Here is a 121,896-nt window from a genome sequence, read left to right on the forward strand (position 1 = left end):
ACCATTGCTAAGACCGTCTAGCTTAGAGGACCATGGTATTATATTAAATATATTGAATCGGGATTTTCTAACAGCGTCAGATTCAAAAGCGAGAAATCCCTTACCAATCTACTGCGACAGAATAAGTATTGACGAAAGCTTAAAATTAAGCAACGACAATTTTCTTAACGACCTCAAAGCCGGAACGACAGAAGAGAGAAGTTCTAAAGAAGAACAGCTGGACAACGTCACCGCTTTCTTGGATCGTAAAACTCTCGCGATATTCGCTGCAAAGGCCTACCCTGAAAAGAATGAATCTGAAGAAGATGAACCTCGAGATTGGAAACGTGTTACAACCGGTAAAATTAAGACCTTCACGAAAACAATCTTGGGATATTTGGCTACTGCGTTTTGGTTAATAATGCCACGCCAAATCGCCGAAAGGCCTTGCGATGAGAGAGAGGAGAATGAAACAGTAAAAGACATACCTGAAGATTGGAAACTTCTTACAACAGCTAAAAGTAAGGCGCTCAAGGGTGCAATCTGGGGGTATTTTGGCGCCGCATTTTGGCATCCAGCGCGGCGCAGAATTGTCATAGCCCACAGGGGAACCGTACCCACCAACTTGGACGCGCTAAGAGCCGATGTAAATGGAATCGTCAGGAATCAATATGTTAAACAGATGAATGCCGCTTGCACATTTACGCACAAAGTTTACGAAGCTGTCAGTTCAGTTGAGCAAGAATGCAACGTCCAATTCGAAATATATTTCACGGGACATTCCTTGGGAGGCTGGTTGGCCCAAATAACGACATTTTCACACAAGTAAAGGTGGTTCAAGAACCGACGTATTTCTTCATCAAGTTCATCAAGCGTCAAAGAAGATTTTTCAGCCAAATTCGAAACGAAGAAAATGCAGGCGCGACTTACAATGGTTACCACGCGCGCACTGTGGTTTTTGATAGCCCAGGTTGCAAAGATATGTTGCTACAAATGGTCATGTTATAATAGGCCTAGGCCTAGGCCTATTAAGCCTAGGTCTATAGTCGTAATAAAAAACATTTATCTGTTATCTAGGCCTACTGCAAGTTGTATATAAAAGGCTACGCAAAATCTTGTACGCGCAGAGTTAAGATTGTAATCGTGTGGAACATATTGAAGTAGTAATAAATAATTATCCTTACTTAAATAAGCATTCGTATAAATAAACCTACAACAGGCCAGTGATTTTTACGAGCGTTGTGGGAAAATAGTCGACGTAGATCGCTTGGACATTACAACTTATCTCTCGTCACCGAATTTCGTCAACTGTTGCAATTTGCACGTTGGAAAATTGTACCGAATTTTTCCAGAAATTAAATCCGAGAAGTATATCAGTTACACGTTAAGTTCTCACAGCATTGACGGGATCTTAAAAACATTGTAAAATTCATCATCGTTTGAAATAATGGAAGTGGTTGATTGGCCCAAAATTGGAGTCCATATGATGAATTTCTGCGCAGTTTGGAAAATCCAGAAGTCACTTTTGGGTAAGGAATACTCCAATTTTTTCGATTGGGCCAAAACAACGAAATTTGACCCAAATCCCGAAGAAATGGCGGTAGAGGTAACAATAACCGATGGAACTGATTCAAAAGTCCACAAAACAATTAAAGTTCGCTACCAGTTGAAACCCTTTGCGAAAAATGAATTTCACTCCAGAGTTTTCACCGATTTGGAATTGAAGTTTTTGCAGCGTTTCCAGCAATTTAAAATAATCCCGAATAGAATTTTTGACTACAATCAAATTTCTGGTCAATTACAAGACAAAATAAAACGTACATTGCAACAATTATGTCTTCAAGGTGATATCGTTAAATGCGACTCTGATTCGGATATCCGTCAACTTGTGCCATTCGTTAAACGCTTGCTTAGACTTTTTTCTGATTTATGTAAGCGAGCTGAAGTTGCCTTAACCGATTTTGAAGTCAGGAAAACGATTTACAACGACATATCCCAAACATACCGAAAACAAATCAACGATTTAATCAAATTAAAGCTCGAAGACCCAAAACATCCTTGGCATGCTTTGATAAACTTTCTCGAAAATAAGCCTTATAAAGTTTGTGAAATTCAGGCTCAGTACGGAACCGATATCGCAATGGCAAAGGCTCTGACTACAATTCCAAGTTCACAGGGAAATAATTTAGTTTTGGCCTTTGAATTGCAAAGTTTATTAACAACGGAAAATTTCTTCACTTTGAAGGAATTTTTAAAAAACGAAAATTTGGGAGAAACGATAATATTAATCGAATGCGCTGGCGAACTCGGCTCGAACACCGAACGTTGGAAATTTCTACAAGATTTGCGAGACGAAATTAAATCTACTAAAACTAATATTAAATTAGTTTTAATAACGGATGGAAATAACCAAGATTTAAAGATAGAGCATGTGATAAAACATGACGGAATCACGTGGGGCGAGTTGACCATTGAAGCTCAGGAAGATCTTATGAAGAGAAAAGTAATCAAATTTCAAGGAAAAGAAAACTTTAGTTTAAGAGAACTCTTTCGCGAAGAGGGTTTTGATCGATATGAAGAAATTCTGGATCCAATGACTATAGTGAAATTGATTAAAAATGAAGTCATAACTGTCGGAGAGGAGTTGGAGAGTTTGGGTGACGTCGAAGATTATTATGTTCCACGAGAGTTCCAACTAATAGAAGTTATTGATGAAAAATGTTTAAAGAAAATAGAATCTTCCGAATTAATAGCTCTAAGCAATCCAGGTTTTGCAAATCAAGAAAACTGCGTTCGAATAACGAAAGATGAGGATTTTCAACGTTTATGCGAACAAAATCCAAAGAAGAACACTGGCTAAAGTATGATTCAAATTCCAAGTTAATTTTGTACAAGTCACGTGGTGAACTGGATTATCTACGAAAGTACTTGGTCAAAGACCAGAGCTCTTCCTATTCTGAAGAAACCTTGATTGAAAAATCTGCCAAATCATTGATTATTTCCGACACTCCTGGGATGGGAAAATCAACCGTGCTTTCTGTATTGGGCCAGAAAATCAAAGATTTATGTACGCATTATTGGGTAATTAGAGTTAACTTAAACGAGTGCACCAAGGCTTTAGAAACGGCAAAGAAAAAGAAAATTTCCATTGCAAATGCGAAAGAGTTAATGCTGGAATATATCTTGCCTTGTAGCAAAAACTCGAAATTGAAAACTCCGTTTGAAGAAAAGTTGTTCGCAAATTCGTTAAATAATTACGGGAGACTGGAGTTGCTTTTCGATGGATTTGACGAAATTAGTCCGACTTATGATAGTCAGGTTATAAAAATGCTAGAAGCGTTGATGAAAACTCGTGTCGAGAAAATTATAATATCAACTAGGCCATATACCGAGGAACAGTTGGAAAATTGTTTGAGCACTTGGGCCCATACAATGATACCATTTTCGAAAATAGATCAAGTGGAGTTCATTGTTAAATATTTGCAAAAATATCATAATATTGCGAATAAAGAATTGCCGGAAACGCTTGAAGATTTGAAGAAATACGTCTCAGCATCAATTGACAATTTATCCAAGTCTATAAAAGATAACGAAAGACAGTTCATGGGAGTCCCATTACAATGCAGATTATTAGCGTCATATATGCTCCGTGACAATTCAAATGGACAATTAAAAGTGATTGACAAAGTATCGTTAATGGATTTATACGAAAATTTTATCAAAAGTAAAATAGAAATTTACTATACTCAAAAAAGTGCCTCGACGGACGGTAACATACCTTTGACCAACGCGCAAGAAATTGAGGAAAAACTAATATTTCAGAAACACAGACAATACGCTCTTCAACTTTTACTGCCTGAAAACGTATATGATGAATTGAATTATCCCGAATCTGAGGATGAAGGTGGTCAAGTTGAGGACTCACTTTTAAAGGTGGGAGTCTATATTGGAAATCTGACGTTTATACATCAAACCTTTGCTGAATATTTCGTAGTGGATTGCCTTTTGTACCTGGCTAACGGTCCGGAAAGAAACGCGTCTGCCTGGAATAAGCTGTCAATTTTGACTCGAGAAATAATGTTAAAAAAGGAATTTGCAGTTGTTCGAACCTTCCTCGATGTGCTCATTCGAAATGAGAAAAATTCCAAGGAAACTGAAAGGATTTTACGAAGTTACGTCGAATTCTTACGCAAGAATTATCCTCAAAAGGAGTGCTACAATGCATCGAAAGAAGCCGTTCTACACGTACTAATCCGCGAAGGTCAACTTGATATACTCGGCAACTTGATCGACGTTTTATCCAAAGATAACCAAAGTTTGTTACAGTCTTTAGTTCAGTATCGGGAAAGACAAAACGAAAAAGTTAAACGGTGGGAATCTGATGGCTCCCGTGGATTCTTTTCGCCTTTGTACTTGGCTTGCCGGTTTGGTTATACTGAAATCGTCAAGAAGCTCTTAGAAGTCGGAAGTGACGTCAATCCACTAAAGTGTGACAGATGGAGTCCATTGTTTGTAGCATGCAGATATAGTTGTACGCAGAATGGTGCCGATGTTGAAACAAGACCTGATATAGGTAACTATAATTGTTTTTATTTGTTTCTGCATTCATTAAAATGCCTTGTTTTTTCATCGGTAAATTATTTCTTGCCAAAGTTAATAATACAGAAATTCTCTCTTATATAGTTGGTTATAAAGGTAACGGTTTTTTACTCTTTCCCAACACCAAACACTCTACCAGATAAGTGTTTAAGGTGGATTAAAGCCTGTGGGAGAGTCGAATTAACGCCCGATAAAATTAAAAAATATCTTTACATGTGCAGTGAACACGTAATATAGGCGGCGTTGCTTCAAAGGCCTAAGCTAGCAGGAAAAACCGGCTATTTTTTTTAATTGGATTTGCGTGGTCACGAGATGCACGTAACCAATGTAACTAAGTGCGCAACGCATTTTAGTACAGACAAAGGTAGGGCGTCGTGCGCAAACGTCCTGCCCTGCCTTTTGCACACGACGCCTTGCCTTCGCCTGTACTAAATTGCGTTGCGTCCGACGTTTATGAATTCCACCTTAAGGCTGCTTTCAGTAACCAGCAATAAAAATATCGATGATTAGAAGATGACATCGATATCTTACTGAACGGTTTTTCGCGACTTTGGGTGTAACGTCATGATGCTCATCGGATGCCCATCATAAAAATTTGGTGTAAGAGGAGATTTTTTTTGATGAGCATAGGATTCATGAATACTAAAATGATATACATTATTTCGGTAAAAAAAAGGATTATGAATTTATGACAGAATTTTAAGAGGTAGGCGTTTTGATTTAGTTGATAAATTGAAGTATAATATATTTTTAAATAGTTGGGTTTTGTTATTTAAGCCTCTGCCATAAGTTATCATAATATCGTCGCCATTTTGAAAAACATCGATTTCGCAAAATTGTGCAGTTCACCAACTGCAACGTCATCATGACGTCAAAAGAACACCGATTTCACTTTCTCAAACATCGATGTTTTTCCTGATGAGTGTTACTGAACGCAGCCATAGATGGCCATGGTGTTAATAAGAATTCCGCGGTTAAACTAATTAACAAAGGGGTTATTATGAACTCCTGACCTAGGCTATACTTCGATTGCGTGATTAGTTATGCATGCTCTTTTTTTAACTAGACATGACTCGAAAACACCCTGCCTCTTCAAACAACCACGTTAAAATTGCAGAACTTTTAATAAATGCCGGTGCTGACGTGAACTGTGGAGACTCTCGTGAAAAACTCACCTCGTTACACCTTGTTTCATCCGTGGGTCAAATTGACGTCGTGAAATGGTTACTAGAACGCGGCGCTAACTACAATTTAAAGGAAGTCAAGGGTGAAACGCCAATGCACCTTGCCACTTATGGGGACCACGTTGATGTCGTGAAATTGTTAATAGAACGCGGCGCTAAGTACGATTTATAGAATAAATATGGTGAAACGCCTATGCACAGTGCCGCTGAAAGGGGCTACGTTGATGTCGTGAAATTGTTAATAGAACGCGGGGCTAAGTACGATTTAAAGAATGACAGAGGTGAAACGCCTATGCACAGTGCCGCTGAAAGGGGCCACGTTGATGTCGTGAAATTGTTAATAGAACGCGGCGCCAATTGCGATTTAAAGAGTGACACGGGTGAAACGCCAATGAACAGTGCCGCTTTTCGGGGCCACCTTGATGTCGTGAAATTGTTACTAGAACGCGGCGCTAATCCCGATTTAAAGAATGACTTCGGTGAAACGCCAATGCATCGTTCCGTTTATGGGGGCGACGTTGATGTCGTGAAATTGTTACTAGAACGCCGCGCTAATTACGATTTAAAGAATAAATATGGTAAAACGCCTATGCACAGTGCCGCTAAAAGGGGCCACGTTGATGTCGTGAAATTGTTAATAGAACGCGGGGCTTATTACGATTTAACGAGTAACAGCGGTGAAACGCCAATGAACTTTGCCGCTGTTAAGGGCTCCGTTGATGTCGTGAAATTGTTACTAGAACGCGGCGCTAATTACGATTTAAAGAATGACAGCGGTGCAACGCTAATGCACTTTGCCGCTGTTAAGGGCTCCGTTGATGTCGTAAAATTGTTACTAGAACGCGGCGCTAATTGCGATTTAAGGAATGAAGACGGTGAAACGCCAATGAACTTTGCCGCTTCAGGGGGCGACGTTGATATCGTGAAATTGTTACTAGAACGCGGCGCTTATCCCGATTTAAAGAGCGACATTGGTCTAACACCAATGCACAGTGCCGCTTTTCGGGGCCACGTTGATGTCGTGAAATTGTTACTAGAACGCGGCGCTATTTACGATTTAAAGAATATCAAGGGTGAAACGCCAATGCACCATGCCGCTTATTGGGACCGCGTTGATGTCGTGAAATTGTTACTATAGTCTGTCAAACGAAAGAAGAGCCCTGAGAAACTTGTTCAAATTGGTGTCGCCACCATCGACCCCATAGTAGTTTATCAACTTGTTTTGTTTTGTCAATAGTCGTCTGTAATATAGTCTGCTATAAACAGATAGGCTTAATCGCAATAGAACCAATACATTTTGCAATATATATTTAATATGTTTATGTTTCACGGTTTTTTACGATCATCGAGTATTAAAGAATATAAAACAAAATTACGACAAGACACCAGTTTTATCTTTGTTGAACTAGCATTGCAATATATTTTAATGACATAATAGCAGACTATATTACAGACGACTATTGACAAAACAAAACAAGTTGATAAAGAACTATGGGGTCGATGGTGGCGACACCAATTTGGACAAATTTCTCAGGGCTCTTCTTTCGTTTGACAGACTATAGAACGCGGCGCTTATCCCGATTTAAAGAGCGACATTGGAATCTAACACCAATGCACTATGCCGCTGCTGGGGGCCACGTTGATGTCGTGAAATTGTTACTAGAACGCGGCGCTAATTACGATTTAAAGAGCGACATTGGTCTAACACCAATTCACTATGCCGCTGCTGGGGGCCACGTTGATGTCGTGAAATTGTTAATAGAACGCCGAGCTAATTACGATTTAAAGAATAAATGGGGTGAAACGCCAATGCACCGTGCCGCTTATAGGGGCCACGTTGATTTTGTGAAATTGTTACTAGAACGCGGCGCTAATCCCCAGTTAAAAAATAAGAAAGGAGAAACGCCATTAGACACAGCTCGTCGACGTAAACATGAAGCTGTAGTGGAATTTCTTAGTAGTTATATTGATGATTTAGAAATTGGAACTATTGCCGGATTAACACCATCGGGGGTCCCTGCCGACTCTAGTCAAGAGGATCAATATGACTCTAATTAATACAAAATAACTTTAGTCATTTTCAAAATTTGAAATATAAATATAAATGGGGCAGTGCAGGTATAGTGATTTTTGGTTTTCAAACTGAATTCGGGGTACTCTTAAATTTGCTTATCGGGTATCGGGGCGGGTACCCGAATTCTGTTATCGGGTATCCGGGTAATAAAACTTAGCGCGAAAAAATGCTTGTTGAGTACTAAAAATTTGTTGGAATACCAATCGGACAAAGTGATTGCAATTGTCGTCTGTCAAGTAGAGAAAACTGCACGAGATCATAAACTTATCATCGACTATTAAGTTCCAATGTCTGAATGGGATCTGAAAAAGGACTGTAATCGGTCCCCTTGCTGTGTATAATCCGTCTCACCCCAACTTGGTATTAAATTATACGAGACACTACCGCCATTAAAGTCTGCCCTTTAGTATGCTCTTAAGCCCGGTTTTCACGTAACAGAGATTCGAAGCGATTGTCTTCGTCGAGAGATCGAGTTTCAATACTGCAATGTTCCTTCAAGATTTTAGCGAGACCTTGTTAAAGGTAAAGTTTAGGTATTATAACTGGTTATGCCTTAATTAAAAGAACGGCTGCTTTTTCTAAAAATAAAATGAACTAAATATTAAAATTAATCAATAAAATTAATTATCTCTTATTACAATATGATATTAATTAGTACATTTAATTAGTCATGATTAAAAACTATCAAGGACTACAGGGCCATTCCCCCTCCATTGGTTTAGTGCATGGCGTCTGCTAGCCAGAACCCCTTACCCGTATAGAATTTGGTTGAATTCTCACAGGCTGAGAGAGATAAGGGGTAAGTAGGTCGATTTAGCAGACGCAACTACAGCAATGGGGGGTGGCGCAGTAGTCCTTGATAGTTTTTAAGACTAATTAAATGTACTAATTATCATATTGTAATAAGAGATCATTTATTGATTAATTTTAATATTTAATTCCTTTTATATTTAGAAAAAGCAGCCGTTCTTTTAAGGTATAATTTATTACGTTGTCTGAAATTTCCTTTAAAGTTTTCACTGGTTCGTGTTTTTATGAGCGGCTAAATGCGCGCCTGTTTTTGATATTATCAACTGAATAAATTTCTACCTTTTCCAAAATATTACTAAATTGGACATGTTTTTACCCCTAATTATTGCTACTAATTCCAAATTATTGCTAATTCTCTTTGTTTATTGACACCTTTTCCACAACATTGTTCTTCTTGTTTCTTTCTAAACTAAGAAGAGGCGCACTTTTAGCCACTCGTGTATTTTTGATTTTCATGATAACGATTTCTTTATTATAATTCGATTTTAAAATAATAACCTGTAATTAAAATGGCGGTTTGGTCTTATGCGAAAGAGTATAAGTGCAATTTACCGGGCACTTAATTAAATTAATAATTAAGTCGATATTCGTGTTCAGTACCTTCAAATTAAATTAGTCAGAAGCAATGCAATTTGTTTGACTGAAAATGTTTTGGTTAGTAAAAAGAAATTATCTAAATCTTTTGAACTAAGCCGTTTATAAATCCTTTGTCTTCATTAATAATTAAAGAATGAAAGCGCGTGAGTCTTGGGTTAGGTTTAGATTAGGTTAAGTTAAGATCGTACTTTTTTAAAAAAAATATTTCACTTTAAAGAAATACTTTTTTGTTACTGGTTTTTTAAGCAAATTTTCCGACGAATGTTCTCATTTGTTTCTAGATATTTTGAATGTTCAAAACACGAATATCGACTTAATTTTTTGATTTATGTACTATTCTTTTTGATATTAAATTCTAAAATTGAAAAATGGAATACGGAAGTTAATTTTGGTTTTTAATTGGTACTATCTTTTCTTATTATATACTGTAACCACGCTTACGAGATTTATAAACTCGCCCCATTTGCACGTGGCCATAAAAGCCTTGGCTAATACTAAGAGTAACTACACTGTTCCTTAGGTTCAATCATACTTTATTAAACTAACTAATTAAATAATAATTAATGCCGACTTGCATTATACAATTAAAGAACTTAACATAATTACTGATAATAAGGATGAAGTCCAATCCTAGGGCAAAGCCCTTCACTCGAGCGACTACTACATCTTAGTAGTAAAGGAGAACTGACTTAATAGTGATAAGCAGTCGATGCTTATATAGAACGGGGAAAGGTCAGAGGTAACTGTGTGTGTTAATCCTCTATGTAACCTTACACCCCTGGAGTAGAAACCCAGGAGGTCCCTGAATTATTACGGAAGGTTACATCACAAAGCTTTATTTTTATTATAATATGGGCTTTAAATATTTCAATACAAAATTTAATGATTTTTTCATAACGCTATATTATCTTTTTAAATTAACCTTGTTAACTAATGATACAATCACAAATATTGTTGTGTTCCCGAATAATGTAATTAACTGCCGGTTGATACACTTAATGTTTATTCGATACAACTGATTAAAATCTAATTACAAATTATGGTAAAACTGTTATCGTTCGCGTCGGCTTTCCGAATCCCCCTTATCGCCATTCGTCTACAGTATTTATAGTTGGTTGATACATTGGTTTTTTACTATATACATTCTAGTTTTTTCCTACTCTATACAGTGATAGTTTTTTATGTGGAGTAGACGTAACAAATACCCTCTTTTTTTTTTTTCAAACATAGCGTGATAAGTAACTGTCAATTAGTTTTAGGTAGGTTGGTACCGCGCTGGGGTTTTCTTTGTCCGGTGGGCTTTCGTTTTGGCGATAGAGGTAGCGGTGGTGTCCAAAGATTCGGGAACCACTCTCAAACTTTGTCGGATGGATGATTCATCTATGACGTGTCTACTGGATTCGGTGGACGATTCTGCTATGATGTCCAATCCGGGTTCGGTGGATGGTACGGTTCTGGCTTGCGGTATACTTGATGTCATCTCTCTAGATGGTGACTGAGTTGACTGGAAGGGTCTAATGGGTTGACTGGCTAGTGAGCGATTGTCCGATGGTTCTGGCATTTGATGTTCTCTTTCGGTGAAAGAAAATAGTCCCGTATGTCCGTAACTGATGTCTGTGTCTGACGTCGCTTCAAGATGACATCTGACTCGTGGACGGATCTGATTTCTGTGTCGTCTCACTTCGCCGTGCATGGTGGTGACGGAATACATCATATTGCCCATGACGTTGACGATGTTACCCGGAATCCATTTATCGCCGGATCCGAAATGGCGTACGTAGACCGAGTCGTTCACGGAATATTTGGGTAGAACCGTGTTCGGCACATGCGTGGAATTTCTCGGATGGCATATATCGAGGTGCGTCGTCACGTTCCGGCCCAGCATCACTTCCGCGGGCGAACGTCCGTTTGACGTTGGTGTCCGTCTATGGTTGAAGAGAATAGTAGCAATTCTCTTCTCCAGAGGTCCGGCCGTATGCATGTTGAGGCCGCTTTTGAGGATGCTTTCTGCATCTGATGCGTGAGAGATCTTCTTGAGACTGTCTTTTATGGTCCTGACACCTCGTTCTGCGGTTCCGTTGGACGCCGGATGGTAAGGTGCGGATCGCAAATGCGTAATCCCGTTCTGATGAATAAATGAGGCAAATTCAGCACTTGTAAAACATGTGCCGTTGTCCGTGACGAGTGTGTTCATTATTCCAAAACGGGCAATTAACTCGCGAATAAAGGTGATGACAGCGTGAGATGTTTGAGATGACGTGATCGCAACTTCGAACCATTTACTACAGGTGTCGACGACAATTAGGAGATAGCGTCCGTCAATCGGACCAGCGAAGTCCGCGTGGACGCGTTCCCAAGGCTTCCTTGATGGCGGCCACGGATGATAGTGAGTTGCGGGCATGCTGGCGTGACGCTGACAAGAAGCGCAGGATTTCGAGAGATCTTCTATATCTTTGTTAATTTGGGGCCACCAGAACCGGGATCTCGCAACTGTCTTCATGGCCACAATACCCTGATGGGAACTGTGTAGTTCTTGAAGGAACATCTTTCGCATCGCCTGGGGAATGACAACTCTATTTCCCATTAGGATGATATCTCCGAAGGTTGAGAGATCGTTCTTGCGTTTCCGGAAAGGTTCCAGTTCTGACGAAGCTTTGGATCTCGGCCATCCGAGAGTCATGTAGCCTCGCAGGGTAACAAGCGTGTGATCAGCAACTGTGGATTCGGCCAGTTCTTCAGCCGTGACCGGGCCGTTGATCGTGGTATCTCTGAGGGCGAAAACTTATTCCACTGGTGCTGGAGTGTCTGTGATATTTCCAATGGGCAGAGGTGACCGACTTAGGGCATCAGCATTTGCATTGGCTGAACCTTTCCGGAATCGTATTTCATACGAATATGCTGCCATGATCAATGACCATCTTTGAATCCTTGCTGCCGCCATAGGAGGTACTGGTTTATTGGCAGCGAAGAGCGTGATGAGAGGCTGGTGGTCCGTGTATATGATAAATCTTTTTCCGTAGATGTAGTCCTTGAATTTCTTTACTGCGTATATCACGGCTAACCCCTCTCTGTCTAGCTGAGAATAGTTTCTTTCGGCCGCTGTCAGACTCCGCGACGCAAAAGCGATGGGCCTCTCAACGCCGTTGATGACGTGCGAAATGACCGCCCCGATTCCTGTTGGAGAGGCATCGGATGCTATGGTAATTTCTTTTTCTACGTTATAATGCACCAACACGCCGGAAGATCTGATGGCTTCCTTTGCTTCGTGGAATGCGGTGGCTTCCCTGTCACTCCAGGTCCATGGTGCATCTTTCTTTAGTAGAGCATATAGCGGAGCCAGTCGTGTGGCGTTCTTCGGTATGAATCGTGCGTAGTAATTTAGTAGTCCGAGAAATGACCTCAATGTTTCCACGTTACGCGGAGTAGGCGCGTCCATTATGGCGGTCATCTTCTGATTTTGTGGGTGAATACCGTATTCGTCGAGAGTGTGTCCGAGGAATTCAATTTCAGTCTTGAGGAATTGACATTTCTCTTTCTTCAGTTTGAGGCCAAAGTCCCTTAGTTTTTGAAGGACTTGGTCCAGGACTCTCAGGTGTTCTTGTTTGTCACGCCCGCCTATGAGCGTGTCATCTTGGAACGGCGTGACTTGATGGATGTCATTGAATATGGTCTCCATGATGCGTTGGAAGATGGCCGACGCCGAGGCTACGCCAAATGGGAGGCGGCTGAAGCGGAATAATCCCAGTGTGGTGTTTATCACTGCGTATTTTCTGGATTCCTCGTCTAACTGTATCTGATTATACGCTTCCTTCAGATCTAGCTTGGAAAAGAATCGGCAACCGGCCAGCGTAGCGAATATCTCTTCGGCCCTTGGGAGCGGGTACGTGTCAATATTCAACATCGGGTTGAGAGTAGATTTGAAGTCCGCGCAGATTCTTATCCCGCCGTTTGGTTTTTGAACGGTTACAATCGGAGATGCATATGCTGAGTAGTCTATCTTCTCGATGATTCCTTCTGCTTCCATCCGACGAAGTTCTTTTTCGACGGCGTCTTTGCGAGCGTATGGGATTGTGCGTGCTTTACAAAACTTCGGCTTCGCTTCTGGTTTTATGTGCAGATGGGCTTCGATATTCTTGACTTTCCCCAGTCCAGGTGTGAAGAGCTCGGAATGTTTCTCGAGTATCCTCTCTATGTTTGGCTCGTCCTGGATTGCGTGAATTGGCATTCTGCGAGGTGATCGGACGGATGGAAGTATGTTTAGCTTCGAAAAGAGCCATTTTCGGCCACAGAGATTCGGTCCATTCGTGTCCACAATCAGCATCGGGAGCGTCTCCTCTTCCACGCCATACTTGACTCGGACGTCTGTTATTCCAACAACTTTCACTTCGTTCCCCGTGTACGACTCCAGTTTTCGGTAAAACTGTGTGACTTGATTGGTAGGAACAAGTCGCTGAAACTCTGTCTGGGTTATCATGGTGTGTCCCGAGCCATTATCGACTTGAAACGTGACGTCCGTCCCATTAACTCCCAGGATTATGGTGTCGGGTGGTGGTACTTCCTCTCTGTTTCCGATCCTGTTTTGTACGACGTTGTGTTAGCTCCCAAGATAAATTTAAAATTCCCGCCAAACCCGCGTTACTCCTTAGATGGCAACCCTTCCTATTCAATACAAAATCAATTGATACCGATCGAGAACGCTCAACCGAGAGGAAGGCGAGAGGAGATTATTCTCGTAAACGTGACCACCATGTAACCATGCAAATAAATATCATCCTGTTTAATTTCTATTTTGCGTTTGATTGTCTCTAACTAACACGCCAAAACGTTCGTTAACTAACGAGTTAACATCTCAGAAGTGGGATTCGCCGCAGTTATTGACATTCAAGCGTACTAGCACGACTATTACAAACGATGTACGAACCGTCGAAACCATAACGAAGAAACGATACGAAACGTGGTCGCGCCATTTTCGGCTTCGGATAGCCAACAACCAACGTAGACGCCGTGTAGCGTTTATGAACATTTCACGTCTAATGCAACGAGAATCAATTAACGAAAATAACGATAGCCCGTCGTTACGACGAAGTAGTAGGATCGAAACGAAAACTCGTGTTAATTATAAAGAGCTGGCCTTATCGGGAATAAGGACGTTAACCGTAAACGACGAATGCGAAGATTCATTTAGCGAAGATAGTAGTTGTTGTATATATAGAAATAGATCATATGAGATTGTCTAGATGGCGTAACTGGATATTAGTTATAACTTATACCGCTAGGTGGCTAGGGGCTTCCTAAGCAAGAAAGGACGGAACGGGCACTTAGTTTGTGACTACCTCACTGAGAGGTTAGATTTTAATTATGTAATAAAACTCTTTTAAATTAAACTAAGTCTATTTATTGTATCCACCACAACATGGTGATAGAGGTGGGATGTTATTAATAACGTGAAAGTAACTTCAAAAATTTCTACGATCCTACGCTCATCATGGCGTCCTTCAAAGTCCCACCTGAGTTTGAACCCGGCTCTGATCCAGCTACATCATGGGCTGAATATAAGGAGAGTTTTCTTATTTACGTCGCTGCAACTAAACTACACGCTGAAACTATAGCAACACAACGAGCGACTTTTCTACATATTGTGGGCCTTCCTGGACGTCGGCTATACAATACTCTACTAATTAACGAACAAGACGACGCTCGCACATTAGCGGTAATTATCAAAGCTTTTGACGATTATTACCAACCTTATAAGAACCTGACATATCTCCGTTACAACTTTCTACAAACTAAACAAGTTCCCAATCAATCTATCGATCAATTCGTCACTGATTTAAGGACCAAGGCCCAAGGCTGCGAATTTTTAACTTTAACGGATTCATTAATAGCTACGCAAATAGTATGTGGCATTAGAAACGAGAAGCTTCGCAAAGATTTATTAGCTACCCCTAATCTCACTTTGGATACTGCCGTGAAATTATGTCAAGCCGAGGAAATAGCAACACGCCATGCACAAGTCATGAGTCAAAACGGTGGCCATAATGGTCCAGAAACAGCTGATGCCAACATTATGCAATCACTTCATGCAATACAACGGCAACGCCGTCTACCGACAACTAACGCTATACAGCGCCACTCTAGATATACATCGAATGACCAAGGCCCACCGCCATATGCACGTACCTATCATCCAGCTACACGGCAAGGACCACTGAGGCAGACAGCACCTTTCTCTAATCACCAATCATCTAGTTCAACCTGTCCAAATTGTGGTCGACCACACCATCGTACTGCCCCTTGTCCGGCTAGACAATCGACTTGTTTGTCTTGCCACCGTTCTGGTCATTGGGCAATAGTTTGCCGTTCCCGATCCAATATTGCCGAACTTACTGCACAACTACGCGACCTTGCACCCGATGAACAGGAAGATTTTGCCGACGATTTCCGTCAAGTTTGTTATTGCCTAACTCTACATCAAGAATTGGATAGTATCGATACGTATTCTACACTCCCCGCTAGTGATGATATGATCCATGATCAACTATTGCTCTGTGATTTACCGCTTGTATTTAAAATTGACACGGGCTCGCAAGTGAATATTATATCTCAGAAGATCTATGATTCATTACCTCATGCTACCCGTCCACTTTTGCGACAGCCTATTTATAAAATAACGGCCTATTCCGGACATCAAGTACCCATTCTTGGTATGATGGATGCCAGTTGTTCTTCGTCTATAGCTCTCGGTCAATTTACATTCTACGTAACTACTCAAGATCGAACTCCTATCCTTGGTGCGGCAGCTGCTCAACAACTTGGCATAATTGAACATCATCAGTTCCCTCCACCTCAAACCCAAGTGAAATCTGTCTCAACACTTACGCCAACCCCACATACCGCGGTCCAGCATACCGTAGAAGAAATAGCCCAGCAATATCATACACTTTTTGACAAAGTGGGCAAACTACCGGGAATACACGACATTAAATTAAAACCTTATCCGACTCCATCGATTAGCGCCGCTCACAAGATACCTCACGCCTTACGCGAACCTGTGCGTCAAGAGCTCGATCGAATGTTGAAACTAGCTATTATCACTCCGGTATCGGGACCTTCTGAATGGGTTCATCCCATGGTGGTGACCCCAAAGCCGAGACAAGCCCATGAACCCATTGCTGTGCGTATATGTATGGATCCAAGAAAATTAAATTCTTCAATTAAACGAGAGCCGTTCCCTTTACCTACGACGCAGGAGATCTTCGCCTCATTATCCGGGAAGACCGTGTTTACCGTACTAGACGTTCAAAGTGCCTTTTGGCATATTCAACTATCGGAAGCCAGCTCTCATTTATGCACTTTTGCTACTCCTTATGGGCGTTTCCGATATTTACGTTACCCCAATGGATTGGTCACGGGCTCCGAGGTTTGTCAACGAACTTTACGAACTATATTTCCAATCGAAGAATTTCCACAAGTACAAATTTCGACTGACGATTTTCTAATATCCGACGTAGATCTCCCTACTCATAAAATATCGTTAATTAAGGTATTTCAACGAGCCCTTGAAAACAACCTATGTTTTGGTACGAGAAAAATGTCACTGGCAGTCAATCGGGCAACCTACTTGGGCCATATTGTTACCTCTGATGGTGTTGAAGTCGATCCCGCAAAAGTGGAAGCTATTTGTTCTCTACCACCTCCGAAGGATAAAAAAGCTCTTCAGAGCTTCCTGGGAATGATAAATTATATCACAAGATTTCTACCAGGAGTCAATGATGATACCGTTCCCCTTCGCCTCTTGCTTAAGAAAGATGTCATATATCAATGGGAAGAGGAACATCAGCAACATTTCGACTCTCTTAAACGACTCGCTTCATCAGCTCCAGTCCTTGCCTATTTTGACTCATCTAAACCAATAACATTATCCGTTGACGCTAGCCTAACGGGACTGGGTGCAGTCTTATTACAAGAAGGGAAACCAGTAGAATATGCTTCTACCACCTTAACTCCGACTCAATCTCGTTATTCGCAAATAGAAAAAGAATTACTAGCCATTGTATTTGCCTGTGAACATTTCAATTACTATGTAGCTTGCACTAAATTTACTGTACAAACTGATCACAACCCACTCTTGGCTATTCTCAAAAAACCCATTCATCTCCTTACTCCTAGACTTCAGAGATTGACAATGCGTCTCTTCCGGTACCAGATGGAACTTGTATATGTACCCGGATCTCAGCTGTACATTGCTGACATGCTCTCTAGATCGCCACAACCTCATACATTAGTTAATACTGATCTCTTGGAGGGCCCTTCAGCAACAGTTTACGCCCTTTCGACACTGTTGCCCAAGCAACAAGACCACTTCCGAACTGCCACGGCGAACGATCCAGACTTGAAAGAAATTATGACTTTTATTCACACCTCCTGGCCTAAAACATCGAAACAACTCTCAACACAACTGAAGCATTATTGGCCTTTCCAAGACGAGTTGCATATTGACCAGGATTTAATCTACAAAGGTCACACCTTGGTGGTGCCACAAGAACTACGATCAGAAGTTATTCGAGAAGTCCACGGCGCTCACCAAGGAATTAACGCTTGCGTTGCGGTTGCTAAATTGAATTATTTTTGGCCGGGAATGCACACTGATATAACAACATATATACAAGCTTGCGATGTTTGCGGTACTAAAGGTGCAGCCAATCGCGCCATGCCTATGACACCGTACCCAATTCCGTCACTACCCTGGGAAATGGTTGCAACAGACTTATTTCATGTCAATTCCAGTACATATATCATACTCGCCGATTATTATTCTAAATTTGTGGAGGTCAAGGAATTAACTCAAAGCACATCCAACCACGTTATAAACTTTCTAAATCAAGTATTCGCACGACATGGTGCACCCCAACGGCTTGTGTCCGATAACGGTCCACCTTATAATTCGGCTCAATTTAAACACTTTTTGGAGCAGTGGGGAACCATTCACATAACTTCATCACCACACTATCCTCAATCAAATGGGTTTGTTGAGAGAATGGTTCAAACCATAAAAAATTCAATAATCAAGACAAAACCGGCCAACAAGGACTTGCAATATGTTATCCTGACTCATAATTCTACACCTCGCGGCTCATTACCATCTCCCGCTGAAATGCTCATGGGAAGGCGCCTACGTACATGCGTAACAACTAATTATAAATCACTACTACCTCGCTATTCTACAGCTAAAGAACGCAAAATATTGCAAGAAAGACAAGATGCCATGGTCGAACACGCTAATAAGGGATTCAAGGGAAATCTCCCTCCTCTACAACCCGGAACAAGAGTGAGATATTACGACAGCCATCGTAATTGGTTGCCAGCAACAATTATCTCTAGAGCGTCTGAACCACATTCTTATAATATTCGTACAGACCGTCACCAAATCTTTCGTCGTACCAGAACCCAATTAAAATTAAAAACGGAACCCTTATCTTCTCCTCTTACTACACTAACTTCATCAGGCCATACTCCTTCGTCCACATTGTCGGCAACGTTAATGCGAACAATAGCATCACTACCCACCACAACGCCATCGCTTCCTGCAATAAACACAATCAACTCACCAGCTTCGACATCGATTCCTGCTACGACTATAACCCACTCAAACGCTACTCCACCGCTTTCAACAACAACAACCTACTCAACAACTTCGATACCTCCCCCTGGGACGACTCTAAATCAAACACCAACTACAATAGCTCCAGTACAAACTCAACCTAGTGAAACAACACTGAGTACCTTACCATTATACCAACCTCCTGAACTGACTAAGACTCCATCTCAACAGTCTACTTTGCAAATGCATCATCGACCGCAACACTTAGCAGCACAAATGACACCACAAAGGACAACATCAGAACATCCTATCACAGTGACAGGACCACCATCTCATTCTCATCCGTTCCCCCCTACACGGTCCGGCCGCATACCCAAAATACCGATCCGTTTCCAAGATTAACTAATCTCCGGTGTACATTTAATGATAATAACAATGATTTATTAGTATTGTATGTATACAAGCAACTAGGAATGATATCGGATTAGCTTGTAGATAAGATGTTGTATAACTTAACACTTTTTGGGAAAAAGAAAGATGTTGGATGTTGTATAACTTAAAACTCTTAGTATAACTTAAAATTCTTAAGGAAAAGAAAGATGTTGTATATATAGAAATAGATCATATGAGATTGTCTAGATGGCGTAACTGGATATTAGTTATAACTTATACCGCTAGGTGGCTAGGGGCTTCCTAAGCAAGAAAGGACGGAACGGGCACTTAGTTTGTGACTACCTCACTGAGAGGTTAGATTTTAATTATGTAATAAAACTCTTTTAAATTAAACTAAGTCTATTTATTGTATCCACCACAACAGTAGTGGAACCTCATACAGTACAGAATACGAAACCGATAACGTGTCCAATGACGAGAACACGGTAAATAACGCAATAGATAACGAAAACGATAACGAAAGCGATAACGAAAACGATAACGCGATAGATAACGAAAACGAAAACGATAACGCGATAGATAACGAAAACGAAAACGATAACGCGATAGATAACGAAAACGAAAACGATAACACGATAGATAACGAAAACGATAACGATAACACTGTAATTCACGAACTCGATAACGATAAAGAAGGAGACGAAACGATGAACACGAATATCAACGAGAGAGAACGAAACAGAAACGAGGAAAGAGAAGATGGGCCTAGCACTGGTGCTCCAGCCTATGTAACAACGGAGGTATTTCAAAAAACAATGCAAGATGCGATAACGGCCACTATACAGCAAACTGTTGCTGCGACTCTCGGTAATCAGGCTCAAATGCAAACGATGATCCAAGCTAGCATCGCCGCCGCGTTGGCAAACCATTCTAACGTAGGAGCAAACTCAAGTAAATCGGGAGCTACGACAGCCAGCGCGAATAACGCAAACGTGCAACACCATCATTTTGGCGACGTGGGAAAAATTATTCCGGAATTCGATCCCGAACGTGCGCCACACCAAAATATGACTATGTGGCTTAAGAAGATTGACGACGTAGCACAAACCTACAATTGGTCTGATTCAACTATCATTAGCAACGCGTTACCACGATTACAGGGAAGCGCCTCAACCTGGTATGAGTCCTTGGATTCGATGAGCCAATCATGGGCGGATTGGAAGGTCTTACTCGAAAAGTGGTTCCCAGAAACCAAAAGTATTATGAAACTACAGCGAGAAATGGAGGCAAGAACATGGAAACCTGGAGAAACCGTCACTACTTATTACCATGATAAGGTTTCCAAGCTGCGTCAATGCGGTTATTCGGAGTCACACATGATCGAGTATATCATAACAGGGTTGAATAATAAAGAATATATAACCGCGCTATCGATGAAAGAATTTAAGAGCCCGCCGGAAGTATTACAATGCATACATCAATTAGAAGGAAGGTTGCAGTTGACAAAACCAAACGATAATAATGCAAAGAAAACCTATACCTATGAAGTTAAGAACAGTAATAACAGAGATTTCGTTCAACGAAATGTTTATTCGAACCATAATGCCCAAAATAATGGGAAAACAATGGAAAAGAAAGAGAACGTGGAAACGCGACCGATCTCGTTCAGGAGAGATAAACCGAAATTTAATGAGCAAGGATACCCCTTGTGTTACAATTGCTTTAATTACGGACACATATCGCGACTCTGTCCTAAACCACAGAGGCAGCCACGATGCGATAATTGCACGTTGTCCGGACACGAAACGAAAAATTGCCGAAGACCGAAACAGGTACATCACGTAGAAAATACCAGACCAAGCACGGAAAGTAATCAGAAATATTTCATGAATGCCACGCTTAACGGACACCCTATACGATCGTATGTGGACCAAGGCAGTAAATGTATGATTATAAGAGAAAGCACAGCTAAAGAGATGAATCTCCACATTGCAAATGACACTGATGGGTGCTGTATCGGAGGTTATGCCGGAAAAGGGAGCACTAAACCCGTTGGCGTGATCAGACAAGCCCAGATAAAGGTAGATCAAGCTACCGCGACAACAGACATATTGGTGGTTCAAGACGACGTTCAAGAAATCCCCCTACTCATAGGTCAACCACTAACTGAACAACCGCACATCACTATCGTGAAGAGAGGCAATGCATTACGCCTGTTTGAAGAGACACTGGAATCAACCGAAGATAACTGCTTAACAAACATCAAAATACCTGAACTAGATCCTCCACCGTTATATTTATGGGCGCAGGACGCAACAGTCATACCCTCACAACACGTTGGGTTTATTGACGTTTGGACTGACAGAAAAGGAACAGAACACGATGTTTACATCGAAAGTCAGATGCGACTCTACCCGGAAGGCGAATACTGCGTACCAAGAGGAATCTTTCAAATTGATAAGGAGGGGAAAATGAACGTCCCCATCGTTAACATGTCCGCAAAACACCTAGTTATGAAAGCAAACCAAAAGGTGACTCAAGCCGTATCTTGTATTCCATTAACGACAGAGGGGTGCAACGATGTTTTAGCAATTCAGCAAACGAAACGTTGGTTACGACCATTTGGCATCGACGAAATAAACACCGGACCATACGTAACCCGTGAAACCAAACACAAATTATGCGACTTAATCAACGAATACCGAGGCTGTTTCGCCGAAAATCTAAACGAATTGGGGCTTACCGACAAAGCGACGCTTAATATAGAACTCACTTCAAAAGAACCAATAACGTATCGACCGTACCGTCTTTCTCACGCCGAAAGAGAAAACGTCCGGCAGAAGATTAAAGAATTACTATTTGCTGGAATTATCGAAGAATCAAACTCTCCGTACGCAAGCCCAATTCTAATCGTCAAAAAGAAAACAGGAGATGAGCGCCTATGCATCGACTATCGTGCCCTGAATCGAATAACAAAGAAAGATGCATTTCCGCTGCCATTAATTGATGATCAGTTGGAACGTTTAAAAGGAAACAAATATTTTACAAGCCTCGACTTAACTTCGGGGTATTACCAAATACCAGTTGGAAAAGAATCGCGAGATAAAACGGCATTCGTAACGCCAGACGGACACTATCAGTTTCAGAGCATGCCCTTCGGATTGGTTAACGGACCCGCCGTCTTCCAACGTATGATGAATACGGTTTTAGGGCCATTGCGTTATTCCATCGCCCTTGCGTATATGGACGACGTATTGTTGCCATCGGAAGATCAAGATGAAGGCTTGAAACACTTGAGGGAGATATTGGTGGTCTTCCACAAAGCAAAGTTAACGTTAAACCTTAAGAAATGCTACTTTCTCTACAACACCATAACTTATTTGGGATTCGAAATTAACGAATACGGCATAAAACCAGGCCAGAGAAAAATTGACTGTATAAGTCGATTTCCACGACCGCAAAATGTCCACGAAGTACGAAGGTTTTTGGGGTTAGCAAGTTATTTCCGTCGGTTCATGAAGAACTTTTCCATAATTGCCGAACCACTATCGAAACTGTTACGCAAAGACACAGAGTGGAATTGGGAAAAGGGACAAGAAGAATCATTTGAAGCGTTGAAAACGCTTCTAACCGAACGACCTACTCTGAACCTTTACGACCCGAACGCGTACACTGAAGTACACACCGACGCAAGTCAAATTGGAGTAGGCGCGATTTTACTACAAAAAGGCCGAGATGAGAAATTACACCCGATCTACTTCGCGAGTAGGAAAAATACTCGAGAAGAAGCAAAATACCATTCGTCGGAACTAGAGACTTTAGCCGTCGTTTGGAGTTTGGAAAAATTCCGAGTCTACCTTATTGGCATTACATTCACCGTGGTTACCGACTGCAATTCCGTCAAAGGAACATTAGCCAAGAAACACCTAGTACCAAGGATTGGTCGCTGGTGGCTAAAATTACAAGAATACGATTTCTCCGTCACACATAGACCAGGTGAACGCATGCGACATGTAGATGCTCTTAGTCGAGCCCCGGTTGACGAACCCAACGAGATCGAAATAGCGAACGGAATAACGATTTTATACACTGAAATAAACAACGACGATTGGTTAGTTGCTGCCCAGTTTGCCGACCAGAAGTTACAAGACATAAAACAGCAACTGAACAACGCAAGCAGGTCAACCAAAGCAGAAGATGCACTACATAAAGAATATGTCCTGCAACGGGGAAGCCTATTCAAACGCGTGCTGAACAACAGCAATGAAGAAAAACTCCTGTGGGTTGTTCCCAGTAATGCCCGCAGGAGAATCGTCAAGAGTTTTCATGATGATATAGGACACGTCGGAGTCGAAAAAACTTGCAAAAAGATATTGGAACATTATTGGTTTCCACGCCTTAAGAGATACGTTAAAAGATACATCGCGGGATGCTTAGAATGTCTCTATCATAAATACCCTAGTGGAAAGAAGCCAGGAATGTTACATTCTATCGATAAAGTAGGCGCGCCTTTCCACACGATTCATATGGACCATCTTGGTCCATTCATACGAAGTCTACGTGGTAATACATACGTCATAGTAGCCGTGGATGGTTTCACGAAATTTACCATTCTACGAGCTGTCAGAGACACGGGAATGACAGCAGCACGAAACTTCTTGGAAGACATCATCGGTATGTTCGGTTCCCCACAACGACTGATCACTGATCAGGGCACATCCTATACCGGCAAATCGTTTAAGGCTCTCTGTGACGCAGCGAACATTACACACGTGGTGAACTCCACCGCAACCCCGCGTGGTAATGGACAAGTCGAACGGATAAACCGTCAACTAACCCCTGCCATCGCTAGCATGACTACGCGAGAAGATGACAAAGACTGGGATACCCATTTACACCAAATACAATGGGGTATCAATAATACTGTCCACCACGCCACGAAAACGACTCCATTCTCCATCCTATTAAATTATAAATCACGAAGTCCAACACATAATCTTATTGAAACCGCTGTTTGCGAAAATATAACCGACGATATCGAAAAGCGCAGAGAAGAAGCTATTAACGAAATTAGAACGGACCAGAAGAAGCAAAGAGAGCGCTATAATGCGAAACGTGCGAAGGCGCCTACGTTTGAGCCAGGCGACCTAGTTCTTGTCGAGCGCGAACCTCCAAGTACTGGAACGTCTCGAAAAATGGCAGTAAAGTACAAAGGCCCTTATGTGGTATCACAGAAATTGAAATACGACAGGTACCTTATTGAAGATTTACCTGAAAATCAGAGAACGAATCGATTCTATCGAAACACTGCTCCCGTCGATAAACTGAAACGTTTCGCGATCATTGATAATTCACACGAGATGTCTGATGATTCTGACGACGAAAACGAACTACATATGGATAAAACTGGGGCTGATTCACCTCGTCCCAAGCGACACAGACAACAGCCTGCGTATTTGAAAGACTACCTTCTAACCTAAGGTTGCGAACTCTAATATTTACCAAAATGAACAAATGTCAGAATGTTGGACTTAATTTACTTATTTTTGCGAAAGTGTATCATTTTTTTATTTCATTAGTTTTCTATTTTTGTACGATTAATCATGAGCTTAAATAATCAGGAGCTTAAATAATCAGGAATAGCCGAATGTTAGCTCCCAAGATAAATTTAAAATTCCCGCCAAACCCGCGTTACTCCTTAGATGGCAACCCTTCCTATTCAATACAAAATCAATCGATACCGATCGAGAACGCTCAACCGAGAGGAAGGCGAGAGGAGATTATTCTCGTAAACGTGACCACCATGTAACCATGCAAATAAATATCATCCTGTTTAATTTCTATTTTGCGTTTGATTGTCTCTAACTAACACGCCAAAACGTTCGTTAACTAACGAGTTAACAGTTGACAGTCCATGATGATTTTTGCTGGTCTGTTCCATGATCCCGGGATTTGGCCTCTCTAATGTGTGCCACTTGACCTGAATTTCCCGGTCGCTCCCGGATCTGGCAAACGTCTACGTCATACTCGGAGAAATGGTGAATCTGGACTGACTCATCATGGTTTCCCGTCTGAACGAAGTTAGCTTGATGCGATTGCCTTGGATTGTCCCTTGTTACCGGTTTATCCGGTGGACGTAAACACGCCCGGGCCAGGTGTCCGATCCGATCACATTTCGAGCATTTTGCATTGGCGTAAGGACAGTTCCGGGTGTAGTGGTCAGGACTTGCACATCTTATACACTTGCTGAGATCAGGAGTTGGTCCGGTGTCCCACCGCTTCTTGTTATCGGTCTTCTTTGCTGACCGTCGATTTCCTTTTTGATCTTTTTGAGAATGCCAATCCCTCGTTGGTCGTGCCCCTTTCTTGGTATGGATGGCGTTAATCTGGGATGCCTTAGCCGTGTCCTCGGATCTAATTTCGCCAATGCTCCGTTTTGAGTTCTCCATTGCCAATAATAGTGTGGTAGCGCGTGCCAGTGTGATTGTCTTCTTCTCTTCTTCTTCAGCAATGAGACGTTGTTGCATTGGATCGTTTCCGATCCCAAAAATGATTTGGTCAACAATCATTTCGTCCCTTTTGTCAAATTTGCAGTGCTCTGTGAGGTTCTGGAGTTCGGCGATGTATGCCTCCACTGACTCGTCGACTTTACGGTGTCTTCGACGGAATCGTAGCCGGGCAATGCACCGCAAAGGGGTCGGATTAAAATGTTTATGTAAAACATCTACCAGCTCGTCGTAGGTCTTGTCCTGTACCTTCGCAGGCCGTATCCGGTCCCGTAAAAGCTTATACGTGTCGGGACTAAGTATCGTCTGGAGAACGGCTTTCCTTGTTCCGACGTCTTCTATATCGTTTGCAACGAAGTACGCGGTCAGGCGTTCAGCGTATTGTTCCCAGGATTCATTGTGACTGTCGAAGATATTTAAACGTCCGATTGCTGCCATCGCGGAACGGAGTTTTACGCGAGTGCGGGTTTTCTTGACTAACTAACTTCACACGGTAAGGTTGTACGCGTTCAAAGTCCTCAAGATCTCGCCTCCGTCGCCATTCTGTTGTGTTCCCGAATAATGTAATTAACTGCCGGTTGATACACTTAATGTTTATTCGATACAACTGATTAAAATCTAATTACAAATTATGGTAAAACTGTTATCGTTCGCGTCGGCTTTCCGAATCCCCCTTATCGCCTTTCGTCTACAGTATTTATAGTTGGTTGATACATTGGTTTTTTACTATATACATTCTAGTTTTTTCCTACTCTATACAGTGATAGTTTTTTATGTGGAGTAGACGTAACAAATATAAATTTAAATTTCTTGATATTAATTTTATAATATAAAAAATAATTAATCTTAATATAGTCATGGTTAATTGAAATTAAGTTCTACTTTGATAATTAAATTCTTGTTTCAAATATGGTTTACGTGAAACTGTTGTGTGAAAATTTTCTTTTAGGGTTTTCTTTAAACAATTAATACACAATCGAAACTGTACGCGTCTTTATATCTAGTTCATATTTACTTTTGTACTATTTTTTTGCTTAATTTGAAATCAATATTAACAAACGAAAATTAATTACCCAAAATGTTTCATTAATAAATTTATATAAATTTGAATCGTTTCTGACATTTATTTTCAGGCTTTTTCTTGCAGCACGTGAAGTGTTGCCAGGGAGTAAGGAACGTTAGAGGGAGTTTTGATCTAATGCTAAAAAAACCGTCATACAGTGGCAAATGGTAAGGAAAGTGGGGGGTAGGAATTTTTATCTCCGTTCCTCAATTTTTGCTAACGCGCAGGCGCGAGAGACGTCGTTTACTACCGCCAGCAGAGAGAATTTTAAAATTATCTCTGCAGCCAGCGCCAGCTTCCGCTTCCATCGACTGCTGCCCCACTCACTCTGTTCGACTCGCCGTCGAGATAACCGGGAAGCCCGGAAGGCGAATTTGCGGTATCGTTCGGTAGGCGTTATAAAATATTCAACGTTTTAAAGCTCAAGTTTCGAAATTTTTTGAGACATTTACCAAGTCTTCAACTAAATATTATAACATTTTCTTTAAATTTCAACATAAATATAGCTCTGAGAATAAAATTAGACACGAAAACTACACTAAGCCTTGGTTAGATATCATCGGCTGAGGCCGAGCGGCGCATCTCGAGCCGCCGGCGGCCGGGCTTTCCGTAACGGCGAGAACAGAAAAATACCTCGTTAAAAAACAGATGCACGACGGTTTTTAAATTTGACGCATGCGCGCGGACACCGCGTTGAGTCCCCGAGTCAGCGCCAGAGAGGGACGATTTTAGCCACGAATCTAACGAACAAGCCTATTCACTTTAATACTCCCTCTAACGTTCCTTACTCCCTGGTGTTGCACCCTTTACGGGATTTTTCCCTGACCTTTGGTAACCTTGAAAAAAAAACACCAATATTTGGCATTACTATTCTTTCACCTAATTCCTCCCCTATTCCAAATAACAACGGGGGAATTCCAAAGACTAATTTTAATCCCACCCAATTATTTTTTAACCATTCTAAAAAATCAGGGCGCTATCTCTCTGTAGTGAACTTTAACCCCCGGGCGCTAGTGTGGCGCCACAAAGCCACGTGTACTTAATTAAATTGTCTGGAGTGTTACGCTTTCCTGTAAGCCAAACTTCTGGGCCACAAAGTTTGGAGGGATACGACACATGGTGACAGTGCCGTCTGTCCCTCCCGGTGGTGACTTGAGCCCATACACCCCCCCCTTCTGTCACCACCCAAGTAAACCTCCTTTTTCCTTCAATGACTAGTTACGCTTAATTGCACAGCAAAGTCAGTTGGCGTTTAGTGCACTTAAAGAATAAAGAATATCTTGAAGATAAACTTCAAAGTCCATTTGCAGCCGCTCTCGGTGTAATTAATTTTTATTCTCAAATTGGCGGGAATTTTCTTTTTAATTTCCCGTTTTATTTGTGTGTGGGCATTTTTTGCGGGAAATGTCGTCTCTCTGTGGTGAATTTAGCGGTTGTCTCGTCGAGCGTCCGATGAAGTCATTAACGGTTTGGGGTATTAGTTTGACCCGCCCTGTTGTTGGCGTCGTCTTCGTGAAAGATTACCGCCTTTGGCAGTATGAAATTTTTCGTTCGTCATTGAAGGAAGAGTGAATGGGAGAGGATTATGGTGAGGTGGTGATATTTTTCTTTCGTGTATTTTAAAAGGATGGGGATCATAATAGTAAGTTTAAGCATTAGCGTCAGATTTAAAGGCGGGAAATCCCATCCCATTCCACCATCCGAAAATGAGAGATTAATTTTAGACAAAGGCTTAGTGTTAAGAAACTTCGATTTTCTCGAAAACCTTAAATCTCGAAGGATTAAAGAAACGAGGACTAACGTAGAAAAGTTTGACAATGAACTAGATGCAAACACACTTGCTCAATTCGCTGAAAGGGTTGAGGAAGACAAGGAAATAAATACCAAGAACCTTTGCAAGTCTTATACAACCGCGAGGAACACTCAGGGCCTTCATAAATACAAGGTGGGGGATATTTTGGCCCGAAATCGTCATATCCCATAAGGGAATTTCAATATAACCAACTTTACCGTACTACCAGCCGATTTAAAGGGAATCGTTGCCAATATGTTGCATTGGAATAAGTTCTTTATTTCTATAAAGTCATCTCGTTATACGACAGGACTTATTCAATTCCACCCTATTCTTAATTATCCTTTGTTTAATGTTTTATGACGTCTTATTCCCGCTCCATACTTAACCATCCTTGTTTCTGTACAACGGGGTAGCATTAACGATTCATTGTACTACATTTAAATTTTAAATAAATAATATTAATACTATATTTATTGCAATATTTTTATTATTATAAGAAACATAACCACACTAAGTATAACACCGAAATTTGCCTGTTTTTGCAATTTTTGGGAATTGCTAGCAACTTGTGCCATACTTTTTCAAATCTCAAGGACAATTCTTTTATTTTGCCTTAGTAACAAGAAATTAATTGTTGAAACTCTTTCTTAATTGGATTATGCCGTTGCAATCTCACTATGATAAAACCAAACTCTGTGTGTTATAGTCTTATCTTATTTTAATCAGTTTTAAGGTAAGTTTCACCGCGTTACTAATCTCGGCTGATGATATTACACAATGAAGTGAAATTTTTGCAAGCTGATAAGGACTTTGAAAGATTAAATTAGTTCAGTCGTGTCCATAGCCTTGTTTACGGAAATTAAGGCTAAAATCGGAATATTTAGTTTAATTGCTTAAAATTAATTGAAATAGATGTAGATCGTTCTGTAAGAACATTGTAATGAAGGTTAAAAGTTATTTTAATGTGCGCTGTTCATACGCTAATCTAAACGGCTAATGATTCCGGAGATTGTTCGTGAAAAGGCTTAGCAAGATAGAAAGTAAGTTTGGATTTCAGTATTTGCAAAAGCACATAGATAACCAGAAAGTGAAGAACGATAAGCCTAAACCACAACGTGAAAAATGAGTTCCCCCATAGTCGATTCAAGATTTCCGTCCCCCTTACAGAGCGACGGGAAGAGCTGGTCTTATGCCGCGGCGGAGAGTTACTTTCGCGTAGTTTTACACAAGGTACATGCGCAAGTTGGCTCGAAAATATAGTTCACTTATTTCTTTATTTTCATGTTGTCTGCTATAGTTTAATTCCAAGGCTTAATATAATATAGTCATTTAGGTAGTCGGGAATCGGCACATTTGTCAAAATGTCAGATTTGAATTTAGCAAACATTTTTGAAAGCTAGGAAAAGGATGACTTTTTCCTGATTGATAAAGACGGAAAACTTAAAGGTGCAATAGAATGCATGAAAAACAATATCAAAATTCAACTTAACGAAACTTGAAAATTCCACGACGATTGAACCGAAAGAGCGCTGAAGAACAACCGTTAAGCCTAGTTAAGCAGCCGATTTCTCAATAGTATTCCCCACTATCCCCAGGAGCCGCTACCATCGCGAACTACTTTCCGCTTGTCACGTGACATTAACGATGACCTAATATATCTCTGATTCGATTGGTAGTTGAAAACGAGGCTCACCAACCACCCATTTGTGTCCCCCCTTGCTTCTCATTTTACACGAATACCGTTGCTAAAGGCTGGAAAGGTTTAATGTTCTTCACTTTCTGATCTGTGCGCTTTTGGTATTTGAAACATGATTTACAATTAACGACGTCATGTTGATACCTAGTTCTTAACCAATAGAAATTGCACTCCATTAATGGCGGATGAAGAATTTGGATTGAATAATTCCACGTCACGTGAGTGATATCATTACTATTTTAAATAGAAACATGTTTTTTCACTTTTAGTTTAGTTTTCAATGAATTTACTTTTTTTTGTAGTGTGAAATTATAACATAAGCTTGCCGTGTTTGGTTTTCGAGTTTCTGGGGAAACTTTACAAATTCTACAATGGCAGGGCCAGGTATAGGATAATTTATAATTTGCTCCGAAGGTATTTTCATGGTCCTTTGAGCTAGGTGGTCATAGTGCGAAAACGGTTGCTTACAATGGTGAGGTAGGAAGGTCTCTCCACTTACATTTTAGCAGAAGGGGATAATAGAAGGATGACACTCTGTATCCTCTAATTATTCCACACCCCGAGTCCGAAGAGGACAATCGTATTTTCAGGGAATTCTTCCGTGTTGCTATGACCATCTAACTTAAATGACCATGGTTTTATTTTAAATATATTGAATATTGAATCTGGTTTCTGAAACAGGGACAGTTTCAAACGCGGAAAATGAAATTGACAATTTAGCTTTTGAAGATGTCTCAGACAAATTAACTGTCGAGGATCGCTTAGAATTCAGCAACAAACATTTTCTCAGCGACCTCAAAACTAAAACACCAAAAGAAACAAGGACCAAAGAAGAACAGCTGCGGAGCGTATTGCCTTTCCTGGATCGCTACACGCTTGGGAAATTCGCAAGCAGTGCTTACAAAGACCGAAAGAAAGAGGATACTGATGAGGCCTACAGGAAACGTTTGCAACTACCTCAAGGTTGGGAACTTCTTACAACCGCTAGAAGTCCAGCGTTCTGGAATTTCAGATGGGGATATTTCGGCGCTGTATTTTGGCATCCAGAGCATCGCAGAATTGTCATAGCGCATAGAGGAACCAATAACTTGGATACAATACGAGCCGATTTAATGGGAGTCGCGTGGAATCGTTATGTTAGACAGATGAACGCCGCTTGCACGTTTACGCACACAGTTTACGAAGCTGTCACTTCAGTTGAGCAAGAATACAACGTCCAATTCGAAATATACTTCACCGGACATTCCTTGGGTGGTTGGTTAGCCCAAGTAACGACATTTTCCCTCAAGTACTTGCAGTTGGAAGAAGGGATTTTTATCAACATTCGAAACCAAGAAGATGCAGTCGCGAGTTACGAAGGTTACCACGCACATACTGAAGTTTTTGATAGCCCGGGTTGCAAGAATATGCTGGCAAAGATGGAAGATGATTTTGACGTTCGATATGCTGATAGAAAGATCCAACTGCGTCGCCTGGACATAACCAACCATATCTCGTCACCGAATATCGTCAACTGTTGCAATAAACATGTTGGAAAATTGTACCGAATTTTTCCAGAAATTAATATCGCAGAAGATGTTATTGAATACACAAAACAGTCTCACTCCCTCGAAGGTCTTTTAGCAAAATTGAAAAATCCATCATCAGAAGATATTGAAGTAGTCGACTGGCCCGAAATTGAACCCACTTTGTGGACTGGTATGAAAGTTATTGGAAGACAAATATTGGGGACAAGGCAAAACAAATCTTTCGGTAAAGAATTTGCCAATTTTTGGCAATTTGCCGAAGCAGTGAATAAAATTGAAACGCAAGATACGACGGCATATTTAACATACACCGACGGACCTAACTCAAAGGCGCAAAAAAATTTGAAAGTTCGGTATCAAGCAAAACTCGTTGGGAAAGATCAATGCCACGTCAGTGCTTTCACCGATTCGGAATTAAAGTTTTTGCAACTTTTCCAGCAATTGAAAATAATCCCGAATAGAATTTTTGACTACAATCAATCTTTTTATCGATTACAAGACGTCATAAAACGAAAATTGCAACAAATATGTCTTCAAAGTGACATCGTTACCTGCGACTCTGATTCGGATATCCGTCAACTTGTGCCATACGTTAAATGCTTGCTTAGACTTTATCCCGAATTAAACGAGAAAACCAAAGATGCCTTAACCGATTATGAAGTCAGGAAAACGATTTACAACGACGTATCTCAAACATACCGAAAACAAATCAACGATTTAATCAAATTAAATATCGAAGAAACCAAAGATCCTTGGCATGTTTTGATAAATTTTTTCGAAAATAAACCAGTCAAAGTTTGTGAAATTCAGGCTCAGTACGGAACCGATATCGCTATGGCAAAGGCTCTGGCGACAATTCCAAGTTCACAAGGAAATTATTTAATTTTGGCCTTTGAATTGCAAAGTTTATTAACAACGGAAACTTTCTTCACTTTGAAGGAATTTCTAAAACACGAAAATTTGGGAGAAACGATAATATTAATCGAAAGCGCTGGCGAACTCGGCTGTAACACCGAACGTGGGAAATTTCTACAAGATTTGGGAGACGAAATTAAATCTACTAAAACTAATATCAAATTAGTTTTAATAACGGATGGAAATAACCAAGATTTAAAGATAGAGCATGTGATAAAACATGACGGAATCTCTTGGGACGAGTTGACCATTGAAGCTCAGGAAGATCTTATGAAGAGAAAAGTAATCAAATTTCAAGGAAAAGAAAACTTTAGTTTAAAAAACCTCTTTTTCGAAGAGGATTTTATTCAATTTGAAGAAGTTCTGAAAGAGGAAATTCTAGTTAATTTGATTAAAAATAAAGTCATAACTGTCGGAAAGGAGCTCAAGAGTCTGGGTGGCGTCGAGGATTATTATATTCCACGAAAGTTCCAACTAAAAGACGTTCTTGATGAAAAATGTTTAAACAACATAGACTCTTCCGAATTAATAGCTCTAAGCAATCCGAGTTTCGCAAATCAAGAAAACTGTGTTCAAATAACGGAATTCACAACTGTCGGAAAGGAGCTCCAGAGTCTGGGTGATGTCGAGGATTATTATATTCCACGAAAATTTCAACTAGAAGACTTTATTGATGAAAAATGTTTAAACGAAATAGACTCTTCCGAATTAATAGCTATAAACGATCCGCGTTTCGCAAATCAAGAAAACTGCGTTCAAATCACGAAAGATGAGGATTTTCAACGTTTATGCGAACAAAATCCAAATAAGAACATTCATTGGTTAAAGTATGCTTCAAATTCCAAGTTAATTTGGTACAAGTCACGTGGTACACTGGATTATCTACAAAAGTACTTGGTCAAAGATCAGAGCTCTTCCTATTCTGAAAAAACCTTGATTGAAAAATCTGGCAAATCATTGATAATTTCCGACACTCCTGGGATGGGAAAATCAACCGTGCTTTCTGTGCTTGGCCGAAAAATCAAAGATTTATATCCGGACTATTGGGTAATTAGAGTTAACTTAAACGAATGCACCAAGACTTTAAAAACGCTTGAAGATGAGGAAATTTCCATCGCAAATCCGAAAGAGTTATCGGATTTTATGCTGAAATATATCTTACCTGGCAGCGAAAACACGAAATTAGAAACTCAGTTTGAAGAAAAGCTGTTCGAAAGTTCCTTAACCAATAACGGGAGACTGGTGTTACTTTTCGACGGATTTGACGAAATTAGTCCGACTTATGATAGCCAGGTCATAAAAATGCTAGAAGCGTTGATGAAAACTCGTGTCGAGAAAATTATAATATCAACTAGGCCATATACCAAGGAACCGTTAGAGAATTGTTTCAGCACTTGGGCCCATACTATGGTACCATTTTCGAAAGAAGATCAAGTGCAGTTCATTGTTAAATATTTGCAAAAACAATTTAATATTGTGAATATAAAATTCCCGGGAACGCTTGAAGATATGAACAAATACGTCTCAACATCAATGGACAATTTATCCAAATCTATAAAAGATAACGAAAGACAGTTCATGGGAGTTCCATTACAATGCAGATTATTAGCGTCATATATGCTCCGTAACATTTCAAATGGACAATTCGCAATGATAGACAACGTATCGTTAGTGGATTTATACGAAAATTTCATTGAAGGTAAAATAGAAATTTACTATACCGAAAAGTTTTCCTCGACGGACGGTAACGTAGCTGCGAACAATGCGCTAAAAAGTATGAAAACACAAATACTTCAGAAACACAGACAATACGCTCTTCAACTTTTACTGTCTGAAAACGTATATGAAGAATTGAATTATCCCGAATTTGAGGACGAAGAAGGCCTACTTGAGGATTCAATTTTAAAAGCTGGAGTTTATATTGGAAATCTGACGTTTATACATCGAACCTTTGCTGAATATTTTGTTATGAATTACCTTTTGGTTCTACCTAAAAATACGAAAAGAAACGCAGGTGCCTGGGATAAATTGTCAATTTTGACTCGAGAAATAATGTTAAAAGAGGAATTTGCAGTGGTTCGAACCTTCCTCGATGTGCTGATTCGAAATGGCAAAAATTGCGAGGAAACTGAGAAGATTTTACAAAGTTATGTAAAATTTTTAGATGAGAACTATCCCAAGAATCCACCGGCGTGCCACAATGCCTCGAAAGAAACCGTTCTACACGTACTAATCCGCGAAGGTCATCTTGATACACTGAGCAACTTGATCGACATTTTATCCAAAGATAACCAAAGTCTGTTAAAGCTTTTAGTTCAGCATAAGGAAAGACAAAACGAATACGTTGAACTGTGGAAATTCGATTTCTTCCGTGGATTCTTTTCACCTTTGTACTTGGCTTGCCGGTTTGGTTATACCGAAATCGTCAAGAAGCTATTAGAAGCCGGAAGTGACGTCAATCCACTAGAGTGTGACGGATTTAGTCCATTGTATGTAGCATGCAAATTTAGTCTTATGCAGAATGGTGCCGATGTTCAAACAAGGCCTGATATAGGTAAGTTAAAATGTTTTTATTTCTTTTCTTCATTCATTAAAATACATAGTTTTTTCATCGTTAGTTTATTTCTTGCCAAAATTAATAACACAGAAATTCTCTCTTGTATAGTTGGTTATTAGACTAAACTATTTCATCTACTGATTGTTTTTAGTGAATCTTATATCCTTATATTTAAAGACACCAATATTTATATTAGGAATATCAAAAACAGCCCGATTTAATCGAAAACCGTTTTTCAAATCCGGAGCACCGCCTTTTTTGTTTTATTAATTCTATGGTTTTTTTTTGAGTTTATAAAATTGAAAAAAGGCCCGTTTTCCGTTGTTCTCTAGCATCACTATTCACGTTTCAGTCACTTGAATTTTATGCCCAGCCCTTTGTAGTAACGCACTGAGTCAGCGCCGTCAGTTTATTTGCATGATTTCTGAAGGGTAAAAAAAGCTTCAGTGTTTCGTTACTCCTCGCACTGCTAAGTGCTTCTGTTTTTGTCCGTTTTTTTTGGATCGGTTAAACCGGCCTTTTTTAAAAACCAGTTAACCGAAAACTGGGTTTGTGGCAAGTTGATATCCCTAATTTAGATGCGACACGAGTAATCTTTCTGGTTCCCCGCTTACTAGAGTACTCAGTACTTGCTCACCATTCTTACTTAGTGTAGACGTGGACAGAAATATTCCCAGTGTCGCTTCTATTTTTTTCGCGAAAACACAACTTCACTTTGTTATTCATAATTTAAGGTTTCATATTTGCTTAATCTTTCTCGTGAAGTATTATTAAGCGTTTAAAATACAATGATTCCCCAACTAAATATAAACTTAGGCAGGAGTTCATAAAAGTATGAAACTAGTTAAAAAGCCCGTAACAAAAAAGTGTCGCCGTAAAGCTCAGCGGATTCATACGCCTCTTAACTCCCAAAGAAATAGTTACCCCAATTTTTATCGCCCACTCGCATTAACTTACTCACTTCCGTTTCAGCACTATTTTTATCTTGTGATTTTGGGAGCGAAAATGGCTCGCGTCTGCGTCTGTCCCTGTCGGCGCGGTGGAAATTAAACCTTGGGTAATAAGTTGGCTTTTCGATGGCGTTTTTAACATAGTTACCGATTTTTTTCGTTTCCGAATTTTAAATGAGAAGTCAAGTAAGTTATAAATTATATTTTGAGACCTATTTTATAATTCTCCGTCCGTTATTTGAACAATAGATAGTTTTCATACATGGAGTATTCATACCATTTACACCAGGAAGCCGGGCTATCTGGAGGACAAAAGCAGAAGGGTTTTTGTCCGCCAGATAGCCCGGACTCCTGGCGTAAATGGTATGAATCCTCCATGTGTGAAGACTATCTATAATCATCATTCAAAGTTGGAGTTCTTTTTAAGGCGAAGAAGACAGAACTGTTGTTATCTCGTTCCAGTATGACTTAGCGAAGCATTTGTCTTTCTTAATTAGATCGAACATTCGTTAGTAAAAGATATAAGAAAACGAAACATTAACCATTAAAATTAAGTGGCGCCGTTGGACCTAGGCTTATATAATGTTTCTTTTTAATTGAAACTTAAATGCATGCTTAAGAAAAAACAACGTTCCATTACCGTTTTCCGTTGAAATAAATAATTTTACTGGTAATCAATTTCAAAAATTTACTTATCTCGGCTTTTCGACCACAATTCCATTCCCCGAAAACATTTCATCATTACATTAATTACTTTTGGGAGAGTACGTGTATGGTTTTGCATTTTGAAAGGTTCCTAAAGACGTTACATCCCCATTTGTGACCGGCACGCTTCGCAGTGGAACATTTTAATTATTCTAAAACCAATGGCGCCAAATTCAATAGGGACAGTAAGATTTTTACTTGCGGTTTTGCAAAATGATGTAATATCAAGTGTACTTTAGTCAACCGTCGTATTGCTCTTTCTCATAGTTCAGGGCATGATCAGTGTTACTGCCCAATTTCTCTCTCTAGTTTCTAACAATGGTTAGAGACTATTTGATATGGCACGGACAACATTTGTAAATTCTTAGTAGCACAAAAGGAAAAAAATCCAATTTTTTATTTTTTGGTTTGAATTAAATAAACTCATGATAGTAGTTATAACGAACAGAAAGTCAAGGGAATGGCACCGGTAATGAGCAGCAAAAAGAGAGGAAAGTTTGCTTCAAGTTAGCAGAGGGACATGGTAGTGAAAATGGTAATCTAGAATTTTGTTCGTTCAAACCTTAATATATCATGAAAAATTCAAGTGAGGAGGCGGCACTACCATGAAAGATTGATTTTGGCAGATAACAGCGAAAAAATTATGTTCTACACACACTCGGACTATGGGAGAGTTTCAAGGCCGAGGTCGCACATAATGAAATTTCAACTCCAGTTTACATCAATTCTCCCTAGTCGTACTAGTAGCAGGTTAAGCTATAGTTTGCTCAGGTCCTGTTAGTCTCGAAAGGGTTATATAGTGCTTGAAACTTTTAAAAGGTTCTTGTTATGGCTAAACAGACCGCTATTACAGTTTTTTATTGTTTTATAGGCTATTTTGACACGTTATCTCCCAAAAGTAATTAATGTAATGATAAAATGTTTTCGGGGAATGGAATTGTGGTCGAAAAGCCGAGATAAGTAAATTTTTGAAATTGATTACCAGTAAAATTATTTATTTCAACGGAAAACGGTAATGGAACGTTGTTTTTTCTTAAGCATGCATTTAAGTTTCAATTAAAAAGAAACATTAATATCTGATCCTTCAGACAAGTGATAACCTCAGTCTTATCGATACTTTTTAGGTCTAGATTCTAATCAAGACATTTTTGATTAATATCTGTTCCTTCAGTCTTCATTTTAATTAAGAATGTTAAGAAACTGTTTTACATTTTCAAAATCTGCACAAGCACCCACAAGTACCTACAAGCACTCGGGCCAAGTACCTACAAGCACCCACAATTACCTACAAGCACCCACAAGTACCCACAAGCAACCACAAGTACCCACAAACACCCACAAGTACCTACAAGCACCCGCAAGTACCTTCAAGCACCCACAAGTACCCACAAGTACCTACAAGCACCCACAAGTACCTAGAAGCACCCACAAGCACCCACAAGTACCTACAAGCACCCACAAGTACCTAGAAGCACCCACAAGTACCTAGAAGCACCCACAAGCACCTACAAGCACCCACAAGCACCCACAAGTACCTACAAGCACCCACAAGTACCTACAAGCACCTACAAGCACCCACAAGCACCCACAAGTACCTACAAGCACCCACAAGTACCTACAAGCACCCACAAGTACCTACAAACACCCACAAGTACCTACATGCACCCACAAGTACCTAAAAGCACCCACAAGTACCTAAAAGCACCCACAAGTACCTAAAAGCACCCACCAGTACCTACAACCACCCACTAGTACCTACAAGCACCCACTAGTACCTACAAGCACCCACAAGTACCTACAAGCATCCATAAATACCTACAAGCACCCACAAGTACCTACAAGCACCCACAAGTACCTACAAGCACCCACAAGTACCTACAAGCACCCACAAGTACCTACAAGCACCCACAAGTACCTACAAGCATCCATAAGTACCAACAAGCACCCACAAGTACCTACAAGCACCCACAAGTACCTACAAGCACCCACAAGTACCTACAAGTACCCACAAGTACCAAAGGCAGTTGGTTACATAATTTATTAGTGTGGGGGACCTTTTCCAACTTAACTTGTTAGCTCACACAAACCTAGGTCCCCTTGTTTTTCAACCACCACGAAATATGAACCAAATAGCTTTAAAAGTGCTAACATCATAAACTGACTCTTTAAACTGCTTAAATATCGCAGATTGGAATGGTTTTGAAAATTTAAATTTAAACGTACTTAGACTTAATTATAGTCAATGAAAATTGCTTAGCGCCACGTTAAGTGTTGTACCTTCCATTTAAAACCATTTTCAAGTCTAACAAACGTATAGTTTTTCTAAAATCGGAGTAACCGGAATGTTTTTTTCTTAAAATTTCCCATGTTATTTCTATGGGAAAAATTCCTGTTTTTCATAAAAAGGTGTGAAAAATTTTATGGAAATGAAAACCACCCTTAGCAACTTTATTTTTTATAAAATTAACTAATTAATGGATCTCTTTGAAATTTAAACCACATATTGTGGGCCAGAATTGTAGTTCTGTGGAATTTTTTCAAAACTGTTAATGCAATACAAAAAAATCTACATCCAAACAAAAAACCCTCCTTATACATTAAGAGCAGTATGAAGTCAAATCTAAGAGAGCTACCGCTCTCTCAGAATTTTCCGAGAAGTTCAATTTATCCGCCTTAAAAAGAACTCCAACTTTGAATGTTGATTATTCGTTAAATAACGGACGGAAAATTATGAAATAGGTCTCAAAATATATATTAGAACCTACTTGACATCTCATTTAGAATTTGGCCATGAAAAAAATCGGTAAATGTATTAAAAATGCTCTAAAATCGAGTCCACTTCCGAATTGTTTTCCCATAGAATGATAGAAAAAGCCTGGATAAAGAATCAATGCGAGTGAGGAAATTTGTCTTCACGCTATAGGATAGGCAACTACCTATCTCGGACGACAGCTTATTCTGTATTACTCTGTTACAGCATCGGTTGTCAACCTAGCTTTGTGCGTACTGACAAGAGACGGTAGTAGGCTGTAGGCAATTTCACACGTATTTGAAACTAAGGCCTAGAGGTCCGTGCACTGGAGCGAAAAAAACTCGCGGACATTTTAAATCCTGAAGATTCTGAAGTTTTTCGTCTCTTGACAGCACGTAAAAAGCTACGTTACATAGACAGCTAGGTTTGCGCGTGCTGCCAACTGAGTAGTAACAGAGTATATACAGAATAAGCTGTCGTCCGAGATTGGGAGTTGCCTATCCTGTAGAGTGAAAACAAATTTCCTCACGCGCATTCTTTATCCATGGAAAAATCATTACGAGGAAAACTGGGTTGGTAGGGCAACTAACGGCCAAAGTCGGAACTAGGGGCGCTTTTGCTAGTCGTTTTTTAACTAGGGGGGAGTGAACTCGGGTAAAGCTGGCAGGCCTTCTACCGCCGAAAGAAGGTTATTTAATGGTGGAATTGATAAACGTGGGGCGCAACGCAATTTAGTACAGGCAAAGGCAGGACGTTTGCGCACGACGTCCTGCCTTTTGCACACGACGCCTTGCCTTCGCCTGTACTAAATTGCGTTGCGTCCGACGTTTATGAATTCCTCCTTAAGGCTGCTTTCAGTAACCAGCAATAAAAACATCGATGATTAGAAGATGACATCGATATCTTACTGAACGGTTTTTCGCGACTTTGGGTGTGACGTCATGATGCTCATCGGATGCCCATCAGAAAAATCAGATGTGAGAGGAGGTTTTTTTTAATGAGCATCGGATTCATGAATACTAAAAAGCAATATACAGGGTGTTTCTGGAAAGTCTGGCACAAATTAACAGGCATGTTCCTTGGGTCAAAAGGAGTCCGAAAGGTCCTATGACGTTTTGGGGTAAAGCGCTCCGTTGCGACGTTATGGGCTCTCAAAAGTAGGCCGAAAAACAAGGAGATTTTGCAGAATTATAGCACTAGTATTGTGGTTTTGACCCAATTGTTTTTGATTATTGAGCATAAGGCAATGATTGAAATAAGTTCAAACCTAGTGGAAAACCGTGAAGGTGTTAAACGGCTAAAAGCGTTAATCCCTTTGTTTTTATTAATGATTGTATTTAAAGGTAAGGAAAGTAGCTCTGATATCGGTTACTTGTTTGTTCAGATGTACTGGTAACTGACCAGTCTTTTATTCTTTATTTCAATTAGACACATTACTTTTACAATAATTCGAATGAACCCACTTACTTTTACAATATTAATTCAAATGAACACCTTAAATTTTACAATAAATCGAATCGAACCCATTAATAATACATTCGTATATAAAAATCGTATCATTAATTTTACAATAATTCGAATTGAACCCGGTACATTTACAATAATTCGAATTGAACCCATTACATTTACAATAATTCGAATTGAACCCATTACATTTACAATAATTCGAATTGAACCCATTACATTTACAATAATTCGATTGAACCCCATTACATTTACAATAATTCGATTGAACCCCATTACATTTACAATAATTCGATTGAACCCCATTACATTTACAATAATTCGATTGAACCCCATTACATTTACAATAATTCGATTGAACCCCATTACATTTACAATAATTCGAATCGAACCCCGTTACTTTTACAATAATTGGAATCGACCCGCATTACTTTTACAATAATTCGAATGAAACATATTTACATTGTTCTACAAAAATTGTTCAAAATGGGCACCATCAACGTTTAAGCAAACTTGCGACCGTCGTTTGAAAGATTCACGAACACGTTCGAAGATTTCTATCGTGTTACGGATGCTATCACGTCCATCAATTATCCTTTGTCGTAAGTCTTCGACATCGTGAACTTCACTTCGGTATACCAGTCCTTGAGATGGCCCCAAAGAAAAAAATCGCAAGGGTTGAGATCGGGAGATCTTGCTGGCCACGCAACAGTTCCGCCTCGACCTATCCACCTCCGGGGAAACGCGACATCAAGATATGCTCTAACCTGAAGACTAAAATGGGGCGGTGCGCCATCGTGCATGAACCACATTATTTGTCGCAGTTGTAACGGTACGTCCTCTAAAAGCTCCGGTAAATTGTCTCGCAGAAAGGTCAAGTACGCCTCCACATTTAGCCTTGGTTGCAAAAAATAAGGTCCAATTAAATGATCTCCTACAATTCCGCATCAGATGTTCAAACTAAACTGAACTTGATTGTTTCTTGACAGTGGTCGCGTGCTGGTTTTGTTGCTTCCACTCGTGATAGTTATGTAAATTAAGTATCCCGTCACGCGAGAAATTGGCGAGATTTTTTTCTTTGGGCCATCTCAAGGACTGGTATACCGAAGTGAAGTTCGCGATGTCGAAGACTTACGACAAAGGATAATTGATGGATGTGATAGCATCCGTAACACACCAGAAATCTTCGAACGTGTTCGTGAATCTTTCAAACGACGGGCGCAAGTTTGCTTAAACGTTGATGGTGCCCATTTTGAACAATTTTTGTAGAACAATGTAAATGTGTTTCATTCGAATTATTGTAAAAGTAATGCGGTTCGATTCCAATTATTGTAAAAGTAATGGGTTCGATTCCAATTATTGTAAAAGTAATGGGTTCGATTCCAATTATTGTAAAAGTAATGGGTTCGATTCCAATTATTGTAAAAGTAATGGGTTCGGTTCAAATTATTGTAAAATTAATGGAATCGGTTCGATTTATTGTAAAATTTAAGGGGTTAATTCGATATATTGTAAAATTTAAGGGGTTCATTCGATTTATTGAAAAATTTAAGGGGTTCATTCGATTTATTGTAAAATTTAAGGGTTTCATTCGAATTATTGTAAAAGTAATGTTTCTAATTGAAATAAAGAATAAAAGACTGGTCAGTTACCAGTACATCTGAACAAAGAAGTAACCGATATCTGAGCTACTTTCCTTACCTTTAATTACAATCAGTAATAAAAAAACAAAGGGATTAACGCTTTTGGCCGTTTAACACGTTCACGGTCTTCCACTAGGTTTGAACTTATTTCGATCATTGCCTTATGCTCAATAATCGAAAACAATTGGGTCAAAACCACAATACTAGTGCTATAATTCTGCAAAATCTCCTTGTTTTTCGGCCTACTTTTGAGAGCCCATAACGTCGCAACGGAGCGCTTTACCCCAAAACGTCATAGGACCTTTCGGACTCCATTTGACCCAAGGAACATGCCTGTTAATTTGTGCCAGACTTTCCAGAAACACCCTGTTTTATTTCGGTAATAAAAAGGATTATGACAGAATTGTAAGAGGTACGCGTTTTGATTTAGTTGATAAATTGAAGTATAATATCTTTGGAAATAGTTCGGTTTTATTATTTAAGCCTCTGCCATAACGTTATCATAATATCGTCGCCATTTTGAAAAGCATCCTTTACACAAAATTGTGACGTTCAACAACAGCAACGTATTCATGACGTCAAAAGAACACCGATTTCACTTTCCCAAACATCGATGTTTTTCCTGATGAGTGTTACTGAACGCAGTCATAGTTGGCCATGGTGTGAGTGAGAATTCCGCGGTTAAATTAAATAACAAGGAGTTTATTATGAACTCCTGACCTTGGCTATACTTCGGTGCGTGATTAGGTTATACATGCCCTTTTTTTAAACTAGACATGACTCGAAAACACCCTGCCTCTTCAAGAAACCACGTTAAAATTGCAGAACTTTTAATAAATGCCGGTGCTAACGTGAACTGTTTGAACACTGAGTATAAAGAGACACCTTTACACCTTGTTTCATCCCAGGGTCAAATTGACGTCGTGAAATTGTTAATAGAACGCGGCGCTAAATACGATTTAAAGAATAAATGGGGTGAAACGCCAATGCACCATGCTGCTGGAAGTGACCAAGTTGATGTCGTGAAATTTTTCCTAGAACGCGGCGCTAATTACGATTTAAAGAATGACAGAGGTGAAACGCCAATGCACCGTGCCGCTTATCGGGGCCACGTTGATGTCGTGAAATTGTTACTAGAACTCGGCGCTAATTACGATTTAAAGAGTAACAGGGGTGAAACGCCAATGCACTTTGCCGCTAAAGGGGGCTCCGTTGATGTCGTGAAATTGTTACTAGAACGCGGCGCTAATTACGATTTAAAGAATGACAGCGGTGAAACGCCAATGCACTGTGCCGCTTATGGGGGCCGCGTTGATGTCGTGAAATTGTTACTAGAACTCGGCGCTAATTACGATTTAAAGAGTAACAGGGGTGAAACGCCAATGCACTTTGCCGCTAAAGGGGGCTCCGTTGATGTCGTGAAATTGTTACTAGAACTCGGCGCTAATTATGATTCAAAGAATAGCTATGGTGAAACGCCAATGCACAGTGCCGCTAAAGGGGGCTCCGTTGATGTCGTGAAATTGTTACTAGAACTCGGCGCTAATTACGATTTAAAGAGTGACAGCGGTGAAACGCCAATGCACTTTGCCGCTTATGGTGGCTCCGTTGATGTCGTGAAATTGTTACTAGAACTCGGCGCTAATTACGATTTAAAGAGTGACAGCGGTGAAACGCCAATGCACTTTGCCGCTTATGGTGGCTCCGTTGATGTCGTGAAATTGTTACTAGAACTCGGCGCTAATTACGATTTAAAGAGTGACAGCGGTGAAACGCCAATGCACTTTGCCGCTTATGGTGGCTCCGTTGATGTCGTGAAATTGTTACTAGAACTCGGCGCTAATTACGATTTAAAGAGTGACAGCGGTGAAACGCCAATGCACTTTGCCGCTGATGGGGGCTCCGTTGATGTCGTGAAATTGTTACTAGAACTCGGCGCTAATTATGATTCAAAGAATAAATATGGTGAAACGCCAATGCACAGTGCCGCTGAATGGGGCCACGTTGATGTCGTGAAATTGTTAATAGAACGCGGCGCTAATTGCGATTTTGAGAATAAGAAGGGTGAAACGCCAATGCACAGTGCCGCTGAAGGGGGCCACGTTGATGTCGTGAAATTGTTAATAGAACGCGGCGCCAATTGCGATTTAAAGAGTGACACGGGTGAAACGCCAATGAACAGTGCCGCTTTTTGGGGCCACCTTGATGTAGTGAAATTGTTACTAGAACGCCGCGCTAATTACGATTTAAAGAATAAATATGGTAAAACGCCTATGCACAGTGTCGCTGAAAGGGGCAACGTTGATATCGTGAAATTGTTACTAGAACTCGGCGCTAATTACGATTTAAAGAGTGACAGGGGGGAAACGCCAATGCACTTTGCCGCTAAAGGGGGCTCCGTTGATGTCGTGAAATTGTTACTAGAACTCGGCGCTAATTACGATTTAAAGAGTGAAGACGGTGAAACGCCAATGCACCGTGCCGCTGATGGGGGCTCCGTTGATGTCGTAAAATTGTTACTAGAACTCGGCGCTAATTATGATTCAAAGAATAAATATGGTGAAACGCCAATGCACAGTGCCGCTAAAGGGGGCCACGTTGATGTCGTGAAATTGTTACTAGAACTCGGCGCTAATTACGATTTAAAGAGTAACAGGGGTGAAACGCCAATGCACTTTGCCGCTTATGAGGGCTCCGTTGATGTCGTGAAATTGTTACTAGAACTCGGCGCTAATTACGATTTAAAGAGTGACAGGGGGGAAACGCCAATGCACTTTGCCGCTAAAGGGGGCTCCGTTGATGTCGTGAAATTGTTACTAGAACTCGGCGCTAATTACGATTTAAAGAGTAACAGGGGTGAAACGCCAATGCACTTTGCCGCTTATGAGGGCTCCGTTGATGTCGTGAAATTGTTACTAGAACTGGGCGCTAATTACGATTTAAAGAGTGACAGGGGGGAAACGCCAATGCACTTTGCCGCTAAAGGGGGCTCCGTTGATGTCGTGAAATTGTTACTAGAACTCGGCGCTAATTACGATTTAAAGAGTGAAGACGGTGAAACGCCAATGCACCGTGCCGCTGATGGGGGCTCCGTTGATGTCGTAAAATTGTTACTAGAACTCGGCGCTAATTATGATTCAAAGAATAAATATGGTGAAACGCCAATGCACAGTGCCGCTAAAGGGGGCCACGTTGATGTCGTGAAATTGTTACTAGAACTCGACGCTAATTGCGATTTAAAGGGTGACAGGGGTGAAACGCCAATGCAGCGTGCCGCTTGTTGGGGCCACGTTGATGTCGTGAAATTGTTACTAGAACGCGGCGCTAATTACGATTTAAAGGGTGACAGGGGTGAAACGCCAATGCACAGTGCCGCTGAAGGGGGCCACGTTGATGTCGTGAAATGGTTAATAGAACGTGGCGCTAATTATGATTCAAAGAATAAATATGGTGAAACACCAATGCACTTTGCCGCTTATGGGGGCCACGTTGATGTCGTGAAATTGTTAATAGAAAGCGGCGCTAATCCCCAGTTAAAAAATAAAAAAGGAAAAATGCCTTTAAAAATAGCTCGTCGACTTAAACATGATGATGTAGTGGAACTGCTTAGTGGGTATATTTATCAGGGCCGTCGGGAGAGGGGGAAATTTTCTTGGGCCCGAGACGCGTGTATTGTGTCTTAAGGAGGGCCCGCAATTTTTTAAATTTTCAAGGGGCCCAAAAACTTTTCGTCTATCTGATATTGATGATAGGCACTAGGTGTTCGCAGACCCCAACCGGTCCTAGCCAGGAGAAGCAATATGACTGTAATGAATACTTCAAAATAACTTTAGTTATTTTCAAAAATTCAAATATAAACTTTCTTAAGCTGCGCGCGTATAGCGATTTTTGTATTTCGAACTGAATTCGGGTAAATTTGCTTATCGGGTATCAGGGTACCCGAATTCTGTTATCGGGTATCAGGGTACCCGAATTCTGTTATCGGGTATCCGGGTAATAAAACGTAGCGGAAAAATGCTACGTTCAGTAACTGGAAATCGGAAAAAGCCGTTACCGCTACCGATGTGTTTTTTTCCGAACGCTACGTCAGAGTGACGTCAGACGTCACTGAACGTTTTTTCTCTCTCTCTGTTGCGTTTGATGATACTTTCCATGATGGCGTCTGCTAGAGAAAACTATACTACGACATCATAAATTGATCATCGACTTTTAAGTTCCTATGTCTGAATGAGATCAAAAAGAGGGCTATGTTCTGTCCCTTGCAGTCTATAATCCGTTTCACCCCAAATTGGTATTAAATTATACGAGACACTACCGCTGTGAAAGCCTTCCCTTTAGTATACTCTTAAGCCCGGTTTTCACGTGAGCGAGATTGGAAGCCATTAACTTCGTCGAGAGATCGAGTTTCAATACTGCAATGTCCCCTCAAGATTTTAGCGAGACCTTGTTAAAGGAAAAGTTCAGGTAACATTACTGATTATACCTTAATTAAAAGAACGGCTGCTTTTTCTAAATATAAAAGGAATTAAATATTAAAATCAAAATAAATCGTCTCTTATTACAATATGATAATTAGTACATTTAATTAGCCCTGAAAAACTATCAAGGGCTACTGCGCCACCCGCCATTGGTTTAGTGCATGGCGTCTGCTAGCCAGAACCCCTTACCCCTACGGGATTTTGTTGAATTCTCACAGGCTGAGAGAGGTTAGGGGTAAGTGGGTAGATTTAGCAGACGCCACTACTACAATGGCGGATAGCTTAGTAGTCCTTGATAGTTTTTAAGACTAATTAAATGTACTAATTATCATATTGTAATAATAGATCATTTATTTTATTGATTAATTTTAATATTTAATTCCTTTTATATTCTTAAAAAAGCAGCCGTTCTTTTAAGGTATGATCTGTTATGTTACCTGAAATTTTCGTTAAAGTTTTCACTGGTTCGTGTTTTTTATGAGCGGCTAAATGCGCGCCTGTTTTTGATATTATCAACTGAATAAATTTCTACCTTTTCCAAAATATTACTAAATTGGATATGTTTTTACCCCTAATTATTGCTACTTATTCCAAATTATTGCTAATTATCTTCGTTTATTGACACCTTTTCCACAAAATTGTTCTTCTTGTTTCTTTTTAAACATAAATGAGTCGCACTTTTAGCCACTCGTGTATTTTTGATTTTCATGAAAACGATTTCTTTATTATAATTCGATTTTAGAATAATAACCCGTAATTAAAATGGCGGTTTGGTCTTATGCGAAAGTGTATAAGTGCACTTTACCGGGCACTTAATTAAATTAAAAATTAAGTCGATATTCGTGTTCAGCACCTTCAAATTAAATTAGTCAGAAGCAATGCAATTTGTTTGACTGAAAATGTTTTGGTTAGTAAAAAGAAACTATCAAAACCTTTTGAACTAAGCCGTTTAGAAATCCCAAGTCTTCATTAATAATTAAAGAATGAAAGCGCGTGAGTCTTGGGTTAGGTTTAGATTAGGTTAGGTTAAGATCGTACTTTTTTAAAAAAAATATTTCACTTTAAAAGAAATACTTTTATTTTATTGGGGTTTTTTAAACAAATTTTCCGACGAAAGTTCTCAATGGTTTCTAGATATTTTGAATGTTTAAAACACGAATATCGACTTTACTCTTTGATTTATGTACTATTCTTTTTGATATTAAATTCTAAAATTAAAAAATGGAATACGAAAGTTAATTTTGGTTTTTAATTGGTACTATCTTTTTTTATTATATACAATGCTTTATTTTTATTATAATATGGGCTTTAAATATTTCAATACAAAATTTAATGATTTTTTCATAATTCTATACTATCCTTTTAAACTAACCTTGTTAACTAATGATACAATCACAAATATGAATTTTAATTTCTTGATATTAATTTTATTATATAAAAAATAATTAATCTTAATATAGCCGAGGTTAATTGAAATTAAATTCTACTTTGATAATTAAATTCTTGCTTTCAAATATGGTTTACGTGAAACTGTTGTGTGAAAATGTTCTTTCAGGGTTTTCTTTAAACAATTAATACACAATCGAAACTGTACGCGTCTTTATATCTAGTTCATAACTTCATATTTACTTTTGTACTATTTTTTTGCAAACGAAAATTAATTACGCAAAATGTTTCATAAATAAATTTATATTAATTTGAATCGTTTCTGACATTTATTTTCACGCTTTTTACCTCTCCGAGTGACGTATGTCACGGAGAGGTTCTAATTTCGACGTGTGTGTCTGTCTGTGTGTGTGTCTGTTGTTACACCCACGTGACCGCGTTCGCAGTTTCCAAATCGGAGCAAACGTGTACGCCATTTCCGAACTGCTTTCACAGTCACGGAAATGGCTCCTCCACTTGAGTTCTCACACCACCATCTTCTGGTCTTTGTCCATCCCACACGGACACCAGTCTGTACTTACTGGCTTCTAATCACCAATATCGTTTGTTCTTCGTCCATCCCACATGGACACCAGTCTGTACATACTGGCTTCTAATCACCACCATCGTCTGGTCTTCGTCCAATCCACTTGGACACCAGTCTGTACATACTGGCTTCTAATCACCACCATCTTCTGGTCATTGTCCATCCCACTTGGACACCAGTCTGTACATTCTGGCTTCTAAACACCACCATCTACTGGTCTTCCGTCTATTCCACATCGACACCAATCTGTCCCATTGGCTTCTACTCCATTATCATCGTTTGGTTTTAGGATATACGCGGCGATCAGCTAGGGTTACGAGAAACGTCTAGCCTCCCTAAGGTGGGATCGCCACCAAAGGTTTTCGCAATTGCGCTTTTTCCTTACTATTAAAATGGAAACGAATCGTATATATACCACAAAATTTGAAGAAAGCGGGCAAGAGGGGTACCCTTCACTTTGAACGTCAATATTAGCAAAGTTTGAGATGATAATAGGTATAACTTTATTTTAAACGATTTAACTATTATTAATGTTAATTATTGAAGATTAAAATAATTAAAAATAATTATATTTATTTAAATATTAAAGATAATCTTGTTTCTCAACTCAAAATTTATACGGAAAGAGTTTAAAAGCAGTCTATGTTTTTGTCTGTGTGTGTCCGTCCATTGTTACACTAGTGCGTTGCGTTAGCAGTTAGCCTTGTGTTGATGTGTTAAGAAATCATACAGAACCTTAATATTCCCTTTTTCCATAATATAAAGTGAATATGTGGAAGTATTTTTCGTAATTATGATGCATTTAGTACTTTTGTAGCTTTAAAGCTCTGTTTCATTTTGATATTCCAAAGATTTTTTTTAATATTGTTATTTGAAATGGCTGTTTATATATTACTTAAGCTATACTACATCTCTATATAGAATAATCCTTGGTTTAGTGATTTCATGAAGAAAACTAAGACCTAGACTCCGACGTTTATATTAAGTATCATACGCAATAGGCTTAGTGAAACAAAGAGTAGATAATTGACGCCTGAGGTGAAGTAATCTTTTGGGCTTTGATTTTCGTGTCTGAAATGAAGAGACATCAACGGTTCAGAGTGAGCCGAAAGTTAAATACACTATTAAATAATCAGGTTAAGATTTTATAATAGAAGAAAAGATCACGGTGGCAATTAGAATAGTAGAAGGGCTAATGGTAAACGGATAGTAGCTACAGACTTTTTATTCTCTTTATGGTGCGCATTGACTATTAGTGCGTCTAGCTACAATTTAACTTTGGTGTTATTTAACGTTAACATTCATGTTGGCAAACTATGAATATTGTTGAGGTGAGACGAGACGATAGTGTTTACACTGCAAACCAGTTGTGAATGTAGCTATCAGAATATACGGTAAACAGCGTAGACTTCATTTCCTGATCTTTTCCCCATTGACTTATTTCCATGTGTCCAAGATTTATCCTTATAGAGTAGTGGCACTCCATGTTAACTACCCATAGAGCTTAATACAGTCAAAGGCAAGTAGGTGCCATTACTCTATTGGATGTAAAAGGTCGTCTGCTTTACTGTATTTCGCCATGCTTGGAATACTGCTTCAATATTTCGTGTAAATTTTTACTTCAAAAAAGAGAAATAATTCCATATCTAGGTAAATAAGTTTGTAGTAGTAGACCTCTTGACTCGGAGAGGTAATATTTTGGTTTTCCCAACTTGTTCTTGCAGCACGTGAAGTGTTGCACCCTTTACGGGATTTTTCCCTGACCTATGGTAACCTTGAACAAAAGAACCAATATTTGGCATTATTATTCTTTCACCTAATTCCTCCCCTATTCCAAATTTCTTCCACCTAATTCCGAATAACAACGGGGGATTTCCAAAGACTAATTTTAATCCCACCCAATTATTTTTTAACCACTCTAAAAAATCAGGGTGTTATCTCTCTGTAGTGAACTTTAACCCCGGGCGCTCGTGTGGCGCCACAAAGCCACGTGTACTTAATTATCTCGAATTTGTCGGGAGTGTTACACGCTCCTGTAAGCCAAGCTTCTGGGCGACAAAGTTTGGAGGGAATACGACACATGGTGGCAGTGTCGTCTATCCCTCCCGGTGGTGACTTGACCCCATACATCCCCTTCTGTCACCACCCAAGCAAACCTCCTTTTTCCTTCAATGACAAGTTACGCTTAATTGCACAACAATGTCAGGTGGCGTTTAGTGCACTTAAAGAATAAAGATTATCTTGAAGATAAACTTCAAAGTCCATTTGCAGCCGCTCTCGGTGTAATTAATTTTCTTTCTCAAATTGGCGGGATTATTTTTAATTTCCCGCCTTATTTGTGTGTGGGCATTTTTTGCGGGAAATGTCGTCTCTCTGTGGTGAATTTAGCGGTTGTCTCGTCGAGCGTCCGATGAAGTCATTAACGGTTTGATCAGTTTTGCGTGGTTCAACAGGACAGGCGAAGTGTGTTTGTTGCGCCGTAAGTATTTTTTAGATTATTTCTCTGATTATTTAATTTTCAAATTTAATTGAATTGAAATATCGGGCGTCCTTTAGACGCTAATTAAATTTGTTTGTTCTAAAATCTTGGGGATGTTTGAGGATTGTGGAAAATGAGTGAAGGTTAAGTAATTAAATTCCGAGAAATGTTACGGGTATTGTAGTTGAAAGGTCATAAGTTTGGTTACTGAACTTTTTGGACATGGATCAATTGGAAAGTTGTTGAAATTTTAGCGACTGTAGGGTTTTTTAACCTCGTCGTATGATGTACATCTTCGATGTGGGTATTAGTTTGACCTGCCCTGTTGTTGGCGTCGTCTTCGTGAAAGAGTACCGCCTTCGGCAGTATGAAATTTTTCGTTCGTCATTGAAGGGAGAGTGAATGGGAGAGGATTATGGTGAGGTGATATTTTTCGTTCGTGTATTTTAAAAGGATGGGGATTATAATTGTAAGTTTAAGCATTGCATTTAATTGTACTAGTAAGGTTAAGCATTGTGAATTGTGTTTTACTTTTGCTCGTTATATTTCATTATCAGCGTTAGATTAAAACGCGGGAAATCCCATCCCATTCCACCACCCGAAAATGAGAATTACTCGTTCCACCATTTCATCCAAATGGGGAAACCAGAGTTTGGAACGAAGTAATTGTTTGGTCTTAGTTGTCCCTTGATGCCCTTCGTGAGCAAGGTCGATGGCTAATGCACGAAGTGAGGAAGGAACAACGATCCTCGATCCTCGCATAAGGATGTTATGCACAACCGATAGTTCGTCTTTGACTGTTTGTAGTAACGAAAGTTCATTCTGCGGAGAGGTATTATCCTTTTTGATTGGCCATTTCTTAAAAAAAAGTAGTCTTATTGCTTCTTATAAGACTGGATCTTCTTTGGTGGCTTGTTCTATTTGGTCCATTGTCATAGCTTTTGGTATAGCTCTTTGTAGCGCGTGTAAAGCGTATAATTCTTCTTTGCTTTCATCTTCGCGAGGTTGCGCTTATAGATGGTTTGGTGATCGGGAAAGGAAATCCGCTGGATTGTTGATGCCCTTTTCATACCTGGTGATGTAATCATATCGCTGTAAGCGCAGTCTCCATCGTTCTATTCGTGCAGGAGAATGTGGATTTTTGGTGTTGAACACAAACTCCAGGGGTTTATGATCGGTTACGATCGTAAAAGACTTTCCAAAAAGGTATACGTGGAATCTTTCACAACCCCATACAACTCCCAAAGCTTCCTTTTCTATTTGGGAATATTTGGCTTCAGTTGACGACAACGAATGACTGGCGTATGCTATGACACGACGCTTCTGATCTTTGTCCACTTGTACCAAAATGGCACCTAAACCGACTGGACTTGCATCGGTATAGAGTTCTGTAGGCAGTAGTGGGTCAAAAAATGCAAGGCTTTTCGCTGAGACTAGCTCTTGTTTAAGCTGTTCAAATGCTTCCTCTTGCTCATTCCCCCAAGCAAATATAGCATTTTTCTTGGTTAATCTCCTTAGTGGTTCGGAGATGGTAGCATATCGTGGAAGAAATCGAGAGCAAAACGTAACCATGCCCAGAAAACTTCGTAACTCTTTCGCTGATTTTGGAGGCGCAATATTCTGGACAGCTGTGATCTTACTAGGATCTAAGGTCAGGCCTTGTCCGCTCAGAATCATTCCGTAAAACGATATCGACGATTTATTAAAATCGCATTTGTCCGGATTTAGTGTTAATCCACTTTCAGATAGAGCAGATAACACGGCCGATAAAGTTGCATCATGTTCAGCTTGATTCTTACCACCCACAACAATATCGTCTGTGAGATTCATGGCATGGTCAATACCACTGATGACTTCACGAATCGCATTTTGGAACACTTCTGATGCAGATGATATTCCAAAGGTCAATCTTTTATAGCGATATAATCCTCGGTGTGAAGCAAATGTTGTGATATAGCGAGAGGCAGGATCCAATTCCAACTGATGATATCCACTACTGAGATCTAACTTCGTGAATATATTGCAACCGTTTAAGGTAGCTACAATATCATCGATAGCGGGAGAGGGGTATCGCTCTCTGGTTATAGCTGCATTTGGCGCTCGCATGTCTACACATACTCTTATGGGCGGTGGCTCATTTGGATTTCTTTGCGGTTTTGGCACGATTACCAATGGTGAAATCCATGGAGTTGGACCTGTAGATGGTTCAATGATGTCCAACTTCTCTAAGCGATCGAGTTCCGCATCTAACGCTTCTCTGAGGTGAAAGGGTACTTTGCGATTCGTTTGTGCGATGGGTGTAACCAATGGATTGATATGCAACTTGATTACTTTGCTTTTCAGGAGTCCAATTCCTTTAAATAGGTGAGGATATTTGGTCAGAACGCTTCTGGTAGATTCGGACATAGAATGGACGATCACGATTAAACCAAGACTTTCGCAGGTTTGGCAACTGAGGATTGGTTTCGTATGCGATCCTTGATTCGGTACAACGATAATCCGAGCAGATATAGTAATATCCTTAAAGCTCAGGTTGGCGGTGAACATTCCAAGGCTTTTTAATGGTGCTTTCGACGAGTAAGGAAAGACAGCATTTTCGTATGGTGATAAGGTTGGTTTTGGAATGATTGTATTAAAGCTTTCTTGATCAAGGATATTAACTGAAGATCCCGTATCGATACCCTTACAAAAATCTTCTTAAGAGTTCTAAAGGAATTTCTTTGGAACCCTACGGAGCCCTTGGGATCATTTTCCAAAGAAACTATTTCCAAAGACTTCCATGGAATTTCCTAAAGAATTCTTGAGATAAATTTCCAAAGAATGGCTTGGGATTATTTTCTAAAGAAAATCTTTAGGAATTCTAAAGATAAATTTCCTAAGAAGGTCTAGGGATTATTTTCTAAAGAAATTCTTTAGGAATTCTAAAGATAAATTTCCTAAGAAGGTCTAGGGATTATTTTCTAAAGAAATTCTTTAGGAATTCTAAAGATAAATTTCCTAAGAAGGTCTAGGGATTATTTTCTAAAGAAATTCTTTAGGTATTCTAGAGATAAATTTCCAAAGAATGTCTTGGGATTATTTTCTAAAGAAATTCGTTAGGAATTCTAAAGATAAATTTCCTAAGAAGGTCTAGGGATTATTTTCTAAAGAAATTCTTTAGGAATTCTGGAGATAAATTTCCAAAGAATGTCTTGGGACTATTTTCTAAAGAAATTCTTTAGGAATTCTAAAGATGAATTTCCTAAGAAGGTCTAGGGACTATTTTCTAAAGAAATTCTTTAGGAATTCTAGAGATAAATTTCCTAAGAGGGTCTTGGGATTATTTTCGAAAGAAATTCTTTAGGAATTCTAGAGATAAATTTCCAAAGAATGTCTTGGGATTACTTTCTAAAGAAATTCTTTTGGAAGTCTAGAGATAAATTTCCAAAGAATTTCTTGGTATTATATTGTAACGAAATTATTTAGGAATTCTAGGGATAAATTTCCAAAGTAGGTCTAGGGGTTGTTTTCCAAAGAAGTTCTTTAGAAATGCTTGAGATAAATTTCCAAAGAATGTCTAGGGAATATTTTCTAACGAAATTCTTTAGAATTCTTCAGATCAATTTCCAAAGAAGGTCCATGGTTTATTTCCAAAAGAAATTCGTTAGCATTATTGAGATAAATGTCCAATGAAGCTCTAGGGTTGGTTTTCCAGAGAAGATCTAGGGTTTATCTTCCAACGAAATTCGTTTGGAATTCAAGAGATTAATTTCAAAGGGCCAGATATATTGCAATTATGCTTTACATATAATTATCTCAAAATATTTTTACCCAAATTGTTTAGCTAAAGTTTTCCTAGATAGACATTAACTTGATGGTTAAAAAAATTAAAAACGTTTCACGAAGGCTTGTCCCGTAGCTAAGGCTAAGCAAGCGCTGAAATGGAATGTTACATTTACCTATTTTTTTATTATATTTTTTTGCCTTCAATAATCCGTGAGGTGTTTATGTAAAGGATAAAATAGATTAAAAGTAAAATAAGAGTAATTAAAATCGTTATGTTTAGATTTACAGGGAATCTAAGCTGTCAGTCGGAATTTTTGCTTAATTCTCTTATGGCATGTTTTATCTTTATTTCGAGCGTAATTAGAGTCCAAAATAAATATTTTTTTAAAAACATTGTAGAGGAAATTAGGTTAAACGCGTTTCTGATACTCGAAAAACTCTCAGTGAATATACATTATTAAATTTAACAACGACGTCTGTATCTACTGCTTGGCCATTGAAGCCTCCAAAACCCACTTAGTACCCCATACATTTACACAAGGTTTAAAACTTTCTGCCGTTTTCGGATGTTTTCAAGTCGATTAAATGTCTGACTTTAAAAGCAGTTTCGCACTGCATGCGAGAACTACCAGTGCTATAAGGGGTGTTGTTCAGCCTATAAGAACTGCACTCCCTGCATTGGGATTCGGTTCTGCATGTGAGAACTATCCTCGTTTCTAGAGGGCTAAATTTATTTACCCCATAATCATCCTTATATTTCCCAAGAAAATTCCAAAGATATTTCCCAAGAGAATTCCAAAGACATTTGCCAAGTAAATTCCCAAGACATTTCCCAAGTAAATTCCAAAGACATTTCCCAAGAAAATTCCAAAGACATTTCCAAGGAAAATTCCAATGATATTTCCCAACAAAATTCCAAAGATATTTCCCAAGAATATTCCAAAGGTATTTCCCAAGAAAATTCCAAAGGTATTTCCCAAGAAAATTCCAAAAGTATTTCCCAAGAAAATTCCAAAGATATTTCCCAAGAAAATTCCAAAGATATTTCCAAAGTAATTTCCAAAGAAAAAGAGGCCAATATTCCCCAATTTCCTAAAGAACGCCTTAAGGATTTCCAAAGAAATTTCCCAAGGAATTTTCTTAAGAGTTCTTAAGAAGATTTTTGTAAGGGTAATCCATGTGATGATGCTATTTCCAATTGGAATGGTAACTTTCGGCGTTGGTTTATCCGGAAGCATAGCATTTGATGTTACGGTTAAAAACGATTCATCCGAATCTTCTCCGTTAGGTGGTTGTAGGGATAGTTGTGATGATGAGCTCTCCCTAACAGACTGTATTGTGTTGGCACCTGTAACCTTCGGTGTTTCAGTTACAGACCTTACACCCCTTGTGTTTCTGTTCCCTCTTTTATTTCTACCACCACCTCTGACATTTTGGAATGGTTGCTGCTTCGGTTGATTGGTATTTGGTGATTCTTGTCTTGTCATTGATCTGCAACATTTCGCAAAATGCCCAATTCTCTGGCACTTCATGCATACTTGATTAAAAGCGGGACACCCTTGCCTTCCTTGGGGATGCGGATAATTGCCTCCACACAACCCACTTACAACAGCTGCTGAGGTTACGGCTGGACGAGTTGTACGAGGATTGTTGGGACCTTTGGTGATATTGAAAAGAGGTTTTTGGTTATGGTGATGTGTGCCTGATGCACTCTCGATTCCTTTCGTTTGCGATTCTGCGAATTCATGAGCTCGGGCCAGATCCAGTGTCTGTTTCAAAGTCAACTTGGGCTCTCTCAAGAATTTCGCACGCAGAGTTGATGAAATACAACCTTGGATTATTTGTATTTTTAACTCTCGGTCCACATCAGCAAATCCGCAGGTAGATGATAAGCGCCGAAGTCGGGTATAAAATTGATCCATCGTTTCCTCCTTAAGCTGTTTGCAGTCACGAAAAACTAACGTATCATAGTCGGTATTACATGCAGGTGCGAAGTGATTGGTTAACTTCAATTTTGCAGCCTCATAGGTTTGAGGATCCGTGGCTACGTTGATATTGTCAAAAATTTCTTCTACATCCGATCCAACGTAATGTAACAATAAGGCCCTTTTTTGGTCATCGTCTTGAATGGCCATAGCTTTGATAAGATTCTCAAATCTGCGCAGCCAATTTTTCCAACGTGATGCAATCTCAGCCGCAGTGGCGGGTTTAACGGTAAGCGGACTAAGCGGCCGCTTGGGGCCCCGGGATGCCATGGGGCCCCGAATTGAGCAGAATTAATTTTCTTCCATTAACAATTTTTTTTAAAGTAAAAAATGGAAGAGACTAATAGTTTTAAAAGGAAATAAATGACGAATATTTTCCCTTTCAGTATTATCATAAGGACATCATCTCTCTCTCTAAGGGCCCAAGATTCTATGTTACTGTTGAAATGTATGTAGGTCCGATTTGGTCAGCCATCCGTCTCATCTCAAGTGGTATAATAATTGTATAGCCTAAACAGAGGCCGAGCGCATTCGCTGCAGAGTAACCCGGCATTGAACATTTTTCCCTCCTTCAAAGATTTCTCACGAAAGCCCTTCGTGATTTTTACTTAGCTGGGGGGTTCTGGAAATTCTCTTACTTATTTTTTCCCCTCAGTCCTTCCTCTCTCGCCTCCCCGCCTGTTTTAGTTTGATTCCTAACCGCTTGGGAGCGTTATCTCACAGCTCGCGTCTAGACCACGACCGGCTTAGGATATCGGTCGTGGCTGATTTTGAAAATTATTTTTCTCTCCCGCGAATTTCACAAAATTTCGGAAGAAGTCCCTATACAAAATTTACGTCACATTTAGCAGAACTAAATGTTTTTGCTAATAGATGCGCTTGGGCCCTTAGAGAGATGATGTCCTTATGGTTAGAGAAAGGGACATTATATGGAACAAGAAACTTGTGGCTTATCGCCAGACAGATTTAAAAGAGAATAAATGGATGGAAGTAGCGACGAAAATGGAGGTGAATAGCAAGTCTTTTTGTGATATGGCTGTTTTTCTTCAGCTATAATGTTTATTATTTGGAAAACGAATGTAAAACATTGAAAAATTAGGCTTAACGATCTCTCTATGCACGTTTATCCAATGAGATAGAATATATATATATATATGAAACCCTATACAAAATTTACGTCACATTTAGCAGAACTAAATGTTTTTGCTAATAGATGCGCTTGGGCCCTTAGAGAGATGATGTCCTTATGATATTATACCAAGAAGGGATTTATATAAGAAGACCTAAGTCGCGAGAGTTTAGGCTTCTACTCTTACGCCGGTGTCAGTGGACAAGTAAGCCCCAGCCCTTTCATGCCCGTCATTGCTCTGCGCTTTCCCTTTGGATCCCATAGGGATAGGTTATACAGACGCGAATGATTCCGACTAGAGAAAAAGCAAACCTTGAGCAAAGAAAACAGAAAATGGAGGCTGCCCGCGGTGCTGAAACCAAAGAGGAGAGAGAGAGGGAGATAGAAACGCGCTTTATAAAATCCGCCAAAAAATGGGAAAATACGGGGGTAGTAAAAACATTTTTCGGTACGTTTAGTTTTAGGACGCACATCCTTTGCGCATGGGGGATTGACCTCCTCGCCTTATCTCTGTCATCCCCTACGTCAACTATGCGGGAGAAAGCTGCGCTCAGGCGCCGTGGTGTACCGTATATTTAACCCCGTTTTCACCACGCATGGATCACGGCTGCCTATACCGATTCTCTATCCGTCTTTCTCTCCTCTTTGCTGAAACTTTACGACGGTTGCATTTAATTGCCATGAACAAGTTAGTTAAAGGTTTTGAACATACATAACTGGATGGATTTTGAATATGTGTCTCTACGTGAAAATCATATTCGTTCTGTAATTGTTTCTAAATCGAATCAAGTGTACCTATGATTTCGCAAGTTCCAAAAACCAAACCAAGGCTTAACGAAAAGGTAAAAGAAATAGATGGTGGAAAACGTATAGCGTTTTTCTTTGCGGTAAAAACGAGCTGATCCGAGACGGCGGCGCGTCTTACAATGACCCAGTCGCTCACTCCCGGTTTCCTCCCGGATTGATCCCAACCGCTCCGAGTCTAGAGACGGAGCGCCTGAAGACGTCACAAAACAGCTCTGAAAAAACTTTTGTCTTTCATTCGGAGCAACTACATTCGGTCCTCCGAGCTAGAGCGATGACGTAACACGTAAATTTGGAGCGATCTCGGAGCGCTCTCAGACGACTCAAAAAAAACGATATTAGATAAAATAATAAGTCCCGGCTCGTTTTCCACCCCCCCTTACCCATTAAGGGGGGATTGTCGACTATCACCGCGCACCGGACGCTATTTTAGGCCTTCTTATATAAATTCCTTACAACTATACTATTTAATTTTAATATCTTGAGTTTGGGGGCCCCAAAATGGTTACCGCTTGGGGCCTCCACTTGACTTAAGCCGCCACTGCTCAGCCGAGGCTCCGTGTATTAAGAAAGGTTCAAACGGAGGTAACGATATTACCGACGCAGGGGAAGGAGAAGGCGGTGGGGTAGACATTTTAATCAAGATATAATTAAAAAAATAGACCTTTTTTCTTTATCCCATCTCCGTCGCCATTGTAATGATTTAGGGTTCTTGGTGGGATCAAAATAATACGTCTTTCTCGTTCGCCATCTTTATTTTCTCTGCATAGTTTACATTCCATGCCATCTATACTGTCGCATATCTTTTATAGATGGCACTAGTGATAACATTTTAACTTTTACGCGGTACATTTAAATCAACAACTGGTACGATTCTACAAGAACCATGAAATTGCATTTCCGGATATTAAGCGAAATGTTGTTGGCAACACCCCATTGATAAACTCGGTCGATATTTTCCTGCAAATCAGACCGGTCGGATGCCTCGCGTATGACCTGAGAAATGTAGCTGTCATCCGCATATTGATAGATGGAACATCGTTCAGATAAAACGGATGGTAGGTCGGCCACAAACACGTTGAAAAGCAATGATGCGAGAACCGAGCCTTGTGGAACTCCAGATAGAACATGGCGGTAGGAACTGAACTCTCCTCGATAAATCACGCGTTGAAAGCGGTTGGACAGGAAGTTCCGAAACCAGAAAAGAACAGGTCCCGAAACTCCAATACGTTCAAGCTTGTACAAGAGTCGCTTGTGGCACACCGAGTCAAAAGCCTTCGACCAGTCGAAGGAGACAACATGTACATCTGGAGGACCCCTCTCATCAAGGAAAGACGACCATTGGTGAAATGATTGTAAGAGTTGCTGCATGCACGATCGACCAGTCCTGAATCCAAACTGTGATGAAGGCAGCAGAGAGTTGTCTTCGAGGAATAAATTTAGTTTCTCGGCTATGATCGATTCAAGGACCTTCCCAACGACGGATGTAAGAGAAATAGGGCGGTAGTTTGTTATATCATTCCGTTTTCCAGAACCGTTAAAAACCGGGACCACATTGGCCAATTTCCATCCTGAGGGCTAGGACGATGTCTCCAGTGAGTAGTTAAAGAGTTTAGTCAGTGGACCAATAATCGCAGGAGCCATCAACTGCAATAGACGTGGTGTTATACCATCCGGACCGCAGGCGGAACCAGGTTTTAAGCGAGTCAAGGCACAGGCAACATCAGAGGAATCAACGCGATCGAAGGTGAATTGAAGTTCAGGCTGACGAAGGAGTGGTAAGGTCAGCTCCTGATCCGGAGGACGGAAGCTGTCATAAAAATAATTTCCGAAAGCAGCGGCGATGGCGCAAGGGCAAGACACCACCCCATTAGGTACCTCAAAGGACGAAGGCGGTGGTAAAAGAGATCTTGACCTCACAAAGCTCCAAAAGCGTTTAGGATACGTTGCCAGGGTATCGTGCAAGGTCCCAACGAACTTGTCATAAGCCTCACGTGTCGTCGAACGTAGAACATTACTGAACTGTCTATATTTATTCCAGTCTGAATCCTTATTGGACTTCCGGGCCTTATTATAAAGCGAGTTTTTTTTATGACTCTGATGAACGAGTTCTTTAGAGATCCAAGGCGAACGCTTTCTGCCCCGTATGGCAGTTGACTTGATGTTATCCCTTACAGTGGCCCAAAAAATATCTAACCAAAGTTCCCAGGTCTCATCAATGTTATAGCTAGGAGAGAAGGCCAAGTCAAAAGGGGCGTGACGAATCGTATTAAGAATGTCCTCCAAGACCAAATCTTTGTAGTTCAGGACCGAACGGTTAACGCGTTGGGTAAAGCGACGCGGCATCTTGAGAGCGCCAGTGACCGCAGAATGGTCGCAACCTGGCAGATTGGCAGTAGTGCAAGTCTCGTGCAGGAATCTTTCGTCGTTAATAAAAAGCAGGTCCAAAAAATTGTTGCCACGGGTGAGAGTGAGTACAGTTTGTTGAAGCCCAAGGCCAAGGACAGTGTCGCAAAACAACTGTTCATCCGCAGTTCCCGGAGCCAGATCCAACCATGATATGTGTACGTTAAAGTCTCCCATTAAAAGAAAAACGTCATGCGGCGGAAAGTGTTTCATGTAGGTGTCCAAAAAGTTCGCAAAGCGTAACCATATAAGCCAGTGAAGAATTCGGCGGACGATAGACGCAACCAAGAACAGCTGAGCTAGAGCCACAGGTAAAGGTCGCAAACACCGCTTCAATAGGAATCCCATCTTCAGAGGTCTGGAGTTCAGCAGGAAGCTCAATGCGAACCGGATGTAGAGTTTCATGCAAGGCCAGTAATACACCACCGCCGCGTGTAGGACGATCCTTCCTGAAAGTGACATATTCAGGGGGTAGTATCTCGGAATCCAGAACAGAAGGATCAAGCCATGTTTCCGTTAGACCGATGACATCATATTGAGATGAGTTCAGGAGAGACAGATCCTTAATCTTTGAGCGCAGGCTGCGAACATTGGCATGGAAGTAAGAAACATGTCTCGAGCGTCCAGAACCTATCTGATCGCCGCGTACATGTACTTCATAATCCCAACGATGAGAGTAAAGGCCAAAAAATGCTTTCTGCGAACGCTGTGACAGACATACAGACACGTCCAGTGTAATACCTCTCCGTGACGTCATCGTCACTCGGAGAGGTAATATAACAAGTCTCGAAATAGATCAGACCATAATAAACAATATTTAAATAACCCCAGCTTCTGATGCATTAGTATTTGTTAATACTTTTCAATGCAAGAAGACTCAAACAATTTTGAAGTGTCTGATATTGCATGTCACTTTGGAAGAATCGAAGTTGATGATTGCTCACAGATGAAGTCACAATGGTGGAAATTGAAAGTCACGTGGTTCTAACTGACTTTGAGGAAATAACCAAGAAAAGAAAACTTTATTTAGAATGGTTAAAAGATTTGAGCTAATCAGTCTAGTGCGATTTATATAACACCAAACTTCATTTAAAGAAACAAGTAATTATCTGAAAAAAAAAACAAAAAAAAAACTAGTGAACAGATAAACACTTATCAGAAATTACAAGCTAAAATAAAGAGTACACAAGATTTTCAAGTTTTTATTTGACATTTAGTTTGGAATCCCGTACAAATTTTGTTTTCTTGAAATCATCAATGAATTTTACCCCATGTAGTAATTTGAAACTGCTAACTGCTGCTATATTTGTATTACAAAAAATTATGATATTTGAGACCAGGCTACTAGTTTTATAACGGACGGAGTTGACACACGTGCAGGTGTCTTGACACACCAGTCCGATGACTAGACTATAGATACCATCATAAATTTATAAGATATGTTTCATAAGTATGATATTTCGTAATATTAGAGACTTACTAGGAGCTAGTTCGAGAACGACAAGAGAATTGACTACATTCGGTTAATTTTGCAGTCCATCTTACTATTTAGTCTGCATTACTAAACCTTTGACAGCGCCTCACCAGGCGTCGCTTTACCTCGAATCTATGACGTTTCACCTACGTCCCTTCATGACAAGCTCTCAGTAAACAGTGACAAACTTATGGAAAATATTTTAATAACTTATGATACAGTTGCTATTTTGGCAATATGAAAATGTAAAATAGTTTTTCGAGAGAATTATCTGACTAGTGAAGTAGGAGATCAGGTATCTTCTTTTAATTCGTTTATTCTTATTTGCACTCTCATTTCAGCATTTTCTCTTAATAGCGTCTCGTATATTGTGTCTCTTTCTTTAGTCTGAAAATGATAAATATTTAAGTCAGTAAAATATGAATTATGACTTAAATTAGAAAGTTTGCACAGATGGCCTAATGGAGCAAGGCATCAAATTAAGTTCATTTAAGAGTAACCAGGAATGTATGGAGGGGTTGGAATGGCTAAGGTCAAATCCTAATCGGCGTGAAATAATCTTGGAAACAACTGGCGTGGCTTAATTTACGCTAGTGACGTCATGGCCTGATGTAAAAATCGTATTTACCACTTAAATTATTTTCATTCATTCATTGGCTGCCAAAAAACTTGTTTGCTATAATTCTCCACCCTCTACCCTAGGTCCTCTGCCTAGGCTGAGAGAATCGAATACGAACGCGAACGGCGACGAATCAGCGCATTTAACTTTAAAAAATCTTAAAGGTCACTTCTGCCATGCCTTTTTTCAAGAGTCATGACATTTTTCGCCTTCGGTAGACAGCTAAACAGACGTAGGGGGAGGAGCTACACTTCTAAAAAAAAAAAGGACTCTCCTTATATTTCCACCATCAAGGGTACAACGAGAGCCCTCTTAGCCATTCCAGCCCCTCCATACATTCCTGAGTAACTTAAAGCAAGTCTGGGCTGTGGTTTAGTTTAAACAAATGCCACGATTTTCTCCCATAATCGAGGGGTGGAGATTAGCAAAGGCTAGTTATAATTCCAACCTCCTAGACGAGTTCTGATTGGTTCCTGCCTTTGGCAAGGTAAAATTGGTGTATAGAAGATTAGCGAGAATGTTAGGGGCTGCCACACGCTCAAATCGGACATGATTTAAATTACGCGTCGAGTCCAGATTGAGGGAAGTCTTTGTAACCCACGTGACGCAATTCATCCACTCGTAGGGTATGGTCATTTTTCAAATTTTAGGCGACGAGCGCCATCTAGCGTTCTAGATCGGTAATAAACGTTGCCGACGCTACCTTTAAACGGCGCCACCGGACTAATTGAGCATCTAGTGGCAAACAGAACCACAACCATAAAGATATGTTTGCATTTACAGCATTGGGCGATTGGATGTGTTAGCAAAACTCGACCAAAATCCTGGAACAATATTGGCCAAATGATTTAATAAAAAGTACCTTTATCAATTCCGGTTCATGATGTAAAAGCCTTCCTAGTAGTTCTTGATTTTCATTTTCCAGCTCCACATTTTTTTCTTTCAGGGCTTTGATTGCGTCTTCAGGATCCACCATTGAAAATTTTTCAAGAGATTCAATCTTAACGAAAAATGCAATTTAGTGTTAGACCACCTTGTCTTCTTAATTAAGATGGAACATCTGGTATGTGGTGGATTGGCAACTTTCAAGCCCTATCTAACATTTTTGGATGCTCACACCAGATAATCTGTCTTAACCCTATAGAGCTATTTCAATTCGGGGGGAAAGGAGGGATTTTGAGGCGGGGTTTCGCTAGTCCCCGCCTAGGCGCCGTATTGTGCGGGAAATTTAGCATAGATTTCTTCAGCGGCCCGCACGGAGGGAGGGTGAAAACCGGCTCCGTTTATTGGCAGGCCCAACTGTGACGTTTCCCCCCTTCAACTGATATAGCTCTATATCAAAGCACATGATAACACGATACCACGCCCCCCAACCCTTTGAAAAAGGTCTATTGAATATATGTGTTTTGCCGTTTTGTGACCCTGTCGAAACCTAGTAAATTGGTTGTAACACGATAATGTAGCACTAACATTTTATATTTTTGTAGACTATGCGTATACCAATAGACCTTTACAAAAAAAAACCATATATTGCCGGGAAAAAAGCAGAGACGAAAAACTTTGAGAAAGGAGTTTTAAAGAAAGGCTTGTATGGCACCTTCAGAAAAATGTACAATGACAAAAGATTTGTTACCTTGATTTTTAACTGAGCTATCTCCATCCTTAAACGTTCTTCTTTCTCCGCTTGCTCTTTTGTTACTGTGAATACCCGTTGATATTTATTCTTCTACAATAAAATATTTTCAATCACATTTCATTATATGGCGATATATTACATTAGAATGTTGTATTGAAAATAGGGAGTGGGCCAAGAGAAGAAAATCGGACCACTCTGGCCTCTCCCAATAAAGCCCTTTTTGGCGACTTAACTAGATGGGTCAAAAAGTTGAGTCAGCAAAAATTGGTCAGTGATAAATTTTTAATTTGGCGATTCAACTTGTCCCCAACCAGTCCGAGAAAACCAGTTCATTAATTGCTTGAACTAGTTTTTAATTTATTAATTTCAAATCTATAGGAAAATTAATGTGGGACCAGTCCGAGAAAACCAGTTTATTAATTGCTTGAACTAGTTTTTAAGTTTATTAATTTCAAATCTATAGGAAAACTAATGTGGGACCAGTCCAAGGGACCACTTTATTATTTTGGACGATATGGGGGTCACTGGTCCAAGGACTGGTTCAAAAACTCCTCATTTCCCACTGCTCCCAACTAGTTTAGTCAAAGAAAATATACGCTCCAGGAATGGAAGGTATGTCTCGGGGTTGGGTTGACAAGGAACTTCCGGTCTATGCAAGTTCGATGTAGCCGGAAATACCTCTGTCGACCGAGCCTGCCTTTGGAGCGTACTAGGAGGGGAGAGACAAAAATTTACACTAGAGGAAGCTACACTTTCCATTCCTGGGGCGTGTATCTTCTTTGGTTTAGTCAACTCAAGTTGACTCATCTAAATGAGTCAAAAAGTTGTATCGTCTGTAAAGGCCTTTAAGGCTCCCAAAGTTAATTCACTTACTAATTCTTCTAACTCTTTTTCTAGTCCAGAGATTTTTTCCTCGTACATCTTGGTAACTACGTAAGTTTTGTATTGTCGTGGAGGCATGGAATGTGGCGTTGGAATTTGTTGCTTTAAACTTTTGATTAGTTTCTCTTTTTCTTCAAGCGCCTCTAAAACTCGACGGTTTTGTTCCGTTAATGTTCTATTCCGCTTGGATAATTGGTCAATTTCACGTTGACACTAGATAAAATAATTGACAACTTTTTCAACCATTTTGTCTTGAAGAACTCCAGTTTTGGCTTGGCAAAGCTAGAGGCATTTGTGGGCGGGATTTATACGTGCATGTATAAATCCCGCCCACTAGCCTTTGCCAAGCCAAACCCGGAGTTCAGGAGGAAAGTCCCCTTGCAGGGGATCCACTGGCGCCGCGCTATGCTTTAAATAAAATACGCGAGTTAAATAATAAAAACTCTAGTCCTTTTTAATCTAATAAATAGATGAAATAAAAATCATAACGATGTTTCTGATTGCAAATAGGCAAGTAAAAGTTGTAATTAGTTCCGCTAGAGGCTCACAGATGGCGCTGTCACGTTTTGATAAACGTGCTTGATAAAAGCAATGTGTTTCGCGGTAAGCCGATTTGAATTGAAACTCTATCTATCTCATTGAGTTCAGGAGGAAAGTCAACTTGTAGGGAAACCACGTGACCCGCGCTTTGCTATGATGTTGTTATCAAATAAACATACCTTTTTAACTTCATGTTGAAGTTTCATATTTTCCGAGGCGATTTTATTAGTTTTGACATCAAGTAATCTATGTATGCTGGCACTACTCGCACATTTAGGGGTTGCGGTATTGTTGCTTTTATCAACATTGTTATCAAGTACATCACTCTGTGATTGATCCAGTATTTTTGGTTCCTGCATTTAAAAATGTTTCAAATTTAAATCAAGCTGATATGCTCAATGAATAAGTTTATGAGATATGTTCCATAAGTATAACACTGTTCATACTTCGTAATGCTAGAGACTTACAGCTCGAGCTAGTTCGAGAACGACAAGAGAATTGACTACACTCGGTTTTGCAGTCTATCTACCTACTTAGTCTGTACTAAGCCTTTGACAGCGTCTCACCAGAGTCTATGACGTTTCACCAATGTCACTTCATGACAAGCTCTCAGTAACCATAAGCGTGACAAACTAATTATGGTACATATTTTATAAACTAATGGTCTTAAGGATAACCCTTTAAATTTAAGTAATAAACTAAAGGACAATGCTATTTAAAGTTAAACAGGGCATCAGCGGGTGGGTAAAAATTATTTGAAATACGTCAGAAGCACGTGACCGAGGAGAGGCGTGGTTCAAAGAAGCTTAGTTCGTTTTACTTCGAAAACTACCACTTCATGGAATTGGCGCTGCAATCTTGCGAAAAACAAGGACTAGACTCCATGAGGAGTCTTTGTATCTTGGCATCAAGTGATGTCTGTGACGTATTTCAAATAATTTTTACCCACCCGCCGATGCCTTCTTTGCAATTCCTTTAAGGGGTCGTCCATAAAAAACTCTAATCAGAGCTTGAAAACTGTGCCCCTTGGTTCAAAATGTTTCACAAAAATTTCAACTCAAAATCGCCCATAGAAACCACTATACTTCTTCCTACTACCCAATTTTGGAACACCCCATATTGTTTAAGACGTGGACATACGGTCCAATCAAGACTGGGCTAGCGATAATTACATTAATGAAATTATTTTACTTTTATATTTGATTGTTCCCCATTTGAGAGCTGTTCAATTATGGCTTCTTTGTTCTTCAAATCTGATTTCAGAACATTGATTAAGCCTTCCAAGGTAGATATCTGCACCTTGTAACGAGGAACATCAATTTTCACTTGCTCCAATTCAACCTTAAGTTCAAAATTTTCCTCCGAGAGTTTCAATACCTGATGACAAAATCGAAATCAAAAATATGTTTTAGTTCTGAAATTAACAGTTAAGCAAAACCTTTACATGTTTTTGAAGATTATTGATTTTAACAGAGATGCTGACTGAAGGGTCATCATTGAAAATATCTCTAGTTGCTCGAGCCATAGTCTACAAAAAAATGGTTATATTTTAACATGAATTTAATAGTTAAAAGCAACAGTCGGCTAAGGTTTAGTTAACTCAATTCATACCTCTCTGGATACAGTATATTTCGCCAATTGCTTTTCTAGTTGATAAATTTTATCCACCAAAATTTGGTTTTTTGTTTTCAATTCTTCCAATTCATCCGGTTTTCTTCCGGCGGTCTAAGTAAAATATACTCATATTTGAAGTTCCAAAGATTTCTAAATTTAGCTTCATAACTTTTGTTTTACCTCTTGTTCAAGTTGCTGTATTTTTTTCTTTAGTTCTTCAACTTGTGCCAATTCTGGTGGATGTGCTTTAACCAACAATGCTTTTACTCTGTTCTCCAGAAGGGTTTTTTCCTTGTTCAATTTTATCAACTATAAAACATAAACATATAATCGTTTCAAGGGGGTTTCAGATCGTTGGACAAAGGACGATCTTCATGATAGAGCTAAGCATAGCGGGTGGGTAAAAAAGGAAAGGGGTTGGACAGCCCCTTTAAGGGCAAGTCACCATATAGATAATTTTCACTAAAGACGGTAGAACCCCCCCCCCCCGGAACCCCTCTTTCAACTTCCATTTATTGTCGAGCCGAGCACCCTGTCAGCTCAATTAGTCAAGTACCTATTCAAACTGAACTCCTAACCTACTCCTCCTACTCCTCCTACCTATGGGCTGGCAACACTACCTACCGGCAAAACGACCATGAGAGGAAACTATGTACACTATTCTTAGCTTAAAGCAAAGCGTGGGTCCAGTACGTGAATCCCCTACATGGTGATACTTACGAAATCTAGTTTTCGATGGGGACGACAGTAGGCATTTGTGGGCGGGATTTATAAGTGCACTTATAAATCCCGCCCACTAGCCTTCATCAAGCCAAAACTGGAGTTAGTAAGGAAAGTCACCGTGTAAGGGATCCACTGGACCCGCGCTTAGCTTTAACAAAATGACAACTTTGTAAGAGCTTATCACTAATGAAAACTAGATCGACACACCACCCTGGTGTGGGTGGTAGCATATTTTAGGTACCGAGGAGGTGAAAATTATTCTGAGGTAATGAGGCGTTTTCTCATATATATATATATATGCAAGAGCGTTTAAAAAGTATAAGTTTAATATATACAAGTTTGAACAAAAGTTATCTTACAAGTTAGAGAAGGAATATGTATCTATACCATGCATTTAGTTAAGCTCCAGATTAATACGCCCTCTAGTGCGCATTTTTCGACTAAAAAATAAGACCCATACAGAAGAATACGGTACTGTTCTTCAATAACACGTGAAACTTTAACACAACAAAAGCTGCTACCATAGCAACCAAATTGATTTTTGGGATATGGTATTCACTCAACCATTTAAAGCAAGTCTCGACTGTGGATTAATTTAAATCAATACCACTATAGATGCTCCCATAGTCGAGGGGTGGAGTTGATAGGCCCACCAACCTTAGTTAAGGCTAGCTTTAGCTCCGCCCTCGTGGAGCAATTTTAATTGGTTCCTGCCTTTGGCAAGTTAAATTTTGGTGTGTAGAAGATTAGTCGGATTTTAGGGACGAAAAAGTAGCTTTAATTAGACCGCAGAGCCTCCACGTGGAGAGTTTTAAGAACGCTCAAGATCAGAGCTCCACGTGGAGAGCTTTAAACACCCCATTCGCGCTTGTTTTCGAATTATTATTAGGCCTATTATTATTATTATAATTAAACCATATTGTATTGAACGTTATTAGAAATAATACGGAAAATTTTAGCGACAAACTATTCAATGCAAACTTCTCTAACCGCTTGAAATCACCATTAATGAAACAATTACAAAAGGTTAATTAATTTTTTACCTGATCTCGCAGTGTTTTGTTCGACTTCTCAAGTGATTCCACTTCATGTTCTTTCTCTTTCAGCTTACTTTTTAAACGCTCAGTAGTTTGTTGCCACTTCTTACTCTCTTCCCAACGAATAAGTTCTTCCCTTGACTACAAAAAGATACAAAATAAAACAAGAATGATGAATTTGCTACACTGCATGCTTATTTGAATTTATGGGAAGACACTGTTGATGGGGTACAGAGGTACTGTAATAGTTAAGCATTACAGTACTTATGCATGGGGTCGAAAACCGTAGACTGGCCCACTTCAAACCTTGCGTAAGTCTCCTTGACTACAAAACAAGAATGATCGATTTGCTACACTGCATATTTGGATTCATAATAGGACATCGTTGTTGGGGTACAGAGGCAACTGTACTATAATAGTTACTATTACAGTACTTAACGCATGCAGTGGAACTGACCCACATCAAATCCTGTGAAAGTCTAATTCGCAAGTAGTAAAAATATACTAATTACTTTTTGCGCTTTCTCATCCTCAACATAAGGCTTTTCCGGTGGTTCATGACGACGTATTAGTTCCTCTAAAAATCGAATCTGTTCCTTCAGCTCCGAAACCTCTTCAACACCATTTTCTTCAACCGGAGCCTGTAATGCATGTATTTCTTAACAAGTACATAACAACTCATGACCTCAGTCAATCATATTACACAATTTACACCTCTAATGGGCAGTTCACTCCTAATGCAACTTATTTAAGGCTCTTTCAGATGATCCAACTTTTTGACTTGACTCAGCTTGATGGGTCAACTCGAGTTGGATCGTGTGAATAGACGCTGGATGAGTTGAGTCACCAAAAAAGTTGGCTAGGAAAAATTGGATCAGTGATCCAATTTTGGGCAAGTTTATATAACTTTTTGACCCATCGAGCTGAGTCAAAAAGTTGGATCGTCTGAAAGAGCCTTTATAAGAACAGTTTCAACGTACATTTGAAGCAGGTGGTCGAGCTCTTTCCAGTCGCCTTTTCATATCTTCATTTTCTTTAAGGGTTTTCTCCAAAAAGTCGTCATTTTGATCTAAAAGAAACACGTACAATTTGCATTACTTTATTAGTCAATGACAGATTTTAAAGCAAAGCGCGGGTCCAGTGGATCCCCTACAAGTTGACTTTCCTTACGAGCTCCAGTTTTGACTTGGCGAAGGCAGGAGACATTTGTGGGCGGGATTTATAAGTGCACTTATAAATCCCGCCCACTAGCCTTCGCCAAGCTCAACCCGCTTGCTTTAAAGCAATGCTAGCTCCTGTGGCGCCCTTAACTTGCCGGCTAATTTTCTACAAACCAAATTTATCTTGCCAAAAGCAGTAACCAATTTGTATTAGCGGGCAGGTCAACTCCACATCAGTCCACAACACGCTGTTGAACTTCGTCGATTAAAAATATACTAACCCGAGTTCATTCGTAATGCATCCAGTTCAACAGTAAGTTCACTTATCCTTTCATCCCTTGAATTTATCTGCTTTTTCAAATTTTCTCGCACTTTTTCCAAATTGTGGATTTTATCCTGAAATTAAAAGTGATCATTATAGCCACTCCATAAGTTTATAAGATATGTTCCATAAGTATGACACTTCCTATACAGCCCTAATTCAGCTAGTTCTAGAACGACTTGATAATTGAATACACGCGGTTTTGCAGTCCTCCTATCTAATTAGTCGATACAAAGGCCTAGCAGCGTCTTAATTACCAGGCGTTGCTTTATGAGAATCTATGACGTTTCACCTACGATCAGCTCTCAGCAACCAGTGTCAAACTTATGTTACAACGAGTACACTTGTAATTAATCAATTGATTGAAATTTAACCTGATGTTCTTTATATTTTAAATCAGTTGAAGTTTGAGTTTCTTCGTCTTTTGTCTCAATTTTTGTGACAGTTTCCGGCTTGTCAAATTGTACTTGATTGATTGATTGTATTGATCTATCAGGCTGACTTAGAGATTCGTGTGTATCCGCCTGTTTAATTGATGTCCTTCTCATAGACTGCATTTCAGATCTCAATTTCCCAATTGCGTTGATTAGTTCCTGGGATATTAAGCAAAATCAAAAGCACAGTATTTATGATCTTGATTTAGTATTTTTCATTCTTAATAGGATATTTTTAACTATTGTCTTGATACAAATGACACTTTGAAAATTTTCACTCGAATTAACCTTCGAGGGATTGATCATTCTGAGCAGAGCCTACATAGCGTAGGCTCCGTTCTGTACAATTACTGTACACGTTGCTAGAATATTGAATTACGTTACGGTAATCTCACCCTATTCTCGGCGTAATCTAGAAATAATCGCGCCACAATCTAGGCGTTATCTCGAAATAATCGCGCATTATCTCGCCTTAATCCCAACGTAATCTCGAAATATTTTCGGAGTAATCTCGCCAATGAGATAGAATATATGTTTTAAACCTAGAGTCACAACGTGGGATCTCGAGATCGGCGTTTTGCGATACACTATCTGTCGAGCATGAATCTTTATCAAATACGGGTGGCGCCACCCTAAGAACTTTTTTATTACAGTCTGCTGCTATAATCTGCGTAACAAGCTGTCAAGATAGTTTTTTAAACGTGTTAAGTAAAATACGCGATTTAAATAATAAAAACTTTTATTCCTTTTTAGTCTAATAAATAGATGAAATAAAAATCATAACGATGTTTCTGATTGCAAATAAGCAAGTAAAAGTTGTAATTAGTTCCGCTAGAGGCTCACAGATGGCGCTGTCACGTCTTGATAAACGTGCTTAACAAAAGCAATGTGTTTCTCGGCGGAATCTGGACATAATCATGCCTTAATCTTGGCGTTACATCGCTTTTATTCTGTGAGTAACCCGTGTAATCCCACTTTAAGTAGTCGGTGTACAGCGACCACCATTTCAATTCTGGAGACTCATAGAGACCGACCTCATAAAGGTTTCCATACCTATGTCACCTTTCATTAAGAGTGCAAACCCACGTCGTTTATATGAAGCGTATGAGTACTGTACATTATCAAATCAAATATTACAAGTCCTTACATTCAATTGTTTTTCCTTGCCATAAATCTGATTTTTAAGGTCTTTCAGTATGAGTTTCAGTTGAATAACTTGAGCCGGCTGATTGCCAATTTGTTCCTCGAAATTTCGATTCAGAACTTGAACCATCTGTTGGTGCCTCTTTACTTCTTCCACACCTTGCAGCCTTAAATACAGCTCTTGCTTAGTTCTAAAAAAAATTAAAGCATAAAGAGTGCATATAAGATTCTGAAAGAATATTAAGATCAAGACATACCTCTCCTGTTCTTCCTCAAGTTTTTCCGTTAAATTGTTAGCTTTGATTTTCCACTCTACTGTTTCTTGTTGAGCTACGTTTAATTGTTTCATGAAACTAGATAGTTTTGTCTGATTGATATCCATTGATTCTTCAAGCTCTGTTACTTTCGAAAGCTAAGGAAGATAGAAGATGGAAAATATCTTGTAAATTTATGCTATTGTCAAATAGTGTAAAAAAACCGGAGCCTCCGAGATGATCTAGGCCCGTGCGTGTCAATTTTTATGTGGGGAAATATCCAGTTTCATAGAAGAATTATTGTCACCCAATATGTGTACTAGATGGCGCTTTTATTGCAGTTGCGAAAGGGGTTTTCCATAAATTGTCGTTGATATTTTAGGGGCCAATTATAAACATTTTATGAAAGAGAAAGGTTTCACCCTTAAATTAACATAATGGTTTTAGGGGCTATTTATTTTTTATTGAATCCTTTGGTTAGATTGTGTGGACAACAATATTAATTATGAGATTTTAACATTGTTTTTTTTTAGTAAAACAAAACTTCTTGAAGTTGCTAATTCACAGTTTTTTTATACCATAAGAGGAATTTTTTACTCCTTCGTAACCTTTCATTTTTTTAACCTTAGCTTTTTTATCGTTTACTTCTTTGGCATATGATTGTTTAATAAAGGTCTTCGGAAATTTTCTAAAACATTTTTTTACTATCCGCGACCTCGGTTTCACTGCTCTATGTCTATGCCTTGCCCTAATATTGTAGCAGTCGGCGGGGTCACGAGGCTGAACTTATCTTTATTTTACGATACTAAAAGCGCCCCCAAGTGAGAAAACACGGCAAACTAAATTAGTTAAAAAAATATTCTCGCTTCGCGATCATCTCGGAGGCTCCGAAAAAAAAAAACCATGAAAATTCCTCACTAGACTAGAGTTTAGTTCCTGCATCAGCAATTTTTTATCATCAGCATCCGAGGCACTTTTGGTTTTGGAAAGAACGTAATCTCTCTGCGCACTTTGAAGTTTACTCTGCAGTTCCAACAATTCTCGTTCATAATGCAGCTTTTGCGATACCGTATCATCTTTCAGTTTATTGAGAAGTTCTTGGTAACGCGTAATACTTTCCTCTTTTTGGTTCAAGCGAGCCTGCAAACAATCTATGGTAGTTTGGGCGACACTCAGATTCTGCTTCGCTTCGAAATAGTCCACCAGTTGAACTTCGGGGCTCTGCGATGTTTGCGATGAAGGCGCTGTGTTCAGACTAGTTGGCATTCGGGCTATTAAGTCATTTAAGGCTTCTTCCCTCGATTTCAATGCATCTTCAGCTTCTTTAAGACGTCTTTCTAGATTAGATACAGTCTGCGCAAACAAACAGACAATTAGAAATAGTATATCAAGAAGAGAAATAAGCTTAAAGGAAAAGTTCAGGTAACATAACATTATACCTTAAAAGATCACCTTTTCTAAAGATAAAAGGAAAAATAAAACCAAATAATCTCTTTTTACAAAATAAATAGCATTTAATTAGTCTTAAAAACGTGGACTACTGCGACCGGTCTGCCGACATTGAATTAGTCGCGTCTGCTAAAACGAACCACTATGAGAATTCAACCAATCCCGTAATGGTAAGGGGTTCTGGCTAGCAGAAACCACTAAAACAATGGCGGAAGGCGCAGTAGTCCTCGTTTTTAAGACTAATTAAATTCCAATTATTTTGTAATAAGAGATAATTTTATTCTTTTAAATCCTTTTCCTTAAATATTTAGAAAAAGGTCGTTCTTTTAAGGTTCGATTTAGCAGACGCCACTAAACCAATGGCGGCATGCGCAGTAGTCCTCGTTTTTAAGACTAATTAAATTCCAATTATTTTGTAATAAGAGATCATTTTATTCTTTTAAATCCTTTTCCTTTAAAATTTAGAAAAAGGCCGTTCTTTTATGGTTTGATTTAGCAGTAGTCCCCGTTTTGAGACAAATTAAATGCTAATTATTTTATAATATGGGATCATTTATTTTTTCAGGGATGTGAGGGTACCCGAGTCCCAATTTTAAGCCTTTGCCAATACCCGCCGAGTCTGACAGAATCCCCAGGGCTCCAGTTCATGACGTTACCGAGCATGTTTCAATACTTCTGCCTTTCATGATTAAATAATTTAATTAATAACAAGTTAATAATTAATATTGGTTAATGATTTACACTATAATTAAATAATGGCTCAGCTTTGAAATCTAGCTTTTAATTGGATGGTAAGGAAAAACAAAGACCCGAATTGGACCCGAAAGCAAATATTGGGGATTTTGCAGGACCCGAGGACCCGACGGGTAATTGAAAACTGGACCCGATACCCGCGGGTAAAATTTTCTATTACCCGAAGTTTACCCGACACCCAAAAATCTGGACCCGCACAGCCCTGATTTTTTTTTAAATGTTTCCTTTTATATTTATCCAAAATTCCGTTCTTTAAGGGATAATGTTATGCTACCTGAGCTTTTCCTTTAAAAATTAAAGCTCCTGTGGCGCCCCAACATGCTGGCTATAATAATCTACACAATAATTTTATCTTGCCAAAGGCAGGAACCAATCACAAGCTTAGCAGGATGGTAAACTCCACCCCTTGACAATGGGAGCATCTAGTGGATTAATTTTAAACTAAACCACAGCCAAGGCTTAATTGCTTTAATAAACATACCTCTCTAAGTGCTCGAACTTCACTCGCAGAGACTGATGATTCTAATGCTTCACTTAAAACGGAGTCTTCTTCTAATGGCAGATCATTCAAAGCTTGTTGCTCGTGAATTGAATCTCCATTGAGGCTTTCTTCAATTTGAACTAATTCTTCTTGAGGTTCTCTAGCTTCACTTCGAGTAGAAACGCTTTGAAGCCTATTTGAAGAGAGCCCTCCTAAAAAGTCTAAATTCCTAGCATCAATTTCCAATTCTTGCTCTCTAAGTTGAGACTCAAGTCTGAGGTTTTGTTCTTCCAATCGAAGGATTTTTGCTTCCAATCTATTTACAAGCTCTTTTAAAGTATCACTTTGACTGGAATATCTTTCAGCGAGTCGTTTCGAGTGAATTTCTCTCATCTGAACCACTTCAATCCTGAAAATTAATCGCATTAATTTGCAGGGTTGGTACGGAACCTGGATTTATAATTGAAAAAAAAAAGGAGAAGAAAACCCGAGGGGTCCGACATTTACACGAAATCCCGTACGCTTCTGGCAAAATCGCAAAATCTTTCAAACAAAATCACGAAGTTACGAAATCAAAGATGAAGTTACGAAATCAAAGATGAAGTTTCGAAATCTTTGGCGAAATCGTGAAATCAAGAAGAGATCACGAAATCTTTGGTGGAATAGCGAAATCGACGAAGAAATCACGAAATCTTTGGTGGAATAGCGATATCGACGAAGAAATCACGAAATCTTTGGTGGAATAGCGAAATCGATGAAGAAATCACGAAATCTTTGGTGAAATCGCGAAATCGATGAAGAAATCACGAAATCGATGAAGAAATCACGAAATCTTTGGTGATACCCTAGTGGAAAAAATGATTGGAAACCAATTGGGAAAACGCAGTTCAGAAACCAATTGGGAACCAATAGGAAACCAATAGTGTTTTCGTCACATTTCCGATAGGATATACCAATTACTGACCGATAAGATTGACCAATTACCGACCGATAAGATTGACCAATTACCGACCGATAAGATTGACCAATTACCGACCGATAAGATTGACCAATTACCGACCGATAAGATTGACCAATTACCGACCGATAAGATTGACCAATTACCGACCGATAAGATTGACCAATTACCGACCGATAAGATTGACCAATTACCGACCGATAAGATTTACCAATTACCGACCCATTAGAATGACCAATTACCGACCCATAAGACTGACCAATTACCGACCCATAAGACTGACCAATTACCGACCCATAAGACTGACCAATTACCGACCCATTAGAATGACCAATTACCGACCCATAAGACTGACCAATTACCGACCCATAAGACTGACCAATTACCGACCCATAAGACTGACCAATTACCGACCCATAAGACTGACCAATTACCGACCCATAAGACTGACCAATTACCGACCCATAGGCTCACAAAGAACATATGAAAATTAATTAATAATATGGCGAACAAACTAATTACCACAGGCTCCACAATACTAATAAAACCTTCACAATTGAAATATTTTATTTTAAAAAGGAATTTTTTTTTTTTTTTGGTTTTTTCAATTTGGCGCGGCAATAATTTTTTTTCGCAAATCGGAAATTTTTTTGGGTCAGGGCGTGGTTCACTGCCTTAGCCGCCATCTCCTGGGCAGACTGATCTTTCCCCTTTTTCTTGGCGTAGTAGCGAACACTACCTGCAATAATAACAGTTACTATTGTATGATTGATACAAATTTTTAAGCTTTCATTTTTTTAAACTTACTCTTAATAGCCGAAACCTTTTGTGGAGTAAGAGATGGCCTCGCTTCTAACGCCTTAGTTTTTTTTGAACCTATTTGACGATGTTCCTGTCAAGCTTCTATAATGAAACTCCCCGTTAGATTTATTTGGAACACTTAGGATTGTGCAAAAGAGTTCAATTCATTTACACCTTATAACACTTTGTACATTCTGACATTTCAATATGAATTTGTGAGAAACTGAGAATGACACAAAAGCCTCCCAAAAAAAGCACACACACACCCACACCCACACTTGAAACATTAACATTAAAAATATGGCACAAGCAAAATGGTTTCAATCCACTTTTTTAATCTACAGAGTTTTTGAAAAACTATATGTTAAAGGGAGGGTAAGCGCGTTATGTAGGGGTGGAGCCTTTAATAAGCTTCTCTCTTGCATTTTGATGGAAGATAAAATTCAGAGAGAAGCTTACTATTTTTGACTTGTATATGGATTTAAAAAACAAGTAATTTGATCTAAACAGATCCATGATAATTATGATGTGGAACTCATAATTTTTCCAAAGACCTATTCGCTTTTAAGAATTTAAGAGAAAAAATATCATACTTTTACTGCGCATCTCCTCGTCATCACTAGACATATCATCTGGTAACAATTTAAGAGTTAATTTATTAGAAATTGAGACTATATAGGGAAGTCTACTCTTGTGTGTTAGAAGAAACTTACCGTAATTTACTCTCACTAACCCACCACAGGGCTCCCAGCGCTTAGTGCACAAAAAATAATAGGTATTATAGGTCTAAAAGGCTAAAATTATAGGATATATATAGGTCCAAAAATCATCAATTTATAGGTTCAAACTTATGTTATGTAAATTTTATACGTTTAAAATTACGAATTATTGGAGTTTTACAGGAAGTATATTATATATTCGAGAGTAGACTACTTTTAAACATATTTATAAAAATATGATCATTATTTAATTTACTTGCGACTAGTAGTTAATAGTGTAGCAACTAAACTATTTACCATGCATTACTTTGGACTAATTCAGGGTTACCACGAAATTTTCAGATTCAAATTCCCTAACTTTTTCAGGTTTTGTCGGACTTTTATTACGATTTTCCCTGACATGTTTAGGCCCATCAACTGTCATTATTCTAACTAGGGCCGTGCAGACTATTCGTTACTATTTGGTCGGACCAAATAATTTGGTCAAAATTGACGTTTACTATTCGCACCGACGAATCGAATAATAATTTTCAAAATTCTAGAATACCAAATAATGAGCTTCGAAAAACCGACTATTCTATAGCGGATAAAACAATTTGAAAGTAAATGTTTTTAACAGTCTATTGACCAAATTATTTGGTATTCGCAACCAGTTTTTGAATTTTTCTGTTGATTTTGTGAATTTGAGGGCGCTGTCATAGAGATAGAAACATAAATGTGAGGCTCCTATCCCTATGGGCTCTGTGATAGTGTCCGCTGGACCGTGGCCTCGTAGATGACGCGACTCGGCAGACACAGCCTTAAAATTCTGACTTGGCTACTGTTAAATATTACCCGCGTTCACCAAGTCGCGTGATCAAGGAGGCTATAGATGGAATCAGCCACTCAGTCTTTAGAAGTTCATGAAAATGGATAAATCATTAAAGGTTTTAACTTAACCTTTTATGAACTTCTCGCTGCGGAGCTAACTATATTGAACTTCCTAATAATATGTCACTATAGTATACCTATTAAAAAATATAGTATCATGGAAGAGGTCATGCATTGCAAAGCGAGTAGGGATATATTGACAACTAACCTAATTTTGATTAAAATAAAACCTTTGATTCGTTCAAAAATAAGTTTTCAGCCATTCAAAAGTACCTTTCCGTGTCCCATTATTTATAAATTTGAAATTTGGTATAATAGTTTTATAGAAATTTAAATTTGGTCGAATTTTTGAACTTCACACTATTTGGTCAAATTATTTGGTCATTTTCCTATTCCGAGCCGAGAGATGGCTCCCAAAAACACTGCTATTTGGTATTCGACGAATACCTTAAAAAGTACTATTCGCACAGCCCTATAAATAACTAAACTAGAGCGTTTAAATCGCCGTAGAGCATTTAAATCGCCTTCTTGAATATATAACTTAAAACCTCTCGGAGCGAGCTCCGCGATTTTTGTGTCTGGTCAAACATAATCTCGCCAAAATATAGGTATTATAGGATAAATTTACGAATTATAGGTTTTTATAGGACCATCTCAGAATTATAGGTATTTATAGGTATTATAGGTACTCTGGGAGCCTTGCCACCATCTCTCATCATCCCTTGGGGCTCATGATCTCTTATGCCTTTGACTATCTCTTGAGGTTCATTATCACTAATCATCGTTTTACGTTCATCACTAATCATCGTCAATATAACTTATCAAAAATGTCTCGTTCATTTATAATCATTTATAATGAATACGTTTCTAAAGGATATCCACCACTTTTCTAAAGGTAAAAACTACTTTTATGTCGTTTTAGAGATTCTAAAAATTCAAACTCTGAAAACAAGGGCCAAGGCTTAGCGAGTACTTTAGAAGCTTCAAAAACGTGATAAAGTTGTTCTTACCATTAGAAAATTGCTGAATATCCTTTAGAAACCTATTTGGAGCAAGATTTAATCGGATTTCATGAATTAATTCCAATAATAACGCTGAAATTGAGTCGAGTTGAGTTTATCGAGCGTTGTAGCGGGCTAAACCTTGACCAGAGAAACGAGCATGGCCATGGAGGAAGGATACGAGCTATGGGCTCTATAGGAGAGCCTGGAGGGGCCAACTAATAGGCGCGCGAGAAGCCAAAAAGGGTCACGGTGGCGCCGCCAGACGGCGAGTAAAGTAACTAAAGTTTTAATAAAAATTCAAAACCATGTCAAGAACAACAAATCGAAACATGTGGTTAATAATTGATTGCATCGCTCCTAACTCCAAAAATAAAAAAGGAAATGCTAGAGATTTGTCTTTTTTCCGATTTCCCAAAAATACCTGTTTTTTCACACGTTATAGAGCCATAATTTGTTTGAACTTTAGTTACTTTACTCGCCGTCTGGCGGCGCCACCGTGACCCTTTTTGGCTTCTCGCGCGCCTACTAGTTGGCCTCTCCTATAGAGTCCAATAGAGTTCCCTGTTGGAAACCAATTGGAAATGAAAAGGACTTTAATTTGAAAACATGACCAATACATGTCCAATAGAGTTCCCTATTGGAAACCTATTGGGAATTAAAAGGAACTTAATTTGAAAACATGACCAATACATGTCCAATAGAGTTCCCTATTGGAAACCTATTGGGAATTAAAAGGAACTTAATTTGAAAACATGACCAATACATGTCCAATAGAGTTCCCTATTGGGAATTAAAAGGAACTTAATTTGAAAACATGACCAATACATGTCCAATAGAGTTCCCTATTGGAAACCTATTGGGAATTAAAAGGAACTTAATTTGAAAACATGACCAATACATGTCCAATAGAGTTCCCTATTGGAAACCTATTGGGAATTAAAAGGAACTTAATTTGAAAACATGACCAATACATGTCCAATAGAGTTCCCTATTGGAAACCTATTGGGAATTAAAAGGAACTTAATTTGAAAACATGACCAATACATGTCCAATAGAGTTCCCTATTGGAAACCTATTGGGAATTAAAAGGAACTTAATTTGAAAACATGACCAATACATGTCCAATAGAGTTCCCTATTGGAAACCTATTGGGAATTAAAAGGACCTTAATTTGCAAAAATGACCAATACATGTCCAATAGAGTTCCCTATTGGAAACCTATTGGATATGTAATGGTCTTGAAATGGCAAGAAACCCCAATTCATTCCCAATAGAATTTCCAATCGGATGGTTATCGGAATGAAATGGACTTCTATTGGCAGATCATTTCCTATAGGTCGCCAATAGAAATCTTCAAACACCAATAGGATCGAATTTGTCACCGATTGGTTTCCAATCATTTTTTCCACGAAATCTTTGGTGAAATCGCGAAATCGACGAAGAAATCACGAAATCTTTGGTGAGATCGCGAAATCGACGAAGAAATCACGAAATCATTGGCGAAATCGCGAAATTATTAGCAAAATCGCGAAATCAACAAAGAAATTTTTGGCAAAATCCCGAAATCAAAGAAAAAATCTTTGGCTAAATAAAAAAGGAAATCCCGAAATCTTTCTCGAAATCACGAAATCTTTCTCGAAATCACGAAATCTTTCTCGAAATCACGAAATCTTTCTCGAAATCACGAAATCTTTCTCGAAATCACGAAATCTTTCTCGAAATCACGAAATCTTTCTCGAAATCACGAAATCTTTCTCGAAATCACGAAATCTTTCTCGAAATCACGAAATCTTTCTCGAAATCACGAAATCTTTCTCGAAATCACGAAATCTTTCTCGAAATCACGAAATCTTTCTCGAAATCACGAAATCTTTCTCGAAATCACGAAATCTTTCTCGAAATCACGAAATCTTTCTCGAAATCACGAAATCTTTCTCGAAATCACGAAATCTTTCTCGAAATCACGAAATCTTTCTCGAAATCACGAAATCTTTCTCGAAACCACGAAAACTTTCTCGAAATCACGAAAACTTTCTCGAAATCACGAAAACTTTCTCGAAATCACGAAAACTTTCTCGAAATCACGAAAACTTTCTCGAAATCACGAAAACTTTCTCGAAATCACGAAAACTTTCTCGAAATCACGAAAACTTTCTCGAAATCACGAAAACTTTCTCGAAATCACGAAAACTTTCTCGAAATCACGAAAACTTTCTCGAAATCACGAAAACTTTCTCGAAATCACGAAAACTTTCTCGAAATCACGAAAACTTTCTCGAAATCACGAAAACTTTTTCGAAATCACGAAAACTTTTTCGAAATCACGAAAACTTTTTCGAAATCACGAAAACTTTTTCGAAATCACGAAAACTTTTTCGAAATCACGAAAACTTTTTCGAAATCACGAAAACTTTTTCGAAATCACGAAAACTTTTTCGAAATCACGAAATCTTTCTCGAAATCACGAAATCTTTCTCGAAATCACGAAATCTTTCTCGAAATCACGAAATCTTTCTCGAAATCACGAAATCTTTCTCGAAATCACGAAATCTTTCTCGAAATCACGAAATCTTTCTCGAAATCACGAAATCTTTCTCGAAATCACGAAATCTTTCTCGAAATCACGAAATCTTTCTCGAAATCACGAAAACTTTCTCGAAATCACGAAAACTTTCTCGAAATCACGAAAACTTTCTCGAAATCACGAAAACTTTCTCGAAATCACGAAAACTTTCTCGAAATCACGAAAACTTTCTCGAAATCACGAAAACTTTTTCGAAATCACGAAAACTTTCTCGAAATCACGAAAACTTTCTCGAAATCACGAAATCTTTTTCGAAATCACGAAAACTTTCTCGAAATCACGAAAACTTTTTCGAAATCACGAAAACTTTCTCGAAATCACGAAATCTTTCTCGAAATCACGAAAACTTTCTCGAAATCACGAAAACTTTTTCGAAATCACGAAAACTTTTTCGAAATCACGAAAACTTTTTCGAAATCACGAAAACTTTCTCGAAATCACGAAAACTTTCTCGAAATCACGAAAACTTTTTCGAAATCACGAAAACTTTCTCGAAATCACGAAAACTTTTTCGAAATCTCTGAAAACTTTCTCGAAATCACGAAAACTATTTCGAAATCACGAAAACTTTCTCGAAATCACGAAATCATTGGCAAAATTGCTTAATCCCGTAGGCTTTTTTGGGAATGTCGGACCCCTCGATAAAACCATACCTTTTATGCCAATCCATAATCTTTTCAACTGAAGACCCGGATTTCAGTGTCTGTATCAACTCCTTAGCAGATTGAAGTTTTACGCTTAGCTTCATTTTATCCTCGTCAATCTTGGAATTTTCCTCTTTAACTTTTTCCAATTCTTTTCGCAAATTATTTCTCTCATTATTGAGATTTTTAACTTCCTTCATCAACTCCTCTTGTTTAACAATAGGAATTGACGATGAAAATTGCCGTCGCAGTTCGAAAAGTATTCTAGTCAGGAGCTGTATTTTGCTTCTAGCTTGGCTATGAATATTGTAGACTTCGTCTTCTTTGTCAACACACCTAATTTTTAATAATGTTGCATTAATACAAGCAATTAAAGCATTATATTATGTAGTATATACTTTTTCTGGAGGTTTTGGTTCCGTTTTTCACTTTGATCCAATTTTTGTTTGACAGCGTTTAGTTCTTGTTGTAGTTTGGTTTCACCAAGTTGAAAACCTATGATTTGTCTGTGCAAATTACCTGTAGAAAATATTAATAAAATTTATTAATTTTTAATGAAAATCGCCTACTAGAGTGTTTGTGTGTGCACTTTTGGCCTTATTTAGACCTAGGGGGTGATCACTTTAAATGTACACCGAATATGTAATCTATGATTACGCGAAGATTATTCGGCTTACACCATGAATACGCAAATTACACTACGCGGAACGCACCGATTACGCGGTTTACATCAAGAGTACACAAAGTCCGTTTAGAATACCTAATTCTGTTTAAAACGCGCCGAGTCCGTTTTGAATACGAAGGGTATGTTCAGATTGCACCGATTATGTCGAGTTGCTTTTAGAACCAGGCGCGTAGAAAACGTTTCGAATTCAGGGGGGGGGGGGTACAGTCTAAATATGGATTTGGGCGCCCCCTCCCCAAAGACAAGAAAAATGTCGAAAAATACATCGTACTTTAACTACAGTGAAATGTGTAATTTTGAATTATCATGATTTTCCACAAACCGGTGTCCGATAGATTTTTGGAAAATTTTCTGTACAAGAAATTTTTATCAATCTTATCATTAATATCGCTAAATGATTTAATCTTTTTTGTGATGTTGTTGCCCGTAAGTCAGGGCACCAACTCGTTAAGAGACTTTTTTAATAGGAAAAATTGTATTCCTTCGCAAAATTATAGTATTTTATAGAACCGGATTCATCAAATTATAGGATTATATAGCACTCATAAATGATAAGGCCTATAGTGTGGATAATTTTATTTTAGAGAGAAGACACACATTCAGATTTACTTGGAAAAAACGGCCAATAATTAAAAAAACAATAAGCAAAACGAGACTAAAAAGTGACAAACCGAATCAGGCTAATTTAGATCAGGTAGGAGAGAGGTTTCCTATTTCCATAATTCTTTATATAAGTAAAGATATTTTAATAGCCTGTGTTTTAATTGAGCCTTATCTGTGAGATTAGACATTTCAGATGAAAGGCCTTAGGCGAAATTCAATTGGAGCGCAGCTCATAACTCAAAATAATTGCTGTCATTTCAAATAAACCCCCGCAAAAGCTATTTAAATATAATTTTGATAAAATTGACGGTAAAACTCTTCCGCGATTTTTTGATCTGACCAAATGAGATCTCTCTAATTCTGCTTTTAAAACGACTTAAAGTTGGGATTGTAAATAATTACTTTAAAATCCCAAAAATATAGGACATTTTAGGATGATTTGTGAAATTATAGGATGAAATAGGATACTTTCTAAGATATAGGATTTATAGGACCTCTGTGGGGCCCTGCTGTAAGAACCTTTTTAAAAGCTTCAATAGAGTAATGGCAGCCCTCTACCTTCGACTGTATTAAGCTCTAAGGGAAAATAACATGGGGTGCCATTAGTCTATATAGACTCTACTTTCTGCTGAAGCGGCATGCACAACAAGAAGCAGACGAATTAAGTTGTAAACTTCTGGAAAAAAGACTGGGTTTCGTCGTGCAACTTTCTTGCTGCCATTGCCTTTAAAGCAGGTTTTCTCCGAGTTCGCTTTATTTTCACAATAAACCATTTCGGTATTCATCTCTGCGCAGGCGCGAACGGTCTTCAACGCCCCAAATTTGCGTAGCTGTCTTTGATAAGTTGAATAAGCTCTCAAGCTTTTTATGCCTTACCAAAGATGGGCTCTTAGCTCCACCACTACGATGGTGAACGGCGCGTAATACCGAAATGGTCTACTCTATCACCTCTTTTTTACTTAGTATCATTTTGGCGCCCTTTGACTATAAATTCTGCGCCCTTTCTGGCCTATCTAGGCGCCCTAGCAAAATTTTAGGGGGGTACAATGTACCCTTGTACACACCCCCGTTCCTACGCCACTGTTTAGAACGCGTCGAGTAGCATTATTGCCCTAGCACGTTTACACTATGCCGAGTGCGGGTTTTAAAGACAATGCACCATTTCGCGCATAGAGCCGACAAATGAAGATTGGTCAGCCCCTTGCTGAAGACTTACCAGATGATAGCTTCTCGTCACTAGAGGCTTGCATATCCAGGAGTAAATTCCTTGTCATTTCCAGTTCTTTTTCGGTAACTTCCCTGAATCTTTCAACTGTTTGTATTTGATACTTTGCAGATTCCAAAGCTGCCTTATAGCGATCAGCGTCTTCTCTTAACCTCAATTCTTTGCATTCTAACTCGCTCACTTTTGCGTTCAAGGCGTTGTATATTTCATTACTGACACATAATGTAAAATAGAATAATGCGCGTTTGTAGTCACCATTTAAAATGAGGGGAAAACGCGTATAATTTTTATATATGAATACAAGTACCAAGAATTTCAATTACAATAGGTACTGTAGTCATGAAGTCTGAAGCCAAGCTTTCAACGCTTAAAATATTGTGCTTTCATTAAAACTTGGTTTCGTTAGTAAAAATAAAGTGCGCTAGACGGTAATGCTCGAGTTCATGTCTAGTTCTTAAAACAAAAATGTAGGATCGGCTCAATTAAAGCAATTAGCAAAGCAGTGCTTTAGTTCAAAAAAATGCCACTAGATGCCGCCATAGTTTAGGGGCTGGAGTTGACTAGCTAGCTTAACTAGGTAAAGGCTAGTTTTAGCTCCGCCCTCGAGAATGAGTTCTGATTGGTTCCTGCCTTTGACAAATTAAGTTTAATGTGCAGAAGATTACCAAGCATGTTTGGAACATGGATTAACTAACGCTAGGGATTGTTCACTAAACGGGTTTCCCATGTCTTGCTATCGCCAACTATATGTTCCGAATTATTCCTTGATTCCCTTCCTCATTCCCCCAATCACTGCCTCCTTTAGTAAAGGAGGCAGTGCCCCAATTCATTGGACCAAAACGTATGTAGACATAGCGCCATCTCTAGGCAAAATAAATAGTTTTTGCGGATTTTAAAGATGGCGGCGCCCAATTTAGGCAGGATTTCAATTTTGACGTCATAGGGCACGTGACATTTGGTCCAACTTTCTTAAAACTTCCTGTTAGGGATAGTAGTTGCTGCTAGGGGGCGTTTGGAATACGCATGCTTTATCTTTTAGGGGGAACGAACAAGTTCTTGGTAGTACAATTGTACATTTTTAGTACATTTTAAAGTCTTCAGTACGAAAAGTACATTTTGATGTTTGAAAGTACATTTTCAAATTAACATTAGCGTGTATGGGACGAAAACTACGCCGCAAGATGGCGCCAAAAGCCTTTCGTGGAGGGGGGAGGAAATTTCCATACCCTCAAAGGGAGAAAAGTACGTTTTCAAAAAGCCTCCCACTGGGGTAGAACGTTTTACTATTGGGGAAAGTATGTTCCCAAAAATCTAAGGAACAACACTGCGAACAACCCCTAGCGTTAGTTAATCCATGTTTGGAAGCGCCAAAGGAGCATACATTGCCTTTAAGTTCAGCATAATGTTTCTATTCTAATGTTTAAAGGAACTGCAAAGAAGGCATCGGCGGGTGGGTAAAAATTATTTGAAAAACGTCACAGACATCACGTGATACCAAGATACAAAGACTCCTCGTAGAGTGGAACTTGACATCCAGTCCTTGTTTTTCGCGAGATTGCAGCGCCAATTCAGTGAAGTGGTAGTTTTCGAAATAAAACGAACTAAGCTTCTTTGAACCACGCCTCTCCTCAGCCACGTGCCTTTGACGTATTTAAAATAATTTTTACCCACCCGCCGATGCCTTCTTTACAGTCCCTTTAATTCAGCTGTGTGTTGTAAATGAGTCGAATAGTTAAAAGATACGTCAGAGATCCAGTTTCTTCACTTATTTCTTCCCACAATTATAAATTTCACGTCAAATGTAAACAGTACAAGTGGGGTTTCTGGACATTTGGCTTAACATCCGTAACACCAAGCTTCACATACCATTCAACTTTTCTTTCAGAATTCTTTCCCTGTTTTTGATGTCAACTGCCTCTCTGGTTAGCTCGGCAAACTTCTTTTCCAGTTCAGAATTTCTAGTATCCATGCTATCAAAAACTTGTTTGAGTTGCTCGTGTTGCAATAGAAGATGATCGGCTCTTTGTCGTTCATTGGCTTCCTTTAACAAAGTAACTCGTAGTTCATTTTGTAAACTAGCTTCATCCATACTTGCGTGATTTTCTGTAAGGTTATCAGTTACGTAAGAGAGTTCGTAAAAATTTTGAAGTGCTTACCAAGAATTTTGACTTTCTCATTTAAGAGGCGATTATCTATTTTAAGTTTATCAGATTCTAATTTTAATTTCTTGGTTAGCTCCTGAAAAAAAGGTTTTGATATGTATCAATGCAATTTTTTATTCATAAAAGTCAGGCCAATACAATAATGATCTTGGGCCTACCTCTTTCTCTTGGTATTCTTGAAACTTCGAGTTATCTTCATTTTGCTTTTGAAGGAGCTTTTGATAATTGGTATTAAGATCTAGGAAGCTACGATTTGCTATTTCCAGCTCTGTCGCTGGTATAGAATCATCCAAGGCCTTTTGCAAATTTAATACTTTGCTATGAGCCCTCTCCTAAAATACCCACAGCCAATTAGCGCACTAAGGCACATTATACATATCATCCTAACCCTATAACGCTTAAAGGGGCTAACCGGCGCTGTTGGGGTGACGTCCGCCCTTAGTTAAGGGGGAAAACACACAGCTCTTTGGCCATAAGCAATGGCGCCACCGTCCCGGTGGGCGGGTAAGCAATACGCTAACCAACAGTTTGATTCCCCCCACTTCACCCCAACAGCTCCGGCCAGCCCCTTTAAGTATGGGTTTATCGTTAGGGCTTATACAATAGAGCCATCTCAGTTGTGACGTCAGTGCCTAGGCAAAACCGTCATGGGCTTAGCTTTGGCAGTGGGCCACCACTTTGGCTCTAAGGGGAAATAGCATGGGTGACGTCACAATAAGGCTTCTGAGATAGCTCTAATGGCATTGTCCACCACAAAATAATTGAGCTATTGTCTACTGCGATTCTCTTTCGTGCTCGAGTAGGCGATTGTTTCTGTTTACAGCAAATGAATGACCAAGGGCGTGCCAACTACGGGGGCAGCGGGGGCGAAGGCCCCCGCTCAAATTTTCAACTCTATGGGACTTTAACATTAGGCAGCCATTTTGCCCCCGCTCCAGTAGAAAATTTTGGCTCGTGTTGGCTTGAAGGAGAGAGTAATGGAGTGGAAACCCCCATACCTTAAGCGTTGCCTTTGTACCCCCACCTACGGCACCATAGTCCTCCTATCATCCCCAGCGGTTAGGTAGGGTCGTGCCGGACGAAATTGTAAAGGACGCTCCCTCTATCTCAAAAATAGAAGCTAGTTCTCATTCAAATAAAATGGCGCTACGCGGCAGCACTTAGCAATCGCCTACGGAAAGGTAGGGCGTGCGCGAGGTACACTGGGAGAGATATGGTGCCGCAGGTCGCCCATCATCATTTCCAATCCATCTGACTCCCTTATCCCTGGTGTTGGCACGCCCCTGTGAATGACCGAGTATACACCGCCGAGTGACGCCACTCTACGATGTATACACCGCCACGTGATGCCCATCTGGGCCATCTACGAGATGCAGCGCCAAGTAACGTCCCTCTACCAGAGAGAATTTACAATAAGGAGTGGAAACTGAGGAATATAATGTAGCTCAAAAATCACGTGATCAACAAAACTCGCCAGGTCTATTTCCGGTATGAAATTTTGTGGCCCCTCCCTCCGGGGTGGGTCTAGAATGTTGCGGGAGGGTCTCTAGGGGAGATGGACACTACCTTTTTAGCGGAAGGGAAACGTCTGACTTAAAATATCTCCAGATGGCGCCAGTCGCACTCGAAATTGCGAACCCTTATTGGGTAATTGTACAACCAACAGTGATTGAGGCAAACTTTAAAATTAAAGGAGTGTCATGTGACCGGAAATTTACCTGTCCAGTTTTAGCGTCGCAGCCTTCTTGTTTGAGCTACATTGTATTTAGCACGGCCAAGGGCAAGAGCTTCCACTCCCTATTATAAATTCTCTCTGCCTCTACCCTTATATGAAGGATGTGTGCTTATTGAAACTACCCTTTCGACTCATTCTTATCAAAAGTAGATAGATTATACTTTTGTTCTTATGGAGTGCATAGGCGTAGAGTTCTATAGGCCCGTGGGGCCCGAGCCCCCCCAAAACTTTTAGAGGTGGCCACGGGCCCCTCCAAAAATTTGTCATCCATAATACCGAAATCATGAAGATAGAGACCTCATAAAAATAATTTTTGCGTTTAGCTGACTGCAAAAAACCAATAAAACCACTACAGAGCAGTGTTTTCCGAACAGAATAGTTTTATTTTGTTCTATAAAATGTAAACAAGACGACCCAAGGGCTGGGCCATAATAGTAGCCACATCGTTATCTACTTAATTATTCTTACTTCAAAAAATTTACTTATGTTATAATTGTAATAGTGCGACATAAACAGAGAACTTGAAATTTACTTCTGTTATATTTGTAATAGTGCGACATAAATAGAAAACTTGAAATTTACTTATGTTATAATTGTAAAACCCGGTTCCGAGAAGCTTTTGCTTTTAAAATTCCCCACGATTTCTTTGAATGTTGCAATGCCGACTCAATTTATAAAGGCCCATGCATGGTGCCTCGGGAGTAGGGGACCGGACCTTTTATCGGCCGCCTCTCCCAGGAGCTAGGTGGCGCTTTCTGTTGTATAAATATTTGAATGAATTTAAAGTTCGCGCCAAAGATATTTTGGCGCCAAAATGCATGATACCTAAAATATCCGTTTTTACTAGCATAATTTTTAAAATTAAGAGGAAATACGACTATATGATGATAAGAAAAAAAATTTTACCCTAGAAATTAACATATATCATTACAAAAATTATAATATCTTATTAATGACCAGAATTAACATTTTGTAACAAAGCGGTATTATCGCAATGAAAAATATCACACTCTTCCCCATTAGTCTACATTCATTTAAACTTTATAAATCCCGTCCCTAATTAAATTTCATAATATAGGAAACTTAAACATAAACTAGTTAAATTTATTAATTTACATTATTTACTAGCCTTGCGAAAATTATTTCCTCCACATCAAAAACAGTCGAGAACTCCGTTTCCGAAGAGTCCCTTAACAGTCGTATACTCAAAGAGGAGGGAAATATTTCCCTCCTCTTTGGTATACTCCCCCCCCCCTCAACCACATAGCCGTAGTTTCCCTCACTCTTATTGGCTCTTACACGGCGCGAAAACATTTTGAATCCTCTGTATCGAAGAGCGCCAAGTCGCTGTGCGGCACTTTTTGGCGAATTCGAAAAAGCGAAAATAAATTAAAAAACCGAGGCATGCATGGGCCTTTATAAATTGAGTCGGCATTGAATGTTGAAATAGGGGAGTGGGATTGAAAGCGTGAAATACTTGTCGACGGGTGATTGGAATTTTAAAGGGAGTATTAAACCTTCCATTTTAACGCTATATCATAATCCTCTCTCTCTCGCTTGAAACATAGAGCAAATGTGATTCTTCCGCTTTAAGAACCGATTTACCAGGTACATAAATTAGGGAACTACTATAAAGAATGAATATTCTTTAGTTAAAACTATACACAATACCAAAGGTTATTTGGGAGTAAGGCATGAAGATCTTATCAATCTGGGTAGCTTTTGCTTAGACTATTTAAGACGCCGTGTATCTGTTTTTTTACGAGGATTTTTTTCTGTTCTCGCGGCTACGTCGAGCCCAGCCGCTGGCGGCTCAGAAATCGGGATACCGCCGATACCTAGCCGAGGCTTAGTTTAGTTTTCGAGTGTACGATTTTTCGCAGAGCTATTTTTCTGTTAAAATTAAAAAAATTCTCATAATATTTAGTTGAAGACTTATTAAATGGCTCGAAAATTTTCGAAACTTGAGCTTTAAAACGTTTAATATAATATAACGACTAACGAACGATACCACAAATTTGCCTTTCGATCTTTCCGGTTATGTTGCCGGCGAGGTCGAGTCGAGGTCCCATGCAAGAAAATAGTAATAGCCGTCGCTGATTGGTCTGGCATTAAAGAGGCTATCTACGGTTAGGGGATTTACGATTGGTTAAAAACTTTTTTGTTCGTCTGTTTGGTTTTAACTTCGGGAATGTCATGAAATCTAAGGCCAAAGCTATGGAAAAGTGGGACTTACGTGCTTTATGTGTGAAGCATAATCCGCTTTTTGAATAGTGCGACAAATGTAAGGCCAGGGATACTAGATGCTTGAAGAGGGATTCGAAGGGAGACGGAAATTGCGACAGAGTTATTGGCGTGTCATGCGCAGTACAGTCTACCGGATGCAATTCAAAGCCAAATCAAGGATGATGGCTGGAGGATGCGAAATCCGAGAGAAATAGGCGCGTTGTGGAACGGCTTAGGTCCGGTGGAACGCAAAAAATGGGAGAATACTCGGAATAGGAATTCAATTTGTCCTTGATAGGGACAAACAAGACGGCGCGCGTTATAGATCCCCGTTAAAAAACCCCTCTGCCGCAGTTTCGTCTGAACGTACGTGAAAAGGCTCGAGCTGGTCATCCCTATTTAAACATCTAGTATCTCTGGTAAGGCGCGGCGCTGGCCAAATCCATAGAGTAGATAAACAATTTTCAAAATGTTTTTCGAGGCACAAGTATAAATTAGTCTTATGGGTTAAAGGGCGCCACCGGAGGCTTGCGGGGTCAAACTGTTGTGAAGCATAATGCCTAGCCCCCCGCCGCGACAGTGGCGCCACTCCCTATAGCCAAAAAGCTGAGTGTTTTCCCCTGTCCCTAAAGGCAGACTGCCTCGGGAGAGGTCCGGTTAGCCCCTTTAAGTCGCTCTCATGGTTTCCAAAGTGGTGATTTTCCCGAGTTTTGAAAGTAGTCTCGAAATATTTGTAAGGATTTTTACATTCGCATTGTAATGCGCAAATACGGATAAATTTGTTTTAAAACGCCCTAGATTATCTTTAGAGGAAAACATAGTACATGGATATACTTAATAAATATACTATATAATGTAGTATATATAAATTTATTACTTAATATTCGTTAGGAATTTATATACATCATATGCATGCATCACGCATGATGCTATCTATGTATTGGTCCAGGCCGGTTGGGCCCCACCAAACATTTGCGAAACTCTACGCCTATGATGGAGTGCTTATAGTAACATCATGATATTTCAAATTAAACATATACCTTGTATCGTAATAAATATTTCATTTTCTCCAGACTATTCAGTTCGAGGCTCATCAACTCTTTTTTGACGGCTTCATTTTCTTTTCTTAGATCACTTTCTGATGCAGCGGAAACTTCAAGTCTCCTCGATAAAAAATTTACTCTACAAACAAGCTGTGAATCTTTCAACGCAGCTTCAGCCAAGGCTTTTTTCATTTGATCTTCATCTTTTTCAAGTGTTAATATAAGATTCTGTCAATTGTAATTTCGATAAGAATATTAGGGGACCTTTAATGGCCTTCATAAAGAACTTAATTCATACTAAAACAATTTTCGATTAATCGAACTATAAAGAAACAATTTTCAATTAATCGAACTATGCCGAAACAGTTTTCAATTGATCTAACTATGCCGAAACAATTCACAATTAGTCGAACTATACCGAAACAATTCACAAATAGTCGAACTATACCGAAACAATTCACAATTAGTCGAACTATATCGAAACAATTCGCAATTAATCGAACTATACCGAAACAATATTCAATTAATCGAACTATACCGAAACAATATTCAATTAATCGAACTATACCGAAACAATATTCAATTAATCGAACTATACCGAAACAATATTCAATTAATCGAACTATACCGAAACATTATTCAATTAAGCGAACTATACCGAAACAATTTTCAATTAATCTAACTATACCGAAACAATATTCAATTAATCGAACTATACCGAAACATTATTCAATTAATCGAACTATACCGAAACATTATTCAATTAATCGAACTATACCGAAACAATTTTCAATTAATCTAACTATACCGAAACAATATTCAATTAATCGAACTATACCGAAACAATATTCAATTAATCGAACTATACCGAAACATTATTCAATTAATCGAACTATACCGAAACAATTTTCAATTAATCGAACTATACCGAAACAATTTTCAATTAATCGAACTATACCGAAACAATTTTCAATTAATCGAACTATACCGAAACAATTTTCAATTAATCGAACTATACCGAAACAATATTCAATTAATCGAACTATACCGAAACAATATTCAATTAATCGAACTATACCGAAACAATATTCAATTAAGCGAACTATACCGAAACATTATTCAATTAAGCGAACTATACCGAAACAATTTTCAATTAATCTAACTATACCGAGACAATATTCAATTAATCGAACTATACCGAAACATTATTCAATTAATCGAACTATACCGAAACATTATTCAATTAATCGAACTATACCGAAACATTATTCAATTAATCAAACTATACCGAAACAATTTTCAATTAATCTAACTATACCGAAACAATATTCAATTAATCGAACTATACCGAAACAATATTCAATTAATCGAACTATACCGAAACATTATTCAATTAATCGAACTATACCGCAACAATTTTCAATTAATCTAACTATACCGAAACAATTTTCAATTAATCGAACCATACCGAAACAATTTTCAATTAATCGAACTATACCGAAACAATATTCAATTAATCGAACTATACCGAAACAATATTCAATTAATCGAACTATACCGAAACATTATTCAATTAATCGAACTATACCGAAACATTATTCAATTAATCGAACTATACCGAAACAATTTTCAATTAATCTAACTATACCGAAACAATTTTCAATTAATCGAACTATACCGAAACAATATTCAATTAATCGAACTATACCGAAACATTATTCAATTAATCGAACTATACCGAAACATTATTCAATTAATCGAACTATACCGAAACAATTTTCAATTAATCTAACTATACCGAAACAATTTTCAATTAATCGAACTATACCGAAACAATATTCAATTAATCGAACTATATTGAAACAATATTCAATTAATCGAACTATATTGAAACAATATTCAATTAATCGAACTATATTGAAACAATATTCAATTAATCGAACTATATTGAAACAATATTCAATTAATCGAACTATACCGAAACATTATTCAATTAATCGAACTATACCGAAACAATATTCAATTAATCGAACTATACCGAAACAATTTTCAATTAATCGAACTATACCGAAACAATTTAATTAATCTAACTATACCGAAACATTATTCAATTAATCGAACTATACCGAAACAATATTCAATTAATCGAACTATACCGAAACAATATTCAATTAATCGAACTATACCGAAACAATATTCAATTAATCGAACTATACCGAAACAATATTCAATTAATCGAACTATACCGAAACATTATTCAATTAAGCGAACTATACCGAAACAATTTTCAATTAATCTAACTATACCGAAACAATATTCAATTAATCGAACTATACCGAAACATTATTCAATTAATCGAACTATACCGAAACATTATTCAATTAATCGAACTATACCGAAACAATTTTCAATTAATCTAACTATACCGAAACAATATTCAATTAATCGAACTATACCGAAACAATATTCAATTAATCGAACTATACCGAAACATTATTCAATTAATCGAACTATACCGAAACAATTTTCAATTAATCGAACTATACCGAAACAATTTTCAATTAATCGAACTATACCGAAACAATTTTCAATTAATCGAACTATACCGAAACAATTTTCAATTAATCGAACTATACCGAAACAATATTCAATTAATCGAACTATACCGAAACAATATTCAATTAATCGAACTATACCGAAACAATATTCAATTAAGCGAACTATACCGAAACATTATTCAATTAAGCGAACTATACCGAAACAATTTTCAATTAATCTAACTATACCGAGACAATATTCAATTAATCGAACTATACCGAAACATTATTCAATTAATCGAACTATACCGAAACATTATTCAATTAATCGAACTATACCGAAACATTATTCAATTAATCAAACTATACCGAAACAATTTTCAATTAATCTAACTATACCGAAACAATATTCAATTAATCGAACTATACCGAAACAATATTCAATTAATCGAACTATACCGAAACATTATTCAATTAATCGAACTATACCGCAACAATTTTCAATTAATCTAACTATACCGAAACAATTTTCAATTAATCGAACCATACCGAAACAATTTTCAATTAATCGAACTATACCGAAACAATATTCAATTAATCGAACTATACCGAAACAATATTCAATTAATCGAACTATACCGAAACATTATTCAATTAATCGAACTATACCGAAACATTATTCAATTAATCGAACTATACCGAAACAATTTTCAATTAATCTAACTATACCGAAACAATTTTCAATTAATCGAACTATACCGAAACAATATTCAATTAATCGAACTATACCGAAACATTATTCAATTAATCGAACTATACCGAAACATTATTCAATTAATCGAACTATACCGAAACAATTTTCAATTAATCTAACTATACCGAAACAATTTTCAATTAATCGAACTATACCGAAACAATATTCAATTAATCGAACTATATTGAAACAATATTCAATTAATCGAACTATATTGAAACAATATTCAATTAATCGAACTATATTGAAACAATATTCAATTAATCGAACTATATTGAAACAATATTCAATTAATCGAACTATACCGAAACATTATTCAATTAATCGAACTATACCGAAACAATATTCAATTAATCGAACTATACCGAAACAATTTTCAATTAATCGAACTATACCGAAACAATTTAATTAATCTAACTATACCGAAACATTATTCAATTAATCGAACTATACCGAAACATTATTCAATTAATCGAACTATACCGAAACAATATTCAATTAATCGAACTATACCGAAACAATTTTCAATTAATCGAACTATACCGAAACAATTTTCAATTAATCTAACTATACCGAAACATTATTCAATTAATCGAACTATACCGAAACAATTTTCAATTAATCGAACTATACCGAAACAATTTTCAATTAATCGAACTATACCGAAACAATTTTCAATTAATCGAACTATACCGAAACAATTTTCAATTAATCGAACTATACCGAAACAATTTTCAATTAATCGAACTATACCGAAACAATTTTCAATTAATCGAACTATACCGAAACAATTTTCAATTAATCGAACTATACCGAAACAATATTCAATTAATCGAACTATGCCGAAACAATATTCAATTAATCGAACTATACCGAAACAATATTCACTTAATCGAACTATACTGAAAAACTGTTTGCTTGATCAAAAATTATAATGAAAATCTGCTTAATTAATTAAACCGTATTGAAATATGATTTGATTAACCGTATGTGGGCAACCCAATGAGTAAAACTTATCTTTCCCACTAGAGCAAACAGAACTTGAAATGTTTAAAAGAGTATTAAAAACGCTATTTCCATACCTCAAAGGCCTCCAATCTCGTTTTCAAAGTATCGCGGACTTGCATTTCTCTCTCACATTCTTCAGTCCAAGTACGCTTTTCACTGAGAAATTTCTCCCATTCAGACAGGATGTTTTTATAAAGTAATGGCACACTAGCAGTGTTGTGCGATTGGTGAGTTGGGCTTGTCATTACTTCACCTTCACTCATGTCTACATCAGATCTGTTGCTTATTTCCTGCAATAAATACATAGTTTACAATGTGTTAATTAATTAAGAAACTAATTTAAAGAAGAGGTCATCATTGCTTGTAAACTGTGGCCCGGACGACCAAATGTCATAGAACATTTTGACTCAAAATGGCCTAGAGAACTCACTGTACTTCTGCTCTACCACCCTATTTGGAGCAGCCTTTATATTCTAAAAGTAAAAAACAACTTCTTACCGATTCAGATCTAATCGGAGAAGATGGCAATTTATCACTAGCTTTGGAAACACTAATTTTATCAGATTTCACGTCTGCGTGAATTTCAGATGCATCAGATAATCTACTGTTGGTTGGACTAAAAGGGCTATTACCCATTGTTCGTAACTGTAAAATTAAAATAGCTTTAATAGAATTAAACCACCTTTAAAGGGAATGCGAATTCACAACTTCATATCATATTTTACCACGAAAGTGGTATTACGTTACACTTTCGAGTCTCTACTTTCAAAATATCAAGTTTTTAATATAATTGAACCAAAGTTTCTATTTTTAAAATCCATTGAAAAATCACGAAAACTCAGTTTCGATATATCAATCATTTAGTCTTGCCGAGCTTGTTCACCCGTTTGATGACATCACTATGACGCGAGGAAAAAAGCGCGGGAATTCTATACGCGTCTCTCGAGCTATTCGCCAGTCTAAACTCTGGGTTTGATAGCAGAGAGAGTGGCACCAACTCGCGTGAAAAATATATCTGTGACGTCAGCCTACGGGAAACGTTTTAGCCTTTCATAAAAAGTGGATTTCAAATAATATCAAATGAAGCATTTTCAAAAGCATATTGCCAAATAATAATTAGAAATCGGAGTCAATTAAAAGCTTGATATTTTTGAATTCACAGAAATTAATTCTATCTTTTGTTATATAAATCAGAGGATTTTAAAACGAAGCTTCTCATTCCCTTTAAATAGTTAAAATTCCGCCCTCTGCCTAACTTGACCATCGAGTAGCTTTTTTAGTACTTACCTTGTCTTCGGCCTTATTTAGCTTATTCATGGAACTAATGGCTTGTTGCCGAATAATTTTCAGTTCACCACGTAAGGCCTCATTCTGACCTTGAAGCTGATCAACCTGACATTTTAAGATCCAAATTGGATCGTAACAACCCGCGATTTCCCTAACTTCAATCGCGGCAACCAACTGCTCGAGGGTTGGACATTTTAATAGGACATCAGCTTTGCCTAATTGGGTTCAAAGTCACTGACTTGAAAGACTTTAAAACAACAGGAAAATCATGGTTAATTACCATCTTCCTCTTTCAAGGCCTCTAAAATTTCTTTCATGCCCATGAAAAGGCTTTTATTTTCTCTTTCGAAGTTTATAAGTTGGATTCTCAGATCTCCATTTTCTAGACGAACTTTCTCAATGGTTTCTAAAATACTGTCAAGTTCATCCCTCTAACAATATTGAATAAAAACAATTAGTTTCATAATTGTTCCCTAGGAGGTGTAGAAAAGGAGACATATTGTGGGAGCCCTCCTTTTCTAAAATATTGGATGACTAGCTGTTACCCGCGGCGTCGCTCGCGTTTAATAAGAACTTCCATCAAAATGATGTAAAGTATGGGAAGATTTTACTGATGACTAATATTTTTGTAGCACCCGAGGAGCGAAGGCACTCGGCGTTGCCCGTCAGCCCGTCGGGACATTTTTTATTACTTTTCACGCGGACATTTTTCCATAAAGAAGGGTTTTTAAGTTTTTGGCCGCCATTTAAAAAGATGGCAACAAATCGAACCCGAAAGACCATTCAACCCGTCTATAGGTTAAAGGAAACCAGTGTACTAAATATTTGCGAAATCGGTTGAAACTCGCCGACTTTGTTGCATAGAGAAGATTTTTTACATTTCTTGGCGTCACTTATTTAGATGGCGGCTGATTGGGAAAATCTTTCTTAGCACGCGCCTACTACTTATGAGTAACGTTCCTGCAAATTTTCAGCCTTCTAGGGCAAGCGGTTTGGGCTGGGCGTTGACTATCAGTCAGTCAGTAAGTCAGTCAAGACTTTGATTTATATAGATATATAGGTTGATATTGCATGAATTCTAAGTGATTGTTGTCAAGTACACGTGGTTATTACGTCAATGATTATCACGTGTATTTGAGAGGTATTTCATTTGTGAATATCGGCTCTCTAAAGTGTCACGTTATATAGAGAGCTTTCAGTTGGAGGAGGAGCTGGGTCTTGTGACATAATTTACGCTGCCATATTGGTGGCTTTAAAGCAGGAATGAAGCTGAGACCACCCAATATGGCTACCAGAACAGCCGTAAGACTTGGAAGGGTGTGACGTACTACTATCCCATCTGAAAGCTCTCTATTGCTTTTCCTACTTTGTGGGAGAAACTATATGGATATGTGGTACATGATGGAGTGAGTGTTCCTGATAGCAATATCAGGTGAATAACATTTATGAATCAAGTCAGGGACCAGTCTATACTGTTTGTTAATAGCCCAGTAGTAACGCAAAAACGGCTATGCACGAGTGCACGTTTGTTTACAGCAAATGTCAGCTCCTGGGACGCCCGGGCCCCTAACATCCTGGCTAACCTTCTATACACCAATTTTACCTTGCCAAAGGCAGGAACCAATCAGATTTCGTCCACGAAGGTAGAGCTAAAACTAGTCTTTGCTAAGCTTAAACTAAATGGGAGCGTCTAGTGGTATTTGTTCAAATTAAACCAAAGCCGAGACTTGCCTACCCACTGACCTAGATAGTCAAAGAGTGAGATTCTTTGTCAAATCATTATTATTGTAAAGTTAACAGGGAAAAATATGGTATCCTGGCCGCCTGAGGCATTAGGGTTTACAAGATTTTTTACATCAAGAATATCTGCAGTATTTCACAAATTTAATTAAACTAATTTCAAACTTTCAAAGTAAAATATGGGCCTTTAAGTTTGAGCCTCAAACGTATTGATTATAAATATTCTCACAAGGGGCAGTTCAAAGTGCACGTTTGCCATGTGATAAGTTCTACCCAATGAGATAGAATATATGTATTAAACCTTGAGTCACAACGTGGGATCTCGAGATCGACGTTTCGCGATACACTTTTTGTCGAGCATGAATATTTATCAAATACGGGTGGCGCCACCTATTAATTACTCGAAGAACTGCAACCGTCTGCTGCTATAATCTGCGTAACAAGCTGTCAAGATAGTTTTTCAAACATGTTAAATGAAATACGCGAGTTAAATAATAAAAACTCTAGTCCTTTTTAATCTAATAAATAGATGAAATAAAAATCATAACGATGTTTCTGATTGCAAATAAGCGAGTAAAAGTTGTAATTAGTTCCGCGAGAGGCTGCTCACAGATGGCGCTGTCATGTTTTGACAAACGTGCTTGATAAAAACAATGTGTTTCGCGGTAAGCCGATTTGAATTGTAACTATAAATCTCACTGGTTCTACCCTAGTTCTTCCCTCATTTCTCCCGTTGTGGAGGTAAGAATTACTGTTGCCACTCTGAGGAGTGTGTACAACATGTCCCCCTTTAGCCCTCCCAGATAGATTGCAAATAAACAGTTAAAAAGCTCTTCAAGGAGTCAATAAATTAACTTTGAAACGAAAATAGACTTAAGTTTTTCTGTACTAAAACAACCACAGCAAAAAAAATACATATAATGCTTGATAAATTTAGAAATAAGCCAAACTTACATCATAAGAAGCTTCAATTTCATTGTTATTATCGGACACTTCTTGACTCTTAGATTTTTTAGTTCTGTTGGTATCTTCAGATACAGTTAAACTTCTGTTAAATAAATTTAGATCAGGAAATATTTAAATATTTAAAAACTAGGTAAATCTCCCATAAACAAAGTTATGAAATTACCTTTTGGCTGAATTGCGCTTTATTTTGTGAAGTTCGGTTCGAAGATCAACATTCTCTCCTTCTAGCGCATCAACCTTAACAAACAAAAGCTTATGTTATTTGACACTAGCTAAGCTACACGGTGTTGCCCGAGTGGTTTAAGGGAGGGTGAAGTGGAAAATAGGGTGATTTTTTATCGATTCTTCTGCTAATTATAAGACCAGCCTGCGTAGTGAAACATTCAGGAAATACTTCCGAATGATTTTAAAATTCAAATTAGGTTCAGATTTTAAGGATGATTTTAAAGAAGGACATCCGGCCAATCGCGTAACGCCCTGCCTTCCTATTGAAAAAATTCTCGTGGCACGTTCCGCGTTGAATGAAATTTATCACGAGATTTGAAAAAATTTGCGCGCGATGTGACAATCGTGGCGCGAGACATGGAGCGTGACTCGAGAATTTTGTTAATAAAAGGGCAGGGCGTTACGCGATTGGTCGTATGTCTTTATTTGAATTTAGCCGTAAAATCTGAACTTAATTTGAATTTTAAAATCATTCGGAAGTATTTCCTAAATGTTTCACTATGCAGACTAGTCTTATAACTAGTAGAAGAATCGATAAAAAATCACTTGATTTTCCACTTCACCCTCCCTTTAAGGAAGTGAAATTGGTAAGAGTTTTCTGTCTATTTAGACTCTAAAAACCCCTATCAATTCCAATACAACAATTAATGCTTAGTTAGGAGTTATTCATGAAGCGCTAAAATGTTACAGGTGTAGAATAGGACCTTGATAACTAGGCTCGGCGTTTTGCACCCAAACTTGAGGAACTTTATCAAACCTAATCTAAGTTTTTCATCAGGTAAATTATTGAATTTAAATTTTGGGGAAAATAAAATTACAATTCTGTTGGTAGTTTATTTTTATTTTCACGTGTATATAGTCAAGAAGTGATATCTAGTTTATTAGGGAGAAGGTATAAGATGTCTAAGTATTCGCGCGCCATAGTCCCAGCCCCCCTTTCAAAATACAAGGAGGTGGGGGGGGGCGAAATAGGAGGCCGGGCTATTTCGCCTCTCGTCAGCCGGAAAATACGTAATTTTCGTCATTCGCGTCGCGCTCTCCAATGAGATGCTGGTTGTAATTTAGAGGCGGGGATTAACTCCGGACCTACGTTTGGACTGGAGATAAAGCTAGAAATGTGGCGAATTTATAACTTCTCCCTAATAAACTAGATACCACTTCTTGATATAGTCTATAAAACCACGTTGAATTGTGATCACTTTATGCCTAGTTTAGGTGCTTTAAACAGCGCCATCTAGTGGGAAATTGAGGCAAAGCTATTAAAATAGGGAGTTTTAATGGTATCTGGCAGTTTAGTACACTTAGTTTTACCAGGGATAGATTTAATTTTACAAGCAGGAATAGAGAACGGTTAGTATTTACTTCAGTCCAACTCATAGCCCAGTATAGAGCCCCTCCCTCCAACACGTAACGAAAATTTTTAATTATCTTATTGGCTCACTTAAATTGTTAGAGTCACCAAAAATCGCTATTTTTAAAACTAAAAGGTTTTAATCCCATCTGAAAGATCAAATCTTTCTGATTCAGAATATCTATTTATATAATGCATTATAATTTTTCAAATATTATTAAAACCCCGGCTTTCGGAACCTACTCGCAGAATTTTTTAAAACTATTTTGACAGTTAAATTTCGCGGTACTACATATACCCCTGGTGACGTCACAATTCGAGCGCGCGTGAACCGCGGAGTTGAACCGCGACTCCGCGAGGCGGGGTTATATCCAGAATTTGACGCGCGCGCGATGTTTAAAAACTAGGCTTAGCTCTCGTAATGAAATCTGTCTCGCGCTGGTCAACCTCTTATGACGTCACCAGGGGTATATTTATAATTTCTTCCGTCTTAATGAGGTATGTGAAATATCAATTTTATTTTCCATATTACAAAATGAATAAATTTATATAAGACTTTTTATTTTGGATCTACTGTTATTATAACCCAATTGATGTTTTAAAACGAATATTAGCCACTTTTCAAAAAACGTGGCACTAACACTTTAAACTACGTTTTGATGACGTTGCTTACAGAGACGGCGAAAAATACGTAATTCCCTTTTACCTCTGTCGCTATGACGCGCCTCTTCTTTCATATCCCCTTTCCCGGGTCCGGGACTTTGACGCGGGCTCAGATTACTCTGTTCACCATTCCTACTTCTAAAATTAAATCTATCCCTGGTTTTCCTCGGAAGGGTTTTGAGTCTGAGCGTTGTTAAATTACCATTGCATACGGTATGACGTAAATCGGTAATTTATGGCCGTATTTGGTAAGGCACCAGCTAATTGCAGCTTTTGATAAAAATTTACCTTTTCCTGCAGTGTCTGAGCAACTGTTAGTATTTTCTGAGAACCGGACTTCCTAAAACTCTTCGAGTCATATTTTCTCGGACTGATATTTAATTCTTCTCTCAAGTGAATATTTTCTTCGACTACTTCGCCCAACTTGAAATCCGAATCATTAATTTGTTGAGTAAGTTCTTCAATCTGTCTGCAAAATTAGTGACAAAATATTTAAGTCAACCCAATGTATGATAATACCATAACCATAACTAAATATGCTACAAGGCGACACCATCATGACGTCATCACCCTGTCAAACAGTAGGATGTGCGCTTATTTCATTTTCCATTTTCAAAAACTATTTTCTATTTTGAAATAAAAAAACTAACAGATGGCGTTGCAAGTGAGTTCAAAAATATATCAATAAAATGAATAGGGCGAAATAAATCCCACATATGTGATTCGTCCATTGCGCATTTAAAGAGAAAACTAATATCATAACATGCATATAAGCAAAAACCAGGAGTTCATAATAACCCCCCTTCGGGGGGGGGAAGTACGAAACTGGCCATAGAGCTAATGGTAAAAATCGCGAACAACAAGATTCTGTCGTTGCGCATAGAAAGGACTAGCCTGTTGATGGACATGCAACTTTACAATAGATTTTAGTGGTATCTATACTCCTTGGTTTTCGTTCCAAAACTTCCGTTGGCTGGGATCTCCGTCGTTAAGAAAAATGGCGACTATGGTGGACGTAGAAACACGATAGAATTCTTATATTAAAGATACTGGGAATAAATTTGTCCAAACCGTTTTAATATAACCACGGAATTCTCACTCACACATATCACAACAAAACATTAATGATGATCGTTTAAATGTTTTGTGGAAAACTAGGAACCATCGAAAAACTTCTTAACCAAGGCTTAATGTCCACCGTGCCGACAGACACAGTCACAGACGCGAGCCATTTTAGCTCCCAAAATCACAAGATAAAAATAGTGCTAAAGCGGAAGTGTGGAAGTTAATGGGCGTGGGCGCTAAAAATTGGGGTAACTATTTCTTTGGGAGTTAAGTGGTCTAAAAATCCGCTGAGCTTTACGGCGAAACTTTGTTGTTACGGGCTTTTTAACCAGTTTCGTACTTCCCCCCCCCCCCGAAGGAGGGTTATTATGAACTCCTGCAAAAACGGATTAACTTAATAAGAGACTTGGATCATAGCTTTAGGCTCTGGTACCATCTTCGCATACTTCATAGAGAAAATTCGTGTGCTTATATTTTGGCTCCACCCACAAACTTTGTATATAGCGACTTCTAGTGGTCAAATCATTATCTTCATTTTGTTGGTTAAAAATTCGTTCAGGAAACAAACAAATTGGACAACAATGTGATATGGCTCCCAATTTAGTGGATTTAAGTTTTAAAGTTAATAATATATTAAATTGTAGTTTCATTAAGTATGTGGTTTTTCTAGCTTTGTACTAAAATGATTATTTTAGTACAATTATAAGTTATTATTATTTATTTGCCTTCCCTTACGAAAATAAATCGGTCTAAACATGGTCTATTCTTGCACTTTAAACACTAAAAGAAGTCTGATTTTGTTCTTGATTAGTCTAAGTTAAAAATAGGGATGATCGAAGGTTTATTTTAGGCTATTATAAGACCAATATTTAGCTTTAGTTTTAAGATGGTCTAACTTAAGATCCATTTTAGGCTTATGATACGTCTTTGCACGGTCTTAGCCAAGAGCAATTCTAGATTCCCTAAATTACAGACCAACATAAAGGTCCTACTTTTTCCTTTTTCCAAGAGGTTCTTTAGTCCAGTCTAACATTAAGATGCTTAAGACGTCTTAAAGACGCCCATGTTCAGGGTTAAAGATGACATCTAAAATCGGTTGCCCTTGTAGACCAACTTAGAGGTCTTAATTCTTCCTCTTTCCAAGATGTTCTTCAGTCCGGTCTAACATTAAGATGTTTAGACGTTTTAAAGACGCCTATGTTCAGTGTTAAAGATGACATCTAAAATCGGTTGCCCTTGTAGACCAACATAGACTCCTACTTTTTCCTCTTTCGAAGAGGTTCTTCAGTCCGGTCTAACATTAAGATGTTTAGACGTCTTAAAGACGCCTATGTTCAGGGTTAAAGATGACATCTAAAAACGGTTGCCCTTGTAGACCAACATAGAGGTCGTACTTTTTTCCTCTTTTGAAGAGGTTCTTCAGTCCGGTCTAACATTAAGATGTTTAAAGAAGTCTTAAAGACGCCTATTTTCATGGTTAAGGATGACATCTAAATTCTGTTGCTCTTGTAGACCAACATAGAGGTCCTACTTTTTTCCTCTCTTGAAGAGTTTCTTCAGTCCAGTCTAAGATAAGATGTTTAAGACGTCTTAAGGACGCCTATTTTCATGGTTAAGGATGACATCTAAATTCTGTTGCTCTTGTAGACCACTTTGAGACTTTCATTCTTCCTCTTTCCAAGAGGTTCTTCAGTCCGGTCTAACATTAAGATATTTAAGACGTCTTAAAGACGCCCATGTTCAGGGTTAAAGAAGACACCTAAAATCTGTTGCCCTTGTAGACCAACTTAGAGGTTTTAATTCTACCTCTTTCCAAGAGGTACGTTTTTCAGTCCGGTCTAATATTAAGATGTTTAAGCAGTCTTATAGACGCTTATGCTCAGGGTTTAGGATAACGTCGTAAGCTGCAAGTCCTTATAGACGCAGAAAATCATGATCTACATTTTCAGACGTCTATGTTTATTCATGATCTTGTCATATTCCAACACGTTAACAATGTCATTTAGAAAAATATCATCCCAAACCCAAACAGAAGTCTGATGCGAATTAATATTATTGACAGAAATTATTTCTGCGCCATCATTTCTAGTGTAAACAACCATTTTTATGGGATGTCGATTTAAGAAGGCTAGGTCTCCGTTGTAAAGCAATCATCAACTATCAGTTTCTTAACAATAGCAAAATATTCTGGGGTTCGGTTGAAGGGGGGGGGGGTTCGTGTTTAAGAAAGAAATCATTTATCCTTAATCTAAGCCACCGTCGCTATTTTGGTATGCAATGAAACAGTTATGTCTTTTCATTCTTAGCAGCGTTAAACTCATACAAGTTTTCCGTTCGAACAGTTTAAAAGGTCTAAAATAAGTACCTTTAAAAGGGCAGACTGTAGGTCTAGAAATTAAAGCTTGAGACTTTTTGCTTAAGTTCCAAAAATAAGAGGTTTTTAGCCTAGAAACAGCCAGGTTGTGTAAGAAAAAGGCGGGAAATGAACATGCAGACTGTAGAAGGTCAAAGGGAAAAAACATGAAAGCGTGAGAAGGTCTAAAAATAAGAGGTTTCTAGCCTAGAAACAGCCTGACGCATGCGTGGAAGTATAATAAAAAGGCGGGAAATGAACGTTCGAGCATCGAGCCACAGTCGGGTGAGAGCCTGCCGGTTATGTACATAACGGTTTTTTCGCGATTCCATATTCCCGTTTTTAAAAGATCTGCCAGGTATCATCGGATTAATTTTCATACTAAACCCGCATCGTTTGACTAAATTGTACCAAGTAAATATGGTATGCTGTTTTAATAGTAAGCAGGGAAAAGTATACTTAATATTCTATTCGTGGCATGTAAATATTTATAGATTTTACCAACGACGCCTGAAATATCTGAAATGGCCAACTTAATTGAGACTATAAACAACGAAAAATGGTAAATCTAAAAAAAAAAAAGATTTATTCTTCTATGGTGTTCTAAGTTTTAAATGATAGTGAAATAATTCCGATTATTGTAGCCATGCAGCAGAGCAGATGATTCAAATGAAGAATCTATTGGGAAAGGCAAGTCCGTCGCCGTTGAGCAACAAAGTGGGAGTGACATTGAAGACATTATCATTTAAATAAAAATACCTAAAATGCTTAAACTTATTGTGATGATTGAAAAAATATTATATACGTTTATTGCGTGACTCAGCCCGAATTTCTCTTAAACATCGGACGACTTGAATTCAGGCTTCTCGAGAGCATCTTCCATTCAGACTTCTCGAGAACATCTTCCATTCAGACTTCTCGAGAACATCTTCCATTCAGACTTCTCGAGAACATCTTCCATTCAGACTTCTCGAGAACATCTTCCATTCAGACTTCTCGAGAACATCTTCCATTCAGACTTCTCGAGAACATCTTCTATTCAGACTTCTACAGAGCATCTTCCATTCAGACTTCTACAGAGCATCTTCCATTCAGACTTCTCGAGAATATCTTCTATTCAGACTTCTACAGAGCATCTTCTATTCAGACTTCTGCTGAGCATCATCTATTCAGACTTCTACAGAGCATCTAATATTCAGACTTCTACAGAGCATCTTCCAATCAGACCTCTCAGGGACATCTTCTAACCATACTTTTAACAGACGTTGTATAGGGCTATTCTAAACAGAGGTCTATAGACCATCTTAAAATCAGACTAAAAATGGTTTCGCGCAGGTGCAAATTATTAAGAGGTTTAAGACCTCTTCTAGACGTCTAGAATACTTCTAAAAGACCTCAAATAGAAGTATTCTAGATGTCTAGAAGAGGTCTTAAACCTCTTAACAACGTGAAAAAAGCAATTGGTCTAAACTGCTCCTAAATGAAGACCCATTATTTTCGTAAGGGTTATACAGTATCCATCGTTAAAGCAAAAAATATAAGAGAATAAGGCCGATAGATGGCGAGCGCGAGTCTTGAAATTATAATCAAAACATTCGAAGTAGTCGGGACGGGTAGGCAATTTGCTAGAGTCAAAGTTCTTACTACATTAATCGGTTTTTGGTATAAGCGGAGCCTCCGGGATGAACAAGGCCCATGCGTGTGGCGAAGCGAGAATATTTTTTTAACCAATTTAGTTCGCTGTGGTTTTACGCTTGGGGGCGCTTATATTACCGTAAAATAAACAAAGATCAACCCCGTGACCCTGTCGACTGCTTAAGTATTTGGGCCAAGGTCGCGGATTGTAAGTATACGGTTTTATTACTCTTACTGAATTATTTTAATTGAAATAATTTAACATCTAATTTTATTTAAAGAATCATGGTTTCATACAATCTAATCTAACCGAAAGATTCAATAAAAAGTGAAGAGACCCAAAAACATTTACGTTAATTTTAGGATGAAACTTTTCTCTATCATAAACATTTTATGACTGACCCCTAAAATATCAACGATAATTTAAGGAAGACCCCTGTCACAACGGTAATATGAGCGCCATCTCGTACACATATATGGTGAAAATATTTTCCTTAACAAACTGGATATTTCCCCACATAAAATTGGACATGCATGGGCCTAGTTCATCTCGGAGGCTCCGGTATAAGTGATATTTATTTAAGTGGCTTCTTTTGCCTCAAAATTGGCATTGAAAAACTGGCTCTTTCAATGGCGTTTTTCAAGCTACTCAACAGGAATAACATAATTTCATACTTATTTCTTATTCTGATCTGATTTTTGCACTCCTTAATTTCCATAACTGCTTCCGACAAACCATATTCCCCCTATAAAGTATATAACATAATCAAAGCAATTATCAGTTTCAACTATCAAAATTGTTAACCTAAGATACAGTGTGCTCCATAAGGTAGGTAGGACTGAAAGGGTGTGGTTCAATGGATGCTTTGAGTCGAAAATGTTCAATGACATTTTGCCACAAGTCATGATTAGAGTGTTTAAGGATAACCCCTTTAATTTAAGTATGAAAATGAAAGACAATACTAATTTAATGCAATTGCGATGATTTGAATTGTAAACAATGGCCCTTAAGCCAAAAAGTCATGGAACATTTTTGACTCAAAATTGCCCACAGAACCCACTGTACCAAGAAGGGATTTATATAAGAAGGCATAAGTCGCGAGATTTTACGCTTCTACTCTTACGCCGGTGTTAGTGGACAAGTAAGTCCCATTCCTTTCATGCCCGTCATTGCTCTGCACTTTCCTATTGGATCCCGTGGGGATAGGTCATGCAGACGCGAATGACCTATTCCCACTAGAGAAAAAAGGCGCGTACTAAGAAAGATTTTCGCCTAATAGTTGTTAGATAAACTTAATTCAGGTACTTTTTATCAGGGATGAACCGGTACCGATACCATATTGGTATCGGTTAAAGTATCAGGTTTTGGATCTTAGTGAGTAAATATCGGTATCAGTTCATGTTTGCACCAGTATAGGGTTAAGCCTGGTATCGGCCATCTCTAGAAAGAACAAAACCTCGAGCAAAGTAAACAGAAAATAGAGGCTACCCGCGGTGCTGAAACAGTACGAGGATTTTTTTTAATTGCCATGAACAAGTTGATTAAAGGTGACTTGATGGATTTTGAATATATGTCTCTATGTGAAAATCGTTCGTTCTATAATTATTTCTAAATCGAATCAAGTGTACTATACTTATGATTTCGTGAGTTCCAAAAACCAAACTAAGGCTTAACGAAAAGGTGAAAGAGATAGATGGTGGGTGAAATATTAAGTCCCGCCTCCGTTTCCACCTCCCCCCCACCCATGAAGGGGGGATTGTCCACTATCACGCGAGCACCAGACGCTATTTTAGGCCTTCTTATATAAATCACTTCTTAACTGTACTTCGGTCCTACCACTCTTCTTGTAACACTCTGTATAAATGTTTGACTGTACCATTTCGTATAATCTCATCCTGCCTAAGGTATCACTGAGTTCTTGATCCTTCATTTTCCATTCCTCTTCAACAACTTTGAGTTTATTCCTTAATTTCTCCAATGCCACATTTTTCTCTCTTATTTCATTTTGACTTTGGATCATGGCGCCAAGTCGGCTTCCGGGACTAAGTGGCGCCGATTCTTCATTCTTGTTAAGCCTTAACTCTTCCAGGAGTTTGCTATTTTCTTCCAGATCTCGTGTAGCCAATTGCACTTGCTCTTTCAAAACTTCTATCTGCGCGTCACGATCTTCGACAACCTGAATATTGTAGGCAATTAAGGATACATTTTAAATACATACGTCACGTGGTAATAAAAACGTACCATTTTCAATGCCTGTGATTCTGAAACATTCATACTACCAAGATTGAATTCCGACTGAAGTTTGGAAATTAACTGTTGCTGCCTTAAAATTTCTTCTTCTTTGCTCGTTAGTACAGTCTGCAAAGGATAATAAGGGTAAGAATTATTAGAATGCCTAAATGTGCTAACAGTCTTGAACAAAACTATGCTCTGCAACGTATTTTTAACAAAAGATGATTTGCTAGTCAATCAGCTTTCATGACAAATTATTTCCATGAAAGCCATTACAGTGATAGGGTTTTTAGAATGGCTCATCCAAGAAAATTGATTTTGACTAATACCATAGGGAGCTAACAACTGGCTAGGGGGAAGAGGTAGTCTGACGTCACGCAGCCCCTCTCTGGTTGGCATTTTTGCGTGTAGAATACCGTTTCCAACCGCTAGGGGGGATGAAACTCCAGTAAGAGATTGAAGGGTGTGACGTTTCAAGGTCAGAACTGTTAGCTCCCTATTAAACGCGGATGGACTGGAATGTAGATATGCGCGTGGTTTTCTTAGGGTAGCGCCCCCATAGCGCCACGCCGCGACCAATATTGGAACTTTTTCGACTCAAACCCTAGGCATAGCATGATCTATGAGTGGAAAGGTTTAGGGACTCTCCCGCTAGGGGCGACGACAGACGATGCCTTTGGAAGAACAGGGGTTTTAGCTTTTCATTTCAGTAAATCTGTGTATAATGGTCTAAAATTGTACCTTCATCCCTTTTGAGTAAGACCCCCCTCTCTTTCCCTGATAGACCCTTCCGAAAAGGTTTCGAGGCTTGGGGGAACTTGCTTGGAAGGTCACGTAACGCGCATATTAAGTTGATAAATGCGAGGCTATTGGCGTGATATTCTGCGCTACCGATTTTCGTAGGGTTGGCTACAGCGAGAATTGCATTGCAGAGACTTGAGGAAAACTGCCATTGGATCTTTTTAATATACCCAGGATTTCTTTAGATTTTTTCAGAAAGGTCTATACAACTTAAAAACTAATGATTTGAATTCCATAACGGTTATTTACGGTGTTTCTTGTGCATTATGGGTAGGAGGTGTTCTCTGCTATTGACTGGTTAAGCGACGTTTAACGGCACTAAACAAGGAGAAGTGAAGCAGCTGAAATTACAAACCAATTGGAAGCTAGAAGCCGTACGTGATCTACTGTACCCCATAGATGTCGCTCCATCGCTCACACCCAATTCATCCCATTTTACTAAGCACCTCGAAGCAGCCAATTCCCGATACATTTTCCCGTCTATTCTGGAAGCATCATTAAATATTACCAGGGATAAATTTAATTTTAGAAGTAGGAATGGAGAACGGTTTGTATTTACTTCAGTCCGACTCATAGCCCGGTATAGAGCCCCTCCCTCCAACACGTAACGAAAAGATTAAATCATCTTATTGGCTCACTTAAACTACGTTTTGATGACGTTGCTGACGGGGACGGCCAAAAATACGTAGTTTCTTTTTTACCTCTGTCGCTATGACCAGTCTCTTCTTTCATACCCCTCCATGATCCCGTGGAAGGGGTTCCGGGACTTTGACGCGCGCCCAGATTACTCTGTTCTCCATTCCTACTTCTAAAATTAAATCTATCCCTGATATTACGTAAATTGAGTTTACCTTCCATTCTTGAACTCTGCGACTGACAGTCTCCATAATTTCATCATCAACTTCTCCTTTTTGAGAAAGTTGACTTTTCAAGTCTTCAATCTAAGATTTCAAATGACTTAACACTGATTCAGGTAAAATTAATAATTATAGTTAAATCGGAGCCTCCGAGATGAACTAGGCCCATGCATGTCAAATTTTTTGTGGGGAAATATCCAGTTTGTTAAGGAAAATATTTTCACCATATATGTGTACGAGAAGGCGCTTATATTATCGTTGTGACAGGGGTCTTCCTTAAATTATCGTTGATATTTTAGGGGTCAGTCATAAAATTTTCAGAATAGAGAAAAGTTTCAACAAAAATTAACGTAAATGTTTTTGGGTGCTATTCACTTTTTATTGAATCTTTCGGTTAGATTGTATTGATGACAACAAAATAAATTATTTCAATTAAAATAATTCAGTAAGAGTAATAAAAACGTATACTTACAATCCGCGACCTTGGCCCGAATACTTAAGCAGTCGACAGGGTCGCGGGGTTGAACTTTGTTTATTTTACGGTAATATAAGCGCCCCCAAGCGTAAAACCACGGCGAACTAAATTGGTTAAAAAAATATTCTCGCTACGCGACACGCATGGGCCTTGTTCATTTCGGAGGCTCCGGTTAAATGAAATAATTACCTCACTGGCAAGGAGCATTTTCTGCTCCATTATGAGTTTTAATTGAGATTCGCTTTCATCATAAGCTTCCTAAAATGTACATGGAAAAAAGGAACGTAAATGGGCGTTACTAATCCAGCGTATGAAAATTCAATTAGCGGAACTAACTTTCAGTTTTATGTACTCATCGGTCGTTTTCTCCATTTGATCGACCGCTTCAATTAGTTTCTCGTGTAGTTGACTCTTTTGTGACCTAAGTTCAGAGTTCTCACTTTCCAGAGTCTGTAAGATGTTTGAAATTCAATCATAAGTTTGCTACTGGTTACAAACTGGAGCTCGTCATGAAGTGACGTTGGTGAAACGTCATAGATTCTCGTAAAGCGACGCCTGGTGAGGCTCTGTGAAAGGCTTGGTAATGTAAAACCGAATGTAGTCAATTCTCGCGTCGTCGTTCACGAACTAGCTCGAGCTGTTACCAAGTATAGTTAGTGTCATACTTATGGAACATATCTTATAAACTTATGATGAAACATAGGCCCATATAAACTACTAGGACGTGACGCTTGCGGTCCTATATTGGTGTTGCCTTCTGGTGGAAAAGACGTTAAACTTAAGCCCGGCTCTTGTTAATAGAATTTATCGCGTGCGATGTCAAAACATTGTCGCCTTCAGATGACAGATATCTCTGTTGCAAGCGACATAACAGTGTCACCTTCTTTGGTAAAAGGTCTGAAGCTTTCCAATAGGGTGTACCTCACTGTACCACGACTCCACGAGGGACATCAAACCAGTGTCGCCTTCTTGTGGGAAAATAAAGGTTTGCAATTCGCGTCCTTCGATTGCTATGAAAGCGTGCAACGTAACGGTGTCGCCTTCTGGCGGAAAATATCTGCAACTCGCTACTGGCGTTTGTTTAATAGAGCACACTGCGGAAATACCTGTGGTTCACGACTGGCAGTTAATATAAAAGCGTGATATGTTCCACTTCAAAACAGAGTCGCCCTCTGTTGGAAGCGAGCTGCACTTCACGATCAGCAATTGCTAATATCATAACAGTGTCGTTCTTTTCGAGATATCGCCAAAAAGTCATTAAAACCGCAGATTTTAAAATATATATTTTTCAAAACAAGCGACTTGCAAGTATCTAAGGCTTTCTTTTTGTACTCCATTTGGTATAAAAATGTTGACATCGGAAATGAATGATATCAAGTGGCCTTACATGAGGATTGATACGAATAAAGGCAGAAGTAGGATAAGGGACTAGAAGTAAAGAGCTCTAGCATTGGTAATAAATCCTGGCACTAGTGAACAAATTTGAGGATTTTACGCCGATTCAATCGCGCCACAACTAGAGAGAAAAAAATGGTCGAGTTCCAAAACAATTTCCTACCCCCTTCCCCTCAACCTAAAGCCGCGGAACACAGACGCGGGTGTTTGAATCTAGTCTACCACCGCGAGCGTCTCACGTTTTGGAGGGGAAGTTCTGAAACCGCCACAAGAGGGCCAACCGTTGGCGTTAGGGCTGTTCGATACTACTCGATGCCAACTTGGTATCGAGTACTTCAGTCTTTCGATACCGGTATCGAGTACCGTTTTTGGGATCCGATACTGGTATCGAGTACTTTCGAAAAATCCGAATTCCGAAGCATCGAGTACTTTATCCCCCAATAATTTCCCCCTGGAATCGAAGGAACGTTTCTATTTGAAACTTGCGGCCAATCATTTGCTTTATATTTTAACACGTGAATGTTTCCCTCGTCGACATAGTTTAGTCTCTATACTCCATCCCTAGACCTAGAGTAGACTGACGTCAGACGTAGCTTCTTCAACCATAGCCCATTCGATCGACACAAGCTGCTTGTGCTATAGAATCCCGTTCAAAGAATTGGATTTACATATATAAGCGCGACTTTTGAAGAAAATTCGGAGTAACCGAAAATTAATATTAAGTTTTATAGGAGGAGGTATGTTTTTTGGCCAGTTCCTTCGTCCTATTGATACAAATGACCTGAAATTTAACTTAGACGCGTTTCGACGTGTTTATTATACTTAAAAGAATTTAAATACGCAAAATCTATCATAGGTGGCGCTTTAAAAAAAAGTACTCGATACTTTGGGTATCGAGTATTTTTTTCACCGATACCGATACCCGGTATCGAGTACAATATTCAGTACTCGATACCGGTATCGATACCAAAAATCTTCGATACTCCCAGCCCTAGTTGGCGTGTTATCAAGAATATTCACTTTCGCCAAGTGAAGAATTTACCTACTTAGATACTTCTAGTCCCTTATCTTACTTCTGACAAAGGGGAACTCCAAAACAAAATTCAAAACAAAAAATTATAGACAGATACCAAAAATGTACCTTTATATCATTTAGAAGTTGATGAATCTCGGCGTTTTTAACTTTTATCTTTGCCAAGAGCTCTTTCTCCTTCATTTTGCAGCTTTCTTCTTTCGATACTTCAACATTCTTTATCATCTCTTTGCTTTCCTCCAGTTGTTCTTGCAACTTCTCAATCTCGTCACGCAAGATACTCTGCTCCTCTTCGTGCTTCTCAACCATTTCAAGAGCCTAAGTACGATTAGAAAAAAAAATTAATAATCCAAGCTTCCTCAGTAATCAACCGAGCAGATTGTAACTCGTGAACTGTTCACACTTTCTCAAACTCTCGTTTGGTCCTCCTGATTTCAGTCTTTTTCGATTCAATTTCTTTAGTCAAAGTCAAGTTTTCCTCTTCGAGTTCCTCGTTTCGAAGATTATGTTTCAGAAGCGACGTATCACTGCCTTTTCTCGAACCCTAAATATCATGGAATTATGGTTAGTGGTATTTTTGTTGATAAAAATTAAAAATACAGTAAATAAGTTTTCTTTATGGTGAATAAGTGTTTGTGTCGCGATGTCAAATCGCGTTATTGTCAATTCAATCCCACACCTAATTTTCTAGTTCGAGAGTTACATTAAAAAGCCCTTCGAGGGGTGGAGTTGACTGGCCCTCTAAGCTTAGCAAGGGCTAGTTTTAGCTCCACCCTCATGGACGAGTTCTGATTGGTTCCTGTCTTTGGCAAAGTAAAATTGATGGGTAGAAGATTAACCATCATGTTAGGGGCGTCACAAGAGCCGGAATTAGCTTAAAGCAAGTCTTGGATGTGGTTTAGTTTAAACAAAGGCCACTAGATGCTCCCATAATCGAGGGGTGGAGTTGACTGGCCCTCTAAGCTTAGCAAGGGCTAGTTTTAGCTCCGGCCTTGTGGAACGAGTTCTGATTGGCTTAATTTTAATCCTTCTTATTCCCGATGCATGTGCCAAGGCTTCATGCGAGTTTTTTTTTAACTGGGTCAAAATTATGCGACGTCTGCTTCAGAGTTGAAATGATTCAATATTTTCGGCTCTGGAGCAAACACACGTCATTTTAGCCAGATTTGTCAGTTAATAAAAGCGCCTTAAGTCTTGGAAAGTGCATCGGAAATAAGATGGAGTGATTAAGGATATGCATAAAACAAACTTTCACTTTAATTTAAAATTTAAAGTTGCTATTTTCGCTTGCTAAGCCTAACTCCATTTTGCAAAAAACTTTGAAGATGGAAATTTCTTTTAAGAAACTAATGTTCCGCGGCCAAAAATCACTGCTTTGAAATTAGATTATAAGTTAATGTAAAGTTTTTGGTGAGTTATCCCGTTTTTTTTAACATATTTTTAACACCCTTAAAGGAATAGCGACGTGATTTAAAAATTATCTCAAATCTAAAGAAAACCTTACTTTTTTGAGAGTTTAAACTCTTCTGATTCCAAAAATATGCTTGAATAATATTTAATTATGAGGGAAAACACAGAAAAAACACTTTGAAAACTTGAAATTTGGGGGACAAAGGCAAATTTGCGGAGAAGATTTTTGGCGGGTTTTTCTCCTTGATACGTCACTAAGGCATCTCGCGGAAAAGCCAAGCGCGAGACTCCCGAGTCTACTAATGCGGCGCGCGCGAATCTGAATAAATTAGGCTTAACGCGGCGCGGCAACACTAACAGGCGCGTCACGTGAGCGACATCTAGAGTGAAAATCTCTCCTTACTACGTCATCAGACGAAAGAAAATCTCAACTAGGCCTTTTCCAAACACAAAACTTTGATTGCAATTTAATAAATTGCTACGAAACCAAGTAAAAAAGTAAACATATCATAATAAACTAGATTTTTCAAGGATTTTTTTCGCATTTTAAGTTTGAGGATGACGAAAATTGTGTCACTAACACTTTAACTATTAAAATGAACTTTTTCTACTTTATTGTCCCTTAGCTTGAAAGGAATTTTACAATGGGATTAATACAAAAATAATTAATTGTAGAGTCACAACTGGTCTTAATCTCTTAATGAAGAAGCAAAGGGTCACTGCCACTTGCGACATAATCCTTTGCCTTTCTCTTGTGACAAGTGTAAATATTCTGAACCAAGCTTCCTAATCAATCCTAAACCCTTGAATAGTTTTAACCAAGTACGAAACTCTACATGGTAGAAACAGAAAATAATTTTCCACAAGACAACACAACAAAATAGACATCTCAATACCTTGACATTCTCCAACTCATCCTTCAGATCTTCAATCTCGGCTAAAAGCTCCTTTTCATGCCGAGCACTCAGTCTTCCTTGATTCTTGGCCATTTGTTCCAATTCTTCCATCGCAACCTCCGCTTGCAACCCTTTGAGCTTGAACCCGATGTGATTTATTTTATTTTAACCTAAAGTTTGTTTTCTTAAAGAATTTATACCTGCAAAACTGCTTTTGACACCAGAAAGAGCTTATGCAGTCTTTTGGGATCATCTTCGTTTAATGGGTTAAACTTTAATAATATGGGTTAATTAAAAACAACAATTTATATTCTAATTAGGTATACTTACATTAATTAGTTTTTTGTAGAAACTTTCGGCTAAATCATCATTTATGTCCTGAAGATTGCATTTGTCAATTTCGTTCCAATCAATAGGCGCCATGTGAACAGCACAAGTGCAAAGTTATTGTAGCTAAATAGGGACTTGGCAGTACTACGTCATGTAACGTCAGGCTACCTTCCACTAGTGCTAAAAAACATACCAGGAGGAGGGGCTTATATAGATTTCATTCTGTTAAAAAAACATACCATAATGGCGCTGGGGGCGGAGTTAAGCCTGAATTGCCAAGTCCCTATTTAATATTTTACACGAGAGAATTCGATTGTATTAAGCTCTATGGGGAAATAACATGGGGTGCCACTAGTCTATATTGCGTGTGTTTCTGTTATTTATTTTTAGGTAGTCATGGTCTTCTATTCACAAATTTGTTATTTACCATGTGTACCAATAGACAATTTCGGTATTGAAGAGCAACTTCCAGGGGTAGGGCGCCATCGGGGTAAGCTCGTTGTGCGCGAATCTGTTAAGAGATGGCGCTTTCGTAGTTCTCATTCTGATTGGCTAAGCTACGGGGGATTAAAAAATATGGCTCCTACCAAAGAAAAGTATCTTCTTTGCTCCTACAGTCCTACCTTCTCAGATTGTGGTCGGATTTAAGTGATTTAGAAAAAAGTATAGTACTTTCAGGTTTTCACCAACTAATTATCACCAAGCTTGTTGAATTTTGATCTTGGGTATGTATAACGTATGTAAATTATATAATTTAAATTATGTAAATAAAGCAAATTTCAGTGTAGGACTGCTAAGCCTTGGTTAAAATGAGCCCACCAGGCAAGACTTGCTGTGTTTTGAACTGCACTCAAAGAGGAATTTCTAAACGTGTAAGTACAATTTAAATGAGATTAAATTACTCCCCAATAATTATAAATTTTATTTCAGATTTCTTACCATAGATTACCTTCCTTAAAAAACCGACCCATGAGATTGCTTTGGCTTAAGCAAGTCCGACGTCGAGACTATATTTATAACCCGGTGAAATACATATATGTGTGCTCCAAACATTTTAAAACAACTGATTATGAACCTACACGCGGTAATGGGTCGAATTATTTGAGGAATGGGGCGGTTCCTTCCATATTTAGCTGGAATTTTGCAACTAGTACCAAAATAGACGACTCAACAGAACCAACGGATGAAAGTTTAAATAATACTGAAGTTCTGGAATCTGATATTAAAGATATTGTATCAGATATAATCGCGGTTGTCGCTTCAACAGAGGAGTGTCTTGGAGCTGATGATTGCACTTGTGAATGCTCTAAAAAAGTGAAAGAGTTGGAATCGTGCATTGCGGAGCTGAATTTGAAAGTTTCTCTCCAAAAGCGGGCAATTAATATCCAAAATTACAAACTGAAGGAAGCCGAGAAGGATATACTTAAAGCAAAGCATCAAGCCAAAATTGCAGAGCAACGTTACTATGAACTTAAACCTAGTATAGAAAAATTAAATGATAACAACAAGGACCTATTATTCTACACTGGTCTGCCTAGCTACGACAAACTTATGGCTCTATACAATAGGCTTAATCCAGGTCACAATTCAGAAAATATCAACTTTTGGAATAGTGGGAAAGTTATACCAAAAACCTCACCTGTGACGCGTAATAGGAAGCTGAACGTAAAAGATCAATTTCTTCTAGTTTTGATGCGTCTGCGACTAGGGCTGTTTTTAAAAGATTTAGCAGATCGCTTTGGTATTTCACCAAGCACAGCGTCCAATTATTGTATTACGTGGATAAATTTCATGTACTTCCGCTTAGGACAAATTAATATATGGCCTACACGAGAACAAATCGACGCAACTATGCCGGAGGGTTTCAAGAGAGATTATCCCAGTACTCGCGTGATAATTGATGCGACAGAACTTAAATGTCAAGCCTCCAAGTCTATGGTCTTGCAGTCTGCTTCTTACTCGAATTACAAATCCACCACCACTTACAAAGGACTTCTAGGAATAAGCCCTAATGGCTATGTCACATTTGTATCTCATTTGTTCACTGGAAGTATATCTGATCAGGAAATAACAAGACGAAGTGGGTTTTTAAAACTTAAATTCGACGAAAATGATAGTGTTATGGCAGACAAAGGATTTTTGATTGAAAAGATGCTAAACGCAAAAGGGGTTAAATTGAATATACCACCATTCCTTGGTGAAAAAGGCCAGTTTTCCAAGGAGGAATTGGAAAAATCGCAAAAGATCGCAGCCCTTCGCATCCACGTAGAACGGCGAATTGCTAGAATAAGAGGCTTTCACATCCTTGATCGGCCTATTCCTTTGACTCTTGCACCTGTCATTAATCAGCTGTGGACTGTTATAGCCCTTATGTCTAACTTCCAAAGTCCTCTCATCGTGAATATGGAAAGTGAACAAAATGCAAACAACAGCTCCTTGGAAAGTGATGAATTTTATCAAGAAATTTTGGAACCGGGTAATTCTACTTTGACTGTTCATGACGAGCTGGATGATTTTGAAGAAGAGATTTTAGAACCAGATAATATGTCCGTTGAAGATGTTAATTCAGATGAGAGTGGGACAGAGCAAGAAATTCCTGTAATTGATTTGGACAGTTCCCTCTAAAAACCGTTATGAATCCAAAAATATGTATTTTAACTTTTAAGTTAGAAAAGGCAGAGATATTGTAACAACCTGTCGTTCATTTTAATTACTTGTTTGGAAATAAATTATCACAAATATTGACTATTTTGGAATTTGTTTCCCTGGAGATTATTCTTAAAACTTAAAGGTCACGTTATAAATATTGCAACTAACCATTTTTTAACGCAAAATGAGATCATTAATTCATTTTTATCACTAGACTTATTTAAATTGTTAATACTTCAAATCCTTTGCTAAGGTTGGTAGACCGTGATTTAAAAAAAACGATTCAAAACCTTCCAACTCAGTCTCTAAACCAAGCGTAGCAGACGACAAAATAACTTTTCATCACTAACCGCGCCATCTATTCGTCACTCTATATCACATTTTAATTTAACTATTAATTAATTTTTATATATATGTCTATTTAACCTATTTGGGGTTCGATAATTGTTTGTACATTTTAATTACTTATTACTTTATTATTATTATTAGTCGGTACGGACATCTGTTGTGATGATACATCATAACATTTTACCCCAATGGCCGTAGCCCCTGGTAGTTGGTTTACGAGTATGGCTAAACCGAAATTGTCTATAATAATAGAGGTTATTAAAATACGAACACAATGG

At 38.6% G+C, this 121,896-nt stretch overlaps 4 protein-coding genes and 2 long non-coding RNA genes across 7 annotated transcripts; 3 read left to right on the forward strand and 3 right to left on the reverse strand.

Moving 5' to 3' along the window:
* Positions 1-30,398: 30,398 nt before the first annotated feature.
* LOC149616691 (uncharacterized) lies at positions 30,399-31,151 on the forward strand. Its single transcript, XR_016375973.1, has 3 exons — positions 30,399-30,515; positions 30,600-30,681; positions 30,979-31,151. It is a non-coding gene; the product is annotated as an uncharacterized LOC149616691 (long non-coding RNA).
* A 29,848-nt stretch (positions 31,152-60,999) lies between these two features.
* Positions 61,000-62,289, reverse strand: LOC149616692 (uncharacterized). The gene has a single exon (XM_089856195.1). The coding sequence runs from the start codon at positions 62,287-62,289 to the stop codon at positions 61,000-61,002; it is 1,290 nt and encodes a 429-aa protein (XP_089712321.1).
* A 713-nt stretch (positions 62,290-63,002) lies between these two features.
* LOC149616693 (centrosomal protein of 290 kDa-like) lies at positions 63,003-86,655 on the reverse strand. Its single transcript, XM_089856965.1, has 21 exons — positions 86,433-86,655; positions 84,327-84,447; positions 83,938-84,264; positions 76,349-76,757; positions 74,584-75,018; positions 73,669-73,823; positions 73,416-73,602; positions 72,209-72,427; positions 71,794-71,908; positions 71,333-71,421; positions 70,865-70,993; positions 70,359-70,493; positions 68,773-68,901; positions 68,590-68,703; positions 68,423-68,506; positions 68,170-68,355; positions 67,158-67,331; positions 66,430-66,651; positions 65,554-65,646; positions 64,783-64,920; positions 63,003-63,688 (listed from the first exon to the last, which is right to left on the reverse strand). Exons 1-21 carry the CDS (start codon positions 86,488-86,490, stop codon positions 63,593-63,595), a joined length of 3,615 nt encoding a protein of 1,204 aa, XP_089713091.1. The 5' UTR covers positions 86,491-86,655; the 3' UTR covers positions 63,003-63,592.
* Positions 86,656-87,920: 1,265 nt separating this feature from the next.
* Positions 87,921-119,334, reverse strand: LOC149616694 (centrosomal protein of 290 kDa-like). The gene is made up of 25 exons (XM_089856976.1): positions 119,209-119,334; positions 119,049-119,132; positions 118,622-118,801; positions 118,492-118,563; positions 118,292-118,429; positions 116,389-116,529; positions 116,094-116,303; positions 113,894-114,007; positions 113,747-113,815; positions 113,077-113,166; positions 111,434-111,550; positions 111,069-111,368; positions 109,867-109,937; positions 104,427-104,607; positions 102,063-102,136; positions 101,888-101,981; positions 99,474-99,624; positions 99,194-99,408; positions 98,405-98,551; positions 97,981-98,196; positions 93,605-93,835; positions 88,762-88,935; positions 88,598-88,679; positions 88,308-88,544; positions 87,921-88,147 (listed from the first exon to the last, which is right to left on the reverse strand). Exons 3-25 carry the CDS (start codon positions 118,712-118,714, stop codon positions 88,128-88,130), a joined length of 3,237 nt encoding a protein of 1,078 aa, XP_089713102.1. The 5' UTR covers positions 118,715-118,801; positions 119,049-119,132; positions 119,209-119,334; the 3' UTR covers positions 87,921-88,127.
* Positions 107,481-108,329, forward strand: LOC149616695 (uncharacterized). 2 transcript variants are annotated; one of them, XR_016375836.1, is made up of 3 exons: positions 107,481-107,979; positions 108,051-108,118; positions 108,201-108,329. It is a non-coding gene; the product is annotated as an uncharacterized LOC149616695 (long non-coding RNA). The 2 variants fall into 2 exon arrangements; XR_016375837.1 differs by having other exon boundaries at positions 107,481-107,970.
* On the forward strand, positions 119,268-121,305 carry LOC149616696 (uncharacterized). Its single transcript, XM_089856980.1, has 3 exons — positions 119,268-119,346; positions 119,405-119,493; positions 119,552-121,305. The coding sequence occupies exons 2-3, from the start codon at positions 119,431-119,433 to the stop codon at positions 121,244-121,246; spliced, it is 1,758 nt and encodes a 585-aa protein (XP_089713106.1). The 5' UTR covers positions 119,268-119,346; positions 119,405-119,430; the 3' UTR covers positions 121,247-121,305.
* Positions 121,306-121,896: the final 591 nt, after the last annotated feature.

Source organism: Phalangium opilio, unplaced genomic scaffold (genome assembly GCF_054372755.1).
Source record: "Phalangium opilio isolate 3A_F unplaced genomic scaffold, DU_Popi_V2 ptg000217l_1, whole genome shotgun sequence".
Classification (NCBI taxonomy): Eukaryota; Metazoa; Arthropoda; class Arachnida; order Opiliones; family Phalangiidae; genus Phalangium; species Phalangium opilio.

Coding starts and splice junctions, on each gene's coding strand:
- LOC149616692 (XM_089856195.1), bottom strand. CDS start 62,289: ATGTCACTTTCAGGAAGGATCGTCCTACACGCGGCGGTGGTGTATTAC.
- LOC149616693 (XM_089856965.1), bottom strand. CDS start 86,490: ATGACAAGGAATTTACTCCTGGATATGCAAGCCTCTAGTGACGAGAAG. Junction 71,909..72,208: donor TAAAATATAAAGAACATCAG/GTTAAATTTCAA, acceptor TTTTAATTTCAG/GATAAAATCCACAATTTGGA. Junction 68,507..68,589: donor AATATACTGTATCCAGAGAG/GTATGAATTGAG, acceptor ATTTTTTTGTAG/ACTATGGCTCGAGCAACTAG.
- LOC149616694 (XM_089856976.1), bottom strand. CDS start 118,714: ATGGCGCCTATTGATTGGAACGAAATTGACAAATGCAATCTTCAGGAC. Junction 99,625..101,887: donor AAATTGAAGCTTCTTATGAT/GTAAGTTTGGCT, acceptor CAATATTGTTAG/AGGGATGAACTTGACAGTAT. Junction 98,552..99,193: donor TAAATAAGGCCGAAGACAAG/GTAAGTACTAAA, acceptor TTAATTTTACAG/TTACGAACAATGGGTAATAG.
- LOC149616696 (XM_089856980.1), top strand. CDS start 119,431: ATGAGCCCACCAGGCAAGACTTGCTGTGTTTTGAACTGCACTCAAAGA. Junction 119,494..119,551: donor AAAGAGGAATTTCTAAACGT/GTAAGTACAATT, acceptor ATTTTATTTCAG/ATTTCTTACCATAGATTACC.